The sequence below is a fragment of the Trichoplusia ni genome, chromosome 1, assembly GCF_003590095.1.
Source record: "Trichoplusia ni isolate ovarian cell line Hi5 chromosome 1, tn1, whole genome shotgun sequence".
Taxonomy (NCBI): Eukaryota; Metazoa; Arthropoda; class Insecta; order Lepidoptera; family Noctuidae; genus Trichoplusia; species Trichoplusia ni.
Window position 1 is genome coordinate 2,299,846 of NC_039478.1, and position 119,666 is coordinate 2,419,511.

Consider the following 119,666-nt stretch of genomic DNA (forward strand, 5'->3'; position numbering starts at 1 on the left):
ACAAGATTTACCTACGTACATGTAGCTATTAATGTCTGCACTTTCAAACCTTTAAAAAAGCAAAAGTATGTATTTTAACATATATTATGTACATAGGAAAGAAAGTTGATGAAAACTTCTTTTGGGCTAACCATCAGCTTAAAAATACCTACCAACACCGCTTTTGACTGTAACATATCCCTGGTGTAAACACAATCTAAGTCATTCTAAGCACATTTTCACATTTTGAAAAGGAAAAACAAAACATAAAATAATATTAAATCAATCTTTTTATTTGACAACCAAAATAAATTTATTTCAATTAATACAAAAACAAACAATGTGATTTACTGAGGAAGACAAGTTTGACTTTGGAAATATACAAAACAGTATATTGCAAAGATATTTTTAACAACTTTACATACAAAATATTCATTTAGTAAATTTAAATTTTACATCTTCCTCATTTTGAGTGAATTAAATATACTAATTTACCGACTCGGTGGATTTACGATTCTATTATTTACAACTAAACGTACAAAAATATTATATTATTATTATTTTGAGTTAAGCGAGATCGTTGCAGTAAAATGTTTAATCCTAAAAAGTGGTGGACGAACATGAACGATAGAGGCAAAACAAAGAGAATAAGAAAGCTTTTATTTATATTAATTTAATGTGCATAGTTCTTTATTAAATGAGGGTTTGCTCGACGCGTCCTCCGCCGTATCACTTCATGATTAAGGACTACAAATGTGTCTAAAACGAATCGAAAAATCTCGATAGATACGCGTGAGTAAACCGTTCTAATATAAATATGAAAAATCTATATCAAATTTAAATGTTCTAAAAGATGCTTGGAGATTTTATTTTCTTAAGTAATGGATAGGAACCCTTCATTTTCATACCGTAGAACCCTTAATTAATAAGTTCTCTAACCCGACTAAAAAGAGATTATTTAAACAATAAGGTTTTGACAAAAAAAACAACTGTTTAGTCTGCCAGACAGTTTGCCAAAAAATATTGGACACGTATTTTTCTTTTATGTCCTAAGCAAAATACCAAAGCGAAACAATGATTTAAAAACTCGTCTGACATCACTTACTAGTACGATTTTTACTAGCAAGACAGTAGTGATGTTTTAGCCCCCACTTGGTAGTTCTTGCTTTTTCTTTCTTTTGCTTTCTTTTTCTTGTCAAACTTCAGTGCTTGTTATCTTCCTTACTGTCATGTTAAAATGAAAAATATATTTTTGTGCAATCTGTCTGAAGGTCTATGTCTGATGTCTAAATACTCTATTGCTGTTCACATTCAACTCATGATATAGGAAAATGATTTATTGATACCACTTTGTGTTATTAACACTTGTAATGTCACCTCCGTACATTTTAGCTAGTTTTAATCCCAATAATAGTGTCTCTAGTGTATTGGGACTGTATAAAACAATTCTCACAACTCGTTTCAATTATACTATGAGTTTGCAATGACGAAATTATACGAACAATCAAAGAAACAGCTCTTTCCTTTATAAATCATTTTTATTAAGAAATTTCTTATTTCGTTGTTTCGTCTTTGAAAACGCAAAGTTATGACACAACGGTGTATTGAAATTACAATTAAATTGAGTATCTAATGTAACTAGCACCTAATACTAAATTAATAATTACAATGTTAGGAATTACTAGATATACATACAACGTATCTCTATACTAATTGTATTTTCAATCAATAACTTAAATAGAATATAAAAATGCCTAATTATTTACTTAAATTAATTAAAAGTTAAATGCACTGAGTATTCATGGATCATTGAAAGAAACTAAGTATTTTTTAATTTTCCGCTAGCTTTTATAGGCGTCTACTAAAACATAAAGATAGAAATTGCTTTGGAAAGTAACGAAAATCATTGTCATTTAATTTAGATAAAGGATAAATCTATTTAATAATATACAATAAGCAGACGTATGATATCTTGTGTGATAAACAAAAATGTACATGCTTAACTTGATCATAGCAAACAAAAAATGTTGACACTTTTACTGGTTGTCGCGAACAACGAACAGTCGAACTTGCTCACGGCAACCAAGAATTTATATGAGATACTTCACTGGTTGCCGTGATTAAAACATGTACATTTATGCCAGTTTTTTATAAAAATCTTTCGTCTGCTTATACTAAAAAAATAGAAAACTACAAATTTAGGACTAATAAGATACGTTTTATAGTTCGTATCACAACCTTGATTAGCAAATACCTAATAATTATTCACATCTATGTTTATTCACACTTCGTATAAAATTACCGTGTTTTAGTGCTATACTAAGAGGTAATTAGCATATTCGCTACTAGACTGGTAATGAAAATTACCTACAGAGTTCAAAACATATTAATTTGCGTGTATCACTTTTTTAGCAATCAGTCCTTTTTACTTCATCACTGTGAACGCTATTTAGAAGATGCGTAACCCAATGAGTCTTCTGAAGTTTTCAACACATAAAAACATTCTTCAGCCACTGAAAAAACAAATCCAATAATTAAGAAAAATCATATTAAAAATTAGAACATATTATAAGCATTTTTTGTGCTGGCAATGAGTTTTCTTATTCTCCAAGTATATGTTAAGTTACCTATCCAAGTAGGAAAAATAATACAAAGAAATTACCTCGGTAAGACTCATTTGAACAGCTTCCGTGCGAAGATTCTTGCGGTAGATTTCTAGACAAAGACATTTAAAATTATGACAACATAATAAAATAGGTATCTATAAGACTATTTAAATATTGCTCGCAAAAAATTTAACGGCCTTCAAAAAACTAACTTAACTAAATAACAAAAATAATAGAATATCAGCCATACTCCGTTTGTTTAGGCACTTAATAAGGAGTTATATATATGCTGCTGGCTGGACAATGTTCCAGAGTAGATTTTGAAGTCTGGGAGTATGAGACGGAAAAATGATAGTGGCAATTTGTACACGTTACAAGCCCCATGTTTACCAGTGACACATGACTGGCATAGTTGTCTTGTGTCATAGGTGACAGAAGAGGCAGACACTCGACTATCACAGGTATCAAGACCCACACTAATACAGTTACTATATATTTAAATTTATAAGCCAGGCGAACTTTTAAACAGCACTTTTGGTTTTGTAGGTTTTTCTATTTAGTCAGCCAGAGATTCTATTACATCTTCAATTGCTATTATCGGGTACAATAATAGCAATTGAAGATATTACACACTTTAGTCATTCTTCATGTTTGACGTTAATATCCGAATTCAAAATCCCATGACTACTAAGAACTTCTCCCATGCATGCAAATGAAAAAACATTTTTTTTTTCACAATTTAAATATTCAGATCATGACCAAGTCAGACCATTACACTTTTATAAAATTGTTCTGTACAGAAGCGTATATCTGTTACTGATTCAAAATAATGATATACTTACCAAAAGCTCTATGGAGATGCATGACAGCGGACACAAAGTCTCCAAACCTGAGCATGCCATCCTTCCTCATGTACCTCAACACGAGTAGGTGCATGACTTTCTCAGGAACTACGAAACCGACGTCGCAGAGAGCGTCACGAAACCGCTCCGCCCTGAGGACCCCCATCTTCTCTCTGGCGTGCGTCCTGAACACCAGCTGCCAGTGCTTCAGACTGCACATGAGGTCTTTGAAGTCTGAGAGGGAGATGCGGCCGATACCCTTCTTCTGTGGTTTTAGTTAAGGAATTATGGATAAGTGGAAGTAAGCTTAACATTTAACAACAACATTTCTATTGTGTCTATTAGCGGGACAGAGAAGTGGTTCAATTTGCTGAGAATGTATGCGGCTAGAGATTATAGTAACTAAAAAACTCAATGTGTATAAGTATCAAAATGATGTTTTATTAAGTAATTTTATTGCGAATGTAGAAGAGTATAATAATATTACTTAATAACGTGGTAGTAGAGCCTCTGTTCTGTCACTTCATCTTGGATCCATCTTGAATCCTGAGCACAAACTCTAAACGAAAAGCTTGAAATATGAAATAGGTCAGCCAGAGACACAAGACTATTAAAAAAAGGTTTTTCATACATCGACAGCGATTCGATCCACTTGTGACTCGTGAACAGACCCATTACCGCCAATAATTGCAACATTTATAAAGGATACATCCAAAGACAGCACAATTTGTCGACATGTATCAATTGAAGCACAGCTCTTGATATAGTCATTCGGGAGGCACGCATCAAGCAGTTCTTGCAGTTCAAACGGATCTATCGTCTTATGCTCATCAGCTAATTGTAGGAACACTGCCTCGTATTGAGCAAAACTATTCACCTCAACCACTGGAGGTGCCTTCACTAGGGCTGTTTTGGTCATTTTTGGCAAATTGTCCAATACTTTCATGCTGATTGGTTTGCTTGTGAATATTCTTAAGGTGAAGTTTGCTTCGTCGCGTGGCTCAAATGTGGTTGGCATTATTATGTATGTGCTCGCTGATAGGTGTGATCTGAAAATGGAAGATAAGTTTTTAAAAAGAAACTAACTTTGTGTCCCTATTCATAGTATAGTAAGTTTAGTAGATTCAAAAAATATACAGATCTAAAGCCACGTTGTCTATGAGTGTCACATGCAAGCCTATAAAATTTATTAAATTAAATTATTTACCACCTAGACAAGTACCCACTTTTAGAACAATATGCCCATATTAAGCTGTAAGTGGGTCACTCTTCCTCTACGTAAAGATAAATTGTAACCTGGTTGAAAAAAAAAGATTTTAAATGGATCTAGCACGATATTTTTCAGTTAAACATTATAAGTATTTCTAGCTGTTGCTCGTAGCTTCGCCTTATTGGATGTCGTAGCTGTAAAAGCCTCGGTTACCGAAGTTGGATAATGTATCAACAGGCTCTATACGAAACTTTGTTGAAATCTGGTTACACAAACATACGTTTATAGTAGTGGTGAATTAAATTACTTTAAAGTTACATACCTGTAAGTAACTTGCCGACTATTCGTATATTGTGAATTGATGGTACTCTTCACTTTCCTAAAGAACAGCGCTTTAGCAGTCTCTTCTAATGGAGCAGATATCTTGTAGATACTGAATCCAATTACTTTGGGCTCCATAATGCAATGCTGGTTCAGAGATATGATCACTGTGTCGGGTTCTGGCAGGGTTATTTGTATTTGCGGGTTTGTATGGAAAAAATCTGCAAGCAATTCTGTTAATTCACTTAAAGTATACTGCATTATCGATGAAAATTGGGATAAGTAAAGAAATGTGAAGACTCTGCTATTGCACAACTTTTTACACGTGAGAAATATTCAAGGACAATACTTATTGTGTCTTTTAAACCCTGTACATAATATTACCGAAAAAATAGAAATAGATTCTCAAACATGCTTAGGTTTTATAGCAATTTAATACAAGAAATATGCTATTTACTGTTAACTTCAGCTCTGTTTAACTGGTTCAGGATTGACTCCATGCGGCCTATATTTTTTGGACTAAAATCATTTCTTCCTATTCGCTTCTCGACTAAAGTTTACTCATTAATTTGGATCAATATCCCACATGCATATACTTACGAACATAATTCCGGCAGCCCCCAGCTGACACGCCTCGCTTCCACCCAGACTGGTGCATCTTCATCTGCCACATTTGCTTATCAGCTAAGAACGGCTCCGCTCTGCAGGTCTCTGAGTCCAAGTGAACAACTTCCACGCGAAGGAAGGCGCGTTGGAAATCAGAGAAGAGCATCCAAGTCCCTTTAGGTGTAGAGATTATGCGATCCCTGTCTATAGGCGAGATTGCGTGCCAGCTGCGAAATTATAGGAAGAGAGTGTTACCTAGTGTTCAGAAAAAGACCCGATGGGTTCCAAAAACTGCAAAACAAATGGTCACCCATCAAATTTTTGTTCGCATTACCGGTTGATAAACTTTACGTTTTTAGCCTTTAGATACAGATCCCTTAAAAGGATGCGTATTAAACGAGCAGCAGACAAATATCTAAAAATAGCGATCTCTTTGGCCATTGTTTAACATAATTATGGAGTTATTTTGTAAATTTCATTTCGTTATTGTTTTGTGAACAATGAAACATGGCTAATACCTATATCTACAGCGTGAAAACCATATTGGTTAATCCCCATGTAGACAGAATCAAACCATAACTTGATTGTAGCATAAAATTCACAAAGCATTAAAACTTGGGTGTAAGTCACACTTTTATTTTTATGAATGAGTTCAATTAGAATGACAAGTCAAAGTCTCATCAAAAAGAGGTTATATAATATCGAAATAAATCTAATTTTTTACATTCTCTTTTTCGATGTGAAATAATACTGTCCATTCTTAGCTTATATCACAGCATTAATAATTATAATGACACGAAAAGTAATTCAAAAGATAACTCACGCGTCTGTATTTAATACGATGTAAGGTACGGGGACTTCTCCAATGCCGATGGGTCGTCGCATTCGCACAACATGTACCGGGCCTTTTGTGCTCTCCACCTGAAAAGTAGTAAATATTTTGGTTTAAACTACAGGACCTCTTGATGTTTAATAATAATAAAATAAATTAAATTAGCGAATAACCTGTCATAATAAAAACATACTCTTTTTATGCTTTGAAGTAGAATAAAGTCAACATTTGGGAGGCGCTTTTAATCGTAAAGACGATTACGGAATTATTTTGCTCCAAGTTTTTATTAATTGTTTAATTTCATACAGAACTAAGTTAAAAGGTTGCAGAAGTCACATCTACAGCTTTTGCACAGTAGAGTAAGCTGAATCCAATTGAGAAGAATGTTGGAAACCAATTTATACAATCGTAACTTTGTCAAGAGTAAATACAAGGTAATAAACCTTACCTGTTCCACATTTAAAATGACGTAATTCATTTCCGTTTTGAGTTCAGGAATTTTGTCGCCGACGGCCTGAAACAGTGAATTATGTAATGGTTAGTCGGATTTTTTATTTTGATTTTGCAATCAAAGTTTTTTTGTTCTGAAGTGGTAAAAAGACTTGCACTCATCGTGCTTTTTTAAATCGCTTTGTACAATAATGAAGCGTATGTATAATCGCCTAATAGTTTTCAGTCCTCAACCGTTTTTTAGGAGTTGTATTTTTATAGACAGCCTTCTTCCTGAAGAAAGAAGTGGGCAGTATCAGACTCATACTGGCTAATCCTGAACCATTGTGCAACATCTCCATGTTTTAGCCGGTGTAGTGTAAAAAAACGGAAAAATGGAAGTACTGCAACAAATACTTACGGTGCATACATGATGTGCAGTAACAAGGCTTGTGCTCTTCAACAAGCTCTTCAGACTCTCAGCCGTTGTCATCTCGATCTGCAAACTTTCTGTAATCCCGCCGGTAAGGTCCGATAAACCATCGAGCAAGCTCCCATACTTCAGAGCTTCGTAGGAACCGTGTAATCTGAAAACGTACGAAAAGTGGGATCAAGTCAAAGTATGAAATAGTAATCTTGCAAATTTCTAGAATCATGATAAACTGTAGATATTTTTTGTTTTTAGTTACAAGATAAGGCTGCCTGTATATTGAAACGGATAAATTTTAGATGGATTGGAGTCTACAAAATCAATATCCGTAGCACTATTTCAATGTCAAAGTATTATGTTCCATAGAAGGCGCTCCGTTTCGCCCATCCTTCACCGCTTCTCCAGCGCACAGCATTTTAAGATTGACACTGCTCCGCCTTTGTACACCTAAATTAAGACTTGACAAACATTACCAATTGTAAAATCGTGTCTATGCAAGTTTAAATTATCAAAATATACGAATAACTAAAACAAAAACAGGAGCTCTAAAAGTAAAGAGTCCCGAATGCAAAGGTTCCCCAATTTGGTTTTACTCAGGTTACATAAAATACTTACTTGGCGTAAGCCTTCTCCAGGAGCGCCGGCCACATCTGTTCGGTGTGGTGACTCTGGAGGAAGGCGAGCTTGCCGTTGACTGTCGGGAGACGATCGTCAACCAACACCTCGAGCCATTGCCCACACCACCAAAGGCGGAATCTGCAAAATTCGAAAACGCCTTTTAAGTTAAAGAGCAATTTAAGAGGTTAATTGGATGTTCAAGTTAATTGACTGAATGTTTAAGAAACTCAAAAAAGAAAACAGAAGTTCAAACATGTACATAATATATGTATATTGACCATGAGCATGAGCGTGATTTTAGTCAGTTGAAAGCTTGACAGTTACGTAAACGTCTTAGCAAAGGAGCTACTCCAGGAGAGCTATTTATTAATACGCAATCCTAGGTAGGTACGCAATCCTACATTAGAATATCCCGTAGATACAATCAAAATAGACCAAGGCATTACAAAATCAGGTTCAATCAAATCTCGAGGCTGCTAGTCTCATGCAAAAGGCTCAATTCAAGAACCTCCGTAGGCACCTAAGACCCAATCAAATGAAGTAATCCACAGCAAGCGGCGACGCAGTGCATCTGCTGACTCCAATGGTGTGGTGTCATCGGCTTAGCGGTCGCTAGCCACTTAGCTGACGTGACCTGCCTAATCCCATTTTAGCCTGGCAGCCTTTTTGAAGCCGTCTTTAATCCCAGTCTTGGAACGCAGCGTGGTGTTCTGAACTCGATCTTGCAAATCAACTAAAAGAATGCTGCGTTTCATAATTGTTTGGCAAACTCCAATTCGGAACATTTGGGAATCGTTTGGCGACCAGGGTTGGAATACCATAGGTTATGTAGATTAGGATATTTTTTATATATTTTAAATATTAAAAAAATAACTCTATTGTTGTTCGACTTCCGCAAACAGCCATAGGGAATAGATCTGAACACTAAGACATAAAACAAACACCTTCCCCTAAGGTTTACCAGTCAGATTCTATGACTACAATAAAAGTAGGTCACGTACTTCAACAGAACACGTATTCTGAATTGTATTTCACGGGAGGCGTAGCTCAATGGTTAGAGCGCTCGCTCAGCAAGCGAGAGGTATCGGGATCAAAACCCGGCGCTCCCATGCTTGGATTGTAAAAGGTAGCCTTTTGTTATTTTTTACGTTCTTTTTTATATATTTTTGCCACGTTAAAATTTTACCCACAAAGTTACGCGAGAATTAAAAGTAGTTGTACAAATAAAGAATATTATAAAGCTAAAGAGTTTGTTTGTTTGGGCGCGCAAATCTCAGGAACTGCTGGTTCAGTTGAATCTTTTTGTGTTCAATAGACCATTCATTGAGGAAGGCTACATAACATCACGCTGCAACTAATAGGACCGAAGATACAATGGAAAATGTGGCAAAAACGGGGAAAAATATTCATCTTCGAAGGCTTTGGTTCAAAAATTAGTAACTTATATCTTCTAACCACGCGGACGAAGTGGCGGGCAACAGCTAGTACTTAATAAAATAACAATTCACTAACCATTACTTAGCTACTATATTTAGTTTGTATGACACTGCGGGCGACAAGCATCGGCCCCTGGGTCTATCTAATCTATTTACGAGAAGGTGTTTCTAAAAATGAAACGTAGAGACTAACTTAGAGACAGTCAGCTAGCTATAGTGGCTGCGGTGTAACTAGCAGAGCTCACGGGGCTCACGGGGCACGGCGGTTTCTCGGAGTACCTGAATCGCTTCAAGTGCAAAGAGAACCCGTCGTGCGTCTGTGACCCGGATGTCCCAGAAACGATTGTAAACGTCATAACCGAATGCCCAGCACACTGTAGAGACCGACAGGACACGGAGACGAGAATGGGAGTCACAATAAACACTGATAGCTTGGGTCAGCTCATACGTCATAAAGATACAAAACATGCATGTATAGAATATTGTACAAAAATAATAAAAATATTTAATCAAATAAATAAATAAATAAATGTTATGAATTGAATGTAATGTAAGAAAATGAATATGAATGTTAAAGTAATAAAATTGAAGATGAATATGAATGTAAAAGTAATAAAATTTAAATTTAGAAAAGAAACGAACAGAAATTGTATAATTGTAACCTAAAAAATGTAAAGATAAGAAATAAGAAAATGAAAAGAAAGAAAAGGATATTAAAAAAGGAAAAGAACACCCTAACCTGTAAAAAGTAATACAAGTAAAAAAGAGCTAATAAATGTCCCTGGCAATTACTCGCCAGGGAAATACGCATATAAAAAATAAATACTATAATATAGCAGAGCTCATGTCTGACGGCCGGGGGAGCAGACAACATCTAAAATGGAGACCCAAAATCCATAAACTCATGTAAGACTACGTCTTCTCTGCGAAACCTATGTTACAAAATGAAAGCTAGGTCGATCTAGATGGGAGAATAAAGGAACTGGGTGCCGCGACTTATGAAGCCTTTGTCAGGAGATTTCGATAGTCCGAGTTGATTTTTTTCTTGCTCTCATTACCGCTAGCTTGGCCTTTGTCACTCCTGACATAATATAGTTCATAGAATAATGTTAAGTACCTGAAAACGCCAGCGTATGTCTCGTCCACCCTTTGGTCCGCGGGCACCACTCGGTAGAAAAGGCCCTTTGTGAGGTACAGCACACCGAGACACGAGACCATCCATTTGTCTCCTGTGAACAATGGCAGAAAAAATCTTAAACCTGGAGTTATTTGATGTTACATTATTTTAGCTTATCGCATGGCGTCGCTTCGCAAATGTACTGTTATTTTTCTAATAATATTACCAAATATCGAACATCTTTTTAGAATTGGGTACAAAAATTCAAATCAATTTGCATGAAAGAATATAAAATCGCCATTATACATTTATCCTGTGGCAACAACGCTAGGCTGTGAATTAATGATTTTTTAATCGAAAAACAGATAGAAACAAAAATATAAAAATACCTTTATTTATTCAATTCAGCCATAACAATAACGACTAATTAATTGAACAAAAACAGCGACTTAGACAGAAACAACCTCACCGAATTTTAAAGTCACATCATACAAAATTGTGTATGAAGCCAGGGTGGTTATAGGTTGTCGGGGCATTGCCAGTACCGTTCGGTACTGACATTGCGCCGACAATGCCGCGAAGCAGACGGTTTTCGACGACGAAGCTACATATACTTTTCTAGCAGTCAAATTTCAGATCAAATTCAGAAGGCGAAGTTAAAACAACATTGAACTGACGTATAAATCAAAACCGAACAATTTCCTCGTACCAAAAAAACAACAGAAATTCTGTTCAAGGTGTTAGGCTACCTTTTAACCGGTATTCATTTGAGTGTGATCGAATGCGAAAATTATTTTGTACTACAACAAGGACTGCTAGATCTTAACTCTACATTAATTACACATCCTAATAGTACATGTAATAAATGACCAAAACTCTGGGATAGTAAACAATGAGTCTACTGTTCACTTATCTCGAAAGGGTGAATGTACAGAGCGCATGCCCCAGCATTACATCTGCTTTCACGAACTTCGTATCAAACATCCCTCCATACATATCACTAACCAACTTCAGACTGGTTTATTATCTTAGCCAAAAATATAATCTTCAAATCACTAAATAACGTCTTAATTCCATCACTCACTCGAATTTGGCCGACGCGACGCCGTAAAGGTTACATTTTCAACAATTAGAAAGATTTTATTTGATAAGGCGTAGTGATCATATAACATGCACTCGTTCTTGCTATAGTTACAAGTACTAGACTGCAATGAGGGGACTTTATTGTACTATCATTGTAAGTGTCAGATCGTGTCCGCTGTGCGCGATTCGAATCAACTAATTTGATGCCCAGTGTGTCGACTAACTACAAACTGGACACAGTAAAAATAATAATTGATTTAATTTTATTGGTTTTCGCTACGTGATTTCTTAAGAAAATTAGTGTCGTTTTTTGTCTTAGGTTCTTGCGATTTTTGCATGACATATTAAGGTAGCAAATATCACTAAAATTGAGTTTAACAGTACTTGCTGCAGTTTTAGGATTTGAAAACGTTTTTTACTGCAATTCAATGTCGGCCACACTTCTTAAACTGCAATTAATTCTAGTGAAATGTACGAAAAACAGCAGAAAGACTTTGGTTTATACAACATTCTGCATTATCGCAGTTTAGAAGCTTAGTGAAAAAAATAAAATGAATTTTAGAGCTAGAACTTTAACTTTAAGCACGATATTCTAGGTAGTAAAAATTTACGGTACGATTAGTAAGAAATTAATAATTTTATCAAAATATTTTGTCCAGATAAATTACGTGGTATGTGAACACGATGGCGAGGTTACTTGATGAAGCTCAGTGCAGTGGCTGACCAGACAGCTCCCATCGCGCTCTCCGAGAGGTAGCGCGCGATGAGATCTGTCGCTTAAAAACCATATACAATAAATAGTACTGGCAGGACCTATGCTGGTATTATTTTCACCTTCATCCCTAATACGGGGGTATTGGAGGTGAAGGTTCCTATTTAAGTTTTACCGAGGTGTCGTATGAGGAATATGAAAATAGGATGACGTTTGACTAAACTAAACCTGTTTTATTTAGTGAGGGTAGTCAGTAATTCTCCTGTATTGCTCCGTAAAAAGTTATTGTTATTTAACATTTTATTTGAAGTTTATACTACTCTACTATCGATTTTCTTAGTATTGTAAGTCGTCGCTACGGACTTTTAACGCTATAGGGCTAAAGAAGGGATTACCCGGTAAAAACACCGGATTTATTTACCTGGGGCCTTGTTAGGTACGTATTTTCTGAAAACTGTAATACAGCGAAGAAGGAGTCCCTTCGAAGTATGTTTGGACCAAAACATTAAAGGGTGCATCTGATAACAGCTATGCATTAGTACGTAAATTTCGCAAAAAAAATCATAACAACGCCATGGTTTAATTCTGCCCTACTATCACCCACGTCTAAATATTTTGCATCATTAAGGCACTAAACATGCATTAAACAATCCTAATCATCCAAAAAGCATCCCTTAAAAACATACAAACGAAACCCACAGGGGGTTCTGAATGAAAAATAAAATCGGCATGGGTCATGCCAATTTTTTGTTTTTGTATATTGTTTTTGACCGACAGATCTCATCGCGCGCTACCTCTCGGAGTGCGCGATGAGAGCTGTCTGGCGACAGCTCCCAACGGACTTGATCAGGAAACCTCGGTTTATACCACATACATATACAAGCCTAGTTCACATTAGCTCATTGGAGCGATTGTGGAAACGAAGGCGGTCGCGATTTATCAATCTTGGCATGCAAAAGTTACTGTACAGAATTTGCTCTGTCAGAAGCAGGCATGTTCGCGACAATCGCGTGATGTTTGTTTCAGACAGTAATCAGCTGTAGCAGTTACTTGTCCATATAATCGGCGCATCAAACAAAAATAAGAATACCATTAAAGCGAGAGAAGAAGCCTCAGCTAATATAAGCTTCTTTGAACTTTTAGGCCCTGTCTTTGAAGGCAGTGTGAGTGAAACTCTCGAAACCATCCGCGCCCGCCGCCTCCCATGGCAAGTTAAGCCACATCCGTTCTGCATCACTAACCAATTGTGACCCTATTCAAATGATTACCGACTGCCACGTGATATATGGCGTATGAATTTCTGTTCGGTTTTGCATGTACATTATTTTACATGTTAAATTTATTATAAGTCCGATTCCTTTAGCGCGTTGGTGTTTTTGTCACTAAATAAAATTGGGCCTCATTTTGTTCATGTTCTATGCTTTGTTCTAAGAACTTATCTTTCTCTTTAAAAATTTTGGCAATGTAAATAAGAAATATTCTATTTTTTGGATTACAAAATGTCAAATGTTAGAGCTAAAGAGTTTAGTGCCTAAGGGTATAAACTAAATCGCGACAAAGTAATTGCGTGATCAGAATGGAATACGAAGAGCAACTTCTTTTCGGGCATTTAGCCAGTTAACAGTCTATAAAAAAAAGCAATATTCATCGGTAAAAGTCAAAATACTCGTAGCCAACTAAGGTAACTCAAAATAACGAAACTATTCCAAATCGCAATAAAAACTATAAATACAAAAGCCTCTCGCATTTCGCACAGCATTTCGTTTAATTTGCGCAGCTGAATATTTTCATGAAGAATTTAAATTTCTTGTGCTACAATACTTACAGACTCTGTAACCCCACATCCACCATTCTCATATATTCATTTTAATTTTTGGGAACAGTATTGACGAGCGTATATGGCCAATGAAAATATGCGACTGAGGCAGAAGCCACTGCAGTCTGTCTATTGGGTGGGAACACAGATTATAAGAGCGTGGAACAGAACGGACATATCTTTAACTCACGGGTAGAGAGATTTGATTTAACAAATCTATAAAAATACTAGCTGACCCAGCAAACGTTGTTTTGCCGATTTTTTTTCTAGTTGTTTGTATTTTAATGCCACATTATAAAAGAATAAAAACATACAATTTCGTCCAAAGAATAAAATATTTTTTTTTGTGTGAGCAACCCTTATCACTTAAGGGTATGAAAAATAGATTTTGTTCTATTCTCAGTCCTGCCCAATATGTATACAAAATTTCATAAAAATCGGTCGAACCGTTTCGGAGGAGTACGGTAACTAACATCGTGACACGGGAATTTTATATATTAGAAGATTAATATTTAAAATTAAATGCTAAAGTAGCACGTCTGTGTCTGTCGAGTTTTCACGCCAAGTTAGGGTACGGAATGAAAATAATTTTTGGTTCAGAAATTGTCTAGAGCCTAAGGAAGGACATCGGCTACATTTTTGTACAAAAAGGGGTTGAAAGGGAGGAAGAAAAGTTGTATTAGAGTTTGAATTCTCTTTGACCTAGAACTATTTATTTTATTTTATCAAATCATTAAGGAGTTCTTATGGCTTGGGTGCCTCTTAACACAGAGGGACTTAGAACCACCATTTGTGGGTATCAAATGTTTATTAGAAAATCATGCTCTCGTATCAGGCTCTCGTATATAAGCTAGGCTATTGAGATGATAAAAATAAATTTGACATTCAGTTTATTTGTCAGTTTATTACCCTTATATAACAACACATCGTGCATGTATCAGAAACATAGGTCTGGGCAAAAGTCGAAAAAAATACCTCTCATAGCAAACATGGCCATCCACAAGATCAACGTCCAAATATATTTCACTGTCAAAAATACAGTCCTCTTACAGCACCGTACCGTATCCTCCAGAAAAGTCATGGTCGAATATATTATGTGTAGTTTTACCGTTATCTATTGTAGAAATTACACTTGGCTAGAGGGACAAGCATCATAGCGAGTTGCATTACGTATGTAGGTACGCGGAATCATTCTGTTCCTACTCTATCCTGTATTTTACTCTTTGGCCGATGGACTTTCTATCCTTCTTACTCTGATGCCAAAGCTATGTTACATCTTTTTTGCACAGCGCCATTCCAGAAAGGGTGATAAATTAGTTGCGTTTTTTTATAAAACTACATTAACGGTATTATGTCTAAATTACATACTCCATTAATTATTTTAAACATTTATCTTTTCTTTACCGATGACTTCTCAATGTTTGACACAATTCGTTCCAAAAAAAAAAAAAAATGGCGATAACGTTAAATTGTAAGACATTTAGTGTCATCTATCAAAACTAATGTAACAAAAAAAAATATTTTCGAAATAATGTTTATAGTAAAATAAACATATTATTCCCCATTTTACTCTCCACTTCAGCCTTTTTTTTTTGTCAGTCCATGTTAAATTTTAATTGAGTGTCTGGAATTGACTAAACTTGAACATCAATGTCTGCCGCGTTTTAGCCGGTGCGTGGCAATTCATAACGCACTGCGCTAATTGCTGACATTTCTTGTCATTTTGACTTAGGATTATAGTTATAATTCACTATTTCAGATCAAAACCTTCATTTTGATACTAAACACTATAGCAATTCAATGACTTCATCTTGTACGAATGTAATTCTGACTAATATGCAAAACTTTATTTGAATTTTGATCGAAATTATTTTTTACTCTAGTATTTTTTTACAGTTTTCTTTCAGTATTATTGACTAAGCTTATCTTAAGGAAAATCTAGTCTATTATTCCTTATTTACTGAGGTACTCGCATTTTTTTTAAATATGGAAGTGATAATATTTAGTGATTTAATTCTTGTCGAAGAATGCTTTTCTTGTTTTTACTTATTGTAATTTTACGCATTATTGTTTCATGTTTCCAAGGAATACTGTACCTAACTGCTACTATAGAACCATTTCTAACAAATAGAGACAAAATGAATCCATTTTTTTATTATGGTGCTGTTACACGCGACATTGACAGCGCATTATATCAAAGCAAATCCTCACTTTAAATTCCATGCACTATTTCTAGTCGAATAAAAAACTACAGCTCTACATTATAAATCAAGATGTACGTAACCTCACGGTGTAGTGCCATCTATTGCAGCTTTCTTAAATTTACTGGAAGTCGGTCTTCCAAACCGTCACATGTATGCCTCTCCTTGTTAATAGATGGCTGTACTGCGAAAGGTTTGTGTTCCCTCATTGGATCCTTAGAAGAATGCTTGTATCTTTAAATATTAGTTTTAAGTCATATAATAGAATGGAAAGTTTTTTTTTTCAAGTAACATGACTCATATGACTGGACGCATTAAAAAGCAAAAGGGATAAATGAAACCAGGGATTGATTTTTTTATATTCCCCTTGAATTATACCTAAAATTTGTATTAATGTTTTGAATATTGAATATTATATATTGAAAGTAATTATAATACGAATGCATACATTTTTCATGTTTTGGAAGTAAATTTAATTGCGCATTCACCAAATCCATACTAGCAGTCGGCAGACGTTGTTCTCACGCTGTCTTACGAATCCAACGAGAATGCTCTTACCTTATCTTGTTGTTCGCATCTGCTTTGCACCATTATAACTTAATATTGTAGTTATATTTGAATTGCACAGATTTAGACCTTTATTTTGATACCAAACATGACCATATTACTTTATTTTTACTAGAAATAATGTAACGCAACGATACGCAAAGCATTGAAAAATTAAAATGGTAGAACTAGCTTCCTAAATTGCTTATTATTTATTTGACAATAAGTCGTTTTTTATATTTTTTTGCATTCTGCCCAACTCTTTTATAGACAAATTTAGTTTTCATTGTACATAATAACGAATGATAAATAAGTCTATTAAACGTACCCTTGCTTTTGGCATTATTGCATTATATTTGCAGACGTTATGTTTTTGTTGTTGTTTTGTTTTGTTTTTTTCAAAGACGGATGTCTTAAAAAATATATATGATGAAACAATACAATAATTGTTCGGAATTGTTGAAAAGTTGTCGTGTTTGGTATCAAAATAAAGTTCTCGCACCCAAACAGACAATGATAACTATGTTCTTCAGTCATAATGACCAGAAGTGACAGCGACTCGCAAAAGCAGACTGAGATGGTGCTATTTTACAATCACGAGTACTGAGCGTCTGGCAATATTATTTGGGCTTAAAATCCACTGTAGGGAACTTACCCTAAAACTGTTATGTAAACTATTTCTTATTCGTTTCTACTCTAGTTAAAATAAAAATCTTTTTTGACTATTTGTATTATTTCTTCGAAAAAATCATAACATCTGCAAACATGACTCAATAACGCAATTTGCAAGTTTAAGTTTAATTGACTACTTTATATTTTCATAAGAAATAAGTGTAGTTATTAAATATTTTTGCCAAAATGCAAATGAATTAATGAAAAAATGATTTATAGTTTAGTAATTTCAGCCATTTTCAGTTCATGCGTCATTTCAGTCAATGCGTTACATTATATTTGTTTCAAATTAAAGTAGAATAGTCGTGTTTAGTATCAAAATAAAGGTCTAAATCTGTGCAATTCAAATATAACTACAGAATCATGTTATAATTACGCGAACTTCAAGCGATCGACAAAATAAGGCTATAATCATCAATCTCGTTGAGTTCATACCATAGCCTGAAACCAACGCCCGACAATATCGATTAGGTGTATTCACAATCAAAATAATTTTGAGGACATATGTTTGCGTACGTATTTAAATAAGCATAGAATATGCAAAATCCAATATTTAAGTGGCAGAAAAAAAAAATTGTCATTGAAACATTTTTTTATAAGGAGTGTAATAAACAAATAAATAACCTTGTATGTGGTCGAATATTAGCGGTTTTAGGGTAAGTTCCCTGCAGTGGACTTTAAGCCCAAACAAAATTGCTAGACGCCCAGTAAATGAGATTGTCATGAAACACCATCTCAGACTGCTATTGCAAGTCGCGCTCGCGGACACTTCTGGTCATTATAATTGAAGAACATAGTCATAATTGACTGTTTGGGATCAAGACCTTTATTTTGATACCAAACACGACCATCGTACTTTATTTTTAATAAGAAATAATAAAACGCAAGCAAACAATGGAAAAAAATGGGCGAATTTGATTAGTAAATTGCGTATTATTCATTATACAATTATTTTAGTCGATTTATATAAATTCATTTGCATTTCTGCCCAACTCTTTAATAGATTAATTTATATTTCCTTGAGCATATAACGAATTATAAATAAGTCTATTAAACGTACACTTGATTTTCGTATTATTGCATTGTTTGCAGACGTTTTGTTTTTTTCAAAGGCGGATAAAAACAAAAAATGTATATATGTATGATGAAACAATACAAGAATTGTTCGGAATCGTTGAAAAGTTGTCGTGTTTGGTATCAAAATAAAGGGATTGAACCCAAACAGACAATTATAACTATGTTCTTCAGTCATAATGACCAGAAATGACAGCGACGCGCAAAAGCAAACTGAGATGGTTTTACTTTACAATCACGAGTACTGAGCGTTTGGCAATATTGTTTGGGCTTTAAGTCCATTGTAGGGAACTTACCCTAAAACTGTTAATGCTTAACCAAATGAACTATTCTTTATTTTTTCTAAATTACTTTTAGTAAATGTCTTTCGATGAATAATTGTTGTCTTGTCTTCTTTTGTTCTAGTCTAATAATCTTTAAAGATTCATTCTAAATCCCTAACAAACCATAGATGTTTCTATCGTACTATGATACCTAAAATATTTAATGATGATCAGTTTAATTGCCAGTTAAATATTGTATATTGCATAGTATACGCTAATTTTAATAAAAATGTAAACATTTTATATGTCCCCAAAATTATTTTAATTGTGAATGTACCAAATCAATATTGACAAGCATTGAAATCACGCCGTCTGAATGCAACGAGGTTGATGATCATACCCTTATCTTGTCGATCGCTTCTAGTTTGCGTCATTGTAACTTATTACTATAGTTATATTTGAATTGCACAGATTAAGACCTTTATTTTGATACCAAACATGACCATATTACTTTATTTTTACTAGAAATAATGTAACGCAACGATACGCAAAGCATTGAAAAATTAAAATGGTAGAACTAGCTTCCTAAATTGCTTATTATTTATTTGACAATAAGTCGTTTTTAATATTTTTTTGCATTCTACCCAACTCTTTAATATACTAATTTATATTTCGTTGTGCATATAACGAATGATAAGTTAATCTATTAAACAAACACTTGCATTTGGCATTATTGCATTATATTTGCAGACGTTATGTTTATTTCAAAGACGGATAAAATCAAAAATGTATATATGAAGAAACAATACAAGAATTGTTCGGAATCGTTGAAAAGTTGTCGTGTTTGGTATCAAAATAAAGGTCTCGAACCCAAACAGACCATTATAACTATGTTCTTCAGTTATAATGACCAGAATAGACCGCGACGCGCAATAGCAGACTGAGATGGTGTAATTTACAATCACGAGTACTGAGTGTTTACAATCACGTACAATATTGTTTGGGCTTAAAGTACATTGTACGGAACTAACCCTAAAACTACTAATGTGTGACCAAATAAACTATTAATTATTTGTTTCTACACTACTTATAATAATTACTTTTGATGACTAATTGTTCTCTTAATTAGTTATCCCAAATTGTACCTACTTTAAGTTGTTGTTTAAAGCAATCTGTTATGGTATGGTGAATTTAAGAACTATATTTCAGACGTTTTAAAAGGTTCTAGAGTGAGATTTTTAAATATTCGCTTTACATCTCTAACAAATCATAGATTTATTTTATGTCGTACTTCGGATGTAAGCATTTCATGTGTCCTCATAATTATTTTGATTGTGCATGAACTAAATCAATATTGGCAAGCGTTGAAATCAAGCTGCCATATGAATGCAACGAGGATGATGATCATACTCTTATCTTGTCGATCGCTTAAGTTTGCATAATTATAACTTATTACTGTAGTTATATTTGAATTACACAGATCAAGTCCTTTATTTTGATACCAAACACGAGCATATTACTTTATTTTTTACTAGAAGTAATGTAACGGAATGACACACAAAGCATTGAAAAATTAAAATGGGTGGATTATTATAGATTTGTTATATAATGGATTTATTATAGATTTGTAAATTAATAAACCTTACACTTGTGTTTTGTACTATTACATTATGTTTGCAGACGTCATTTTTCAAAGATGCATAAAAACAAAAAATATACCTATGATGTTAAACCAATATAACAAATGTTCGGAATCTTTGAAAAGTTGTCGTGTTTGGTATCAAAATAAAGGTCTCGAACCCAAACAGACAATTATAACTATGTTCTTCAGTCATAATGACCAGAAGTGACAGCGACGCGCAATAGCAGACTGAGATGGTGTTACTTTACAATCACGAGTACTGAGCGTCTGGCAATATTGTTTGGGCTTAAAGTCCACTGTAGGGAACTTACCCTAAAACAGTTATGAAAACTATTACTTATTTGTTTCTACTCTAGTTATAATAAAACTCTTTTGATGACTATTTGTATTATTTCTTCGAAAAAATCATAACATCTGCAAACATGACTCAATAACGCAATATGCAAGTTTAAATTTAATTGACTACTTTATATTTTCATAAGAAATAAGTATAGGTATTAAATATTTTTGCAAAAATGCAAATGAATTAATGAAAAAATGATTTATAGTTTAGCAATTTCAGTCATTTCATTTTTCAATGCTCTGTGTGTCAATGCGTTACATTATATTTTATTCAAATTAAAGTAGAATAGTCGTGTTTGGTATCAAACTAGATGTCTTAATCTGTGCAATTCAAATACAACTACAGAATTATGCTATAATCACGCGAACTTGGAGCGATCCACAAAATAAGGCTATGTTCATCAACCTCGTTGCATTCATAAGTCGGCGAGCGGCGTGAAACCAACGCCCGACAATATTGATTTGGTGTATTCACAATCAAAATAATTTTGAGGACTTATAAAATGTTTGCATCCGTATTTAAATAAGCATTTTTTTTTTCTCTAGCCCACTGTGTCCCACTGCTGGGCAAAGGCCTCCCCCAAATCCTTCCACGACTCTCTATTCTGGGCCGCATGGAACCAGCCTGCGCGGTAAGCGTTAAGGTCGTCTCGCCACCGCTTCCTAGGTCGCCCACGACGACGCCGTCCATCCGTTGGCTCCCATAGTGTGGTGACTTTGGCCCAACGATTGCTTTCCATGCGGCTAACATGACTAAACATAACATAAATAAGCATAGAATGTGCAAAATACAATATTTAACTGGCAATTGAACATAAATTTGTACGTATCATATTAAGATAACAAAAAAAAAATTTTGTTTGTGAGGGATTTAAACGCATATTTAAAGATGTCTAGAATAAAATAGGACAAGAGAACAATTAGTCAGCGAAACATTTTTTTTATAAGGAGTGTAATAAACAAATAAATAACAGTGTATGTGGTCGAACATTAGCGGTTTTAGGATAAGTTCCCTACAGGGGACTTTAAGCCCAAACAAAATAGCTAGACGCCCAGTAAATGAGATTGTCATGAAACGCCATCTAACTTCTCAGACTGCTGTTGCAAGTCGCGCTCGCGGACACTTCTGGTCATTATAACTGAAGAACATAGTCATAATTGACTGTTTGGGATCAAGACCTTTATTTTGATACCAAACACGACCATCGTACTTTATTTTTAATAAGAAATAATAAAACGCAAGACAATTATAACTACGTTCTTCAGTCGTCATGACCAGAAGTGACCGCGACTCGCAATAGCAGACTGAGATGGTGCTACTTCACAATCACGAGTACTGAGCGTCTGGCAATATTGTTTGGGCTTAAAGTCCACTGTAGGGAACTTACCCTAAAACTGTTATGTAAACTATTTCTTATTCGTTTCTACTCTAGTTAAAATAAAAATCTTTTGATGACTATTTGTATTATTTCTTCGAAAAAATCATAACATCTGCAAACATGACTCAATAACGCAATATGCAAGTTTAAGTTTAATTGACTACTTTATATTTTCATAAGAAATAAGTGTAGTTATTAAATATTTTTGCCAAAATGCAAATGAATTAATGAAAAAATGATTTATAGTTTAGTAATATCAGCCATTTTCATTTTTCAATGCTTTTTGTGTCAATGCGTTACATTATATTTGTTTCAAATTAAAGTAGAATAGTCGTGTTTAGTATCAAAATAAAGGTCTTAATCTGTGCAATTCAAATATAACTACAGAATCATGTTATAATTACGCGAACTTCAAGCGATCGACAAAATAAGGCTATAATCATCAATCTCGTTGAGTTCATACCATAGCCTGAAACCAACGCCCGACAATATCGATTAGGTGTATTCACAATCAAAATAATTTTGAGGACATATGTTTGCGTACGGATTTAAATAAGCATAGAATATGCAAAATCCAATATTTAAGTGGCAGAAAAAAAAAATTGTCAGTGAAACATTTTTTTATAAGGAGTGTAATAAACAAATAAATAACTGTGTATGTGGTCGAATATTAGCGGTTTTAGGGTAAGTTCCCTGCAGTGGACTTTAAGCCCAAACAAAATTGCTAGACGCCCAGTAAATGAGATTGTCATGAAACACCATCTCAGACTGCTATTGCAAGTCGCGCTCGCGGACACTTCTGGTCATTATAATTGAAGAACATAGTCATAATTGACTGTTTGGGATCAAGACCTTTATTTTGATACCAAACACGACCATCGTACTTTATTTTTAATAAGAAATAATAAAACGCAAGCAAACAATGGAAAAAAATGGGCGAATTTGATTAGTAAATTGCGTATTATTCATTATACAATTATTTTAGTCGTTTTTATATAAATTCATTTACATTTCTGCCCAACTCTTTAATAGACTAATTTATATTTCGTTGTGCATATAACGAATTATAAATAAGTCTATTAGACGTACACTTGATTTTCGCATTATTGCATTATGTTTGCAGACGTTATGTTTTTTTCAAAGACGGATAAAAACAAAAAATGTATATATGAAGAAACAATACAAGAATTGTTCGGAATCGTTGAAAAGTTGTCGTGTTTGGTATCAAAATTAAGTTCTCGCACCCAAACAGACAATGATAACTATGTTCTTCAGTCATAATGACCAGAAGTGACAGCGACGCGCAATAGCAGACTGAAATGGTTTTACTTTACAATCACGAGTACTGAGCGTTTGGCAATATTGTTTGGGCTTTAAGTCCATTGTAGGGAACTTACCCTAAAACTGTTAATGCTTAACCAAATGAACTATTCTTTATTTTTTCTAAATTACTTATAGTAAATGTCTTTCGATGAATAATTGTTGTCTGTCTTCTTTTGTTCTAGTCTAATAATCTTTAAAGATTCATTCTAAATCCCTAACAAACCATAGATGTTGTTATCGTACTATGATACCTAAAATATTTAATGATGATCAGTTTAATTGCCAGTTAAATATTGTATATTGCATAGTATACGCTAATTTTAATAAAAATGTAAACATTTTATATGTCCCCAAAATTATTTTAATTGTGAATGCACCAAATCAATATTGACAAGCATTGAAATCACGCCGTCTTATGAATGCAACGAGGTTGATGATCATCATGATGTCTCAATTTTGTACAATTCGTCCTTATTTATTTCTGGGTCACAAGCACGTAATAAAAGTTATTTTCTTTCTTTCTTTTTCTTTCTATACCCTTATCTTGTCGATCGCTTCTAGTTTGCGTCATTGTAACTTATTACTATAGTTATATTTAAATTGCACAGATTAAGACCTTTATTTTGATACCAATCATGACCATATTACTTTATTTTTTACTAGAAATAATGTAACGAAACGATACGCAAAGCATTGGAAAATTAAAATGGTAGAACTAGCTTCCTAAATTGCTTATTATTTATTTGACAACAAGTCGTTTTTAATATTTTTTTGCATTCTACCCAACTCTTTAATATACTAATTTATATTTCGTTGTGCATATAACGAATGATAAGTTAATCTATTAAACAAACACTTGCATTTAGCATTATTGCATTATATTTGCAGACGTTATGTTTATTTCAAAGACGGATAAAAACAAAAAATGTATATATGAAGAAACAATACAAGAATTGTTCGGAATCGTTGAAAAGTTGTCGTGTTTGGTATCAAAATAAAGGTCTCGAACCCAAACAGACAATTATAACTATGTTCTTCAGTCATAATGACCAGAAGTGACAGCGACGCGCAATAGCAGACTGAGATGGTGCTACTTTACAATCACGAGTACTGAGCGTCTGGCAATATTGTTTGGACTTAAAGTCCCCATGTAGGGAACTTACCCTAAAACTGTTATGTAAACTATTACTTATTTGATTCTACTCTAGTTATAATAAAACTCTTTCGATGACTATTTGTATTATTTCTTTGAAAAAATCATAACATCTGCAAACATGACTCAATAACGCAATATGCAAGTTTAAGTTTAATTGACTACTTTATATTTCCATAAGAAATAAGTGTAGGTATTAAATATTTTTGCCAAAATGCAAATGAATTAATGAAAAAACGATTTATAGTTTAGTAATTTCAGTCATTTCATTTTTCAATGCTTTGTGTGTCAATGCGTTACATTATATTTTATTCAAATTAAAGTAGAATAGTCGTGTTTGGTATCAAACTAAATGTCTTAATCTGTGCAATTCAAATACAACTACAGTATTATGTTATAATCACGCGAACTTGAAGCGATTCACACAATAAGGCTATGATCATCATCCTCGTTGCATTTATAAGACGGCGCGCGGCGGGAAACCAACGCCCGACAATATTGATTTGGTGTATTCACAATCAAAATAATTTTGTGGACTTATAAAATGTTTGCATCCGTATTTAAATAAGCATAGAATATGCAAAATCCAATATTTAAGTGGCAGGAAAAAAAAAATTTTCAGTGAAACATTTTTTTATAAGGAGTGTAATAAACAAATAAATAACAGTGTATGTGGTCGAATATTAGCGGTTTTAGGGTAAGTTCCCTGCAGTGGACTTTAAGCCCAAACAAAATTGCTAGACGCCCAGTAAATGAGATTGTCATGAAACACCATCTCAGACTGCTATTGCAAGTCGCGCTCGCGGACACTTCTGGTCATTATAATTGAAGAACATAGTCATAATTGACTGTTTGGGATCAAGACCTTTATTTTGATACCAAACACGACCATCGTACTTTATTTTTAATAAGAAATAATAAAACGCAAGCAAACAATGGAAAAAAATGGGCGAATTTGATTAGTAAATTGCGTATTATTCATTATACAATTATTTTAGTCGATTTATATAAATTCATTTGCATTTCTGCCCAACTCTTTTAATTTATATTTCCTTGAGCATATAACGAATTATAAATAAGTCTATTAGACGTACACTTGATTTTCGCATTATTGCATTATGTTTGCAGACGTTATGTTTTTTTTCAAAGACGGATAAAAACAAAAAATGTATATATGATGAAACAATACAATAATTTTTCGGAATCGTTGAAAAGTTGTCGTGTTTGGTATTAAAATAAAGGTCTCGAACCCAAACAGACAATTATAACTATGTTCTTCAGTCATACTGACCAGAAGTGACAGCGACGCGCAATAGCAGACTGAGATGGTGTAATTTACAATCACGAGTACTGAGCGTTTACAATCACGTACAATATTGTTTGGGCTTAAAGTACATTGTACGGAACTAACCCTAAAACTACTAATGTGTGACCAAATAAACTATTAATTATTTGTTTCTACACTACTTATAATAATTACTTTTGATGACTAATTGTTCTCTTAATTAGTTATCCCAAATTGTACCTACTTTAAGTTGTTGTTTAAAGCAATCTGTTATGGTATGGTGAATTTAAGAACTATATTTTAAGACGTTTTAAAAGGTTCTAGACTGAGATTTTTAAATATTCGCTTTATATGTCTAACAAATCATAGATTTATTTTATGTCGTACTTCGGATGTAAGCATTTCATGTGTCCTCATAATTATTTTGATTGTGCATGAACTAAATCAATATTGGCAAGCGTTGAAATCACGCTGCCTTATGAATGCAACGAGGATGATGATCATACTCTTATCTTGTCGATCGCTTAAGTTTGCATAATTATAACTTATTACTGTAGTTATATTTGAATTACACAGATCAAGTCCTTTATTTTGATACCAAACACGAGCATATTACTTTATTTTTTACTAGAAGTAATGTAACGCAATGACACACAAAGCATTGAAAAATTAAAATGGGTGCACTAGCGAAATAAAATTTTGTATTATTTATAAAACTTATCGTTCGTCGTTATAAATTCGATTTATTATAGATTTGTAAATTAATAAAACTTACACTTGTGTTTTGTACTATTACATTATGTTAGCAGACGTCATTTTTCAAAGATGCATAAAAACAAAAAATATACTTATGATGTTAAACCAATATAACAAGTGTTCGGAATCTTTGAATAGTTATCGTGTTTGGTATCAAAATAAAGGTCTCGAACCCAAACAGACACTGATAACTATGTTCTTCAGTCATAATGACCAGAAGTGACAGCGACTCGCAATAGCAGACTGAGATGGTGCTACTTTACAATCACGAGTACTGAGCGTCTGGCAATATTGTTTGGGCTTAAAGTCCACTGTAGGGAACTTACCCTAAAACTGTTATGTAAACTATTACTTATTTGATTCTACTCTAGTTATAATAAAACTCTTTCGATGACTTTTTGTATTATTCCTTTGTAAAAATCATAACATCTGCAAACATGACTCAATAACGCAATATGCAAGTTTAAATTTAATTGACTACTTTATATTTTCATAAGAAATAAGTGTAGGTATTAAATATTTTTGCCAAAATGCAAATGAATTAATGAAAAAATGATTTATAGTTTAGTAATTTCAGTCATTTCATTTTTCAATGCTCTGTGTGTGTTACATTATATTTGTTTCAAATTAAAGTAGAATAGTCGTGTTTAGTATCAAAATAAAGGTCTTAATCTGTGCAATTCAAATATAACTACAGAATCATGTTATAATTACGCGAACTTCAAGCGATCGACAAAATAAGGCTATAATCATCAATCTCGTTGAGTTCATACCATAGCCTGAAACCAACGCCCGACAATATCGATTAGGTGTATTCACAATCAAAATAATTTTGAGGACATATGTTTGCGTACGTATTGAAATAAGCATAGAATATGCAAAATCCAATATTTAAGTGGCAGAAAAAAAAAAATTGACAGTGAAACATTTTTTATAAGGAGTGTAATAAACAAATAAATAACAGTGTATGTGGTCGAACATTAGCGGTTTTAGGGTAAGTTCCCTACAGTGGACTTTAAGCCCAAACAAAATAGCTAGACGCCCAGTACTCGTGATTGTAATGAGACGCCATCTCAGACTGCTATTGCAAGTCGCGCTCGCGGACACTTCTGGTCATTATAACTGAAGAACATAGTCATAATTGACTGTTTGGGATCAAGACCTTTATTTTGATACCAAACACGACCATCTTACTTTATTTTTAATAAGAAATAATAAAACGCAAGCAAACAATGGAAAAAAATGGGCGAATTTGATTAGTAAATTGCGTATTATTCATTATACAATTATTTTAGTCGATTTATATAAATTCATTTGCATTTCTGCCCAACTCTTTAATAGATTAATTTATATTTCCTTGAGCATATAACGAATTATAAATAAGTCAATTAAACGTACACTTGATTTTCGTATTATTGCATTTTGTTTGCAGACGTTATGTTTTTTTTCAAACACGGATAAAAATAAAAAATGTATATATGATGAAACAATACAAGAATTGTTCGGAATCTTTGAAAAGTTGTCGTGTTTGGTATCAAAATAAAGGTCTCGAACCCAAACAGACCATTATAACTATGTTATTCAGTCATAATGACCAGAAATGACAGCGACGCGCAAAAGCAGACTGAGATGGTGTTACTTTACAATCACGAGTACTGAGCGTTTGGCAATATTGTTTGGGCTTTAAGTCCATTGTAGGGAACTTACCCTAAAACTGTTAATGCTTAACCAAATGAACTATTCTTTATTTTCTCTAAATTACTTATAGTAAATGTCTTTCGATGAATAATTGTTGTCTTGTCTTCTTTTGTTCTAGTCTAATAATCTTTAAAGATTCATTCTAAATCCCCAACAAACCACAGATGTTTTTATCGTTCTATGGTACCTAAAATATTTAATGATGATTAGTTTGATACCAAACATGACCATATTACTTTATTTTTTACTAGAAATAATGTAACGCGACGATACGCAAAGCACTGAAAAATTAAAATGGTTGAACTAGCTTCCTAAATTGCTTATTATTTATTTGAGAATAAGTCGTTTTTTATATTTTTTTGCATTCTGCCCAAATCTTTTAGAGACAAATTTATTTTTCATTGTACATACTACATAATAACGAATGATAAATTGGTCTATTAAACGAACATTTGCATTTGGCATTATTGCATTATATTTGCAGACGTTATGTTTTTTTCAAAGACGGATAAAAAAAAATGTATATATGATTAAACAACACAGGAATTGTTCGGAATTGTTGAAAAGTTGTCGTGTTTGGTATCAAAATAAAGGTCTCGAACCCAAACAGACACTGATAACTATGTTCTTCAGTCATAATGACCAGAAGTGACAGCGACTCGCAAAAGCAGACTGAGATGGTATTATTTTACAGTCACGAGTACTGAGCGTCTGGCAATATTGTTTGGGCTTAAAGTCCCCATGTAGGGAACTTACCCTAAAACTGTTATGTAAACTATTACTTATTTGTTTCTACTCTAGTTATAATAAAACTCTTTTGATGACTATTTGTATTATTTCTTCGAAAAAATCATAACATCTGCAAACATGACTCAATAACGCAATATGCAAGTTTATGTTTCATTGACTTATTTAAATTTCTATAAGAAATAAGTATAGGTATTAAATATTTTTGCCAAAATGCAAATGAATTAATGAAAAAATGATTTATAGTTTAGTAATTTCAGTCATTTCATTTTTCAATGCTCTGTGTGTGTTACATTATATTTGATTCAAATTAAATTAGCACTGTCGTGTTTGGTATCAAAATAAAGGCCTTAATCTGTGCAATTCAAATATAACTACAGTATTATGTTATAATTACGCAAACTTGAAGCGATCGACAAGATAAGGCTATGTTCATCAACCTCGTTGCATTCATAAGACGGCGCGCGGCGGGAAACCAACGCCCGACAATATTGATTTGGTGTATTCACAATCAAAATATTTTTGAGGACATATAAAATGTTTGCATCATTAAAATTTGTACGTATCATAGTAAGATAACAAAAAAAAATTTTGATTGTAAGGGATTTAAACGAATCTTTAAAGATGATTAGTCTAGAATAAAATAGGACAAGAGAACAATTAGTCAGCGAAAAATTTTTTATAAGGAGTGTAGCAACAAATGAATAATAGTTTATGTGGTCGAACATCAACGGTTTGAGGGTAAGTTAACTACCGTGGACTTTAAGCCCAAAACAAAATAGCTAGACGCCCAGTAAATGTGATTGTAATGAGACGCCATCTCAGACTGCTATTGCAAGTCGCGCTCGCGGACACTTCTGGTCATTATAACTGAAGAACATAGTCATAATTGACTGTTTGGGATCAAGACCTTTATTTTGATACCAAACACGACAACTTTTCGACGATTCCGAACAATTCTTATATTGCTTTAATATCTCATATTTATATTTTTGTGTTCATCCGTCTTTGATAAAATCATGGCCTCTGCAAACATAACACAATAATGCAAAATGCAAGTGTACGAGTATTTGACTAATTTGTCGTTCCATAAGAAATTAGTATAGGAAATATTGAGGCCAAAATGAAAATGAATTTATGAAAAAACGACTAATAGTTTAGTAAATAATACGCATTTCATTAAGCTAGAACAGCCATTTTAATTTTTCAATGCTATGTTCAATGTTGACACTGTGTTACATTATTTCTAGTAAAAAATAAAGTAGAATGTTCGTGTTTGATATCAAAATAAAGGTCTCAATCTGTGCAATTCAAATATAACTACAGAATTATGTTATAATCACGCGAACTTGAAGCGATCGACAAGATAAGGCTACGATCATCAACCACGTTGAGTTCATACGATAGCGTGAAATCAACGCCCGACAATATTGATTTGGTGTATTCACAATCAAAATATTTTTAGGACATATAAAATGTTTGCGTACGTATTTAAATAAGCATAGAATATGCAAAATACAATATTTAACTGGCAGAAAAAAAAAGAAAAAGAAAATTGTCAACGAAATATTTTTTTATAAAGAGTGTAGCAACAAATAAATAACAGTGTATGTGGTCGAACATTAGCGGTTTTACAGTAAATTCCCTACCGTGGACTTTAAGCCCAAACAAAATAGCTAGACGCCCAGTAAATGTGATTGTAATGAGACGCCATCTCAGACTGCTATTGCAAGTCGCGCTCGCGGACACTTCTAGTCATTATGCCTGAAGAACATAGTCATAACTGACTGTTTGGGATCAAGACCTTTATTTTGATACCAAACACGACACTTTTTCATCGATTCCGAATAATTCCCATATTTAGCCTATTTAAGAATTATTCGTTTTTGTATATATTTCTATGATAAATATACTATATAATAACCTTGAATATACTATATTCAAGGTTTGCTCAAAAATGCAAAGGAATTTATAACAACGAACGACTAATTGTTTAATAAGTAATACGCAATTTAATTTCGCTCGTTCGGCCATTTTCATTTTCAATGCTTTGTGTGTCATTGCGTTACATTATTTCTAGTAAAAAATAAAGTAATAGGGTCGTGATTGGTATCAAAATAAAGGTCTTGATATAGACAATTCGAATATAACTACAATAATAAGTTACAATCACGCAAACTGAAGCGATTGACAAGATAAGAGTATGATCATCATCCTCGTCGCATTAATAAGACAGCGTGATTTCCATGTTCGGAAATATTGTTTTGGTGCATGCACAATCAAATTTACTTCTACGGCAATAAATCCGTATTAAAATTACCATTCTATAAACAATATTCGATAATTAACTGGCAATTAAACTAAACAACAAAAATACGTAAACGTTAATAGCATTTCAACGAAACCGTACGATTCTAATAGGTATTGCTTCAATAGCTTACATTTAGGCAGATTTTTTTGTTTTTATCCGTCTTTGATAAAATGATAACATCTGCAAACATAAGGCAATAATGCAAAGTGCATATTTATAACTGCATATTTATTACATTTTATTTATATTTCAACAGTTGAATAGATTTTAATAATGCCTTAGACTTTAGCCGAGAAATATTTAGCAAACAAACAGGTGTTATTGAAACAAAGACTAACTGGTTACAATATTCCACATCCTTTGATCACTATTGCTCTCTTTGTGGGAGCTTTTTTGGTAAGAAATTATTTAAGTGTTTGTTTATCGTCATGAAAATAAACCAAGAAAACAATATTAAAGAAGGGAATACTCTGAGCCACTGAGGCATTTAGAGGTTTACAGACCTGACTATTCTTACAAAACTATAATAGTAATTCATTTTTATGAAATGGCTCAAAAAATTCACAAAGTAAAAATAGAAAAATTATGGATCGTAATTACATATAAGTAATTTATTTATAGTAAGCTAGATAGTTTATAGTTCATAGCTCCAGTGTTTTAGAAATGCACGAACACATATAAATTGCAGCTGTGTGCGTCTGTCTATGAGAGAATTGCTTTGCGCATGCTCTAAGCGGAGTCTCGGGTTCGCGTCAAGAGGCCGCCGACTGCAGTGGTGTTTTATCTCGTGCTTTTGAAACACATAACATACTCATTTCTCTACAAAAATATATCTTTTAAAAATAAAAGTATATATTTTTGTTGATTATAGTTTTATACCGTTGATTGTAATGGCATTTTTAACCTAGGTTTTTAAAATAGGTAACCTAACTAGAAAAAAGTTTAGAATGTAAGGTTTATTGTTGTATCGGGTCAAATCACTAATCATATAGGTACAAAAGATCGTGACTATTGTAATGGAATAATAAAAAAACTGAATTTATTTCCTAAGTAATATTAGTTCCGTTTTTTTGCAGATGAAATGAAGAAGTTTCTTTAGTCAACGCATACATTTGTTGCTTTATTGGGTTCCGTAAGCAAATGGTCAAAAGGAACGCTATTTTTATTGCTCTACTCTCTGTAAGTCTGCTTGCGAGTTCGTCTGTCAGTCCATCAGTTACTAGACTACAACGGCATGAGATAATGAGCGCCACTCATGAGCCGTGGTACTTGAGCAATCGAAATTCTACTGAAGTAGTTTTTTTGTTACCGTTATATCAATAAAAATCGATAAAATTGGAATTGGAACAAAGGTAGAGTCGGATTCACGAGTCTGAGTGGCTCGTGAATCCGACTCTACCTAACAAGATTGTGTATGAATACCACTAACCACGAGACCTAGAAGCACCTCTTACCGAGTACTTTGATATTTATAATCCATATTTGGATGTGTGGGGTATAGTTCGGATTTGATCCCATTGTAATCAAGCCAGGATCTGATGATGGATCCGAGAGGAATTGAAGGCAACCCTCAACTTTGATGGGGAATTTTTGTTATTTATATATATGCTTGGATTAGTTATGTATTTTTGTCTTATTACATGTGATAATGTCAGGTCGTATGTTAGGATCCATATGTCAGCAAAACATGGTAAGGAATCAAAATAAACGCTTTTATCATCTGTCATGACCTTATTCGCATGACGTGATAATCATTAGATATACTTGGATAATTTTAGAAATGGTACATAAAAATGTAAAAACCTGCCTATACAAGAGAGTTGCTTTCGTTTTTCTTGGTATCCAATTATTATATCCTGTGTTGGTAACAAGGAGTGTTTTGATGCAACCGGCTTCTCCTTTTAGGTTGATTAAATATCACTATTTATTTTTCAACCGGTTCGTTTGTAAGTTACTTACTGTTTAAAAATATCAAGAAGTCAGACGAAGACTTTCCACTAATAGATACCGTCATTAGCAAAATATGGGGTTCTTTTCCCATTATAAATTGTATGATAGTGTTATTCATTCCTTGTCCAATAGAAGTGATGGCACTTCTATTGGACAAGGAATGAATAACTCTAAACATAGCGATTGTGATCTCCTTGACAAATTCTTAGCAAGAACTTAATTCAGATTCACCGACACAAGTCAGGAATCGATCAAACTTTTAGTTACTTACGACAGAAAAATATAATATAGAAGTGAAAAATGCTGCAAACGTTTAAGTAAAAATGAAGTTAATGAAAGAAATGTATTTCATGATATTACAAAAACTTTGCTAACTAATATCCTTAACTCACATATTTGTAAAACCTCAAAATCATAGAAAACAGTACTGAGGCTAAATTGATAATAATCAATTCATGAAAAACGTATCATTTCAACTGGTATCCATAGCCGATCACCTCGACACATCGCTATAAATCAAATAATTAAAAAGTACCAAAAAACTAAACTCCCTTTATATCTTGGACTTGCGAACGATTGGACCTAAACACCATTGGCTGTAACTACAAATAAAGCAATCTATACTAATATATAAAGCTGAAGAGTTTGCTTGTTTGTTTGAACGCGCTAATCTCAGGAACTACTGGTCCAAATTGAAAAAATATTTTTGTGTTGAAAATAGGTACCATTCATCGAGAAAGATTATAGGCTATATACCATCGCGCTGCGACTAATAGGAGCGAGGATACAAAATTTGAAAAAAATAGGGCCGGTATTTATCATAACTTTTATCTTCTAACCACGCGGACGAAGTCGCGGACAACAGCAAGTATTTGATAACCTTTGGCAAGAATATTTGGCAAAAGCTACATTATATAACATTATGTAATCATTACAACCTGAAATCTGATAAATCCTAGGCAAACATTCAGATTTTTCAAGGAAGTAACCAGGACGAAGCTTCTCCTAAGCAGAGAATTACGGCATCGTAATTGGTATAGTAAGAGTGAAAAAAAACGTGTCACCCACTGAACTTCTGAACAAGTAAAGGTCTTAAGGTCTCAAGGTCAGTTGCTAAGGTGAACTGGAGCAACGTATACAAAGCGGCTGAAAAGGCTGTCCATCTAAAATGGGACTGGCTAAATGATATTATTATGTATATCGAAGACAGCCATGGGATGGCAATCCCAAGGTGTTTGCCCAAACTGGATTGCGGAAAAGATGGTTGGAGGGCAGACTTCGCTGTTTTCTTTTCGAACAAACAGGAAGTAGGGCCTTTACGTATAGGCAAAACCACGGAAAAAAGGGAGCGAAAAAAGTCCTACTACTACGCTTTTCTATTATTTTTTTAATGTGCGCAAGCGCAAACTATTCTAGTCTTTTTTTTAATTTTAATTTTCAACTTGAAATTAATCCTCCATAACATTTAACAGTATTTAATACTCCCAAAACACCGTGCACGAATATAAATAAATATATATCATAAAAAATTTCATCATGCCCCTTCCTTGTTTAAGTTTTATTTCCAAAGGTTTGAAACGACAATTTACGTCTCGCGCTGTGCGACCCGAGCGCGGGACGTAAGTTGCCTAACGGCTGGAGCCAGCGACGCGCCTTTTATAGGGGAAATCCAGGACTCCGCGCATGCGTACTTGGTTCAAGTCTATAGGTAGTACATGGATGTACGTGTGTTCCCCCTGCGCTAATTAAGATAATATGAATATCGGAGGGGAATTGCGAGGGTTGCGAATGTTTTCATGTCTGTATTGATGTTACTTACTCGTATTTTAATAACGACTACCGTGTTTGCCCATTTTAGCTGTTAAAGATCGTAATATCTAGTGTATTCCATATGAGTGTAAGTAAGTTAATAACTACACTGTAGAGAGTGGATTATAAAGCAGAATTGTAGTTCAAGTAAATTTGGCGCCCAACTTGGGGCTTATTAAATCAAACCCATTCCATTCTTAAAGAATATCTTATTAATTAGGAGACCATTATTTACTATTTTCGTCGACATATTTTCTATTCGTATATAAAAAGCAACCATTTCTTATGCAAAACTGCTTCCATTTATGTACAACAATCGTTAATCAAACACCACGTATTGATTAGTTTGAAAGTAATATACACGCAGTTTAACAATAAGCACAATTTTAAGATAATTCTCACCCTTATCATACTTATATTTAGTGTTATAACACTTAGTGTCTAGTTAAAGCCTTTCATTCGCATCATAACTCAGCGGATTCAGCATATAATATCCTACAAATTAAATATATCTGTCGCCACTTTGCGCCTGCGAGAGACAAAGACGGCAAGTGACATAGCTATCGCTACTTTACGAGAGAGTGTGAAAGGGATGGCAAGAGGCTTTGCGGTTACTTAAAACTATAAAAAGTTTAAAAATTCAGAGATAATGTATGGTATTCGCGCAGCAGTAAAAAGGTGGTTGACAAGGTTTTCTGGAGAGTTCCAGTCCAATTAGATTTCATTATACATTAATGCAACTCACATCACCATTCCTATACTAAATCTTATTTTTTTGGAATTGCTCTTACATCCCTATTCAAGATCGAAGCAAAGCAAAAGCTCACCTTTATTTCATGATGTCTTTCTTATTTTTAAGCGCAATATAGAGACGAATAGATATTGTTTTGGATTGTGTACGAAAAAAAAGTAATAAACAACAGCAGTGATATTATAAACCGACTAGGAACACAGCCTGCTTTGCAATATCACATAAGGTTCACATTGTTTTTATCAGAATAATTTAAATAGTGTGTATATAACATTTCAGAGCGAAACGCACAGATACCGAAACATTTGCAAAGCAGAAGAGTCATAGCGTCAAACGGTTTCTTTACACACAAATAATTATTCAATGTCGCATTAAGTTTTTAGCACATTCGCACGCGTGGCATCAATTGACACGGCAATTAAATATAACAGATGAGCCTAAACTACTCGCTTTTTTTCGCTAACTTACCCAGTTTACCGGGAACCACGTCGAACACCTCATTTCTGTCGTGTATGAAGGATGGCTTCTGATAGATTTCCTGAAAACAAAAGAAAATTCTTTCATAATCTTGTTTCGTTGAAACGAGCCGTGTGAATGGCGGTTTCCCCGCAATGCGACGAAAACGCCCTCTAGCGGCGTAGCTAACACAGGCAGGGGTGACAAAGTTTGAGTACTGCTGGTAGCACAATACACTTACGAATTATGATTTCCTACACCACACAGTCCGCTTATTATTATTTCTTTAAAACACAACACAATGTAACAAGGGATCGTAGTTATAAGTTACATTTAGGCCTCCTTCCTCGTACGTTTAAGTAAAGACTGTAAGCGCACAAGTAGTTGCCAAGCGGAAATTGGGCCAAAGAGGGTGAGGAAAGGAATGCCAAGTTTTCGGCGGATTACGTTACGTCACCCTTACGCAGTTTTCGTGACGTCAGTTTTCAAACGTTTTGTTATACGCACGGATTTAACAATTTTGCCTTCATTGTTGTGTATGAAGTGGATTTTGGAGAATTGTTGTCTTGGTAACTAAAGCCTACCATTACAATACAACTACAAATTTTGTATATGAAACAAAATGAGATTTTCATTTCAATTTGTTAGCGAGCAGTGGCGTACCTACTACACTTAGATATGAATTATGTGCAATTGCAAGTGCACATAATTCATATCTAATACAAAATAAACAAAATTAAAATCGCTCAATCCTTTCGGGAGCTAAGACGCCACAGAAAAACCGACAGATACTTAAACCTTATAACACCCCTCGTTTCGTATCGTGGCCTTAAAGATTTTTTAAAACAAAATGAGCTTAACATAATGCTCAAAGAGTAATATAGAACTTAAGAATAAGTAGTTATATAGAACTACTTATTCTTTTAAGTAATCCGCGCTTACAAAATATCATTTATGTCAATGTGTGCGTTCGAGTACAGTTTACTACCACAAAGCCGGCGAAGCCCCGTACTGCGCAAGCTCGAAGCCATGGCCGGTCTAAAGTGGACAAAGCTCGTAGACGGGTCGCATCCCGAGCTCCGTTCACACGGCTAGCGCGAGATGGGTTCTGTCCATCTAAAACACTATATAACAAATTTATAAACACCATCATCTGAATATTGATTGAAATGACCCCCACAACACAGGGAATCCTAGTGGGCGGTTCACGGCTTCACCTACGATTGTAAAATTTAATGAGACAGTTTTATTTTTTTAATTGTCATTTATAAACGTTTAGCTGCTCTTGCGTTTGTCTTCCTGTATGTCTGCGTTGCTTAGATATATGCGAATATTTTTGCGACGACGTTTATGCTCAAATGTTAGGTTTACTATATTTGTTGTACCATTTTTGTGGAAGTAAAGAGGTATTCAGGAGAAAAGAGACTTCGGTTCATTTTTTTGTTTAAGGGGTACGTAAACAAGGGTAAATTTTAAAACAAGGTTCTATTACTAAGGCTGCGCTGTTTGTTCGTCTGTCGCCAAGCATTAGGTATCTCTGTAACCGTCGTAGTAAGACTGTATAAATATTGGTGTATATCGTGTAGGTATTTCTGTCACAAATATCATGATTATAGGTTTTTTTATAAGGCACTAAGTTACGAAAAGCTTAATTCACAAGCGCATGAAAGGATTTTCAAAAATGCTTATTTGTTTGTTGTTCAACGCAGATAGCGACTGGTCAGCATTTGTTCATAATTGCGACTCTGACATTGGCTTTGTATAAAGATGGTGTGCTGAACCACATTTACGTATGCACTAATCTTGCGTCTGCATAGCATTCATAAAAGTACCTTGCAATTCTTGTTTTAGAGATATCTACATACAAGTTTATATTTTGACCAAAACCTTAAAAACGCTCACTTACACTTAAAAACAGAAATTCCTTACAAGGTAACTGCTAATAATAATGAATAAATTAAAAGTTAACAAAATGACGACGTCAAATTAAAGAGCTGATCAGTTGTCTCCGAATACTAATAATAAGACAGGTGAACTTGATCTACGCCTAGATGTTCGGCAGAATTTGTTATATTTTTTGCCCTCCACAGTAGATGTTAATTACTCGATGCAAGCGACTGTTGTACACTTATTGGGACAGGAGGCCGCAGAACTAACAGATCGTTTAATGACTGTAGGTGAACAGCTGACACGAGCTAAATAAGTAAGTGTAATATAAACGTTTTTATAACGGTAACAACGTTCATTCGACGCAGTCAGCTACCCAGCTAATGTTCATCGCGACGAATTATAAATACTATCAACGTACCGCAATTTATCGTGATCATGTAGTTTTGCCTTTGGGTAAAAAAACAGGAACTTCGTATTTTTGATTATGACTTTAATGTGGACAAAAAATAATAGTTTTGTAATCATCTTAGCATGCATTAAAAGGGATCTAAACAACTAGGTTCAAACATTCTTAGGCGTTAGTCCTTATTAGTATTTTTATGATACATGACCGCCACACCCCACCAGGATTTACAATAATACTTACTCAGTCTACTACTACTACAACCATCGAAAGTTGGAACGAATATTTGAGTTAGATGTCCCAGAAAAACTTTAATTTGAACCCACAACGACACGTCACGTATAATTTTTTCTGACTTTAATTATTGTAGAGTAGCAAAAACCGCGATCTTACGTCGGAATCCAACTGTAGTAATTCTCCCTTCCTTTTGATCGTTACTTCAAAATACTACAAACCACGTCAATACTAGATCAGTCTAAAAATAGTTACACTAATCTGTCAAATTTTGCAACGTGTCACTTCAGGCATACTAATTTCGCCATCTGTCCATAGATGTAGGTATCAATGAACTGTCAAGATGAGCTGGCCACAGGCCGTAGGCGGCAAGGCCGACTGCCGCCTACAAACAAACCTCTTACTTTTCTTACACTTTGTTATATCACAGAGTTTTTATTGAAGCTTATAGTAGTGTAGTAAAAACAATTAATGTTTTTATTGAACAGGGAAAGTGAGGTGTTACGTTATTTTAAGATCTGTGTTATAAAAAATCGTTTCTCTATAAAACTGATAGTGGATTGAGAGCAATTGAGATTCATATTAGGGCAAATTTTTTACTCTTTTTTTAGGCAATTCCACGAAATAAGGTTATCAATTAAAATGTATTTTAGTAAAGCGGTTTGTTCTGCAAGGACACTTTTCCTTATTTAGTAACAAGCACCTCAGTCTCAGCTTAGCACGCATGCAATTTGAATAATAAATGGGGCATTGTAAGACATTAAAAAATGTTAAGTCCTTATTTTCGATAGCGCGAATTACCTAACGGCTATGTGAGAAAGACTCGAAGCTCAGAAGTACGGCTTCTGTCTAACAGCTTTGCCTCTACTTTTAAGTCGCTGATATCTCCTATAGCTTTGCGATTTAAGCGTACAAAAATATGTTTGGTACGAGATCACGTTACATAGCATTGAAAGCCTCACTTTTCTGTACTAAAATCGATCTCTTTATTGGTGAATACTGCATTAAAAATCGTTAAGTAGTTTAAAAGATCCAAACGAAAAGACACTTTTCCATATTTCCATCCTACTACTATTATAAAGGCGAAAGTTTGTAAGTATGGATGTATGGATGTTTGTTACTCTTTCACGTAAAAACTACTGAATAGATTTGAATGAAACTTTACCACTTTACCAGCTTATACATCAGAATAACACATAGGCTACAATTTTTGAGGTTTCTAATGTGAGGTCGTAAAAAAACACATTTTTTTGCGTTTACATTGCAAACGCTGACTGAATCCTACAAGATAGATAGATAGAAGGCAGGTATAAATTATAACTTATATCTTCTAACCACGCGGACGAATCGCGGGCAACAGCTAGTATTTCAATAAAATATTAATTGGTGGTATAGGGGTGGTTAACGGCGGGCGAATCGAGTTCGATCCCCACATAAATTCCACGTTTTTGCTATAATTTCATAAGAGTTCTAGGCTGCTATCTTAAACTATTTCATGGATTGTGAAGTATTTAATGTTTCAAGTGTGAAAATTTTGTAAAAAAACATTTTGTCTTATTTTTTATTGACTTGTTCATTTTTCTGTTGTATTTTTAGGCAATAAACCCAAACACGTATCCTCTTGATTAAGAAGTAAAAACATTTCCACAAATTAAAAAAAACTACAGCTAAGAACCAAACATTTTCAAAAATCAATGTGTCTCAGGACATCCATTATTATAATATTCTGTTAATTGTTTAAAAATGATGATTTATTACAAATGTGCAACTGCACTCTCTAGCGAGCGGCGGCGAAACTAATTCGTATTGGGGCTGGCTATGCGTTTCCCCTATAAAAGTTTCTAGACATGGGGGCTCTGCTGCACTTGAAAACGAGCAAAATATTTCATTTCTCATCAGTTACGCCTAAAAAGGCCCTTAAAGTGGCATTAAATGAAGTGACCTGTACCTATTTTGTTAATCATATGAATGTTTTACAGTAAAAGTCCGTTTTAAGCGAGAAAATTGGAATTATTTAGAACGCGCGGGAGAAATAGAACCTTAATTTGAAAATTGTATTCACAGTCCTCGGTAGTATAGTGGTCAGTATCCCCGCCTGTCACGCGGGAGACCGGGGTTCGATCCCCCGCCGAGGAGGTCAAATTTTTGAATAGAGTAAAATATCATTCATGGTTTACTGGATTGTTCAGCCAGTAAATACATGAATGATGTTTTTGTTCATGCTGATTTAACATCATTATTATGTCAAATTTTAAAAAACGAAAAACCATGGCGGTTTCAATAGTCAAATTTGAAAAACTGAATTCTTAATAATTATGCTCCTGAAATACTTTCTTACGGAAACAAAAAAAGTGCCCGAGTATAGGTCGAAAGCAATTAAGTTATTCTCGTTTTACTATGAGGAACTTTTTATTCTGAACACGTTTTAATTTTACCAGTCAATTGTAGTCTAGTTGTCATATCTATTTTATAGTTCAAATTTAGCATGCTGTGGTGTTCTGTAGTTTAAGGAGTACAGGAATAATATATACTTTTTGTACTAAATTTTAATTCTGGCACGTATACAGCCTTTTATTGTCCATCACTACATAGTATAAAACAAAGTCGCTTTTTCTGTCATCATGTTGTATGTCCCTATGAACGCTTAAATCTTTAAAACTACGCAACGGATTTTGATGCGGTTTTCAACAATAGATAGAGCAATTCTTGAGGAAGGTTTTAGTGTATAATAAGTTTAGGTTTTGTGTAAACTGACAATATTACAACGATATTAGTTAAACATGTCGGAAAAAATTAAGCCATTCGAGAGCTTTCCTCGAGAACGCTGCCAAAACCTTTTGAGTTACAACAAAACTATGTATGGCGGGTTTGTACCTCTTTAATAAATCTACAAAAAAGTCCGCGGTGGTATATGTCTATCTTCCAAGGATAACCCACAATAACCATTTTTATGTGTTTTCTTAATACAGTAAAATTATGGGTTATTTACGAACCTATTTTTAACAATACAGTATTAATCCTTATCCAAATAAATAAGTTAGATATATTATAAATGTAATATAGAACAAAATTGCCTTTTACACTACACCAAAAAAGTGAATAGGTAATGAGTTATCGTAATATTAAAATCTCCGCGCGAGAAATTAAAAATCGATGAAACGTAGCGAAGATATCGTTGGCATTTATATACTAATATACTTATACTAATATATAAAGCTGAAGAGTTTGTTTGTTTGTTTGTTTGAACGCGCTAATCTCAGGAACTACTGGTTCAAATTGAAAAAATATTTTTATGTTGAATAGACCATTCATCGAGAGAGGTTTTGGGCTATATATCATCACGCTGCGACCAATAGGAGCGAAGAAAAAGTCATAACTTATATCTTCTAACCACGCAGACGAAGTCGCGGGCAACAGCTTAAACAAATAAATAAACACTTGCATGAATTCTGTGAAGGTAATATTAGTTCCTCACGAGAATACATAAACAAAAAGCAACTGCAAAACTTAATGAAACAATGATAGAAACAGGTAATTGTTTAAAATACTAAATATGGAAATTTTACAGAGGTTTTATGAATGCAAGTATTTTAATGTTATACCTTCTACGGGTTTTATTTCAATAAGGATAAAGGGCAAATCTCAATGATGCAAATACGATACGAATAAGATGAAAATGAACTTAATTATAATTTAATTATAAGATTCGTTGTAAGTAATAGTTACCTTAATATGACTGTTATTCAGTTTATTTTTTTTACTAGAAGCTGACTGGAATATTCTAAAATATTGCAAATTTAATTAAAAAGTCAATCAGAGGACCAATTTGTAAAATATGTACACAAAAATTGAAATAAAAGTGTGAGTTAATCTTCTTTTATATATATATTTTAACCCCTTGGGGGTGAAATTTATCAAAATCCTTTCTTAGCGGATGCCTACAACATAACATCTACCTGAATGCCAAATTTGCGTCCGATCCGTCCAGTGGTTTCGGCTGTGCGTTGTTGCATCACTATGTCAGTCAGTCACCTTTGAGTTTTATATATATCGATGAATTGCTGTTCGTTTCGCTAAAAGTCGAGAACGGCTAAACTGATTTGGCCTATTTTACTCTCGAAAGATTCGTAGCAGTCAAGGGAAGGTTTAAACGGTTTAAAAATAGGCAAAATTAAAAAAAAAAACAAAATGTATATCAGCTGTTAGGCGGAACGTAGTTCGCCGGGACAACTAGTTCTAAACATTTATCGAAATAGCTAGATATTCCTACGTCATCAATGTCAAATTTCGTGATTATTGTATTCCCAATCAGTTGGAATCGATTTCCATTCTTACCATATTCAGCCGAATAATGTATTTTATTTTGAGCTACTGTACAAAAGAAACATGAATGGTTACAGTAAAATAGTTGTCAATCCGAAGTGCAATGACTTACCGCTATTTTCAAGATATAGAATTTTGGAATAATCTCAAATAAAAAGATTTAATTATATACATAGAATTATATACATAGTTGTGCCATTCATTTTTTTTATAGAAAAAGACAAAAGCTAAAGGCTATTTTTAATACTATACTCAAAAACAGCCTTTAGCTTTTGTCATAGATCAAAGTAAGTAGGGAAAACAATGCATTTTTAACGCATTGTAAATTTGTGTAGAGATACTTATCAATATGACAATCATGAATTGTATTCTCCAAAAAAAAAAAACAATAATTTGAATGATGCAATTATATTATAGAATAGCCGCGATTTTTGATAATGATTCAAATAATCTCGCACTGTGAAAGATTTTGAGGTTATTGTCAATTATTAGTAATGAAATGCTTGCATATTTCTTTTCAATTCAATAAGGTTCTTTGTTAACACAATACTAGAAAGCTTTGGACGTTTAACATATTCATTATTAATCATAGTTATTCCTTCCGACTTACGACTAATAGTAATCCACAGAGCTGGACAATTAAAGTCTAGCTACTTTAATTGTCCAGCTACTAAACAAAAGCGACCTCAATAACTTTAATTAAGTTACTAATAACATTTAATTACCATTGACAAAGCGCTGTACGAAATAATTATAGTAACTAACCGCAGCAGAAAAAAACAACACATTTTATAAACGCGCACACTTCACCAGACCTCAGGCTGACCGTAAAACCCGGCCAATTTACAAAGTTGTTTATCCCAAACCACTTCTAGTTTCTATAAGCAATACAATCTAGTTGTATTATAAGTTAACGGTTTAAACACAATCGCGTGATTTCGATACCAGATTAGAATTTGTGTTTTGATGACCTCACAATATTGTAATCTTTTGTGTTATTAAACGCAATGCAAGCATGTTTGTGATTATATGGAAGTATGAATGGTTACGTAGGACGGTGTCCAGAAAAAAGGTGGTTCAATCAATTAGCGAGTAACGAATTCTGTGAAACATTATTACACAGCAGCCGACAATTATCGTACTTATAATAGTAGCCGTTCCCCGTGACTTTACTCGGACTCTTGATTAAATTAATCCTATTTGAATCTAGGTTATAGACCCGATAAATACGTAGGTAGTAGGAGGTCGAACAATCGTCTATCGTTACAAACTTTCACGTACAATTTTAGAAGGATCTGCAGAATCGAGATTTCGTATCGTACAAGTACTTCACGGTCATATATTGTTCTCTTAAGCAACTGTAGGTGACGTTTCCGTTGCCGTAATGACGTAACAGTACACCTCCGGACTCGCAGCAGCCTTTACAATATAAGTGTTTATTGCTTGAGCTTTACTTGGTGTATAAAATAATCCTAAACTTGTTGGCGATGAGAGCTCAAACTTCTGCGATACAAACTATAATGGAACGGATTGAGCGATTTCAAATTTGTTTTGTATTAGAGGTGTATCATGCGCGAATATTTTTACCGACGGGGTCCTTTAAATTTTGATTCACTTGCATATTATCTATAGTGACTTAACATCGATTGATACATGAGTATCATTATTACGTAGTATGTTAAGAAGCAGAGTAGGCAGTGTTATCCAAATTGGGATATGAAAGGGTGACGTCTCTAGGAATGCTGACAAGACTCACGAGGTGCCAGCAACCTATTGAATATTCATGATACCATCGATTCTGAAGCAAAAATAGTACCTTTTCTACTTTCGCCTGTGAGACTTTACTTCGAGAATAATTTACGATCATTCCCTATTTCAAAATCTTAGCCTAATTGTGATAAAATCAACTTTCGAAAACATAGGACAGATTTTCTTTGTTTTATTTAATTGCACCTACATTTGCAAGACTGTGTTCGCTCTTTATATGGAAATTGTGACTTCCTGAAGCACATAAAACGAGTCTTTTATAATAGCTATTAGGTAACAATCCTTTGATAGTATCGAACAGTTTACGATTGGACAGTAATAGGGTATTTTACACCCACGCAAATAAGTGAAGGCTGGAATTACCTAACTCTGTGCCTAGATTTATATAATCCAATTTTATGTAAGCCTAGTTTAAAGCCTATGTTTTAAACTAGTTCGTATGACCGGTCCTGGTTTCAGCTGTTCGAATGTTGAACTGATAAGCTTTACGCAAATTGAAAGTGCTCAGGCAAAATAGCTAAGTGTTGTTTCGACAAAAAGTGTTTTTGTTTTAGGGTTAAGAAATATTGTGAGTATAAAAGGAACCGTTTTCTTGAATTTAATTGAGAGGAAAAGCGTGCGTCAAAGTGATACATGATAATCGGAAAAGTTTAATTTCCATAGTTGATTTATCCTAGTTAAAAAAAACTCAGCTAAAAGGCTAACCTAAAACGAAATATATCAAAATGTATTCGTATCTAAGAGTCACAAGTTGTCATGAGTGTATTTTATAGTTTTTCGTATCAATTTGGTTTCTAATGTAGTAGAATCCTGTAAAAGCCAAATCATCCATAGATTCTAATATTAAAAAACAGCCGTAGTGACTTATAACTAAACGCGAACGATACTAGAACACATCTACCAGTGTGTACTACTGTACTAGTACTCTACCAGTGTGTAGTACTGTGTGTACTACATTCGACGGACCACGATAGCCCTAAGTCAAACAGAAAAGTGTAAACAATAAAAACACACACAAGTATGTCGACATCCGGCTAACACTTTCACCTTGGTTCTCGCGTTATGAATTAAATGTAAATAAATGTCAAGACAATGGCTCGCGTTTTTTTAAATTACTTCACTTGTCTTCATCGTGATTACATTCCGGGGATATCAAGTACTTTTTTTCTTTTCTAGTGGATATTATGCTGACTGTATTTGAGACAAACTTTTTGGTCTTCGGTTTTAATTTTGTATTTGTGGACTGTACAACTGAGTTAGAAATAAACTTACCATTTTTAAGATTTGAACAAAATTTTGATGGCCATTTTCTTTGTAACATAATTCAAAGAAGTTTGCATATCTACCTTGAGAATTTATTTTATGTGTAGCTTTTGTTCGTAGGTCATAGGAGACGATGACGAAATATTTTTAATGGTGATTTCTTTTCAGGTCTTTCGAGTACTTTATTTGCGAGTATGTATAGGTGTAACATAGTACTTGAAAAAAACATTGATGTGAATTTCAAATATATTTTTATATGCTTAAACACTTGAGAAACAATGAGAAATACAATCATAAAGCGTGAGAACGGAGTATTATAATACATTATTTTATTTCAGTAAGGTATTATGTCCCGAAATTTCACAATAACATTTATTCAATTGAATTTGGCTGTGTTTTTTGTTTTAATACGATTATTATACATATCATTGTTATAAGCTACTTGTATATTCTGCGTGAGGCCTTTCAAATCTTCACATTCATATTTATATTTCGTTTAATTGAAGGCGAGGAACACTACAGCTGACATTTCGCACTCAGAGAGAACGAGTATTGTTCAAATGATCTGAATGTATCTATCTAATTTCTAAACACGGATAAAAACTTGTCAATTATCAACGAGGATGTGCCTTAACTATAACGCACAACTCCACACAAGTTGATACTGACGCGGTCAACCCGTGGATGGGTGACCATCTATATCATAACGAGTTGATACGTGTTTCGGAAGGCACGTTTAATTGTGGGTCCCGGCTGGAATTAACACATCTTTGGCAGTCGATACGGTCAGAAGCTAAAAAGTCTGTTACCAGTCTAACTAGGGGGTATCGTGTTGCCTAGGTAACTGTGTTGAGGAGAGCAGATAGGCAGTCCCTCCTTGAAAACCTGATACTCAGCTGCATCCGTTTAAACTGGGAGCTGACCTAGACAGATCCAAAATAGGTGAGAAAAAGCTTGGATGATGATGATTCAAATTATTTAACCCTTATGAAACCCACATAAACTTTTGTACATACCTTTGATCGTTTCCACTCGAAATGGAAGGGTGGTGTTTGGAAGTAGAACACTGATGACTGATTGGCGGGAAAGTCGGGATCCTCCCACAACTCTTCTTTCTCCAGACACGTCTTCTTAATACGCTCGTAATCGGTCATCCTGAAAATAAAAGGGGTCGTAAGTATAGTACAATAATAATATTGGGGACAATTTAGTTCTCCTCGGTAGGTACCTATCTGGCAGGATATGGTCAAGTCAATCTATTGGCAAATCAGCCGATCATGTCGATGGTGGTTGGTTAACTGCAAGACTTATTCGTAAACAAAGCGATTTTATTGAGATTTAGGCGACAATGAGCTAATTATTGCCTGAATAAGCATTCGAAAAGCCGCATCGATTATTAAAATGTATCTTTTTTTTATCGAATTTTAACTTTTAGAATTAAGATTTTATTTAAGAAATTCAATCGTAATAAGATAGGTATATAGAAATTCCATCTCCAACTGCAGCGAAATGACAAATAGATGAAACCTGTTTTCCAAAGAATGTTAATAGCAAGTTGTAAGGTAAGATATGCATAATTTATCGGTTATTGAAGTCAATTGATTTATATATCGGTCGTACCCGAGTCGACAGCGTTTGTAGAATCTCTCTCTTTGATTATTAAGCCTCTAATACCCGGAGGAGAAATATGTATTAGAGGCACATAATACATAAACTTTCTACAGGAGAACAAAAGCCAGATTCGAAATATTCTAAACTCTTCTATATTACATTGTAAATGTCAAAGCCCTTGTCTGTCTTATACATGTTTCCAGCCAAAAAACCAATCTCAAGGTTCTAATAAAATTTGCCATGGAGATAGCTTGAACTCCAAGCAATCATATAAAATACTTATTGCAGTAATGTGACCGACATCACGTGGTTAAAGACGGCATTTGGTAATATTGATATGAACCATTACTTATTCTCCACACGTTTTAAAATGATGCAATATGTATTCGCTAATGCAATTTCTATATTAAATACCTTCGTAATATAGTATCTTGAATCTAGTTTTTAATTACTTATCTCACGGTCTATTTAACTTGCATTTTTCTCAACTTTATGAATTTATAAAATATTCCTTTCTGCAAACAATAACTTACAGGTAACTTTCATTTAACAATTTTAACTAATCTTGTAGTGCAATATGTTTTCTATTTTTTTTTTATCTAGCCCACTATGTGTTTCTGGGCAAACGTCTCCAAATATTCTTCTGGGCCACACAGAACCAGCGCACGCGGTAACATTTAAATCATAGATTATATAATATTCCAATTAAAAATCGGCTTACCGAACTCTTTTCTTGGAATAACGTATTATAAATGCTTAATAATATGACTATGCAAAGTCCCTTCATTTACATACACACGCCATTATACAATACAAGTAACGTCTAGTTATAAGTAAGTCTTGTATGTAAACAAATGAAACAAGTATGGAATAAGTATATAGCTATGTATGTGCATACCACTGCTTCACTGACACGATGGAGAATTAGAGCGTGGTATTGAAGGCGTCCAGTAGACATACCATAATATATTACTAGTATTAGTCATTTACGTTAAGGACAAATAACATACATTGTCACACAAGTACTGCCAGTCCTCAACTGACTATAAACTTTTAGTTAGGAGAATAGTCCCTTTTAACTGTAGCCTTGTCCTTACAAAGAAGAATATTATATTATGAAACTTATGGAGATCTGCGCCATAAGTCATTTTAATAGGATATGACTTTATCCAAGGACTGCCAATTCTTAGGGGAAGAAAGCGGTTTTTTTTAGCCTCAACTGTCCCATTGCAAAGCAAACGATTTTTCCACCCCGTCCGGATTATTAATTTTTCCATCCATTTTTGTAGTATGCATCTAATTTGCCCCATTTAATTTTTACCCACTTATCTCTCCCTCACTCCCAAACTCTCCCGCATTCAAATACATATTCCGAACGAAACAACTATGATAATAATTTATAATCTGTCATACATGAAATACTCGACTCAAATATATTTTGAACATGATGTATTTTTCTCAACTCCAATGTTAAGGAACACTGCTCTTTCGACTAAGCATAGCACTTGACCTACGTCCCACCTTATAAGTGAACTAATATTACCTTTTATGTAAGTTTAATCGTGTCTAATAGTCAAGAACTATTGGTCACACTCGTAAAGCTAATTGTAATTTTGTTTTGGTCGAACCTTGAACGTTCCTGATGTGTCACGTGAATTGTGTAACCAATGACGTTTTGTGGTTTTTAAATATGGAAATTTAAGCGATTGTCGAATGTTAGTTGGAAAGCAGGTAAGTTCTTCCGTTGGATCTCTCCTTTTAGCGTCGCCGCGTCGTTATTATAGAATACTGGCGGTCGTCCACGGCTCCGTCCACGTGGTTTATCGATTTAAAACTCAGTTATGTTTTTTTTTCTAATCCCTCCAAGAACATGTGTGCAAAATTTCATGACCATCAGTTAAGTATTTTTGGCCTGAAAGCATGACAAACAAACTTAAATTCAGATTTCCTCTTTCCTCTTATATCTGACTCATATGTCAATCGGTTTTAAATAAAATAAATAGAAGAATTTTGTTTGTAGAAGCAATATCGTGCATGCATATTATCTAGTCTTGTCCACAGCATTGTCGTGTATATAAACATAGACATACACATCATAGGACTGTACTGACAGCTGTATTCCCACTTTAGTAGAGAGAGTATTCGTTAATAACTGTGCGTCATTCATCTCGCGTCGACTTGTAGATTACTTTACGGCACTTAACTATCCTTTTACCATCCTAATATTAGATCCACCAAAACAACCTTATTAAAGTGCTGTTATTCAAACCGCAAGCGTAACCATAGTTTTCTCTCATTGCATTGGAAAACACCGCTTATTGTTTGTGCCTACAATGGAAAATGAATTTTAAATAACAACAGATTTCAATGAGATCTTACTTTTTGTAAGGCACTTTCGCAACTTGAATATGTAAGAGCACGGTTTTCATCAACTTTTTATGTTTATACGCGCTTGTGTAGGTTACTATAGAAATTATTAGCCCATAGATGGAATCGAAGAAATTTATGCATGGGTGCCAAATAATAGCCGCAAAACGCAGGCGCTGAATATTTAGTAATTTCGAAAAGAAAATTAGAGTTTTTTTAATGCAGAGTTTTCTGAAGTAGGTATTTGGTTTAAGAGCTATTCTTTTATGCAAGTTCAACATTATGCCTAAAATAAGTGAATGTATAAATCATTACAAAACTAGTTTGTTGTAGACTGTTGCCAGTCTGGGATGTGACGAAATCGCAAAACAATCGAAAACTGGTTTCGTATAAACGGATTTTGAACATCTTATGTTAATACGGCGTATAAAATACTTATATTGTATAACATTGTTTTAATACGAAACGGAATTTAGTTGTACCTAGAGTCGTTGGATGCACACATAAGCGTTGATAGACCTATTAACAAAATAAGACGATATTTTTATATCTTCGAACATCCTGATTTTGCAATTTTATTTTGGTCTGTCTTTTTGTTCCGGCTGTACTTTTATTGGCATGCTCATGTAATAAGGAGTTGCTTAGGCTACCTAATTTTATTTAGAAATATTATATTATTTTACAAAATGTTGAGTATTTTTTGTTTAAAAAAGATGCTACGTGTACAGCTAGTAATATAAGGAAATAAAATACTACACAAAGAACATTGTCAAACACAAAGCAACGAAAGTACAATAGTAGGTACAATCTTTCGCAATTAGCTTTCCGACGATGCTAATGATCATGCTATGCTTTACGGGAGCTTAACAACAACAAACAAAAAAACAAAAGATTAAATACACAAAACGCATCGTTTATCTCGTTCCGAAGATTTTTGCGAGCACGTTTGCGGAACGCTACCCATATGATACACGTATCAGTACCGTACCAGTTTAATTGACCGAAAACTTTTCATGCTGAATCGAAGACATTTATGACCCAAATAGCTTAGCAGCGAAGCGTCTGACGGATGTGCTGTGTCCCCTGGGTACTTCGCTTCCTGCATTTGTATTGAGAATAATATGGACAAAATATGAAAATTTAATATTTATTTTTATGGTTAGAAATCCTTCTAATATTAAAAACGCGAACGCATGTATTTATGAATGTTTGTTAATCTTTCACACAAACCACAGTTTATAACCAGGATTAAAACGAAGGATAATTCTCGATTCATAGCGGGCAAACCCACGCGGCCACGGACCACAGCAAATAAAATCTGAGCAAAGATGATCAATTTTACATATTTTGTCGTTCAAAAATGTTGCTTCCATCAGATCATGTTTTCCCTACATCATGTCGAACACAAAGAAAATTACTTCAATAGTGTCACCGACAAATATCAAGCATAATCACCAACCATTGTCCATCCCATCCAAGAACTAATTGTAACAACCGCAACTGCCACTTACGAATAATTATGTAAATAACTCGTATACATTATAAACCAATACAAGATCAGATCTGTTTATTATTTATTTATGCGTGGCAATTTAAGTACCCTCTGAATTACTGCTTACTGGCTAACGCATTTGTTTTTGTGCAATCGTAATGTTTTAATGCAATCCTATAACTTTATAACCATAAGCGAAACGTACATTATGCGACATTAAACAACTTTTTCGTCCTGTCACAGATAAGGGAGTTTTTTTAGATAGTCAATTATTGATGTATGCATGCTTGGTTTACAAACAAGGGACAAATCGCGAGCTACACAGTTCACACTTACGTTCAACATAAATATGGAACTAATGACGTTTGTTGTTTCGAGCGAAGTAATATACCTAATGATATGACTACAAAAGTTTGCATCAAGATTTTTAAGAAAGGTCATTTAACAACAACCCGTCAAAAACCCATTCACAAAAAAAAAACTAATATTCGCATCGTAAAACAACAATGAAAACATAAAACTATTAAAAGCTTACCTAGTTTAAAGCATTAATTACAGAGTGTTGTTAAAGGTAAAATTAGATTTAATATAAGCGTTGCTTAAGATTAAATCAGTCATGCATTTACCTTAATGGATATTGACAGTTAAAGACAGTGAAGTCGTGTAAGGGCAATCATAATTGACTCTCGGTTGCTTATCACTGCATCGATCTTATACCGAGAGAATGATCAAACGAAATGTGACGAACGAGATCTGGGCTGATTTTAAAAAGTTTAATTAAAGTGCTACTAGATCCAAATGTACAGAATTTATAATTTTTTTACACAATGTTAATAAAGTTTCTAATTCTGTGCTGATGCCTAAATAGCTTTTTATTTTATTTTTGGTTATTTTTGGTACTAAATTTAAAGTTAGATAAATTTTAACATAAATCTTTGAAGAATTTTACTTGCAAATGACATTGGAGTTCAAATTCGTATTTGCGGTTTGTATTTTACTTTTTCTAAATAGGTAAATACGGCTATTTTTAAACTATACTAACATTATAAAGTTGACAAGTTTGTTTGAAAGCGCTACTCAGGAACTAAGGGACCGATTTCAAAATTTCTTTCAGTGTTAGGATAGCTCACTCATTGAGGAAGATTTCAAGAAAAACCATCACTAATGAAATATGTTACGGAAAAGACTCGAGCTCTAAAACTACTAATCCGATTTTTATGAAGTACATATAGAGATTATATCTTCATAGCAACGCGGACTCAGAAGCATGCAAGTAGCGTAAATATGACAAAACTCTACCTCCAGAAGTCAAATCCAAATGAAACGTTGGATAAAATATAGTAGCAAGCCGCTCATCTAGAATCAAAATCCAAAAACCGTTTACTACAGTGCAATATGCACTTAACACATTGTATTTCCAAGTAGGTACTTCACTATACGATGGCGTTATCCAATTATAAAGCATCTCGTTATAACACTTCAGTCAAACCGTAAGTTCCCTTAGGCGAGAGCTATATTTATGCTAAAGACTGGTTTATTACAGACTTCTTTGGTACTACTAGCTTTAATGAGTTGCGTTTATGATCCACCGTTCTAAGCTACCAGTTTTTATTATAATTATTATCAGTATGCCAGCGTGTGCGGTCAAGAGCAAAGCAACGCGTGCCTGTACTCCGATCGATGAAAGTGATAACTGCCGTTTTATTGTTATTACTGTATCTTAAAATAGTTTGAATATCATACACTTCAAAGCTCCTACCACTTCTTCTCAAAGTAAAGTAATCGTAAACGTAGGAAAGAAATGTCGCTCTATGCGGTGTGTTCCATATCCACTTCCTACTTCGTCACAACTAGAGGTTTCATCAAAAAGTGTAAGTTTAAAAAGTCTTCAAAACATATAACACAGTTACAATCTGTGTTAGTAATAAAGTCACAAGTAATGTTTCATGAGCATTATTATGTTGCAATAACCGGTATATTTGATAGCGTTCTATACATTTTGTAGCTTTGACAGTTCTTTAAACCCGACCACTATCTCGGGGACGTTGGTGTGGAAGCAGGATGACGTACTAGATGACGTAGAGCACTATCTCTCTCTTTTAACAGCACGAGTGTTGCACTGTTTTAAGTTAGTATAAAAGTCGTACAAGCCCAGGACTACTGCTTGCGCAGAAACTTACGTAATGTGTGCCAATAATGCAATACAAATTATTATCAGTTTTAGTGAGATTGGTAATACCTTACAGGTTTCGTGAACATTCGATAAGTAAGTAAACCTTTCATTGGATACAATTAAATAATGTTTTATGAGCTGATAATAGCAACTTTACAAAAGTTTGCACATCTTGGCCCCAATTCCGCTTTTTACAATTGCCGATGATTCATGGCACTGAGCTGTATTGACATTAAGTTTTCCGCCCCGCACAAAATTTGTAGATAACTATTGCTTAGAAAAATACGGATAGTATCCAATTTTATCCAATTCCAAATTTAACTTAAAATCTATACACATTAAGCATAGAGATAAGTATACTACATAACAGGTAAAGAAAATAGGTTATCGTCATCAAATTAGAATGCAAACGCACACCTGACACAGTAGTCGAAAACTATTAGTGCCGAGTACGTTTTACGATAAACTACGATAGAGATCCATATTCAGGTGTGAATTATTTTATGGGTATGTTAATAAAATTACGAATTAACTTATTATTTTTTAGTAGATTTAAGGTACCTACCCGATTGATTAACTTGTAGTTTTATGCATCTCTACGTAAGGCTGTAGACATACGTACTGGTATTAAAATAAGAATAGCATTATCATAATGACATAATACATCGAACTTAACAAAATATTTATGATAAGGACGAGAGCTTTACTATTTTTCGTAAGCAAAAAAGCAACAATTCCGTAACCATCATGCAATTGTACCAATTAACGCAATAGGAACAAACAAAACAAAGAATAAAACATTTCGTCAAAACCAAGTCAACAGGGGGTAACGGATCATGGTATTCGATGCGACAGGTCATTGACTCGACGTAAACCATTGCGATGTCCAACCCAATATTTTATTCCGATCGTGCCTTCAAAGTACCGACTTACTTCTGACGTAGTTTGGTACCGCTCGTAGTTCCACTTACCCCGAAACCATTATGATCTAAGATTGGTTATTGCGATTGGCTCAGATAAGAAGTACGTGTGAAACAGGTTTAATGAAATTAATAGCTTAATAACTTGCTTCTTCACGTGACTTAGTTACCGACTACCGTGGAAATTTTCTTGATGTTTCTATCTATCCGTAAGATTAAGTTATGTCAGATTGTGTTCAAGAATTTAGCTGTTTAGGCGTGAGGGCTTGGCGGATACTAACTTTCGCAATTTAGAAATTCACACACTCAAGGCCAATGGGTTGTTTTCTTTGCGTCAACTTAATAAAACATTTAACGGGTGACAAACAAGTTACGCAGTCTCGATGGCTTAGTCACGGGCAATCAGCATGCTCCGTACTTGAACGGAAACGCGGATTTTCTTGGCTGTTTTGCAAAACATAATGAAAGTAAAGAAAACCGCGCGTTACTGCGTCCGGCCGCTGCCGACCCAGTTGCTCAACTCTCCACTGCACTGATGTGTGTAAGATCTGTATGGTATGAAGAGAAGCGGCCGCGGATTCAAACAATTAACAGTACGACATACCACAAAATCCTTTTTTAAATGAACTGTAATAACCACATTTGTGCTTTTAGCAAATCGCTGCAGAACACAATCGCAAGGGAAAGTTCCCATAATGACGCACGCCTTGCAAATGGCTTTACGATGACAGTTTACTTTATTAGAGCGAGCACTACAACTCGTCCTTTTAAGAAATAGTTCGATAATACGCGTGAATTTAATGCTGATAAACTCGCATAGATATTGTTTAGTCTGAAACTATATTAATATAAAAGAAAACCAAGAGGCACAATTATGGACAACATTTTTCACTGTATTTTTCTGTAATACACAAGTATTTTTTATATATTTTAAATGATTAATTAAGGAATTTTTAACTTGGACGAACTCAATTTATTTATTTTCGAAACAAAAATTGTACACAACATACTATGTCACTGCTGTACTGTACTGTAATTATTACTTGTATGAATATTTATTATACATTCTTATGCTTATATTCTCGCCTTCGTTTATAACCTAGACCACAAGCGCTACCGGATGTTAGTGCCTAGTGAAACGTCACTATTCATATACTCTGTGAACTGTTACACGATTGTTTATACTTGTTCATTGTCAAGGATAGATCTGAGGGCACGGCAGTGCCCCTGCCAAGTCTCGAGCAAAACGGGCACGGCCGTACCATCTTTTCTCGAAGCGATTCGCGGCTGTTTCGCCCCCCCTGTATCTTCGACGTGGACAAAGCTAGGAGTTTAGCTTTTCGGGGAATAATAGTAGGCATTAGAACAAGCTTAAGTTCGAAATTACATGCCAATTGAATTAATGGTTTAGGAGTTACGGTCGATCAAAGTTACACCATTTTGTCACTCACTGACTCACTGACAGATCATCAAAAATCTAAGGTACTTCTAGCAGACTTAGAAACTTCAAATTTTGCACCAAGATAGGTCCTTAGCCACATATAAAGGAAAAATTATAAAAACATTAAAAAATAATATGCCATAGAAAACAATTTTATATTTGCGGTTTGGCAAGAACATTATGTATGGATTTTGACTGCATTGTTAACTTTGTTCGTTGTTTAAGTACCTATTCAATTGGATGAATACATACATAGAATAGAAAAGAATAATATAAATGTAATACACAGACTATCATTAATACAAATTAATACATAAAATTCATAATTCATTAAATTAATAAAGCTAAAACTCCATTGTATTGCGATAAATATTGTATGCGCGCTCGATAGATGGCGTTGTACGTGTCTGAATCGCGCTATGGTTTCGTTACAAAGCGCAGTCTAAGTAGTACTTCAGAATAATTCGATAATTTTCATTTGATAGCGCCACCTGTCTATGAAAAACCATTTCGAAACTAAAAAATATTGTAGTGATAATTGATATTCGGAGAACTTTACGTGTTATTTAGTTTAGTTTAGCTATAGTTTGTAAGTTAGTAGATATATATATGCATATATATATATAAGTTTAAGCTTGTTTACATTAGAAGTAACGAAGTCTCAGAGAAGAAACAAAAGAGATAGAGATAGAGAATGGGTTCTAAGCAAAGCAGTAGCTGAAGTCCTAGAAATTATGACACCTAAAAAAAAAGAAAGAAATACACTTACAAAAAATAAATGAGATCCCACCAAAAACATTAAATGTAAAAAAATGCCAAGTCTCTCGATGCAGTCTTTCCATCGTAAAAAGTTTTGAGATCTCATAGAAGCCAAGTCCTATTCAAAATATTTTGTAGTTATAAATCAACATTTAGTAATTGTATCAATAGTTTTCTTTATATTATAATTATAGTGACTTGGCAATGAGCACAAATTAAAAGCTGCTTGATGCCTGGAATTATGTGCAAATGTTACTGACGAGACCAGTGATCAGATTATTTGTTATGTGTGAATCATGATGGTCACTACCGACTACATGCTCCAATACAATAATTAAGAATACCTTACGGGCCATCGCTTTATGAAAGTAAATGAATCGAGAGTACACTAAGACTGACTGCCGTTGCCGAAATTCGGTTGGGACGACACGGATAAACCAAAAGAAAATTAATTTTGTGATATTAATGTTTACGCATGCGGTGTGTGTAACTTTCAAATCCTACAAATATGCCGTTTTATTTGTTTCTTCTTGTGCTCATTGCCAAGTCACTATAATTATAATATAAAGAAAACTATTGATACAATTACTAAATGTTGATTTATAACTACAAAATATTTTGAATAGGACTTGGCTTCTATGAGATCTCAAAACTTTTTACGATGGAAAGACTGCATCGAGAGACTTGGCATTTTTTTACATTTAATGTTTTTGGTGGGATTAAAATTATCGTCAACCTTTTTACCCGATTGTGAGCAACAAGATAATTGCCAGTGTTTGTTTTCTTTTAAAACTAGTCGGAGAATTGAATGACTCAACCTCGGTTTGGGTCACGGCTGTGTATTTCTATAATTTAAGATTTATTTTAAATTCAAGTTTGTTAATATTGCAGAGAAGATAAAAATCCTTAACAAGATTTTGATACGGTGCCTGCAGTTCTTCTAGTAAAACTATAGACATATAAATATTTAGTAGTTAAATACTTTAAAATTATAATATTTATTCGAATTTTTATTCATAACTGACAGTGTTCCGTAACTTTCTATTTCTCTACTTTCGTAAAAGTATATCTTAAACAATGCTGAAATATGAGAATTAATTAATTGCCTTGGACTTTGTCTTGATGGTTTCAAGTAAACAAATTGAGCTTAGAAATTTAAAAAGTTTAGTATTTGCATCCAGAAAACATGTATCCCAAAACAGACGTGGTAGCTTATCTGTTCAATATGACTCGTTTCCAAATTCGAGTCCAGGATAGGTATACGGCTTCCTTATTCTGACAGGAAGTAAAGAATATATTGAGAAAGTGTGAGAACTCAAACAAAAGAACAATCTTTTTGATAATTCCTATTCCTTTTTCTGGCAAGATTCCTAAGCCGTACAGTGGAACATATACAAAGGGGAAAGAGAGGAGCTGTCAATGAGTATCATGTCCACCTCCACAGTTGACTATTTACAGACAAAACGCATCAACAATCAGACGGAATACTTACTATTCGCTCTAATAACAACGGCGTACTCCACAATGTTCTGCACCAACCAGACATGTGCCTTCTGAACCGCACAACACCCAATTTGTAAACAAAGGCAGTAAAAGTAAAATTCTAAGAAATTAGCAGCTCATCGAACCGTAAAACTAGCACTCAAACGATTTTGTTACTTAGATTGGGTATCGTGATAGGAAACAATCGGAGTCAGACAAGGAGTCCTTTCCAAAAAGGTTATCTAAGACCTTTTAATTAGGTATTTCAGTAAGAAAATGAGGGATTAAAGTGGCACCGACCCGTGTTATGTTTTTCATACTGGTCTATTTTCGTTTAATTTCACCAGTAAGGAAGAACTGTCCACAGTGTCCGTGTCCGCAGTCGATAGCTCAGAAGCCATATTTTTTTCTGAAGTAAATATTGACTTCCATTAGTATTTGCCAGTAGTGGTTGCATCCCATTTTCCCTTTCCAAACTAGGACATTGATGAAGCTGGCCGAACACAAATGCGCCTATTAACCTTAGTCTTAAATAAAAACAGGCACAGATCGATCGCACAGACATTGGTGAGATAAAATCTGAATCATTTGAAAGTATATCGACTCCATCTGAATGTCAGCGATATTCAAGGACTTTACAAAAAATACATACCAATTTTATATAACACTTTTTTGTGTTATATTGCGTTAACGTAATAGGTAGAGAATTGTACTAACTTATTTATAAATATTAGTAAACGATAGGCAGTGATTGAAGTTAGCAGACTTACTTATTTTCTAGAATAATAGATATGTGACTATAGGGATAAATTATAGGTATACTACAGAAACGACGTATATTTTGGATGGGACTTTTTATATTGTCTCGTGCAGGGTAAACTATTGACTGATGAGCGGAAATTGGCCGTTAAGGATTGGCCATTATGTTAGATTAAAAATAGGATCAAAAAGTTTTACGACCATTAAGATATACAACTTTATTACAATTTTAATTAGTTTGAAATGTGAAATGGATAAAAGAGTGCGGTGTGTAAATAAGACAGTTCATTTACCTATACGTCGCAAGCTATTGACCTTGAACCGACCAGCCTTGTTCCACTGAAGTTATGGCTAAGTTGAAGGTAATGCGGGTCGGTATTAGAGTCCTTTAGTAGAGAGTAGATAGACGGTTTTATTAGTACTACCATATAGGAGAATTTATAATGAGAAAGAGATGTAAAACGGCGATTTATGTAGGACAACATTTTGGTATCAAATGACCTATTATTTTTTCAAGGTTCGCCAGTCTGTGCTTGATAGTGTTTTTTGTATTTTTTAATCTGCTTACTGGTTTTGGCACTAACAAGAAGCGTCATTCGTATTTTTGTTCATTTTATTCTGTCCTTTGATGCCTGCGTATAGTTCGACACCTAAGTTCCTAAATCTACTGCAGTAAAACTGTTTGCTACATGACTACCGGTTGCGAAGCTTCCACGTTCCTGATTTAAGGTTATGATGAATGAGGTCAGCGTAATTAGTTAAATGACCTCGTTTTACAGCTAGAAACTATGCCTGGATTCCAGAAATAAACTCATCCCTTTAAATTGTTGAGTTATAGCCGAGTTCATATCAGTTCGGACCGTCTGATGGGCTTTGCCGAATTTAACTGAATATCTATTAGGTTTGTATTATGTCACAAAATCTCTCCGTCTATACTTATAAATATTAATCAAAAAGCTGGTTTGGCCCGATTATTAGGTCTCGTCCATAAGGTTAGGTTTTAAAACAGTGAAATAGAATCATGACCTCTGCCATTGGAGTTTCCAGGTTGTGGAAGCAGACTTTTACCGGTTTTCTTAAGTTCTTAAGACCATAACAAATATCCAATAAGTAAGTATCAAACTTATGCAGTCTTTTTTCAGAAACTGCAACCTTGAGCATGGATGAGTCATATTTCTTAACGAACTCCATGCCTAATATCGTAAAACGAGTAATATAAAAAAATACATGAGAAAAGGAGCCCTACAAGCCTCTATTTCCCAGTACGCGTAAAACTTAAAATTACCTAATGGCATTATAGCTTTTTAATAATTATATTATAAAGACTAATAAAAATCCAAAGTAACAGTTTCATTACCAGGCTGACAAGTCTTGGACAACACCTAGTAGAAAATAAGCGTTGATGTCTTTTCGTTTCAAGTTAAGCGCTAAACTTTTATTGAAGCTTTTCTGTTGGAAATCTTTGTATAAAGCGATAATTTTAATTGTGTAGGATGTATAACCAGATTTTTTTCAATTTACTACACGATAGCCTATATGGAGCTTTTTATTGCTTTTAGAGTAAAATGGAAATCGGCAATTAAGTTGGGCAAAACTTTGTTATTGATAAAATATGAGACATTTTTCTTTATTGTTCGGCTAACAAATATACAACAACAGTTATCAATAAACTTAAGGTTTCTACTTGGACACATGCCAAACGTCGGCAGAGGACTTAGTAACATTCCAAAGAAGAAAAAAAAATGCTATGCATCCATATATAATTCAAAACTTATAGTCTGTAAGTACCAGGTAAGTATTAAACATTGCGAAACCTCTGCGATATTACTTTAACTATAATAAATTAAATAATATAAGGACAAACTATGAATCGACTAATTAAAAAGTTCATAACTATTTTCACATACAAACGGTACCAGATTAAGAAATTGCTCTTACAATGTTCGTAAGTAAATATAGCGAACTTAAAATCCAGTAAGTAGTTGACTAACTCGGTCGGCCCGTAAAAGTGGTTTATTACTTAACCGGTTTGAGAGATAACGTAATTTAATACAACTTTAGCTCACTTTAAAAAGTCGTGCAGAAAATCGAAGAGCCAAAGAGGTAGCAAAAAAGGTGCATTACTAACCTGGATGGAACATATATAATTTCACAACACAACTAAGCACTCACGCGCACACAAGATGCTGTCTAGCGAGGCACTGGCTGTAGTCGGTCCCCACCCCGCGCCCCGAGCCTGCCCCGCGCCCCGCGTAAGGCGAAGGCTAGACGTTCAGTAAATACTGTTAGATCACTCCGTTGACGGAATCAACAAGCATGGCTGGACGGTCAGCTAATCGAGTCAGTATTGTGACGCCTTTAAAACTATATAGACGTATTTTTTTAAACCTTGTGTCGACTAACATTCAAGTCACTTGCACAAAGACACCCAGACATAAGGAAAGCATTAATGGAGCACGGAAACGCTGTTCCACGTAGGGATCAAACCTGCGTACCATGGGTTGGTGCGGTGACCTCAACCGTTTCGACTATCCGTGTAGTCAAAGACATCAAATGATATACAACTAATACATGTCAATTAAACAATAAACATTATATTTAAAAATATTCATTTGTCTAGGAATTCGTATCCTTAGAAAATATTTTAGTTTCCAAGACAAAAAACAAGATTACACGTTCGGTATATTTACCTATACCGCATTATTAATTAAAACTGTTTGACAAACCACTTCACACCGTGTAGCCTACGCCTAAGCCTGCGCGGGAGTGTAAAAGATGACTTAATAACTTACTCAATGAAAATAATTTCCTATTATTGAGTACGAGTTTCTTTCATCGACAGTACCTGCCTAATTCGTAATAACCAATTAGAACAATACAGTAATTAAATACTATTCTAGTAGATAATCTTCTTGTCAATCAAATTAGAATGTAATAATCTGGGCCCCAATTCTGCTATTTACAATGGCCGATGGATGAATGAAAATTGGCTTAAAATGACATTTTTTTTTATTTTTTCCTGCAAAATAATTGGAAAAGTAGTACGAGACGGTACACCCAAGGTCAATACAATTAACTTCCGTTTATTATATTCACAAAATGCTTAAGAGAATAAGAATAATTTCAAATTTAATCCAATTGCCATTTATTCATCGGCCATTGTAAAATAGCAGAATCGGGGCCCTGGTAGCGTCGCAGATTTAGTTCATACGTTCCTTTATTCCTATACCGAGTTACTTTCTCTCAATTGTAAGCAGAACAATGACATAATAATGAACGACTATCTATTAGTAGATATTGTGCAATAAATTGTGTTCCGAAGTACTACATAGTACATTACGTATTGTTCCTAGAATGAATCAGGTCTAAATTGATGCACCTTTCGCTTTAGACTTTTGAGTCTCGACATGTATAAAGTTTTCTATAAGTCGATGGATATGTAGAATTCTAATCGATGCAGGATTAACAAGGCCTTATATACGGTTATAAGATGGTCAGAATATGTAAGATGAAATATAAAGTAGTAAGTAAAGTATCATCAGGTGCATAGGAACCGGAATACACCAGTGCTTTAGAAGTTCAGTTTTAAAAGTTAATGTCTCCGACTACCCAAAGGATTGCGGATTTTTCCACAGCTAAAAAAGAAAGTTTAGTTGCTCCTTATCTAAAACACAGATGAACATATTTATCTGTTACTTGCAGCTGGATCCGCCTGTATGATGACTATAGCTTAAATAATAAAGCAAAGCAAAGCAAATCCTCTATCGGAATAGGTAAAAGAGTATGTGTTAGAATAAGTGTCACACCAAATTTCATCGAAATCGGTCCAGCCGTTTGGGCGTGAAATGGTAAAAAACCACAAACACAAACTCTCACTTTATTTCCCACTGTAGTATCGGTATCGTATATAAATTATAGCACTATTTCTAACCTGTTTTTTTTTCTAATAACTCGATTCCCCAAAAACTCAAATAAAACAATTGAAGATGACATAACACCTAGTTAAATGACCGTCATAACACCCGAAACAATAACTTGAACTCTATTGTTCATGAGCTACTCTTTATAACAGCTCAGCAAACGCTAGCCGCGACTCAATAAGTTGTGTTCGATATTACCATTGATGTTTTAAAAAAGGACGTACCGTTATAAAACTTTTGAAATCATGTTTGTTGAATGGGAGTCACATTTATTGATATTGCTTTGTTTTTAAGTGTCTATTTAAAAAAATAACATACCTATTTCTTGTCTTTTTAAATCAATAACAAAAATCCGAAGACAAAGCGTGAGCTTTGTCTCACCTTACGTTCCACTCATATAGAAGTAGAGGCTAATAAGTTCACTTTTCAGTAAAAAGTCTTATCTTAATTCTGCCTAATAAGTGACGTCACACGAGATTCCATTTTACTGCCACATCTATATTTTGTTTATGCGATAAAAAGAAATTCGCAGCCGATATTTTACGTAATTTTATCTAACGGACTAATTACATTTTCTTGTCAAATGCCCATTCGCTAGATAGCAAAAAAAAATACATCAAATCACCTAAATACTATGCTCTACTAATTCATGAGATACATGCCTACGCATTTTAATTTTCAAAACGCATTTAGACCATTCACAACACAGAGGAGCTCGTGGCTGTGCTATAACCGCATAAGTGATTCGATCACAGGTTAAGCTATGCTTGTCGCGGTTGGTTCGTAGATGGGTGACCATCTTTGTCATAGCGAGTTCCTCCGTGTTTCGGAAGGCACAATAAATTGTGGGTCCCGGCTGTTATTCCTACATCTTTGACAGTCGTTACAGGTAGTCAGAAGCTTGAAAAAGTCTGACAGCCAGTCTAACCAATGATATAGTTAATATATTATTATAGTTTTAGAATGAGCTACTCTCCAACTTCTTTAAGCTGTGCCCAACCGGGTCCATATTGTATCTATATTATAAATGTAACACATGTATTTAACATATGGAATGCTATAATAAAGAATTGGGAATTGAGAATTAACCAAGGGGTGTTGTGTTGCCCAGGTAACTGGGTTGAGGAGGTCAGATAGGCAGTTGCTCCTTGTAAAACACAGGTACTCAGCTGAAACCGGTTGGACTGGTAGCCGACCCCAACATAGTTGGGAAAAGGCTAGGCCGATGATGATGATTTAGAACATTTTTTCTTGTACTAGCAATACTCCTTAGCTAAGAGACAAATAAAATACTATTACTCTCTTTAAAATATCTGAAATTTATTTAAAAATCTATTATAAATAAGGCATACTCTAAATAATCTCTAAACTACATAATACTATTTACAACAAAATATACTATTTAGCAAATCACAGAAATACAGCTATTGCAAATTGTGATGAATTAATAGAAATAAATTAATACATGTTATTATATTAAGCTATGACCAAATAAGTGCAAAAAGATTTGACATGAACAATCATTAGAATCAAATTTAATTTATATTACTTTTAAATTTCTCTGGTATTAAGGAATATAATTTTATTTTTCGTTCTTGTCTGGTCTACTATGCAAATCATAGTTTACAAAATGATTTTAATGGTAAATAAAAATCTAAAAAGAATAAAATCTTCAAATAATATCAAATCACTAACATAATTTGCCTGCAAAAAATACACTTATAGAATACAATTCATCTATGATTGCCATAAAACAGTGTAAAGAAATCTAATTTAGATCTTTGATGACACTATTAACATGATTAATAATATATCCCTCTATAAATAAAGACATGATTGTAACAAAAAAGTTCAATCCTTTGCACTTATTCAGAATTACTTTTTTACCTACAAGAAACCACTACAATCATTTACTTTCTGTTGGTTTAACATCTGTTTCATCACTGGGTTCCGTTGCCGCTTTGTGTAGTTCATACAATTGTGCTAGCTGCTCATCTGACATGTGGTCTAGTAGCTGAGGATCCAAGTATTCACCAACTTTCTTCTTTTTAACCTGTTGTAAAGGTTTTGTCTGCTTTGCCAGTGTTATCGCATAGTCCTGTAAGTATGTTAATTGAATTTGTTATCAGATAGTTAGGAAAAAAGCTTTTATGATTCAAAGTCTTTTTCAATTCTACTCTAAACCAAAATGTTTGATTTTAATAGTGGAGTAGTAAGTAAAATCTTAAGAGTTTGTTGGGTCAGTCTGCGCTTGGTAAAATAATATTATCAAGTTCATTTATCTACAACATCTACTTTGTCAGTTATTCAACAGAGTTCAGGCATACAGGAGATACTTAGGTATTCATCAAAAATACTGAGCAAATATTAGGAAACTTTCATTTATAACTACTTTCATAATATTAATTGTGTATGTTAATGTTAAAAAGTAGTTACACCTACGGAAAATAGGCATATTTCTGTCATACATGTTTCATACTTACAGTCCATTCTGTCAGGAATATTTTAGCCTCCGGAGGGTTGCATTTCTTGTGTCGTTTGAATTCATCCCGCGCATAGTTGTCGCCCATTATACGAAGCTCTGGCGGGAGAGCTCGATGTACTCTAAATATCAGCTTATACAGGCGACGTACTCGAGATCCATGATCTGCTGCAAACATCCTGCAATTATAAAAAAATATATCAGACACAACCTGACAAGTTTCTCATCTTAGTGTTTCACAAATCGGCCAAAATATGTCCTAATATATTCTAGATTTTTATGCAGTAACTACTTTGTACAGTTTCGAGTTCACACGCAGCTAAAATCAAGGCTTTTTTCTAAATTTTTATCATGAATATATAATCGAAGTTGTAACCCATAACATAACCTAAAAATTTAATTCACCAACCTTACTTTTACAATAAACTAATGTCGGTTTTCTCCGACACTTTCTTATAAACTTATTTTAATTGATTTACTATTTCTTAATAATTAATTATGAAAAAAACGTATTTTGTAATAGACCACAGACGTTTTAAGTTCATTATGGTCTTCTGACATTTGTTTGACGTTAGGTCATTGACATAGATGTAAAAGAAAACCCCCAAAATTTTACTCGATACTTTATTTGCATTCCACAATGTTCTTATAAATAAAATAGTTAACAATCGTCGACTCTGTCGAATACGGCAACTACTTATGGATTCAAATTACATCTAGATACAATTGATGACAAAGAGATTTTTCTATGCAGGATATGTAGGTCTAAATACGAAAAAGTTCACATAAATTACATTTAGATGTATTCAAAAATTAGAAAATGCAACATAACCTTACACTTGGCTCGAGGCCAGTTTCTGCGATATTGGACATGGCTTCTATACTCGTCCAATTTACAGACAAATCTTGGGTTTCTTAAATTTAATGTCTACTACCACGTAACGCTAAACACATCATGATTACATTACACGCTTATTAGCAGGAATGTTTAGATACACAATACACCTTATTTTTTATAAAGGATTATGTTTGTAAGACAGTTTCGCCTTTTATATCTACCACGCCAGATATCTATCTACAATCTTTGATTTTTAAAATGCATGTTCTTATAGTACTATATTATTTGTAATCCAAAAAGACAGTAGAAAAATTACAGTATAACAAGTAATAAAACAAAATTGTGATACCTGAATATTTTATTCTCAACATTGACACTAAGTTCAACAACTTGTAGCGATCAGCAGGAGAAAAAAATATTACACTACCTGTACATCAAAGGCTTATTTATGCCGTTTAATTGTGTCATGTCCTGGAATACAGAAATTTTACTAAAAAGTACATCATTTTAAAAGTATGTATAGTTATTTCGTATTTACAAGAAGACTATTGGGATGTATAAAATACTATCGCAAGATGGCTCACCTTAATCAAGGGTCAATAAGAATACAATACAAAATCGCAATCAAGGTGACCAACTTACACCTAAGGGGAAGATAGTGTAAACACGAGCGATCTCGTGAAAAATCGGAAGAGAACAGCTTACTATAGATGATAGTACACATTTAGATATTCATTATAATGAAACAGTGTTACATGCACATGCCTCTTTAAAAGGTGGCTACTAGTAACATCAAGACACCACTTGCCCTAATATACTTGGAATCAAATTATCAAACGACTTCAAAGATTTCATCATTAAGTACTTAATATAATTAATTGTTAATCTTCGTTGCAATTACTAACACACATCATATGAGGATCATCGTTATATGGACAGTTAAATAGTAAACCTGTCTCATATATTCCTGTCACAGCAACTAACACATAATACAAATTATTTTTATTTAATAAAACATGTATATTATGTGGTAAGTAGAACCATAATGAGGTTCATGAAACGAACAACATTTAGATAATCCATCCCAGTTAAACTACATGTCCATTGATATACATTCAATATTCTTTGACTTGATATAGCATTAATTAAAATGTATTTAACGTCGACGCCTGTTGCGACGTCGTTTCTTGTTACTAGCCCGGATTACCGGACTAGGGCTCTTATACTAGATTTTCTCCTGTATGAAGGGGTGTGCTAGGCAGTGGTTGACGGAAGCCCTCTTTGCGGGGTCCAGCATGAGCATGCGTTCTAGAAGGTCCTTCAACTGTGTGATCTTCTTAGCCTCAGGGGGTGGCAGCCTGTGGTGTGGTGGAGCGAGCTCTGCCTGCAGGTCTCTGGTTGGCTTTATACTTGATATTACAACTACTTTCTCCTGTTAAATATAAAGAAAGTTATGTTAATTCTTTGGTCAGGTTAGAAGATTCATTAGAAAAGTGTTGACAATAACTTACCCTTTCAGTAATCTTATCTAACTCATGATACAAAAAGTTGCAATTGGAATCGAAATGTTGTTCTTTGAAGAATCCTTTTTTGATTATTTTGTTTGGGATTTTGCCTTTTAGGTCCATGAAATACTTTAACATTTCATTGTTTGATTTACCGCTGAACATAATTTTTCCAGTGGACAATTCAAATATTGTGCAAGCTGTGGACCACATATCTATGCCATGGTCGTAAGTTACTCCAAGAATGATTTCAGGCGATCTATAGAACCGGGACACCAAATATGGTGTGATTTCATTGTCAGAAATGTGGGAAGCGGCGCCAAAATCACAGAGTTTTAACATCAATTTGTTTTCGTTAACAAGGATATTGTCTGGTTTGATATCTGTAAAAAAAACAAATTCATTTAAGATTTTAGATACTTTCGAAACAGTCATGATTTTACATGAGGAAGATGCTATAAAAAGTTGTTCTATTTCTGATATTTTTCATTGTGAAATCTTACCTGCATGTAAAATGCCAGTCTTCTTTAACAGTTTGAGAGCTAGAAGCATTTGCTGTGTGTAACTCCTCACAGCCTTGATGTGTATGCCACTGTTCTTGCCATACTTCTTGAGGACCTCCCTGAGGTTCATTGAAAGAGGTTCCATCACCATACACAAGTGTCTCTTGTGGAAGAAGTGACGGAATAAGCGGAGGCAGTGGAATTTGTCCTCTGGATCTGCATCGTTCAGCCGCTTAAGGATCTCCAACTCACGTAGACCAGTTTTGTGCCTGTGAAATAGTAATTAACAATTTGAGCTTATGTTGATGCAGTTGTCGGTCTAATAACATGGACAAATTAATCCACTTTTTGTTCTTTACCTGAAAAAAATGTGGATTAACTAAAAATAAATTACAATAAACTCTTTTCGCATGAAAATATTGACTAATCTCAGAGACCTATATCAGAAATGGTAAATTTAGTATCTTACATGATCTCGTTGTTCCGTATGATCTTCACAGCCACATCGCTGTTGTTACGGGCCTGGTCTCTGGCGCGAACAACATTGGAGAACACACCTTGCCCCGTGTACCCGTACACTGTGTATCTGTTGTCTAAAGTCTCACCGATGCGCACTCTGTGTACAAACATACAGGGTTATAAAAACAAATAAACTAGAATATTTATAATCACTCTCATTGGTTGTGCAAAAGACAGCCAGGAAGATTGAAAAACCTCAAATTCAAAATAAAATAATGTAGACTCACCTGTAATATCCTTCAGCATCATCCCAATTATCAGTCAATGATGGGTTCTCTAAAGCATTTTTGCTTTTAGGCTTTCCAGCTGTCGGTGTCTAGAACAAACAAGAAATATAATTCAACATTTCTTTACAAATAAACTACTTTAACTTTGGTACATGCTGACTACTTACATCAACACTATCGAAGTTGTCTTGATCAGCAAACATATCCCATTCCCCAGTCTTAACCGACTTCTCCAACTTGATATCAGATTTTGTTTCATTTTGTATATTCCGTATCAGGCCGCTGACATTCTTCGTTTCTTTTTTGTCTTTGGTGTTCATGGCATCCTTAAGCAGTCGGACTTCTGGCGTCTGTGAGCCTCCGCGAGGGCTAACTTTGGGCTCCACATTTGTTTCTGGTAACGGTGGAGACTTCATAGCAGCATCTTCGGATTTTGGGCTGTTGTTTTCGCCACCTAAGCGCTGTAATAGAAAAAGAAACCAATGTTTAACCATGAAATGCAATACAATATGACTTCTAAGACTATGAAGTATTATTTCTGGTAAAATTACCTTCATGAGTTGCTCGCGCTGTTGTCGCCGTCTCTCAATGATTTGTTCCTCGGTTTCTTCTTCATCGTCTGTGTTGATTGAAATATTAAGTTCTTCATCGCTACTAGAACTAGGCACGATCTGTGCCACTTCAGCAGTTGAACTCTGTAAAGAACAATAATATTCTCAAGTTGTTCATAGTTCATTGGTTAAGACAATTTTGACGCTTGAAAGAGGATTCATAAATGCTCAACTAATTTAATGATATAAATGTAACTACAATGCAAGCAATTAAGTTTATGGAATTTTTGCAATAAAAAATAGGTTCAAAATATCGATATTAGAATAACAAAGCCTTGATGATGATCATAGTACAACCTAAATGATAGCTTAAATATTACAAGGCATTTGATTTCGTATTCATGCATATAAAGAGCAAAAAACATGCAATAGGGATATTTCGTCAAAACAATCCCTCGTGCAAGCGGGAAAAAGTTAGTAAAGCATTGCAAATCAAACATCACACAGATTCCGCTGATTTTTTGTTCTCTAATACTTACCTGGGAGGGGCTAACTTAGGCTGTACATATGAGAAGCATTGTGGAATTATAATAATTCTACTCCTATTCTACTAAGTTGTACTTGTTTTACGTTCTTTATGATACATTTTCATCAATGCATTTGCAGACTGTTCCAAATAAGGTTGATCCTGTTCTAGGAGTTGGATTTGCAATTTATGCAAACCGCGCAATAAATAATAACTTGCTTAAGCATATCACTAGGCATGTTGAAGTTTAACTGGTTAATATTCTGCAACGTCGCAAAGGTGCAGATGATTGTTAATGCAGAGTGTTAAATTCATCAAGCCCAGATGTTTTATGGGAGTTAGAAGCTGCTTGCTAAGATATTCTTGCCATGTTTTTTTAACAGCTCAGTTATGAGTGAGCCTTAGTGACGTGGCTGCTACTCCTATGAATCTTCTGGTGTTATGTTATTTAAAAGGTGTGTGAAGATGATTGTTAGTAACGCAAAGAATAGCTTTAACCACAGAATTTCAAAATAAATAATTTTTCACATTAGTCCCGAACAAAAAGCCACATACACAGGAAAGTTATTTCGGATTAAATTTGTCTGTAAAAGATTCTAAGCAAGGGATCGCGTTCAGTGTTATCATAACTTCTACAAACCCGCTGGTCTCCCCTGGGGATCTTTTCTCTGGGGCGGTGCGCGTGGCGGTCGCGTGACCGTCGCTCGCGCTCACCGAGCCTGTGATCGCGGCGCGCCGCCGGCGACCGTTCGCGTGACCACCGGTGGGCTCTGTTAGCATCTCTGTCGCCTCTCCTTCTCATTTCAGACGAGCGGCGCTCCCGGTTTTTATCTCTTTCACGCTCCCTCTCCCTTTCCTTTTCACGTTCTCTTTCTCTTTCTCTTTCCCTCTCTCTCTCCCGATCCCGATCTCGATCTCGATCTCGATCACGATCCCGATCCCGATCCCGATCTCGCCTCTTCTCCCTCTCTTTTTCCTCCAATTTTCGGCGCTCTTTTTCCTTTTTCTCCCTTTCTTCCATTCGGCGTCCCAATTCTTTACGACTTTCTCTGTTTATGATTGCCCTCAAATCTTCTTCGTGCCTCTTAGATTTATGTCGTTCGCGCTCAATCGAGCGATCTCTATGTCTACTAGTTCTTTTGTGTCCGTAATCTTTACCTTTTCTGGCTTTTTTAGAGACCGGTGACTTTGCATCATCGTTAATGTATACGACATCGTCATTCCTGATATCTCTAACATCTTCCTCGCTCCTCTCGGACATATATGCAGAAAGACGCGCTTGAAGCAATTCTTTCTGTTTCATTAATTCTTCCAAGTTCAAATCATCGTCTATTATAGTAAGTTCTGGACTTGCACAGTCCTCTTGATAGTTCTCGGTCTCAGAATTTGAGGATATCAATTCTAATGACTCATGTTGTTCAATTTTTTTAAGACTGCTGACTTTCCCATGTTTGCTGGAGGCATCGCCATTTTTGGGTTTAGTTACTTCTACCTTTGAAGCTAGCTGTCGTTTTGCTTGCTTCATTTGACCGCTTGATTTTTGCATGAGCTCCTCTACATCTGATAAAGACGTCTCACTTTCGTCTCGAACAGGACTCTTATGCTTGTCCTTCTTGGATTTTGATTTCTTTTTGGAGCTTTTGTCCACTTCTTCTTCTACTACTCGTTTATGTTTCTTATGCTTCTTACTTTTCTTTTTTTTCTTACTATCGTCGTCGCCATTGGTTGACAAATCCACCTCCATGTTTTCCCTGTAAACAAAATAGTGATATATATTCACTTACTAGACTGTTACTCGAAGATTCGTGTTCCGAGTCTTTGTCCTTCGCAACATATCTAACAACTCTGAAAATTTTAATTATAGCGTTAATAGCGATTAAGATTTTATTTTGTTGGTTACGAAACAGCAGCGGATTCTGTTATTGATTTTGTTTTATAAATGGAAACCGATTCGCTTGTTCCAATAGCCGTCTAGTCTATTCTGCAACCTAAATACTTAAATAGACAATGCATCTTTAGGGCGTGGACAGGAATGGTTTTTAGAACTTTTTATTATTTTAATGCAAATCCATGATATGCTAAGTTGTTACTGCAGTTCAGGTACATTTATGCGTTTTTGTGACCTGTTGTAGGCAACATTTTTTCATAAAACATAATACCAACATACATTAGTTTCATTTTCGTATTTCATGTTGAATTATTTGTTACCAGGAACAATTTATGTTTTATTGGGATTTGTAAACACCTTACGTATAATGTGACTTATCACTTATAGGCTACAAAGCCATCATACACATGTTTTAGAAACAGTCATAGGAACTTCTCTCGTAACCAACAAAATAAATATAACCTCGCTATATTTATACCTCGTTGTTAATTTAGGAGAATTCAACAATTCTATAGAAATATTTATTGTGAGTTCGGAGTTGCTCATAGTTGCGAAGTAAACTTGTTGAAAATGTTAGGCATTTTTATTAATATTATTATTTTTTACATATTGTGTACAAATACAAACTTTGCTACCACATCACAAGTGGAGAATGTCATAAGGTGACAAATACTAAAAGTCTGTCAATGCATAATTTGAAAGAGGTTTCAAGGAAAAGGTTGTCAATATCAACATGATATTTACACCTGAACATCTTTAAATAGGGAAAAAATATCAAAATTGATTCTACAATGCTGATCATGATGAACACAATAATAAGATGACCATCTGTCTCTCATGTTACAATATAATTAGATGCAAATCAATACTCAATACTTTATTGCTTCCATAATGTAGTTACAGGTGGTAATTTTAGGTACAATGATCAATTATGGACCCCATAGGGCACAGCATTATGGGAGGAAGAGCTCTGTTTTATACTTTATTAGTTATTTATTTCGCTTTTTATACGAAACTTTGTATTGTTTAATTACAAATTTAGTTTTCTTAACATTGAATAGAGTCAAGAGATGTTCATCTTGTGGTTGATCAAAAGATTAGATGGCAGTTTTAATTAATCTTTAATTTGTTCTATTGATCATTGTTCCTCTAACTGGGACCTAGTCACACATTTATAAAAGCGCACAGGTTTATTCAAAATTGGAAAGTAATTCAGGTATGCCCTGAACTTCTTAATTGTTGACCTTTAATGTCAAGAATTTTCATTCATTACATCTAACTAGTCAACAATAGCCAGACATATCATCTTTGTTAGATTTCCTACCGTACCGCTAACTCAGTTCATACAGTCAGAGTAGAATGACATAAACATAGGAAAAATAACCGTATACAATAAGATAGACAAAAAATTACGAACAAAAGGGGGAAGAAAACCATAGGAGGTTAAGATTGAATCATTACAAATTAATAGTTAATGTTTTAGAATAGAGGAAATAACAACAATTAACCTTTCAATATTTTTCCTTGAAAGATGTAAATGGGTTGCTACAGGTAATATGTATAAAAAAGTACTTACTCTTCTCCCATTAACTTGAGCCTGTTTGGATCCACCTGGAAGCCTCTGTAATAGAAAGAAATCCAATATTAATTCTTATTGCAATGTCTTTTAGGAAAATACTTCAGAAATTTTGTATTAAAACATTCGTATCATGATTGATGGCACAGCAAAATGTTCCTCAAGGGACCATTTTAATAATTAGAATGTTTATATCAGTTTTACAAACATTATGTCATGGTTTCTACTTAAAGTTACAATAAGAATAAATTTCGCAGGCATAGGCATCAGATTATTAGCATACATCTATACATAATTCCCTGTAAGATTCTTACAGGTAATTTGTTGCAAGTGCAAGTTTAATTACAAGTAATGGCTAAGAAAATAAGTATGATGCTGCTTAACTTCCATCACACACATGAACATCTATGGCATAGCTTTTTGTGTTGTGGTGGCAGAGCACACAAACAAATGGGTTCTTATAGAGATGGTAGAATTATATCTGAGCTTATAAAAGTCTTGCATAGGTAATAAAAGTATAGTTTAAAAGTAAGTACTAGTTTAAAAATGTAAAGCAAAAATTATAACATACTTAGTGTTGATTTGTCCAATATTTTCATGTTCATTAACATAAGAATTTCACTCAGATTGAAATTTGACAGTAAAAAGTAAAATGGTGGACTTAAAGCCACAAGCATACTCTATCTAAGGCATTTAATGCTCATGTCACAGGGTTTTTCTGAACATTCGAATCGCAAGCGCAAAGACACCAAGACTCAGAACAAACATTTGTGGATCACACAGCCAGTCCTAACTCTAAGCGAGATGGGACCCATGGCACAGTGGTTTTGGCATAGTACCATTTGGTTGCTCCATAGTTAGACATAATAGAATATTTCTGCTGAATTTCAAGTGAGGTAACTATATTATAACAGTATTTTGTTACGATAATGCATGCGCTATAAAGGAAGTTAAAATGGAACCCTAAAGTCTAAGTCAAGTAAAAATAGCTTCAGGTCTGTTCATGTTCGCTATTGCACAAAAACAATATAATTATAATTTGCTGTGTATTTGGACCTTTTTCAGGTTAACAATCAGTTAGGCCGGTTAACAGACAATCAGTCAGTGCGGCAATCAGTGCCAGCAGCCAGGCAAAGGTAACCCGATGAGAACATGTTAAATGTATAGAAATCCTAAGTGATATAAAAGCAGTAACTTGTATCGGAATGCTATGCTGCTATATTTTCAATGTGTAAGTATGCATTTAGGCTTAATATATATCATAGATGAGCTCTATTTGAAGCAGTGTTAGGCAGGCAGAGCATTTGTTACCGCTGAAGCCAAATTCTTAAAGTAAATTCACATGAAAATGTTTAAAAGAAACAGTTGCAAAGCAGTGGCAATTGATAACCAGATTTAAGCATCAGGTGAATTTACTGATAGCGTCATAGTTATTTACAAAGATACATGTTCCTAAATGATTCTATATCTGTCTTTGTCATTCCTAAATGTTGGGTAAAAGAGTTAAGACTATTTTGAGAAACTGTGCAAGGTATGGCATAAATGGCATTAGAAAACAATCCCGTTAAGCAGTAATTTTATTTGTGTAATACGACAACGTTAAATTGAAATTGTATTGATTATCAACAAATTGCCCACATTTTGCGAGTAACAAGTAAGTGCATGATAAATATTTTGGCACTAATCGCAGTCGCTAATACTGTCTTGTTGACACTGCATGAAACAATTTACAATACAACGAAAAAAACATGTTGAAAATAAACCGACTTAGGTATAAAATGACCATCACAGACCGTATGAACAATTAATTTACTTTAATTAGTTATAAAAGTGGTTATTAATTGAAAAACAAAGTACTTTCGTAAATTTTAAGACTCGAAAAGAAACTAAGCAACAGCCAAATGTAAACATAAAAATCGTGATAAAGGGTAAAAAAATTAACGTAATCGAAAACCACATATTAATAGGTTATAACAGTGAGATAATATCAATGCAATATTAATAAAATTCAATATTTAGACTTAAAGAATATGGTCCTTACCTCTCAATCAAATATAGAAACTCCTCGGTGACGCTAAGATGCGGCCGAAGAACCTCTTCAAGAATCTCAAAATTCTATGTTAATCACATAAAATGCACAAGTTAAAAAGTATAATAATAACTGAGAGTTTGATGAAAAATAATAAACGTGACGGTATTTCTCAACCCACAAGAACTTCTCTGAAGCCATAGACAATGTAGATGTACCATTTATGCTTTAGCGGTTCGAAGCGTTTCGTTCGAACTATCGAAAGTATTGATTTTTTCGAAACATTAAAATAAAATTGAATTGAATAAATAAAAGTTCCAAAATGTGCCCGGTAATTTAAAGAGTGAAAAGGAATCTATTTACTAGGGTTTCCTAATTTATTTGGTATGCTAAAGCTCTCCAAAATGATAATTTAAAAAAAACATCTGTAAATAAAATTAATGTTAATGAAATCTCATAATGAATTTTCAATTATATAAAAGTCTATAAATACGTTCTCATGTGTTAATTTTCATTTAGGTATGAGAATCACAAAATGTAATACTCTACTTTGTAGTCTAGTTGTCTATTTATAACTTTGTTTGACAATGACAAGTACACCAACATCGTTGTTCTATCTTGTTTTTTGATAATAATATAAGATCTCAGTTTTATTTTGGTGTATAATTTTAAACGAAGGTTCGATTCAATTGTGTCACCGAATAAACTAAGAAGTAAGTTGAGCAATTTATAGCACATGTCTTATTTTTTCACTTTGTTTGTGTTTCTTTATTTATGAATATTGTAATGATTTCGTTTATTTAATTCCGCCTGATTTACTTACAGAAATGAATACATCAAAACATGCTGTTCGGAAATTTTGCTATGATGACGAAACTGGTGAAACAGTTATGTACAACGTAAATGATGAAACCGGGGAGCCTTTACTTGATACCATTTCGCCGCCTATCTATAGAGATTTTGGAAACGCCACTGATTCCGAACACAAAGAAAAGTACATGAAGTTCCCGCGCGGGTACATGAGTAAGACTAAGAAGTTTCAGTCACTGAAAGCTAATATAATTGCAGGTTCTAATCAGATAAGCCACCGTTTGCTTCTCATACCGACACTAATGATATGTCCCAGTCTTTTTTGTGTTCTACTGATGATACTGGAGGTATATCTGCATGTGCGATGCCACAAGAAAAATAAAATGTTGAATGATCCTAATTTGTATTACCGTAGTCCTTTCCATGTGGTCACAAGCACGTTCTGCGGCGTTTGTCGCGACTGTGATACTGCATCAAAAATCGGACAGTTGCAGGACCAAAGACGTAATCGTCATGACTACTTTAGAGGCATTGCAATATAAATGCACACCATCTAAATAAGTGACTGAGGTGTTGGTGCAGTGTGTGATATATTAGGTTAATTTGCATACACCTGACAACTTTTCTACAAATATTATTGAACAATAGTTTATTGATCTCTATAGACAAAATAAAACTTTAAAGTTACACTTTTAATGTACATTGGGTATCTCTAAATTTGTTTTCTGTTTCTTTGTACCGTTTCACTTTATATCATAGTGGACTTCAAGTATTCTATATTTATGCTTAATTGGCTTGTTTGTATTCCAACAAACTCATCATAGTTATTGTATATAGTCAAAGTAAACAGATGTCACCAAGTATTTGGATATTTGTGGTGAGTCAATACTATTCCTGCTTTGTATAAACTTATATACAAACATTGAGATAGCACTTAGTTAGCCTGTACTATTTTATATAACTATAATTTGTTTACTTTTTGTTGCTACCAATGACCTTCTCTCCATTTGTTAAGGTATTTAAAAAGGTAAACAATGTTGATGACCCTGTGTCTCAAAACTCGGTTTAAAAATTATTTTTTACTTAAACAAATATAAAACAGCAATTTTTTGCCAGATCCAATATACCAAAGTGATATGTTGTTTACTTATTTAAATACTTAAATAGATGTGATGATAACATGAATTGAATGAATAGTGAGACATACACAGATTGCAATACTTAATCAATTATCTGTTAAGAGTTTATCAATGTTCATTGTAGAAAACAACCCTAGAAAAGATTACAGAACAAAAATTCAAGACAGTACACACACATTAAAAAATATCCGATACAACTTGTAACTTACTTTGTAAACAAATTAATAAAAGCTAGTTGTTAAATACATAATCTCAAATTATATTAATGAGCAAAAAAAATAAAGACATTCTAAAATTCTAAATTCTAAAAGTAATTTGTTTTTAAATGAATGATATGCGCTCTTTAGAAACACATGGCTTGTGATTTAAGAGACTGAATAGAAACGGAATTTAGTTTTGTAGCTGTTTGTAATTAAAAATTACCCGAACTGACACTGAAATTCTGATGAGCGTTTCTATGTAACTTGTCAGTCTTTCCTTCTTTGAATTGTGACTGGACAACTCAGTCTATGCAAACAAGTGAAGTTTTTTTCTATAGCATGTTTCGAATATAAATCTTCTTTAAATACGTAGAAAACAAACCTATATTTAATGGGATAGTTGTCTTTATTAACTTCTTGCAGTATAAAGTAATTGAATGAATGCTTCATTTCTCACGTGTATTTTTTTTAAAAACGAAGTATGTTTAAGAGTACCCCACAGAACTGCTTAGCCTATGAGATCATAGTCTCTATTACAATAATAATCATTCAAAATATGTACCTACATTTTTTATAGAATCTGATCATTTTAACTGCCGTTTATAATATTTACAATGACATGTATAATTATGCACTGTAGCACTGTGGTTTTGTTATATTGTTCCAATAAATCCTATGGTCATTTTTGCTTTATGGGGCAATATATACAAAATTAATATGTATATTTTTATTAGCTTCACTAGTATGTTTGTTTGTAACTGACTCCTTTGGACTTGATTACTATCATCTGCGAACGGTGAAATTTTATTCAAACTTAGACTTATTGAAGACCGATGATAAACAGTAATTCAACCGTTTAGTTCGGAGTATTTATAAAAGTGTTTTTTTTTTATGTTATTTATTCTATCCTACAGCGACTGATTTTATATACCTAATATCAACGGACTACAAAGGTGTTGCAAAGTATTTTCATAGATCTATTTAGTTAGTATATTAAATGTAAGATGATGTTTCCTTATTATTTTGTTAATTGTTAAGGAAAATATTTTTCTATTGGTGTTGGTAATGAAAGTATTTTTGTCGAGTTTATTGTGCCCAGTTGTTGGAGCATACAAATTTAGTTTTTGGAAATAAAGGCTTATTTTCTGTTATTGGTTGTTTATTAATACCCAACTTATAATCTCTATACTTACCTGTAACATGATTATTCTTCAGTCACGACCTATTTTTACATTACATTTATTTAAAATGCGTAGATTCACTGTATATTCGAGATATACTATATAATTTTTCACATTAACACACGGTCCCCGAGCCCAAACTAGGCAAAGCCTGTTCAGTAGCAACCAGACAACTTATAACTTTCAATGTTTTAAATAAGATATGTTTAAAAAATAATAATCTTAATAGCACACCACACGATCACTGGATAGACTAATAATACCCAAATAGAAAAAACACCGAAGCTTATTACACAAATGTTGTTTTGGGCCGGAATTGAACCCAGGAACTCCGGTTCAGTAGTCAATGCCATTATCCACTACGCCAACAAGCCAGTACCGTATAGTTATCAATCGCTGGCTGTACGCACTACTGGCGAGGACTCTTTACTAAAAGGCAAGACAAGAGCTAAAGACCCGGTACCAAGTATCGGCGTGGCAAATCAACACACTTACCGCGGACGTCACCTGCGTAGAGGTCCCTACACTAATGGCACGGGAAGGTTTAGTTGCAGTACGTATGCCTCGGATTTTGGGTACTGCTCTTTCCGCGAGATGCAAGATCGCCGTTTGCACACCAACTGCGACTTGCAAGAGTTGCAAGGTTACCACTGCGACGATGCGCCCTTGTTTTGCTGGCTATGTAGCACCTGGCGAGGGGATCGCGGTCCGCACACTTCAAGTGTGTATGTAAAGTTTGACATCTCACTGTTGGCTTTCTTTATTGACCGTATTATTTTTATTTCTATGCAACCCGGTTATTTTTAAAGTCTTAGGTACAAAGGGTAACTGGTTCCATGATGCAAAGATCTTGTTGAGATTTTTTACCAAAATTGTGGAACTTATCAGGATCTATTAGAGACTTTCAAACCCCTCTGTTCGAAAAATGAATATTTCAATGTGATGTGAATTAAGTGGGCTAATTGGTTAAACAATGTACCTGTTTTTCTACATAATTACCTATGGCAATGTATACAAATTAGCAAGTGGTGACACGCCAGTTGTTAGCCAGATGGCCCTCAGAAAACCGCCACCGTAGGCAGCTGGATATAACACCAATGCGACTGTCCTTGTTCCCGGGGTGGCCCGAAATGAATTTCTTCGTTTTTATGCCAAAAAGGTGGGAAAGCTATGAGTTTTATTAAAGAAAGAAGCTTTTAGGTGTTTTATACGTAGGTACTTCTCATGTAAATGTTTCTATGTTATCAATTATAAGCCATTATGGTAAACGCAACTATCAACGACCCATCGAAAATCTGTATATTACCGACATTAAAGTCTTTCGCAATCTTTACGTTTCTAGAACTATTTTAGCTATAAGTAGAAAAACAGATGCGTTTATTTCTTGAGCATCGTATATTTTTGCATTATTGTGGGTAGATATGCGAGAAACAGATAAAATTCGTAAATTGCTGAGGGGCAGCGTGTGCGCAGGACTTTACCTACATACTGTTCCCTTGATCCTTCAAGTAAGTACGTGACTTTTCTATTTAAGAAAATTTATACAAACAAATAACGCTTATGCTTTATCTTTTATTACTAAATGTATTCATTTAAGTGTGTGGGAGTCTTTTTTTAAATCTTCTTTTAAGCCGAAACCTGCATGGTTCACCAAAGTGAAAAATTATTTTATGACAAATAATCTGCATCATGATTTAGAATGTCCTAGACGGTGGTTTAACTATGACGAATGTGCTCTCTCTGTATGCTCAAAAGAGAAAAAGAACGATCAATGTAGTTGCAATTTATGTCTAAATAGAGACGAATTTATATTATACATACTATAATAATAAATACTAATTTGTTTGATTAAAAACAACTATCATAAAGTTTACGTTTTAGCTTTTTTATTTCATTAAGATCGGTAATCATCATCATCACAAGCTTATATACATTCTATTGCTGGAAATAGGTTTCCTACCATACTCGATAGGTAATCATTTATTTGAATGTATTTGATCCAGGAAATACATTTTTTAAACATAACGTTAGCATATAATTTAAGTATTTACATTTAGAGAGACCAGTAGGTATACTAAAAAAATATGGTGAGTTTAAAATTTCCTTAATACTCAATACTTTTATTGCACTCCATATGTTTAACAGGTGTTACATAATATAAGTATAGAATACTATAGACCCTGTAGGGCACGGCAATGTAGAAGAGAGGCGGATACTGACTTTATTTAGATTTTGTATTACAGATTATTTTTATTTTTATATTTTATAGGTTTATAGGTTTATAGGTTTTTAGTTATTATTATTATGTATAACATACATCTATTATATTTTGTTTACTATATTTATTTTAATTCTTTGTCATTAATATATTCTTTAATATTATAATATGTTTTATTTATGAGTATTTGTCTAAGTTTATTAGTAAATATTATATTTCTAGGTTCTTCCTTTAGGGCTTCTGGTAGTTTATTATATTTTTTTATAGACATTACATACGTACTATTTGAATGTAGGCTCATATTAGAAGTTGGTAGCATTAGTCGGTTTTTGTGTCTTAGTGACCTGTTTGCATGTCTGTCTCCACGCTTAGTAAATAAGGTAATGTTGTTTCTCACAAATTTGCATATTTCTAGAATGTAGATGCATGGTAAGGTAAGTATTTGGTGCTTTTTAAAGTAGGGTTGACAACTATCTGTTTGGTCTATGTTAGTTAGGATACGTATAAGTTTTTTTTGAAGAGTGAAAAGAGAAGGTGTGTCAGTGTTATTACCTCACAAAATAATTCCATAGCTAAGCTAGGCATATGCGTAGGCATAGTAAGTAGTTAATGTTGTTTGAAAGTCAGTGGTCTTACGGGGGTCGTTAATAGCTGCGTTTACCTAAGTAAACAAAGGCCTCGATCCCTTCTCTCCTTCCATTGATCTCAATCTATCTCAAATGGAGTCAGTTTTGTGACTGCCGCTTCTGTCATACGACTTGAAACGTGGACTATATTATTTTAAGTCAGCTATGGCGATGGGTGTCGTAGGCCCCTTATCCTTGAGACTCCTCGGTAGAATATTATTTCATTATGAGTCTATAGTTGGCTAAGTTAACCTTAGCATGGTCAGCAACTATAAAAGAGGAAGCTAAAATTAAATTAACTTTGATGGATGGACTTGGCGACAAAACACTATTATATCTTGACTTGCTGATAGTCTATTAGTTATTAAATAGGTACCTGCATAAGTTATCTCCTATTTCTATAGTTCTAATAGCTCTACTCGCTTACCTATCCTTAGTGAAGATACAAGTGCAGGCAAGACATATTTTAAAACGTTTTTTATATCGGTTTTACATACCTAAGTCCAATGGTCAATCAGCCTAGATCATGTCATCGCGTGTATGGAAACCGGTTTAATGCTCCTCCTTTAATCCTTTCCGTTTTTCCTTATTTGTTTAGAAGGTAGATTAAGACAATAAACGAATTTTAAAACTTGATGAGTATTATCAATTAATCTGAGTTTAGATAATAATACCTATGATAAGTGTCTATCTATAAATGTTATAAGTTAGGTATCTAATTTATATCTGCGGTTGTCTACTCTGTTCTAGATGCTTAAGATCTTTTTTTATTGAACGCGGTGACAGATGAGCGACCGGCGCTCCTAATTGTAAGTGATAACCGCCCATGGACTAGAGCAGTGCCAAAGGTTAAGCACAGACTAGCATCTGCCTACCGTGAAATGAGTACTTTCTTGAAGCCTCGTTTGAAACACTGCAGCAGGAAGATCACTCCACAGTATATATGTCCGTACAGGCCGAGAATAAATCCAGGTGAAATAATGAAGATTGTTGCAGCATCGAGTGGCAAGGTGACAGAAAGGTAGCTGTTACCAAGTAAACACTTCTTTAGAGCATTAACCGCGATAGAGCCAGTAATCAAAGTCCTCCGTTGCTGCAGCGATTCCAATTTTATAATGAGATAGTGGTCATCGACGATATGCCAAGCACGTCTATGTAGGGAGTCAAGTTTGTTGAGCTAGTGTTTAGGATCGCCTGTTCACATATGAGAGCAGTAGTCCACATGTGGATGGATTTGCGCTTTGTTGCAAATCGTTGGCCAGGCGTTAGGTAAGCGCTCTGTTGAAGACGTCTAACCTTTGGCTTGCCAGCTTGGCTTTGTCCGGCTTTGTCAAGTAACTCACAAAATGAACCTTGCTGTTTATTACGATGCCGAGGACCCCAATACTCTCGAAAATACGAAGAGATACACCTTGAAATCAAAATCAAAATTCATTTATTCAAATTAGGCTACTAAGTAGCACTTTTTGAAGGTCAAATTGCATTAGGACCTGTATTTACTTAGTATTGGACAGCACCCAGTTTCGCTCACCCATCACTTGCTTGAAACTAAAACGCTATGAAATAATGATAATTGAAACTTGTGTCGTAGTGAGGTTGAACTGAACTACATCACTCACCTCTTCCCTGTGACCTTGATGGATTAAATAAAAACTTTTGTTCCTAAACTTCTTTTTTAAAGTTCTCTCATAAGAGAAGTTTCTTGTAAACTTTTACGCTTTTGAAATAAATCTAAGTTTGTCTCAGTAGTGTAGGTACGCAATGAATAAATGAATATCACACACCAGTCTAAAACTGAGCAAAGCTTTTACTATAGGTACCTACTAGACAACTGAAAATACTTATACTTACTTATTTCTGAATAGCTACATACGAATAAATCTAGATAAATGGTATGGGTGATAATCATTTGTTCTGATCTAATTTTTGCTATTTCTGATTAATTTCCAAGGTTCCAAGGCAGTTAATTGTTCCCCCTGGGACACACAGATCTTCTACCGAAATGTTTCGATAGTAGCTTTCGTTAGCTAACAACTAGAGAAGGAAGCTTAAGGTAAGCAAAACTCTTGATTAACAGTATCCTAGCAAAGCTACAAAACTATAGTGAATTGTGAGAATAACTAATTAGTTGCTATTGGTGTAATACTATTTGGATTTATTACTTTGGAAACAAACTATGGAAAACTGCAGCGCCTGCTTTTAAACACATTAAAGCGGAGTTAAATAAGCAGGCGGCCCATAAAAAATGGGCTTCCCATTATACCGCCACGATAGCCCCAGAGAGATAAGCTAGGATTGAGAGATGTGTTTCGCGGTAGTTTGCGAAAGCTTTCCCGCTTGGCCCCCGACTACAGGGAACCAGGAAACATTCCAGTGGAGTCCACCACACCCCTTCGCCTTCCCCAGGGCGAAGGAAGCCCATGAGGATTTCCACTGGGTAAATTAAAAGGGTTGTGAGAGGTGCGGCACTGAATCCACCATCGCATTATAATTTCAAATTAAGTGGAAATTAAGTGCTTGTAATTGGATATGAACTTAAGTGTTACTACATAGTCTAAAATAAAGTCGCTTTCTCTGTCTCTAAATCCCTTTGAATGATTAATCTTAAAAGCCACTCAACGGATTTTTACTGCTGTTTTATTTAATAGATAGAGTGATTCAAGAGCAAGGTTTTTAAGTATAACTTATATATAATTTAGTAAAAAAATGTAGTCAGTTTTAGAGTGACTAATTCTTTACGCTTTCGTAGTAAATTTTGGCTTGACCCTACGAGATACAGCAAAATAATGATATACAATAATGTACATCATAAAAAGGTCTAATATATAATGAAGTGAAAGACATTAACGATATCTTTTAATGTTGACTCACCATAATAATTATTTTCGGTTAGTAGTTTCGGTCGGTGCCAAGTATTGCCCTCAACAGCACTTATTCCGAAGTTGTTTTTTTCGATGCAGCGTTGATATGAATATTTATAAAATAAAGGACTTTGAGGAATTCTGTAGTGTTGCAAGTAAAGCAATAAGCCAAATAAACTCGTTTTTTTTAAACTATCCTATTTGTACCTAATTCAGTCGTTTCAGTCATTTTTGAGTTATAAATAATGTAAATAATACAATTTTCTTTTATATATTTAAAAATTGGTTGTAACATTAGCTCAATTAGGCAATTAAAAAATATTTTGTCGTATTGCTAAATTGTTCACAATTAGATAAGTACCTACGTCTTGGATTTTTCTTTGTTTTAGTTAATTTATTTCTCATGTCATAATAAGTTAGTGTTTTAAATCGTATGCAAAATATTGTTATTTATTTTTTTCAAAAAAACAATCAATGAAGGAGAATAGAGAATCTCTGATTTTAAGTAATTACATTTTCGCCTTTTACTTTGTTATTCTAGTCTCCTCTAATATCAATCCCAAATAACTGCTTTAAAACATTCAGGTACTAACAGGCTGTGTGTTAACATCTATGAATCAATATATAGTACCTATAAAAAGGCGGCGACAACCCAGACACATTTTTAAGGGACCATACTCACTCTCCGGCGTCGCGTTTTTCTATTTCGCGCCAAGAGTTTCTAAGGATTGTGGCTTAATTTTCGATATTTTTATGCATATCACTCTTAAACTCGAAACCCGGATAAATCCGTAAAAGTAGTTTCATTTCAATAGACAGTTGAAATTTTTTACAAAGAGATTCAAAGGATTTTTTCACATACCTACAGACAACGGTGCGAAATTATTTACCATTGAGTTCTGTTGCCGCTATAACAACATAATATAAGAATAAAGATTAAGTTTAAGCAACATTCGTATTAGTGAAGAAATTTTCAAAATTAACTCAAAAAAAAAATAACCTCATTAAATTGCTGGCAATGGGGTATATTACCATTGATGAAACAACCATATTCAAATTGCTTTATATGTATAAACACTAAACAGATTCTATAGAATAGATTAAGACCTTAGTATAGTTAAAAATCATACACCCTGTACTTACTTTTAACTTCATTAGTTAACCCCTAATGCTTTGATTACCTATATTGATATCTAAAAAGAGCCGAAATCTCCTTCTCAATCACTAGTGGTCATCCATGCAGATAAGGTAGGTATTAATTTGAACTGAGGTAAGTCCTAGAAATTTAAAAATTCGCTGTATCTTAAGAAAGAGATGACAAGAACATTATTATTGAGAACTTTAGACAGCCAGCTTAATACAGAAGGTTTATTTTGGCAAGCAGCTAGAGCAATCTTTGATGTTGGAGGTTTGAAAACAAAAAAGGTTGATAAAATAACTATGTACATTTATTGAAAACTTACAAAGAAAGCACGTGGCTTAGAAGAAAGATAGAATGTGTAAAGAGTAATACTAATTCCTTCTTTCCTTTCCTTCTACACGCAAAAAACCACAGTACACCAGTTTAATTCCTCTCCATAAGTTTTGAGGTGTCATGTTGAGGCAAGTTTCTAAATTTACATAACCAAGATCTTCAAACCCTGCAAGTCTTAGTATCCATTGTGTCTTGGTGTCACCGTTACTGGAAGACTTAGCATGTATAATAATTATGAAATTTTTAAATGACCATTTTTATATTACTTAAAGCTATTTTATTATCGTCGTAGCTACTTCATTTTCCTTCCATCCATGAGGTAGCTCTTTGAAAGTCGTGTGTTTCTAAGCGTATCACGGCCCTGTCCTTTCTAAAAAAGAATCTTCTCCTGGACATCGTATTATCTACATAACACTTGTGTAACAAGAATTATCTTCCATGATAGTTATTACAAAGGCATTGTTTGAGAGGAACCTCATTGTGGTCATTTGAACATTGACATCATTTTAGGTACTTTTCAGTTTTAAATTAGGTTACCATCACTGTCCTAGTAGATAATAGTATTATAGTTTGGGATACAGGACAGGATGTTTTGAATAACGTTTGCGGTGTATCTTATCCATTACTTTAAGAGCTGGGTAGGACTTCTGGAAACCAGCAATGACGATGAGCACCTGTACCTTCTTGTATGTAAATATGATCTTCTTGTATAGATAGAGATAAATACTACACCTACACACAGCTATGAAGCTTAATTGCCATGTAACGACTATAAACTGGAAGATTTTGGATTAAAAGTTATCTTGTTTAATCAATTACCTCAAAGATATTGCACTCAATTAGAGATTATTTTCTAAGTTATTTTTTAAATGAGATTACGAATTTAAAGATCCAAGAAAACACATCAATGCATAAAGTAAAATTATAAAACAGTACAATTCCAACAAATATATCAAATAAAGGAAAAAATCCGGGCAAGTGTTTCCTCAACCATGATTATTTTTATTAACGCTTGATATTTAAATAATCTTTAAAACAAATCCCTGATAGAAGTTTATCCAAAAAAGCCGTAGCGTTTCACTCAGTACAGAGAGCAAGCCTCTTAGCTACGGCGCAAATAAGGACCCATATTGCACCTGCGCGAAAAGGGATGGATGCACCCGTCAATAACATTTCGGACGCAGGGCTTGCAGCGGTGACTCGTCGCGCGCTGTGTTTGTAATATCCCACATTAAAATCGAATAAACCTAAGAAGCAGCTCTACCCAGTATCTAAGAAGGCTTCGGCAGGTGAGTACATTGTATTTTCATGTTTGTATACACCAGTTTTTGTTTACGCTGTTGCATAAATTTTAATGGCTGTCCGTCTCACTTACTGATATTAATCAAGTGTCAATTTTGGTTTAAATTTTAATATACGCTAGATAGAAAGTGTTTCAATGCCTAAATAGAGAGAAGCTCGCAATAAAAGCCGTATATTTTAGACCGCTCAAGGACGCTCAATCACATTCAATCGATATATTTCGAAGCTAGGTACCCTTGTTCGAGACCTACGTAATGGCGCCCCTCAAATAACATTCAAGCGTTGCGAATTGTGTAGTTTTCAATTTTGTGCGAAGGTTATAAGTAATTTTGATTATTGTATCAATTTTGTAGTTATTTATCAACCTTTTTTCTATGTATTGCAATGTAGGACCCGTCTTGGTTTAGAAATAATTAGAGTATATTTCACTGTATATTTAAAGGATAATGTTTCAATTCCAGGAATGGATAATCTGGAGCCGACGGTTTGGGAATCCTCTGACCGCTGGGAGCCATTGGAGGACAACATCAACACTCAAACTGGGCAGCTGCTGAAGAATCCTTGGGGTTCGCTGTGCTACCACAGGCATGCCTTCACATGCAAAAAGAAGAGAGCCTGACAGGTCCTTCCCCCAGTCCCTCTTGACGCCTCCCCTTTCGACCTCCATGACGACCTTGGCAAACAGCTCAGTACCTACGCGATTTCTTCTTCGGTTCTTCTCTCTGTATTAGACGACGTCTCGGCAAACTTTGGCAATGATTCGGCGAACACGGCAGTCTCTGCAAACGAACTCAGGGCAAATTCTTGGCGAACGGGCTCCATAAGCTGCTAACTTGCTAATGATATTCGGTACTTTTAAAAATCGACTACTGATATTGGTATACGGTTTCGGCAAGCGATCTTGGGATCAAGTTTCCTTAACAATAAGGGATTTGGTTTATATTATATCTCAATGTGCGTAATTATGTCTCGGTGTTGTGTACTATCTATGTCTTCATATATTTCTTGTATTTGTGGTTGTAATAGTAGTTCCGGTTTTGGGTACGGCTTGACAGTTAAAACGTCAAGCCATTAAAAAATGTAGTAGAAATATAAGTGTAATAATTTTGGAACACTTTTTAATGTAACTAGTCTCTGTGTTAAGTGTTAATGTAATAAGGGGATACCTAATGTAATATTTTTTATTTCTTACATTTATTTTAACGAGCGATTACTCTTTTGATTCTATTTTCTATATTTTAAATTTAAATAATTATCATTTTTTATATTTTTTTGGGAGCTAAGGGCTGTGAGGAGTCATGCTCTCAAATTACTTAATAATTTATTTTAAAATTTTCTTTATTAAATACAAAATGCATTACCCCAAATTGCAGGGTATTAAAACCATTAGATATACTATTAAGATAACGTTCAGGCCCGTTACTATCCGATTGTGAATTTATGAGAAGGGAATAACTGGACAAGGGGTAGCCATTTTGATTGAAAATGGGCCTAATTTAGGTAAACTCAACATGAATAACCCCAGGGTATAAGGAAACGAATTTCGTTCTATTTGTACTTAGTAGAACTTGAATCACTTGTAACTGTCTTCTTTAAATTTCGATCTGTCTATGTGTAATAAATGTCTGTGAGCAAATGCTGTTTCATTTATGAGTACCTTCCTCCCTATACAGTGCCTGCAATGCCTGCAATGTCCCAAGAAATAGAAGAAGTATTTATAATACTTCTACAGATCTACTTCTTTTTCTACCATAATATATAATTATAATACGTATATATTGTACCTATAGCACATTTATAGAGGCTTGTAAACTGAAATAATTCACATATTCTATCCTGAAAACTTATAACGGCTAAGCAAAAGAAAAATACTGTTTATTACCCTTACAGAATATAAAAAAATATATTAATTAACTAGTTCTTTAATACATTAGTCCATAAGGCCTTCTTTTTTACTCATTAAGGGCAAATAAATGATAATTCTAAGAAAGACTTCTGGAAAGACATCTAAATCCACTCGAATTCCAAAGATTAAATTAAAATCGCAATAAAATAATTATAAAGCTTTGGAAATATTAGAGAAACTTAAATAAGTACTTAACAATTCAGTGTAAACTTAAATATTCAGTATTTTGTGATTTCTGAGAATCAAATTTTTGTGAATGTACACAATAATTAAATTATCATCAGATCATTAAGAGTTCATTATTCAATTGACAAAGGTGCATGAAAATCCACTCATTTACGAAGTATTACTGAAAAATAGAGTAATTTCAAACTTAGTTTAAATCTTTTGGTCGAAAATCGCAGTGCATGGTTTTTAAGTCCTTTTGCTCCCGATAAAAGCTGCTATTAGGGCGCATACATGGCGCCTAGTCAACTCACATTTTTTTTAAACTCGTCAGGAGAAAAATATCAAAGTTAGTTAGTTTTTCTGTTCTTTTGATCTGCTATTATTATACTTGACAGAGCCTATGAAGCGGATGATATAAAACAATAAAATATTTGTAAGTAAAATACTTAACATTTCACTCGCCTCCTATTCAATTTTCCCAATTATAATATTTAGATATTCCAATTGAAACAAAAAAAAATGTATTCAATATCAAAAATGCATAATCAAAATCTGTACAGGTTACAATCGACGTACATAAATGATTGAATAATCATGGGTATGATTTATTCACAGCTTCAAGAGACTACGTTCCCAGTATTTGGTTTTAAATAATTAAAATGTTGTATATTATATTTATGAGTTATTGAGAAAAAGATTCTGGGCCATAGTTCTTGACGGGCACAAGGGAAGTAAAATAATGATCTTATGAGATCGTTTTTAAGAATGTTTTGTAAGTATGTGTGATGGTATGTTCATTTCTATGGCGCTCTCTTTAACCCAAATGGCTGAATGGTTTTCGACAAACAAGTGTTTGTTGTATAGGTAAAGTAGACAGCTAACTGTTTCCTAACTGTTTATCGAGGACTACCAGCTCAAATGTGTATTCTTCAATATGAAGTACATCCATAGGTTGTACATTGCTTTCAGCAATTCATGTAATTTTTTTTAATGCAAGATTGCCTCACATTTTTGTCATTGCAACTCCTATTAAACAACGAAAACTAACCAAAAACGCACTTAATCTGAAGTACTGAATAGGATTGATGAAGAACTATATTATTCAAGACACAACGATTCAAGAGACAAAATCAAGACGTAAGTACGCTGTATTTGAAAAAACATCAGCGCCTGAGTTAGGCCCAGCCGAGCCCGCGCATAAGATTCCAAGATTTATGGGTAAACATTTTCTTATTGGCTGCAACTCTTACTTCAATAAGGAGTATGGCGAAAGCGTTTGAAAGTACAGAGATTTGCTTTGATGACAACAAGGCCTATCTGAATATAGTTGGTATGGGACACGGGTAAAGGAACTTGTTATGGTATTCCATCAGGCACTAAAATTGTTTAAGGTTGTCAGATTCTGTAGTCCTTAGTGTGCAATGAAGCATCAGAATATATCCAGCTAAAGGACTCTAATGGAAGAGGAAGAAAAGGTTATCACAAGTCTCAGTCTTTGCAATTCTGCTAAAGATGATTTGTCATGTGGTTTATTGTCAAGGTTTTTTTATGTTTATGTTATTTACCTATATGGAAAAAATAAGTTTACCAGTGTGGGTTCTTGGTCCGTTCAATAAATTAGTTCTTCTTTAAGAACGATAATTCTCCAGATTCAAAACAAACAACTAGCCGGAACATTCACTTTTAAACTCGATGTAATAGCAACCTCAGCATCTGCGACCACAGCCAAACTTTTTTGAATGCCCATTATTCTAATACCTCCAATCGGCCTAAATTGCTGAAAGATTATCAAATGGCAATTTCTAATATACATATTAACTTTTCGTGAATCAGATACTTCTGGTTATAAACTGAAAGCGTTACCGATATTTTATTTAAATTTAACTTTATCAATAATTCATAATTTTTAGAATAAAAACAATAAAAAAGAAATATGATTAAAGTTAAATAAATTTTAATTTGATATCAGTTTTAGCTTGCTTATGGATGCTGCCTTAGTCTGACTTGCGCACTAGAGCCGTCGGATCGATAAACTGCATCCAGATAATTCCCGAGTCTGCACAAGTCGCTCCCGGTTTTTATCCTGAGATATCGTCGAATAAAGTGATTTGGGGCTTGGGCGCAGCAGCGATGTGTAAGTATATATATTTCGCTAATTATTCTCGTATTTATTGAATGTATTTGTGCAACATTTCCATGTAAAAATCTTCGTCGTCCAAAGCTCGCGTCGCGACCTGCACAAAATGGCGTCCTGATACTTTAGACACGTTTTTTTAAATCCTCAGAATTGAATATCGAATCCCTTTTATACTTTTTCTAATGTTTGTTGTGATTTGATCCTGCGACATAAATTCCAATGTAAATTATTGTATACTTACTTAGTGCTTCGTGCGACATATACAAATAAGCGAATGTAAAGGATAGCTATGTTTGGACTGTAATCAAATACTCGCGAGGTAATTAAAATATACGCGAGGTAAAGTTCTTTCTTTGCAAAAGTAGTAATTGCTTTGCGATTCATTGCAAAGAGTAAAGCGCGTAGAAACACATGGCGAATGTATAACTTTTATTATGACTTAGCTTATAAGCCACAAAAACAAAAGCGAAACAAACAAGAAAGGATGCCTCAAAATTGAATGTATCAGCTATGAAGCGACGGACTGTTGTAAGATTGTTGAAAATTTATAGGGAATCGTTAAATAGGCCTAATTCAATCCTGTGCTCCGTTCTGCTTGATAAACAAACAAAGACAAAGATAAACAAAGGCTGTTTGCATCGCCTCTGTATCAGAACGGCTTTAAACTATCTCTCTAACAATAACCCCTACTAATTACACCTTTCAAAGTTTCTGTTCATTCGAACCATTGTTAAAGCTTCATCAAAAAGTCCGAAGTGAATATTCTATTAAAATTGAAATATTATCATTCCAGATTCGCTGGATAAGTCGTTGAATCGGTTCCGGCACCCTATAGACGACTCCCCAGCAAGGGCGATGATCGCGAGAAACTTCGGGAGCATCCCGAAACATATCCTTGATGCCTTGACTATCCGAGGCATCCAGGGGGCTGGAACATTGAAATTCACATTTAACACACAATTTGATCCTGGTTTTCCTCGCGTCCAACTACCAGTTTTTGTCCTACTTATGGACTTGAAACATGAGCACGCGGGCACATACATTGGTATGAGAGACGCATATGTCTTGGATTAATCTCCTTTACAATGTGAGGTTATTTCCGTAAAGCTTTCCATATTTATGGCAATTTTTGGCATCGTTCATGACAATTTCGCTTCACTTTGGCCAATATTTGTTATTTAACTACAAATCTGCAATAATTTCGATAAATTCAAAAATCATACTGTACTGCTTGCGTTATATTTTGCAATTAAACATCTTGTAGTGAAGTCACGTGCTTTATTTATTATCCAATCGTTAACCCATCTAGATATCGAAGGAGTAGTCTGGTAAAACGAAATATGAACAACTTTATGAATGAAGTCATTTATCGCACTAGTTCCCTCACATAACAGAACCCGATTACTACTAAATACTCAATGGTTTCTTTACGACCCTCACGACATTTGTGATTGTTCGCAAGATTTATAATGTCGGTTACAAACGTACACTTCATCTCGAAGGGCGCAATAGGGGTCATGACCTCAAGAAGGGTGCCCCAAATTCAAGAAAATCAATAACGGCGACCCTCCAGGACTCTCAAGGTGAAGGTCAAACAGTCCTTTGAATATAAAGTTGGTTCATTCAGTCATTCTGATTCAATGCGATGTAGGAGAATGTACAAAAATGCTTTGAAACTTCATTCTTTTATTAATAGCCCTATTTTCTTCATTACAAAACTGTTTCTCAATAAAAAAAGTCATACCCACGTGTTAATACATGCACAATTTCAAACTTTACGCTTTACAAAATACTTTAGGGCATTTGTAGATAGTTCTAGAGGATACAATAGTTGACACCTACTTAATTATATTAATTATTAAGGCTCATATCATTCTAGAAACCCCAGAAACTACTTGCCATAGAAGGTATCTTAGTAATCCCGGTGAAAATGGTATAACATTTTGATAATCTGCATTTTAGCACTAATTTGGCATACATTAGTACCGAGATTATTGGAAAGCTGTCAGGATGTAAGTATAAGTTGACTTAATGTTTATTTTACTTTGCAATGATTTAATTGTCTGACACACCAGAATTATATACCTGGTATTGATGGATTTTTTGGCCTGCCGGTCTAGTTATTAGTATCCCTGACTGCTCTACCGGAGTTCATGGGTTCGATTCCCACAATGGGCCAAATGTTTGTATGATGAGCACGATTATTTATTTTGTTTCTGAGTGTAATTCGTTTACGATATGTATGTATTAAGAGATATATAAGCGTTTTCGTTGTCGGCTGTCTAGTACTCATACTACAAACTTTGCTTCGTTTGAAACTAGATGGCGTTGGGTGAAAGTTGTGGAATATTTTATTACATTATTCTTGGACACCATAGGAGCGGGAGGAGGATATAAAACTATTCCATAAAGGGAAAAGGACAGCAAAAAAGAGGAACCCAGTTTCTTTATTGATAACCTCCTGCTCCAACTAAAAAAAATACATATCTATCTATTGTTTTAAAACAATAAAATAATAATTATGAGAGTAGATTTCTTGTACCATAATTTGACAAGATTTCAATGTTTCATTACAGGGTACACACGGCAAGCTTTTGGTGTCATCATGGAATCAGGGGTCTAGACTGGTCAAGACTGGCGTCTTTCTTCCGAAATTGCACAGTACGCAGTGTAACCCCAATCAAATCTGAGGTAAGTGAATCTAATTCAGCTTGTAAGCGATGGCCTACAGTAAATGAGTAGTGAGACGGGGTCCCTAAGGCGCTATATTGTCCTCTGTCCGTCCTGCCGCTCGCATTTCTCAAGATGTGAACACATGCGCGCTAACTATAGACAATGATACAGTGGAAGTTAATTGAATAACTACGTACTCTAGTGTGATGATATCGCTTTGATAATAAAATGAAGCAGACTTTTGTGGATATCAATACTTTTGGATTTAATTCTGATAAAAATCGGCTAAAGTCAACATGCTCAATGATTTGCTTAACTGAAGGCTTTTCTAGTTCGTTGCAAAGTAAAGAAAAGTTTGGCTAATCGAGATCAGTTTATGACACTTGCAAAAAATTCTTTCTTACTTGCTCTAGCCGGACAGATGTCTTCTTATGGTGTGTGCTTGCAAACAAATTTTATAGATTACGTTCGATAGTAATCCATTTGAAATCTTTAGTTAAGTAGAAAGACCTAATACATATTTCTTCTATGATGACTTGGGTCCTATCAGGTAGTAGGTATTATTCTGTTATTATATTATATTGTTATTATTCTGTGTCTAAAAGTAAATAATTCAATGCGAATTAGTTTCGATCATGTTTGTCCCATGATTAATTAAACAAAGGCTTAGGCTGTATAAGGCTCTATGCTATGGTTGTAAATTAACGCTTTTGTTTTCTCATTTCAGAAAGAGTCTTCATGTCAAAAGAATGTATGTAACTGTCGTCTTGAGGATCCTGACCAGTCTCCAGGGGCCCAGAAATCTTTTTTCTGTCACTCCCTATCCCAAGGACCTCTATTTATCAGGTAAATTATCAAACTTTAATTTTAATAAACTATACTTTTACATTTTTAGAATTATTTAATGAAGATCCGTAAAAGTGGCCGCAAGTTTCTTTTATAAATGAGAAGCACCTAAAATTGTAATCAAATCAACAAAAGTCTACCAGGACAGATAAAAAACACTGACCATATTCCTGATTATCATAGAACAGACTCAAAGAATGGTTCATCTATACTAATATATAAAGACCATATAAGCTGAAGAGTTTGTTTGTTTGTTTGAACGCGCTAATCTCAGGAACTACTGGTTCAAATTGAAAAAAATTGTGTTGAATAGACCATTCATCGAGGAAGGTTTTAGGCTATATACCATCACGCAGCGACTAATGGGAGCGAAGATACAATGGAAAATGTGGCAAAAATGGGGAAAAATATTCATCTTTGAGAGCTTCCGTTCAAAAATTCCTAACTTATGTATATCTTCTATCCACACGGACAAAGTCGGGGGCAACAGCTAGTTATTAATATAGCAACTCTAAGTATATGGCAAACCTTGTGATACGCAAAATACAGATAGGTGGCACTGGTAAAGAAAGAAATAGGTTAAAAGAGAGATTATTTTTTTCACTTTTACTTTTCAGGCACTACTCATGTAGTTAAGAGCAATGTCTTTGTTCAAAATTCAAAATTTAGTTTTCAAAAATAAAAATAAAACAAGCAAAGAAAAAGAAATGCCCAAACAAAACAACCGGCCAAGTGCGAGTCGGACTCGCGCACCGAGGGTTCCGTACAAACATGCAAGGTTCACAAAGTTCGTTCATTACGACAATCGAGTCATATAAATATATATTTTGTAATGTAACTAAAAATTTAAGGTTTTCGGGATTTTTCCTTTATGTGTGCTATAAAACGTTGCTTCATGCCAAATTTCAAGATTCTAGGTCGACTGGAAGTACCCTTTAGGTTTTGATTCCCTTGCGAGTACTTGCGAGTTTCAAAATATGCAGCTTAAATTGCTGTTTCTTTTGATTGCGTTGACATATAAGTTTGATTTTGTAACAGCTTAAAGGTATTATAGACCTGAGTATTTGGTATGAATTTCAATTTAATACCTGTACGCGTTTATGAGGAAATAGGTAGTCAGTTTAAAATTATTAAAAAAATATATATTATGTGATGTAACTAAAAATTTATGGTTTTCGTAATTTTTCCTTTATCTATGCTATAAGACGTTGCTTCGTACCAAATTTCAAGATTCTGAGTTCACGGGAAGCACCCTGTAGGTTTTGATTCCCTTGCAAGTGTCGAAAATTTGCGGCATAAACGGCTGTATCTTTTGATTGCGTTGGCTTAGAAGTTTGATAGCTTCAAGGGACAGTAGACCTGAGTACTTGATATAAATTTCAGCTTCATACCTCCACGCGTTCCCGAGAAAAAGTGTCTTGACAGACGGACGGACGGACGGACAGACGGACAACAAAGTGTTCCTATAAGGGTTCCGTTTTTTCCTTTTGAGGTACGGAACCCTAAAAACCACTCTTATTTCCACGAATAAGTTCAACCACCTTGATTTACCAATTTAATTTGTATGCTGCAAGAAATAATCCAAACTCCAGATCCCAAGCCCTTTATGATAGGAGGAGTTTTATAAAATGGTATTTTAAAGACAGGTCTTGTAAAAGAAAAAATATATTCGAAATATGTTTTAAAAAAGTAGCATAAGACCCTTCCATGAAAGCTTCTGCTTGTTACGTATTTGTCGGGTAGTGGTTGTGTCTGAAGAAGTCCACAAACCCGAATTCGGTGGCGGTCAATCCTGTTTCGCATAACCAGCCAAGACAGAGAGCATGATTTTGCAATTTTGTTTCTCTTTATGACTGACTAGCTGTTGCCAGCGACTTCGTCCATGTGGTTCAAAGATTTTTAAAGTCGTACTAGTTTTTTAGACTGCGCTCGATTTCGGTCGAATCATAGCGTGATGGTAGATATATATCCCATAGCCTTCCTCGATGAAGCTACTATCTAACAAAGATATGATAATTTTTCTAATCATTCCTGCGATGTCATGCCATTTTTTTTTCATTTTGTTTAATATATGGCCTTATTTAATCTAAGATAATTAAGCGTTATAATTGTGGAAGAATTTTCGAAAACGGTCCAGTAGTTCTTGAGTTTATTCATTACAAACATACATACATACTACATACTTACCTCTTTATAAATTATCAGACATGGACGAGTTTCGGAATTATTGGGAGGCCAAACAAAATTAAAATGACAGTATAAATTTGTTTTCGAGCCCTGAAGAAATACTGAATTAAATACTATAGCTTCCCTTTATGGATGAAATGTATGTATTAAAGAACCCGGTATAATTTGCATAGGTTATAATTTGCACTTTTAAAAATAGAGATTCATCCGAAGATCGAAGAATTAAAAAAGAAAACAATAAACAAAAACGACGTATAAATACATCATCATTCTCCTGCCGTTACCCTTAATATTTTTATCTGGTGTCGGCGCAACATATCTTCTTTTTCCATATCTTTTTATCGGACATCATCTCACAAGAAAACACTCTTTGCAGCCATATCGTCTTTTAAACGATCTATCTATCGTTTCTCTTTGGTTGCTCAACGCCTTCCTCACCACAGGATTTTAATTCATATCATGATAGCCGGTTGCCACGTATTTTCACTGTAATCGGTGCCACTTTCTAACTTCCCCTTATATACTGATTTCTTACTCTACCCGCTCTACTAACACCACACTTTCCTCTTCACATTCTCATCTCTGCAGCCTGCAGTTGTCTTTCATTCATCCCTTTTGTCACCCAGCACTCTGATCCATACAAGATAGTAGGTCTGATCATGGTCCTGTAGATCTTCAACTTAAATTTAATGGGGGGTCACAATCGTTCCCATAACCTGCCGCCGTATGATCCATTCTGCGTCAATTCGATGCTTGACCGCCCCATTTATTTCGCCATCGCTTTGAATGAATGAACCAAGATACCGGAAATCGGAGCAGACTGGAAGGCGCACGTCATCAAGCTTTATTTCATCAGGACTAGATAGACTGCCGAAATCGCAGAACATGTATTCTGTCTTGGTTCTGCTGATTTTCAAGGCAACACTCTCCAGCTTCTGTTGCCACACCTCCAATCTGCTCTGGATCTTGGGTCCATTTTCGCCAATCAGAACAATGACATCGGCGACTTTAAGCCGAACCTTGCTGCAAGCCGATCGGACATATGTACAAGATTACCTATACATAGCACGAACCACATGCTTTCCAGGCACACCTTTCTCTTTCATAGCCCACTATAACACTTCTAGAGGCACCCTTTCATAAGCTTTCTCGAGATCAATGAATACCATGTACGCATGTCTGTACTTCTCACACAGTTGGCGGATTGCAAAGATGGCGTCCATTGGCCCTATAACTATCATGAATCCAAACTGGTTTTCAGTAATCTCACTCTTTTTTCTCAATCTTTTCTCTTACGACTTTTCCCTTTCTTTCATAGTATGTGACATGAGCTTTATCGCCCCATAGTAGTTGCAATCTTGAACATCCCCTTTATTTTTCAAGATGGGCACTAGCGAGCTAGTACACCATTCTTGTGGGATGTCTTCTTCATGAAACAACTTATTGAAGAACAAAGTCAGCCACATACATCCTTCATTCTTTAACACCTTCCTTACTTCACCTGGTATTTCATCCGGTCCCAAAGCATTTCTATCTTTCATACTTTTAACAGCTGTTATTACTTCAACCAAGCTAAATTCCCACACTTGTGCCTCTTGTGTCTCACCATTCCAGTCATTCTCTTCGTTCATAAGTTTTTCAAAATACACCTTCCATCGCTCTTTTATTTGGTCATCTTCACATAGTATATCTCCACACTCATCTTTCATACATTTCTTGCTTGTCTTTCTCTTTTGTTTGCTATTCTTTAGAGTTCCTTTTTGCCAATAGGGCTATCCAAGGTTTCGTATAACCTCTAATGCGCCCTAGCATTGGCATTCTTGCATTCATTGTAGACTACCTTTTTCTCATCTTTCACACTTGCATTCATAATTTCTACCCCTTGCCATTCCTTAATCGCCGCCTTTTTTTCTCTAAGGACGTTTTGTGTATCTTCATTCCACCACTATGTAACCCTGTCCCTGTCTATAAAACCTTTACCTTTTGTATTTCTACACTCGTTTTTTGCGCTTTCTCTTATATACTTTGCCATCTCACTCCATTCATTAACAGATTTTCCTACCATCTCACTCATTTCCGTCATCTTATCCACAACTTGATTCCTAAACAGGGAATACATTCTTCCTTCTTGGTCTAGGATGGGGGGGGGGTGTTTTTTGATTTTAGGCGAGACACTAAATTTAACCTCCAAAACAATCAGTCTGTGTTGGATAATTAATGCTTCGCCTGGCAGCACTTTGCAGTTATTAGGTAGAAGTCTATCTGTGTCGCGTGGTGGCCACTCTTGTAGGTTATAGGATATTCCTCTCTTTTTTGAACCACGTATTAGCCAGGTCGAAGGCACAGGCAGCCCCATATCCTCCACTGGGTTTCGTAAGAGGCGACTAAGGAATTCAAAGACCCATTGCAAATTATTTTTCACATTTTTTTTTGTCACTGGAGTAAAATGCTGTTCCCAAGGAAAGTTGGCGTCAGGCAGGCGGCCGGCCATAAAAATCCTGCCAAAACTACCAGCAAAAATGGACAGAATAAACTACACATAAAAAAATAAAAGGACCAATTAAATAACTCATCTGAAATGTTCTTGACAATTTGTGTAGTCGTCCAATAAATCTCCAGAAATAGGCTAAAGGGAAACTTAACTATTATGAAAGTGCAGAAAATTAGTAATTAGAAAAGAGGCAACTTGTGCCCATAACTATGTCCAATCGCGCGAGGATGCTACATAAAATATTTTATATATTTGTTAAATAGCGTATGTACTGGTTACTGGTGATGGGCTCCCTTTTCCGCATGTAGACTTCAAGTCAGCTCATTGTGTGTCAGGTGGCTTTGGGAGGTTGTCAGTCCAGCCATCCCAACTTCCTCCAGAAGCGCACAAGTCTTTTGGGACGTTCGCAGGCTTCTTTGATGAAGCTCGGTGTATCGAAGATCCCTGCCCGGTATTCTGCGATCCCCGTGCACTCCAGGAGGACGTGATCCACTGATTCTTCATGTTGCAGACAGCCTCTACATAGTGGACTATCTGTAACATTGATGGTAAACAGGTGTTTGTTAAGCGAAATGTGCCAAGTCAGCGAGCCCATCACTATTCGTAAGCCGATACGCTTTAGCCCAATGAGGCCGCGAGACAGTTTCGTTGAGCGGATGGGGACCACCTCCCTTGAGTGTCTGCAGCCGTTCATGTTAGCCCAGCAATCGTTGTGATTGTTAGTGCTCTGTCACCTTAACCATGATCTGTATTGGCTAAAGGGCCGGAGACCATAGATCCGAGTGTCCGATCCCTCCTCGCCAGCTGATCAGCAGTATCGTTCCCTAGGGATCCGCTGTGGCCCTTTATCCATTGTAGGGTCCCAGCGTTGCCCACGGCAATGCGCTCAAGAGCTTGGTGGCACTCTTGTATCAGCAACGATATGATGATATAGTTAGCCAAGGCCTTAAGAGAGAATCCTGATGGCTTGGTCCTGGAACCCTCTTTCTATAGCTCTGACCGCCTGGGTGATGGTTACACAATCGTATAGGAAGATCGAGTTGTCTGCACCCAAGGGTATTGATATGTTGATGTTCAGGTCAGAATACTCCAGCGCCTGTACTTGAGTCCGTTTTCATCAGCGTATGTATTTCATTCCCCCTGTATTTAAAAAGGAAAATATTATGAATACTTTCAGAATATTTCATAAAAACGGGTATAAAATTTAGACATTTCATAATCACTAAAAACGTAAGAATTAATTGTGTATTTTTATTAAAATTTCAGTGTCCAGTCCTTAAAAGTGAAATTTAGAATTCAGACCGGCCGAGCTTTCCTTTCGACATTTTATTCCGAAAAACAAAACGACCAGTTGCAGGTAAGTCAACAAATACATTAATACTGAATTTATTTGTATTATAACATTAGAAAATTCAATATTTACATTTTTTAAACTATATTCAACTTAATATCAATGCAAAATAAACAACTTTATTTATACTTAAGAACCCATTAGACACGCTTTATCTATTTATTTATTTTCGGGAAAAGGACTTTCCTTAATGCTTCGCTGAAACTTTTCCTGGCGATGCGCGAGTTTATGCGTATTTTAGTTACAAAAAAATCACTAATATAAGGATAAGGACTGTATCTTTCATAATTACTCGAAACAATATTATACGATCCAGTATTAACAATGTTTTAAAAAAAAACTTCGTTACGTTTGGTTGACAACGACATTTTTACTGGAGACACTCTGAAAGTCTTTTAATAAATAAAATAAATAAGACTGAAGCTCTGAGACTTAAAAATTGGACCTGTTTCTGTTAATAGCTGCATATACTTATAGATCACTAAACAGTCGAAACAACAGCCGCATTCAGATATAATTACTTCAAATCTCATACGCAAAAACCTTTCCTATCATGGAACATCACATTATTATTAATTGTAACTATGATCCAGCAATATTTTCCTGTTTTATAAGATTGTTAGCAACGCCCCAGGCCGAGCCCCGAACTCCACGGGTGTTGCCTTAGTGATGGTTGCTAGCGCCAGTCAGTTTCACCTTAGCTCGATCTTTATGTGACCTCGCATAAAATCCCGACAGTAAGTTTAGTGTAGTACTCGAGACAATCACATTGATTTTGTGAATAGAATATTTGGTTATTACGAGTAATATAAATCTATTTGGTCACTGACAGATTTCCAAAAAATATTGAAAACGTGTTTTTATTTTATTTCATCATTGAAAAGTAAGGAACGTAAACAGAATTTAAGTACGGCTAAAACTATCAACTGCCAGTAAGAAATGTACTGGTAAGTGACGTCACACAAGATTTTAAATCACTGTTTCACAACGAAATAACGGGAAAAACACGTCTCTATTTTTTTATGAAAATCTTGTAAAATACTCGTTTTAATAGCATTTATTCAAATAATCCCCAACTCATTTCTACTTCGTCTACTTTCAGGGCCAACTAGATAGTAGCTTCTAGTCCGATGATCGACTTCTAAAAAAGGCGTTATTCGCATTGATGATGATATTGGATCTGGATCTCGATTTGGTACCGAACACAGAATCAACCAAATTTAAGGTACGTTTGAATTATTTAACTGTGTAAGATTGTAGATGTCTTCTTTAGAGCAAATTTAATTTGCGAACAGCAGTTCAGTTAGAGAATTAGACTTTTTAAACATGGTAATCTTAGGAAGTTATGAGTTTCAGAAAATATTTTTTATGATAGAAGTGTGGGTGTATTTTTGTTTCTTTAATTCTCGTTTCAAGATTTCGCTTGTTTTTTGTATTTCAAACTTCTTTCTTTCCTTCTTTTGTATTCAGACTTTAAAATACTAAAATACTATACTACTTATCAGTGAAGGAAACAGGCAAGCAATGTACGATCTAGATATATGACCCATATCTCGTAAAATAAACTTCACCATGTGGTTTGAATGTGTCACTTGAGTACATTGTAGCAATTCACTTCAATCAACGCGCAGTTAGCGGTCATAGAAATGTTACTTGCCTATGTCCTCTGTGGTCTCCTACGGTTTGGAATTGTACCACAAAGGGTATCAATGAAAGGCAAAACAAGTGAGTTTAGAGCTAAGAAGAATGGGTGGAGTAATGAAGAAGGGTGAAATTAAGGTGTACATGATAATGAAGACATTATCCCGATTAAATTTAAACATGTTAAAACCATAAGACAACTAGTAACAAAATCACCAATAACATCAACATCGGCCTATACTTTTCCCAACTATGTTGGTGTCGGCTTCCAGACTAACCTGAGTTAGCTAAGTACCTGTGTTTTACAAGGAGCGACTGCCTATCTGACCTCCTTAACCCAGTTACCTGGCCAACAGGATACCCCTTAGTTACATTGGTTGTTAGACTTTCAAGCTTCTGACTACCTGTAACGACTGTCAAAGATGTATGAATAACAGCCGGAACTCACAATTTAACGTGCCTTCCGAAACACGTGAACAGAATCGCTAATAACGTTACCACAAATGTATGCTCTCACGAAACAGCACTAGTCGAACACGAAACACAGAGCAATCGTTTAACAGTGTATGGCCACGTCATAAGACAGAAATCATTCAAAGGAAGTCGCAGATTACCCAGTAGATTGATACATAGACAAAGAGAGGTAATGAAAAAAGAAGGATGGATTGCGTCTCAGGACGCCAAGGTTAAAATGGAAGTGGATGTGGAGATGACGACTGAAAGAAGTATAATAATTATAAAGAAGAATTATATTGGGCCGACCGAAATAATCTGGGATGTGGCTTGAAGAATGAACTAACTAAAGTCCTCTTTTACTGTTCATCTGATGGTGGGAAAGGAAAAAATATCGCCTGGAATCAACTTTCTAAGTTATTTACTTTCCCCAAAAAACCAAATTATTTGATTTGTTTTCGATTAAAAGAATTGAATGCAATAATGCTAAACTCTGAAACCTCCTAACCATCCTAAGCTATCTGTAAAATATAATACTATTTGTATCTCATTATTGTTTATTAATTTTCAGTCAATCGTCGATTTGGAGGGCTTGGCAGATGTTGGAGAAACGGGAAATAAAAAAAATTACACTACTAAACTTTAATGCGCTTTTGGTAAGGACCCCAATGTATAACAATAATATGACTAGGCGTAGCATTGAAAAAGTTTTTATTAAGCTTTTATCACTTTATTTGAGGAAACTGTAACCATCCATTTTAGAACTATAGAACGATGTTTATTTTAATAAATATTTAATGCACGACAAAATGCGAATACTTTTGATTTACCATTACCTTTTTGAGGGGACATGTCGGTTTTCCATACTCTTTTGGAAACATATTCAAATTACGTTTATTTCAAAGTACTAAGCCGTATAATTGCGTAATTTCCTAAAGTTTTGCCAGAGACGCTAAGAGCAAGCATTAGCAAGTTCGATTCAGTGACCTTTTTTTTGTTTTCCGGGTATGAATCGAGTGACAGGATGCCCTCCCTGACACCCGCAGTCCGGACCGTACGGTGTCTGTAGGGCATAGTGATTCCACAACCTAGCTTACAGAAGTCGGCGTTACTTGAAGACATTAGCTATTCACCCGGAAAAAAAGTTCTCTCAGGTTGAATAAAGTAACATTAAGATGAGGCTTGCATTTGTAGCACAGTAATGACTTTGTTCTTCACAAAAAGTTTTATGATATTATACTTTATCACTATGCAGGTTAAATGTATTATTTTCTGTATCCGTTTTTATGAAAAGGGTAAAATCGAAACCCTTGTACTGAGGCACCTTTGTCTGTCAAAGTCAGATAAATGAGTTGAGATATATGAAAATGTCGGCGTGCTCGATTGTCAGGATAGCCGACATCGGGATAGAGTATTAAAAAAAAACACATTAACTCCTCGTTATCGCTTAATCCTAGCCTAATCTGGACATATTCGTAACAACGCCCGCCAGTCACCGCTTGCTAAGCGCGCTGGAGAGAACAAACGACGCAACAAACTCCCAGCCTTGTGCTGCCCAATCACTACACATTATTTAGTTACTTTACTCAATCTATATTCAAAATATTAACACCACAATCGCTAATTACGTCTCAATAAATACTTTCTTTATTACGCAATAAACAATTAGTCTCTTGACATCTTGAAACTTATAATCCTTTCTAAATTCAAATATCCCTCGCTTCTATTTTACAACCAGCCAGTATTGGCGCGAATAGTAACTATGTAGGTTTAATGAATGAGCTTGCGGACTATTTATCACAAATGAGGCTTTAATTAAGATTTAGCTATTTATTCTCATGACCATCTCCAACATACATTATGTTTCTGCAAGAAAAAAAATCTTTAAACTTAAGTTAAGTAGTATAGGGTACATTTTCAGACGTTCGCCAGATACAGTAGTCGCTTTTCGTTTAAAATCTCGCTTTTGATTATTTTATATACTTTTATTTTGGATCTGACATAAAAGGCATTTCTATTAGTTTGACCTCCACGCCGCTGTTGTAAGAGTAGTACAGTTTTTATTGTACGCAGTCTCTCTATCTTAAAGTATTCCATTAAATTTATTTGCTGCGACTCTAGTTTTTTTACAATTCTTTATACACACCCTGGTTTTCTTATCACTGGTTATTTATATTCTTCTTAGCTTCTTCTGTTACCTTGGTCTTGTTTTCTGAATATTTATTTGTCACCAGAAGCTAGTACATAAACATTGCATACTCCTAACTCTGTTAATTACGAATTTTTCATTTAAGCTTTCTACGTTATCCTATTAGGAACTTTATTTTTACTTACAATTGTTTAAATCATCAAATTTCATGCCATGTCCCAGATAATCATTCATTCGCTTTATCCGAAACTAGCGACCTGCCCCGGCTTCGCACGGTTGGAATTTAATTTTTTAAGCTTATTTTCCGGGATAAAATATAGCCTATACGGATTCGGTACAATCTCTCTAAGTAATGGTAAAAGAAATTTTGAAATCGGTCCAGTAGTGTTTGAGCCTATTCAATACAAACATACAAAAATACAGAGGTTTCCTCATTATAATATTAGTATAGATTATCTACCCTTACCTATAAGTGTCCATGTTAAAACTCTTTGCTCTCTCAGTAAGTTTCTGTTTATGAAAAACAATACATTTTGTTTACCTAACACCGCAACAAGGCCTGACATAAAACAAATGAGTTTGAGTCGGAATTTCAGATATTTTCTACGTGACCTTGTTTTACTCAAGGTTTATGCACCGGCACCGAAGAATGCCGAATGCTTCCGAGCAATATCTACCGAATTAATAATGTGGGTTTGGATCGATACTGGCATATCTATTTTTACCTGTAGAATTGCTCATGGACCCTCACCTCAAGTTAATTTGACATATATGACTATGGAATGAGAGTAACCAGGTAATGAGTGACTTAACGATTAAGGCCAACGGAACTGGTAACAGAGCTGACAGAGTACAATCCACAATCTACAATAGAGTAAGATTTTATTCTTCAAGATTATCAAATCATTATACCAGGATCAACAATGCAATCTTCTGTAGTAATACTTACTTGAAATTATGTACTCATTTGTTAAACCGGCTACTACCGGCTAATACCTTATTTCTAGTTAGCCTTCTTTTCAGATATTATTATGTTAACGTCGACTTCCTCTTTTACTGGAGTTGGCTGATACTGTTTTACATTGAAAGATTACTTATCTCCTCTAGACCTAGATCCAGAAGATTTGTTCCAGAAAACTAAAGAAGGGATCAACGTTTTTAACTAGGGACCAACCCGCCTAAGTTGCATTTTGGTCTCAGCAGTGCCTGGCACTCTTACAAATGAGCTCTAATCCAAAATCAAGCCACAGCGAGTGCTGCTCAGCCTTGATTATTCGTCAACATTTCACCCAGCAAGCTGTACTTACATAACACCATTCAGAGGCCTTTTACCAAAAAAAATAATTGAAGAACATAGTTGTAATATTTATGGAAAATCGCCTTTTGCCTTGTATACTATCAGACTTACTATGACTTATTGTAATATTCTCTAGTAAGTAAGGTAATTATCTACAAGGGTTTTAACTACATGAAGTAAGTATGGTAAGTGCTCTGTAATATTATTGAAAACATGCTTGTAACAGTTTTGAATAGGAATTGATTATATTGAACAGTTTTACTACCTTTACCCTTTTACCTCTCGAAGCAGCACTGTTCCAGATGTGAAAGAGTGAGTCCACTCTGCGCAGAGTAGCGCCGTCTTGCTTCCACAACCCCAACGATCTTCCTTTAAGGGATATTGGTAAGCTCCCGTGACCTCTGTGACCTTTTAAATAGGTTCGTTATCATTGTGGAAGGGAGATGACGCAAAGCGCAGTGCTATGCGCAGCTTGGCTCCCTAAGTAACAGTTCTCATAGTGCTTGGGTATAGTACAATTTCGCAGAACTTATATTTTAAAGACAGCAATACCTTCGCAACATGATGTAAGTATGGGTACTATTTCTAAAGGAGGTTTTAAATAAACAACACATTTTGAATCTACTGATATTTATTAAGACAATAAAAGTCACAAAGAGATAGATAGAGAAATGGCCACCGCGGAAAATTATGCAGGTGACCTCTACTACTACTCGCCAGAGGCCAGCAAACTTACATATAAACATGCGTTCGCATGTGGTTATAAGATTAAAAATGTCGTGACGACATGTAAACTACTAGTATACTTTCCCATTACATTCCCGAATGTTAACAATCAATCACAGTCCACAGCCAAATTTTAAAACTTGCCAAAAGTTAACTTACACATTAAGCATGAAATGCAACAATTTTGTAATTTAGTTACAATCAACTTAAAACTATGTTTAGCGTATAACTTGAAGTTATATTGGTGCAGTAAACATAAAGGAGTAAGCATAAAGGTAATGCGTGTCCGAGTGATTCGCTTGAGTAGTTTCTGGGGCGAGTTTGCCAAGTCCGGGGCTTGGGGACTGCGCCACTTCGCAGCCGCTTCGGACGTGCTCGGCCTACTCGGCTCTGCGGAGCAACCCAGATACCGAAGGGAAGTGTGAAGGCCCTTTGTAACGGTGACCGAGAAACGCGGCACACGTGTCAGGCCCTAGCTTGGTACCCGCTGTGTTGTGTTCAACGTGCAACTTCAGTGACGGATAAAAGTGTAACGTAAAAAAAAGTGTTTTGTGAGTGAGTGCGGAAAGAAAAAGCCACCAAAACAGGTGTGATTCTTTTTGAACATGAGAATTTTTTTTTTTGAGAATTTTTACATTTAGAATTTTGACTTCATTAATTTCAGTTGGACATTTTATCAGAAGTGTATACAAACTTATGCCAAATTAGAAAAAGTACATATAATATTACAACTTCTTTTACAGTCCTAATTAGTATAGCTAAAAATAAATAAAAAGCGTATAAGTGTAATAGACCAAAATTCAGACTTTTCTAATGTTGCAAAAATAAATAATAATTTTAGTACATTATCTTTTGATAAATCGTATTGATTTTGTACAAACGTAAGGGCGCGGCCCCGCGTCCTCTGCGCATGTGCCCTTTGAGAGCACTGTTGTTATGAGCCCCAGAATACTGACAAACAAACAAAATTACGTTTTTTTTTTAAATTTGTTAAATGCAGCCTTTCACAATCCGTTACTACCATCATTCCCTTAATTACTACCACAGACCAGGTCTGGATAAATATGAGTTACCCTGGCATGTGTCCAATAAATATATGGCGACAGTCCGAAGAGTCAGTGTGCACCAACTCTTAGTGAAGTCCCCAACGGCTCGGGTTACCTACACGGTTTAAAACGATGTCCGCTTGTAAACTATTAGTAACAAAATATATAAGTATATAGTCTAAACAGTTGTACCAAACCAGTAATGCATAGTTTCCTGTCTCTATCCATTAGTATATGTACTTCATAGTTAGTTAAATTTTCATTCAAATTTTTATAAAAGTTTGAGCCATAATTCAAATCAAATGCTTTTCAATGACAATTTCGTTCAACACAAAATAAAATATAAAACATAAGACTAAGTAAAGTAACATAAAGACTTTAACCCCTGGACTCCTTGCCCTCCGAGTTCTTCGTACAGGGCTTAGTCGCTCTCCTGGTTGTCATCATCAACTCCTGAGGAGCTGCCTGCCCGCTCCCTCTCCAGATGGTTCATGCGGCGGATCCAACGCACGCTCAGACGGTTGAGGTCGCGATAGTTACGGATCTGGTAGCGGCGCGTCGAGTTTGGAGTGCACTGCACGTAGACCTTACCGCTGTCGATGTAGGCCTGGTGCCATCCTGACTGGGTGGCCATTTGGGTGGCTCTCTCGTACAGGAACAGCTCCTTGCGAGTTATGCGCTCGAAGATGTAGTAGCGCGGAGGGCGGTGGACGCCCCCGCGAACGCGCGCCGGCAGCAGCAGCGCGACTCCGCTGTTCACCAGGCGCAGCACGTAGGGCCGGTAGGGACGCTGCGACTGGTTGATCATCTCGATATCGGTGCTATCCATAAGCACCCTGTCACCGCGCGAGTTCCTGCGCTCGGTGCCCTCCTCCGTGACGTTCAGATATAATTCTTCATCACAGTTTATAATGCTTCGCCGTCCTTCGTAGAATCTGCGACGTACCCCGTCCATTTGTTTCTTCAATATATTATATTCGTTCTTACGCTGAGCTAGCTCGCGCTCGCAGGCTCGTACTCGTGCTCTATACTTTTCTAATTTAGAATCGTATCCGTGAGCTCTGCTCCGCGTGTCGTTGCCCTCGGAAGTTACTTCGCGTTCTGAATGCTGAGGGCTTGATAGCATAGTAAGTCGATACGCAGTACGTTAGAACTGACCGCCAAAACGAGCAGAATTTCACAAATCTTAGTCTTTTTGAAACCGATTGTTGATTATAAACCACTACTGACACTAATAGACTCACTTTAATTACAAGATTCAGAGAAATAAATTATTTTTCACGGAGATAGAAGCTAAGCGTGCCCCCAACAAGTTATAATAAACTGCATTAATCAATATACAGAGATGCGTTGTGCGCAAGTGCAACAAACTACCCCTACTTATTACCCCGACCAACCATAACAGGGGATTTCGTGTCATGGTTTGTTTGAAATGTGATCTTGTTTTCAGGCGAATAAATTACATGTGACCTTTGAAAACTAAAGTAAATAATAAAGTGATTTATATCTAGTACACAATATCCAGAAATGAATATTCCGCAGCTTAGACATTGAGTTTTAAATTTGATGATGGGAAATTTTGGGGATATTACTGGCAACTCAAGATAACAGAGTATGCCAACATTTAAATAATTTATGGCCGTCTTCCGGAACTTACTATAAAGTATGTTATGTTTATGTATGATTTCTAGAAGGTCCTTCTATGAAAGTCTTTCTATCTCTTTCTAAAAGAACTTTTTTATGAAAGTTTAGGTTATTTATTCTATTTGACACTAAACCACATAAATTACAAAGAAATGAAGTCTTAATAATTTAGTTTTGTTATTCTCTTTTTAAATATTTAGCTTTACAGAGTCAGTAATTTTTTTTTTAATATATACTTCTTCTATTTCTTAGCTTTTCAGTGCAAACTAGATCCGAAGTAAAGATTCCAGAGATCTTTATTACTTGCTAATATAAAATCTCAAAAGAATATCTACAAATTCAAAGAGAATGTGGATAGATAGAGAGAGTTTGAATAACTTCTGAAAGTTATCAAGAAGAGCCTTATTTGCCTACTTATTTTGCTAAAGTTTCTCATACACCATGTATGTATTTGCTACTTATTAAAACTACCTGTATAAAGTAAGAATTTGAAATGTTCAAGATACTTAATGGTGGGCTGCTTTTTCTGAATAAAGGCTGTAGTTAGCCCATTGTTAAGAGTATCAAAAGTCATAAATAAAGACACCTAATTTTCTTTTAAAGTCATGATAACCTAAAATGAAATGGATACTATTTGCCTAGCTTTAATCCTAGATACCACTTACAATAATAAGACCAATAAATATTCATTTTGTACACTCCATAAAGATCTTTAGACACAGTTTTTTTGTGTTTCTGCTTTTTGGAAGCAGGACTGTTTGATACTTTGGCACTTAGCTAGTTTTATCAATGGAAAGTGAATAAGATTTTTTATTAATGCAAATTAGTATTCCTTATAACAATAACATGGTTTTGATGATTCAACAAGTATTATACAGTTCTTCCTCTTAGAAAATCTTAGGGATTTCATTTTAAGTATACTTGCCATGATATTCACATTTATTATGTTTCTTTTTGCCATATATTTCATGATAATATTTCAGCCAAATTAATAAAGAGTTTTAAATGCAGAGTAGCTCTCAAACTTACCTATGAATGTCCTTTTTATATTTATTCATGTAAAATCAGTTACTAAGTTAAATGCTTGCTTAAATTATTGCAACACAAGTTTTTTATTTGGTTCCTTACGTGAGAAAAACTTATATATTGATCTTTCTCAATAAATTCAAGTTAATGGGATGACTAGAACTTAAACATTATTATATTTTTAATGAATTTAAGTTAGCAGAACAGATGATGGTAGCAGTAGTTTTATACTAGCAATAAACCAGGTTTCTACAGCAAAATAAAATAGAACAGAGCAAAAGATAGTTACTCTGACTGAAAAGTTCATAAAAAACCTGAAAAATTCAGCCAGGATCCACAAATGTGTACTTAGGTTACAGTCCATACCTTAAGATGTTTAAACTAAAAACTTAGAGAAAAAATGGTTAGAGTCAATGTTTTTGATTGAATAGAAAGGAATGAGTTAACATAGGACTTTGTATCCAGTTTTATAAGCTTAAAGTTAACACTGTTTAGTTTTATGAGTTTTGATGATTGCCTTTTCTTTGCGCTGCAGCCTTAAATAAGATGTTATTCATGCTTGAGGGAGTGAAAACTGTGTATTTATAAGTTAATAGTTTATGCCTCACAATGAAAAGCTTTAGGTGATAATAGATATAGATACATAGCTTATTATTTTGCTTTTATTAATTGAATTTCTTCTTTATAACTTAGAAAGCAATACTATGGTCATAATACTTACTTATTAGCAAATAATAATATGAAACTTACTGGGTGGATTGATTTTGAATATGTCAAATACTTGCAACATTCATGAAACCTTCTTTCTTTGTAACTACTGTTTCCTCCATAAACTAGATGTTAGATTTTATTCAGCATTAGACATAGGCTTCTTAATAGGGGTATCGCAAATTATCATTAGCGCGAATATATTCAGACTTGCCTAAAGTAAAGGATTTCTTGTTCAAACCTCAACAATAGGTTCTGATTGATTGTATTCAGATTACTTTTGGCCAGCAGAAGGATGTTTAGGATAATAAATAACAAGAGAACATCACAACACCAATTTTATTAAATTTTGGCACGCAGCGGGGTCAACATATAAATAACATTCGTAAATCAAGAGGTTTAATGGTTAGGACGGCAAAACATCGCAATATAGCTAATAACACTAATAAACTTCAAAATAACATAAGTACTTAAAGTTTACACGCGCATTTAAACTTACTCCAACATTAACATTAATAAACTAACTTATCAACTAACGCAGCAAATGATATAAAAATGCAAAAGTTACAGACATCGAAGACACAATTCCATTGGGACCATTACGGTACGGAATACTACTGGCTCCCGAAGGGAGCTTAGGAGGCCTGGTTGCCGGGGATGAGGCAGAACCGGGGCTCGTCCTGCAGGATGCGGCGCTTCACGCCGTGCGGGGTCTGGATGAGCAGGGTACTAGTCCCCACATCCCTTGTCGCTACATCGCGGTTGCGGCGTCGCCGCACGATGGGCTTGATCCCAACTCCTATGACCGGCACCGTCTTCTGCGCCGGTCTCTGTATAACGGGTATAGGCTGGTTAGTTGGTGGGACGATAGTTGGTGGTTCCGGCTTCTTTTCTTGTATGATTTCCGGACGAGGCAAATCAGCCTTTTCGGCTGGACCGGTGTTTTCATTCATCTCTGGAATTGATACAAATCTCTAGTTAATAAAAGCCTGAAATAATTTCATGTTCACCACAATTGTTTGAAACAAATCACTAAGGGAAACAGTAGTCGGTACTTGTATTACTTATTAATGTTTTTATTTACCAGAATTTTAAACGAACGAACAAGTTTTAAAATACAACTTCGACAACAACAGAAAAATATTATGACGCCCAGTCAAAATGGCCGGGGTACTCAATCACGAAAGCAAAACATGTAAAGTCATTCTGAGTTTCAAATTGTAAAGCAACAAGTTAATAATATGTTCAATATTTACCGTATGCTATGAAGAACTTTATCGGCGACACCTTGACGAATTAATTCGCTCTTGTTGTAGACGACTAGATGACTGATGGCTCTTCGGGGAAGAGCTATCGATCGGTCCGGGCTCCCGAGAGACACGACGGTGCTCCACCCACTGCAGCGCACCGACTGAGAGGGGTGGCGCCGCTACGGCTGTACCTGTTGTTCCAGACTAATGTTAGTAGCAGGTACTTTGATTACACCCAAACTGATAACGTGATTGAACTATTTGAAAAAAACTAATTGACGATAATACTAGTTTTTTTTTTCAAGTTCTTAATAAGATTTTGCAATTAAAAAAAAGTGAAATTAATTAATTATCTACCTATTTTAATGTTTTAACTTTATAATGACAAAAAATAAACTTCTTTTGAACTGTCTTTAAACTGAAATTAGCCAACTGTTGCAATAAATACCACCGCCGTAAACCACAAATTGGTAAATTATACATTTCTACCCCTTGTTACTGGGAAGTTTTAACAATTTAACAAAAGGAATTTAAATTATGGGCTAAAACCTAAAACAAACGACGCAAACTTCTCAAACTATCAATTAAAAAAAGCTTCCAAGTTCGTAATTAAACATCGCGCATCAAAAGCTAAAGACATAAATAATAAATGGACCCTTTCACCCGAATAATGTATGTAAATCTAAACGTTGTGGCCCAAAATTGGCGGCGTGAGGCAGGTCGTAACCATATCGTAAGTTATTCCGTGCTGAGACAGCGGTTTCGCTCAACATTATTGTATTTGACTCCGGGCCAAGTTATAACAACTTGCTCATCCATTTTATGGAACATAAAAGTACCAGTAAACAAATTGTTCGTGTTGCGAACTCATAAAACATTTGCCGCCTCGCCGGATGTAATTTATTAGGCGACGAAACAAGTGTCAGTTTGAACAAGGATTTTTTGCGATGGCAATTTTTTATTTGGAAGGGTGCTTTTGAAGCTAAATTTTAAATTATACGAGGTGATAAGAATCTTGCGTTAAAGTTTGGAATAATTTGGAATAATATTTTTTTTTTCTGAAAATATGAATAACTAATTCAAATAGTCAGATTGAACAGGTAGCATCATTAATAACAGGTAGTACCAATATCACCCCTTGACGTGTCGTGTGGTGATTGGTGCGTTCCATGGCTTCAGTAGTTTACCAACATAATTATCTTTGTGTGCGTTTTCACCTGTAAGTGTGTACACCGAAACAGGACGATGACCGATGTGTAGTACAGGGCAATGCGGTATTGTACTTGCGCAATAAATCATCCAATCAGAGACGTACAACGTGGCTGCAGAGATGAGGTTTACAATGATAAACACGCCCCTTGGCGCTCACCTGACGCATTACCATATATGGCAATGCCCGCCGTTCAAAGGCTTCAGTGGAAGGTTCTAGAAACCGCTGCAGTATACATATACATTAGTATCTACATACGTCCTGTACCATGTAGGTGTGTATAGCACGTCCGTCGTGTTTTGTTTACGCTTTTGATAATGGTTTACAGCATTCCTTTTTACTTTCAGAAACTCATGATTTAGGGAAAATCGGTTGATTATTTACTTCGATTAGATTCTTAATTGCCACTTATGCATTAAAATGTTTCGAAATCATATCTATTAATTAAATCAAGCCTTTGCCAGACAATGATCACATATTTCCATTTTCTACTTTTCTTTTCACACCTCTTTCGCTTCATACACGTCATCATTTGTTTCAGTGTTTCCTGACATGGTCGCGCAGAACATCTTCGACCTGGTCAGAAAATATACGACGTAGTCCTTTCTTTCTATCCATTCATTCTCTTCCTATCATAAATCTATTACTATCGCCTTTTATTTCCTTATCTTTCACCCTAACTCCATACTGTACCGTCTTCAGTGCCTCCGTTAATGTCGCAAGATCGGCCTCACCATAATTAGTCATTGTCTCAGCGACACTTATTATAAAAGCTCAACCTTCATTAGTATTCAGCTACTAAGTGTTCGCATTATCTCTCATAACCTTACCAAGGATTTGTATTTATTAGGTTTAGTCAATAAATAAAACCAGACACATTTTAAGTTTTTTATTTCTACGATGCATTAATCATAAGCAGGAACAGAACTCCCAAGAGATAGTAAGTAAGGAAAATCTTAAACAACTAAGTACCAAGAGATGAACTTACAATAAACAGAGTAATAGACAACAATAATAGGGAACTTAGAGATAGATGAAATTTTGAAAGAGTATAAATTGAAGTCGAAACATGAAAGTACAACATCGACACAACACCTATCAACTTAAAGAGGACAGTTCATCAAAAACCCTACTCTAGGAACTGTCCTCGCCAGCCAACCGAGATCTATCATCCGGTCGGGTGCGCCGCGAGCCGCTTACACCGACATCATGGCCTTGTCGGGGTCGAAGCGCGGCTTGTCGTGCAGGTCCTCCAGCCGGAACTCGGTGTTATCGACCGGCGGGCGCTGGTCGCTGTACGCCGTCGACAGCACGAAGTTCCGGTACTTGGAGTCGCGGTCCTCGCGCATCAGCTCCTCCGTCAGCTTCTTGAGGTTCTCGATGGTGCAGACGCGTTGGTACGGCACCTGGTTCTCCTCCCGATTAGCCGCGGCGCTGTCCATCTGGAAATTAGAAACAGCAACCTTTAATAATATTCGCTGAATTGGGTGAAGGGGCTCATTGATGTTTATTGCGTCGTAAACTTGGCTTACAAGGAGGGGGAGAGTTACGACGTCATTACGAGGCCACTAAAGGAAATAGGGTTGTTTATTCAGAATTAATTTGTATTCACTCATTTGATGTTGTACTTGGTGTATATTTGATTAAAAGGGGGAACAAAGTGATTGTGAAATGGTATTGCGTAGTTAGTTATGAATGTGATTCAAGATGTCAGAGAGATGATTTGCTGTGTATTTATGTGATGTATGTTAAATGTGTTGTGTTGTTGCTTACCTTGAGTTAGTTGTTAGCGGTGGGGCTCAGCGATGGTAGCTCAAAAGTTCGGGAACACGGGAACACGGGAACTGCTCTGGAACGGTCGGCTGCTACCGGGGCTCTGGCTCTGGCTCGGCTACGCCTCAATTCAGTGCAATCGAATCGATGCTCAAGGCAGGAGCTTAGACCTTACTAACTGAAAGAAAGCTTTAGTCGATTTAGACTTTTGCCTAGTACTGAAAATAAATATTGTACGCGTGATTTTGTTCACGTATTTATAACGATTATTATAATGCTTGATCAAAGCTTCAGTTCGTTTAGAGTAAAATAATATCTCAAAAATCTTGTTTACTGAAAGTGAATATCGTCACAGTTCTTTTTATTTTCTCGTCTGGCTCTGGCTAATTTTAAGAAAACAATATTAGCTAAAATAGGCATGCATAAACTTTTAGATTGAAACTGACACTTCGTTTGCTTGCTAACTATTTATCAAAATAATTAATTCTATAAAAAGCATTCAAATTTTCATATTTGGCGTAATTATATTTTTCCCGCCGAAAAAAAAATCATAAGTAAAACTGAAAATAGAAGTCATTTGATACTTTTAATAATCTGAACATATTAGCAAACTCACATTTCAACTATTTTAGAGGTCATAAGACATTTACAAAATTGTTATTATTTTGTCTGTTTTAAAAGCAAGACTTGCTTAGTGAAAAATTTTAGTCGACTATTTCACAACCCTCGAAAGTTTATCCAACCATTTGTCTCGCCAAGAGATGGCGTTATTAAAGCCAAATTCAAAGAAACTAAACCCCTAACCACGTAGTTAAAAAAGCTTTCGAATCATTATAAACGAATGGTAAAATGAAATGAAAAGGTCATATCAATCTGGCTTTTCACAAGATCTTATAAGAAAACCAATTTTCCCCGAAATTTTTCTTTTAATTCCAGTTAGAATCTGAATTAAGTATTAACTTTTTGAATACGAGATAAAACTTAAAAAATATTCTGAAAGAGTTTTTCTTTACGAAATCACTTTTTTAAAATGAGATTCAAAGTTAAATCTATTGTATTCACCTCTCATACTATTGTTTCTCATCGGAAAGCTATTGAAGGTTTAGATACTTACTGAAGCTGAAATTGAACTTATACTGATGCCTCTGCAATCTGCATCCATAATGTATTTCTTGAGCTAATAATAACAATTTTAACAACACATATTTTACAACAAATAAAGTCAACATCCACATACGTTTTATTAAAAGAAGTATACAATATTATCGTTAGATAAGTCAAATCATCTAACATTATAAAGATGTATAAGTGTAAGTAGACCCAAAACAACATTTTTTTTCGTTTTTCTGTTTATTCTCCTTGCAAACGATGTGTCGGTCACTCTTCCTTCCTAAATTCTTTAGCTAAATACAATATTATCAAAGTACCAAATTCTTCTTTAGATGTAAATTAACATTGAAGCGATTAATAAAGTAGAATCCTGCTAAAACAATTATTGATAAACGTCCATCATTCAAATATATTCTTGTGCCTATTGTAACTTTGAATAATCCTCCGATCATACAAATTAGAATAAATAGGAAAACAAACCTCTATGTTACAGATAAAGTTGACAATAATGTCTTCTTCAAATACAATATTGAGTAATAATCCTAAAAAATCGAAATCTATTCATGAATATGGAAGACTATCCACTCAACAAAAGTGTGTTCTACACAGACTTAAATTTGGACAAAATTACTTGAAAAACAATCTCTTTAATTGAACAATCTAATATTTTGATTCTTTATGAAACTATTAAGAAGTCAGCTTGTACTAAATGAAGCTGAAATAATACCTTTACTTAAACTGACACCTGCATCTGCTCAGGAATCTCCATTCACGTTGTATTCAGCCAGCTGTGATGAAAAGGCTAGAAATTTTAATCACATGAGCATTATTAAACGTTTATCCAAACAATTTTGTTCAATAGTAGTGCTCAATAATGTTAGATTAGTCCCAGTACCTTAATTTAATGTTGTAGATGCGTATGGTAACAATATACATACAATTTCTAACATATTCTGCCTTATCTTCACAGAAACCACCTCACAAACTTTTTATTTTGCTCAAAATAAGTTAAACGCAGTATTTAACATGGAAATATACTACTGTGAATTCAAAATTCATCTTATTGGCTAATAAATTCTGTTATTAAAGCATTACATTCCTCCTAAAGATTCAAATGAAGATTTAATCCCTAAAATTACAATACAACACAATAGTTAAAATTTTAAATAATATCTACAAGTAATGCTTCAAAGGCATGCTTTGAAGACTTCAAATTCTCAATCAAATCTGGTGAGAAGAAGACAGTTCCAACTCTAATTTAGCTTCATAATGAGTACCTTTACTTGTAAGATCAAAACACCTTTGCTGGAGAGATGAATGAATGTTGAATTTAACAATCGGTGCCTTATTCTTTATATTATCACAGTTAACTCACTGTCTCTCACTATCTCAGTCACATACTGGCTCTGGCTGGGGGATCCAACAGTCTTGTCAAAGCAGATTAGTTCCGCACTGATTCTAACAATCTTCACAAACAGCAAATCTAAGAAATATGTATCATTTTCAGTAGAATGTTTGTGATACACACTCTGAACAAAGGCACTTCTGATTAGAAATGTGTAAGCACATTCCAAACAGCTTACAGTACTCACACATAATGCAGAAATGGGCAGATAAACACTGAATTTACATTTAGCACGTGAATGAGCTTCAGAGCTCATTAAGAAATGCAAGCAATATACAAAACCAATAAAATACTTACTAATTACAATCAAAATACAATGAAAAAGCATTTTGGCTTTGTTAATAGAGAAAGAGCTGCAACTTTATCTTTACTCTCGCTTCAAAATGACTTGAAGTTTACTCAAATAGTCACCATTTGGCCTAAACTGTATCAAGTTCAATTCAATTTAAATTTAAATCGTCGAGGGCTCATAAAGGGGAGAATAAACTCACGTTGTTTTTTACAAGAAATTTACTAAAGTATAAAAGCGCACATTGACATAAAATAAAATACGGAATACATCCCTAAGATAAAACACAAAATACAGTAAGACAGAGAATTTAGAATTTAAAATTACAAAGACCAAATATAATGATATCTTTAAATTAACAAAGGACTGCATCACACTCGCACTGATTTGTTTCCTAATTACCTTCTAACAAAAGATGTTGATCTAAACTGGGTATTCTTTTCTTAATTTATTATCATTTTGCCCACGCATCGAAACAATTTTTAACAACACCCAAACTAGCGGACTAACTTCCTCACCACATTCG

General features: G+C 34.7%; 6 protein-coding genes and 1 non-coding gene across 9 annotated transcripts; 3 read left to right on the forward strand and 4 right to left on the reverse strand.

The window, feature by feature from the left end:
- Nucleotides 1-419: 419 nt before the first annotated feature.
- LOC113507974 (calpain-C) lies at nt 420-61,508 on the reverse strand. Of its 2 annotated transcripts, none has more exons than XM_026890936.1 (14): nt 61,408-61,508; nt 47,292-47,430; nt 36,408-36,477; nt 10,427-10,538; nt 7,871-8,011; nt 7,247-7,412; nt 6,845-6,910; nt 6,388-6,485; nt 5,559-5,791; nt 4,960-5,191; nt 4,137-4,476; nt 3,428-3,692; nt 2,642-2,694; nt 420-2,492 (listed from the first exon to the last, which is right to left on the reverse strand). In XM_026890936.1, the coding sequence occupies exons 2-14, from the start codon at nt 47,427-47,429 to the stop codon at nt 2,466-2,468; spliced, it is 1,941 nt and encodes a 646-aa protein (XP_026746737.1). In that variant the 5' UTR covers nt 47,430; nt 61,408-61,508; the 3' UTR covers nt 420-2,465. The 2 variants fall into 2 exon arrangements, with proteins under 2 accessions (XP_026746737.1, XP_026746817.1); XM_026891016.1 differs by having other exon boundaries at nt 4,960-5,179; nt 61,408-61,507.
- Trnad-guc lies at nt 40,987-41,058 on the forward strand. Its single transcript has one exon. It is a non-coding gene; the product is annotated as a tRNA-Asp (tRNA).
- A 2,990-nt stretch (nt 61,509-64,498) lies between the features above and the next one.
- Nucleotides 64,499-66,241, reverse strand: LOC113508194 (succinate dehydrogenase assembly factor 3, mitochondrial). Of its 2 annotated transcripts, none has more exons than XM_026891176.1 (3): nt 66,096-66,241; nt 65,683-65,860; nt 64,499-65,297 (listed from the first exon to the last, which is right to left on the reverse strand). In XM_026891176.1, exons 2-3 carry the CDS (start codon nt 65,857-65,859, stop codon nt 65,106-65,108), a joined length of 369 nt encoding a protein of 122 aa, XP_026746977.1. In that variant the 5' UTR covers nt 65,860; nt 66,096-66,241; the 3' UTR covers nt 64,499-65,105. The 2 variants fall into 2 exon arrangements, with proteins under 2 accessions (XP_026746977.1, XP_026747023.1); XM_026891222.1 differs by having other exon boundaries at nt 66,091-66,241.
- A 618-nt stretch (nt 66,242-66,859) lies between these two features.
- On the reverse strand, nt 66,860-76,044 carry LOC113508107 (serine/threonine-protein kinase prp4). The gene is made up of 10 exons (XM_026891102.1): nt 75,856-76,044; nt 73,815-73,859; nt 70,991-72,101; nt 69,825-69,968; nt 69,441-69,734; nt 69,274-69,362; nt 68,997-69,143; nt 68,528-68,796; nt 68,031-68,407; nt 66,860-67,951 (listed from the first exon to the last, which is right to left on the reverse strand). Exons 2-10 carry the CDS (start codon nt 73,823-73,825, stop codon nt 67,745-67,747), a joined length of 2,649 nt encoding a protein of 882 aa, XP_026746903.1. The 5' UTR covers nt 73,826-73,859; nt 75,856-76,044; the 3' UTR covers nt 66,860-67,744.
- A 370-nt stretch (nt 76,045-76,414) lies between these two features.
- On the forward strand, nt 76,415-79,143 carry LOC113508288. The gene is made up of 2 exons (XM_026891237.1): nt 76,415-76,556; nt 76,669-79,143. Exon 2 carries the CDS (start codon nt 76,671-76,673, stop codon nt 77,193-77,195), a length of 525 nt encoding a protein of 174 aa, XP_026747038.1. The 5' UTR covers nt 76,415-76,556; nt 76,669-76,670; the 3' UTR covers nt 77,196-79,143.
- Nucleotides 79,144-94,378: 15,235 nt separating this feature from the next.
- On the forward strand, nt 94,379-104,600 carry LOC113508297. The gene is made up of 5 exons (XM_026891249.1): nt 94,379-94,556; nt 95,266-95,384; nt 101,329-101,419; nt 102,516-102,638; nt 104,079-104,600. Exons 1-4 carry the CDS (start codon nt 94,428-94,430, stop codon nt 102,537-102,539), a joined length of 363 nt encoding a protein of 120 aa, XP_026747050.1. The 5' UTR covers nt 94,379-94,427; the 3' UTR covers nt 102,540-102,638; nt 104,079-104,600.
- Nucleotides 104,601-112,168: 7,568 nt separating this feature from the next.
- On the reverse strand, nt 112,169-113,655 carry LOC113493733. Its single transcript, XM_026871769.1, has 2 exons — nt 113,360-113,655; nt 112,169-113,058 (listed from the first exon to the last, which is right to left on the reverse strand). Exon 2 carries the CDS (start codon nt 113,054-113,056, stop codon nt 112,739-112,741), a length of 318 nt encoding a protein of 105 aa, XP_026727570.1. The 5' UTR covers nt 113,057-113,058; nt 113,360-113,655; the 3' UTR covers nt 112,169-112,738.
- Nucleotides 113,656-119,666: the final 6,011 nt, after the last annotated feature.

Coding starts and splice junctions, on each gene's coding strand:
- LOC113507974 (XM_026890936.1), bottom strand. CDS start 47,429: ATGACCGATTACGAGCGTATTAAGAAGACGTGTCTGGAGAAAGAAGAG. Junction 6,911..7,246: donor CTGCACATCATGTATGCACC/GTAAGTATTTGT, acceptor TCACTGTTTCAG/GCCGTCGGCGACAAAATTCC. Junction 5,192..5,558: donor GGGCTGCCGGAATTATGTTC/GTAAGTATATGC, acceptor GTGAATTAACAG/AATTGCTTGCAGATTTTTTC.
- LOC113508194 (XM_026891176.1), bottom strand. CDS start 65,859: ATGTTTGCAGCAGATCATGGATCTCGAGTACGTCGCCTGTATAAGCTG. Junction 65,298..65,682: donor TATTCCTGACAGAATGGACT/GTAAGTATGAAA, acceptor ACATACTTACAG/GACTATGCGATAACACTGGC.
- LOC113508107 (XM_026891102.1), bottom strand. Junction 68,797..68,996: donor ATACGGAACAACGAGATCAT/GTAAGATACTAA, acceptor ACTATTTCACAG/GCACAAAACTGGTCTACGTG. Junction 68,408..68,527: donor GACTGGCATTTTACATGCAG/GTAAGATTTCAC, acceptor TTTTTTTTACAG/ATATCAAACCAGACAATATC.
- LOC113508288 (XM_026891237.1), top strand. CDS start 76,671: ATGAATACATCAAAACATGCTGTTCGGAAATTTTGCTATGATGACGAA.
- LOC113508297 (XM_026891249.1), top strand. CDS start 94,428: ATGTTTCATTACAGGGTACACACGGCAAGCTTTTGGTGTCATCATGGA. Junction 94,557..95,265: donor TAACCCCAATCAAATCTGAG/GTAAGTGAATCT, acceptor TTCTCATTTCAG/AAAGAGTCTTCATGTCAAAA. Junction 95,385..101,328: donor CAAGGACCTCTATTTATCAG/GTAAATTATCAA, acceptor TTAAAATTTCAG/TGTCCAGTCCTTAAAAGTGA.
- LOC113493733 (XM_026871769.1), bottom strand. CDS start 113,056: ATGAATGAAAACACCGGTCCAGCCGAAAAGGCTGATTTGCCTCGTCCG.